Source organism: Crotalus tigris, unplaced genomic scaffold (assembly GCF_016545835.1).
Source record: "Crotalus tigris isolate CLP2741 ecotype Arizona unplaced genomic scaffold, ASM1654583v1 scf7180000024401.5802323, whole genome shotgun sequence".
Lineage (NCBI taxonomy): Eukaryota > Metazoa > Chordata > Lepidosauria > Squamata > Viperidae > Crotalus > Crotalus tigris.
This window is the reverse complement of record NW_024100569.1, coordinates 410707-554885: the sequence shown is the minus strand read 5'-3', so window position 1 is coordinate 554885 and position 144179 is coordinate 410707. Positions and strand designations below refer to the sequence as shown.

The window sequence follows — 144179 nt, the reverse complement described above, 5'->3', positions numbered from 1 at the left end:
ATTTAATTTAATTTAATTTAATCAATTTAATATGACCACCCACTCTGGAAGGCTCTTGGCAGCTTGCAAAACCCATAAAAAGAGTGAAACAATTAAAATGTACAAAAGAAGGTAGCCTAGATTGAAACAACTACAACAACAAACAGTACAAAAAGCACAACATATAATGTGTCAGGAACTCAACTATTAGATCATACTCACATGACCCCCGAAGCCTATAAATAGGGCAAGGTCTTAAGGACTTTCTGGAATGAACACTGTTCAAATATCTGGAGGGATACTATTCTAAGAGAGCAAGGGACCACAGCATTTATGTGAAGTAGAAGCAACATTACATTTACAACCTGGATAGCTCAAATATGAATCTGAAGATCCATGAAGATCCTCGTATCTTCCAAGTTTTGATCTGGACCTCACCTCTCTAATACTGTACTACTCTACAAGTTGAAAATTACTATGGAGTTGATCAGCTCTCCCATGCTCTGTACAGAACTCATGGACTTTCAACATTCATTTTCATCCCCATACTATGTATTGTATGTCATCTAGAAGGAAGAATAAAGGAAGATGTACTGTAAGATAAGAACAGAAGATGGTACCCAATTATTGATTTGTTCACTACTCATTTAATCAATAAAACATAAAAAATAGGATGATCGGAGCGGATTCCTTTTTGGCCTAGCATCCTGTTTTCATGATATTTGGCCAGATGTCTATCTAAAATTGGACAAGAGTGTGATTTCCACTCATTTTATCTAGCAATTGATAGGCACAGGGATACATTTATAAACTGGGGGCAAGGTCTGATTTTGCAAAATACATTATTATAGTTCTCTTCATTTGCTGATCACAGTGGCAACTGATGACTCCATTGCTTAGTGATGTGGATATATTCTTTAAGTAAAACATATGATCCAATTTATATCAGTTCCAGCTGTGGTTGTTAAGCAAATCACAAATAGCCATTAAGTGTGAGATCACATGACTGCAACTTGTGATTTCCTACCAACTTTCCCATTGACTTTGCTGGTTGGAAAAGAGCTGTGAAGGTCTCAATAGTGATCACATTCCCATGGGATGCTGCACCTATCATAAATGCATACTGCTTGCCAAGCTTTCAAATTGTGATGTCATGAGACCAAGGATGCTGCAATGATGCAGATTCAGCAACCAGCCATAAACCTTCTTTTTCAATGCTATTATATTTTGAACAGTCACTGAATGAGTGGTCAGTAAGCAAGTATTACCTGTACTAAACTGTAACATTTTAACATGGCATACTCCATGAACCCAACCTCTCTGGTTAACTTGGGTTTCATTGGTGTCATATGAGCCCAGTCATTCAGATGGCACCAGCATCGATATGCTGGTTGTAAAGTTGGGGTGAACAGGAAGAGCTAGAGAAAAACATGCTGATTTATTCCAGTATTATCTACAAAAATATGTGTATAGCTCAAATCAAGGGTCCCCAACCTCCAATTTGTGGACTAGTACCATGCCACACAAGCGGTGTGCAAGTATTACCATCCCCTCCTCCCCAGTTTGCAAATCCCAAAAGTTAGGGACTGCTGGCATAAATGGTAACTAAAGTGAATACCACTTTAGTTACCCCCCCCCCCACGCTCAAGTATAAGATATCAAGCATGTTGTTAAGAAAGAGCAATGACATACTGCAAGGAGAAAATTATGGTAATAATTAATTAATATATTCAGCATTATTAGTAGCAATTCATAGCTCTATCTTCAATTTAATTTCTTCCTTTTTGTGTTGTTTGTTTGCATACATATTTATCAAATTATACTCTGCCTTTCTATAAAATAAGAGTATGGCACTTCACATAAACAAAATTACGAAAACCAATTTGTGTTTATTCTTGACTTGGAATCAGGATCAAACCTTGATTTTCAGTTCTGGTTTTCAAAGGAGCTTTTTGAAAGAGCTATAGCATTCCAAAGAACAAGATAGGAGTAAAGGAAATTCTATCAACCCAAAATTCTTTAAAGACTCATTCACGTACTGTCAAATCATACTTTGGAGTCATGTCCGATATAACCCATTGATAACTTATTATTCCTGTCTGAAATCTACACCATGTGAAGGAACTCTAAGTGAATGGTTCATTTGTGTGCAGTATATATGACAATAAAGACTGATCATTTTGACAATAAGATGTCTAGGTCCAGTTATAAATTAAAAGGATCTATTTTCAACCCAACGCCTCTATGGTTGTCATTTATAATTAAATGCATTTCTAAAACTTTTTCAAAAGAGTGTCTCAGAAGCTTAAGTGCACACTTGGCAACAAGCATTTGGAGACCCTGTGATTAATTATATGGATAACATCGCAAACAGCAGTGGAAAAATGAGAGACTCTAAGCTACAGTTTACAATAGGAAGTGTGTGATCTCAGGCTTTTAAGTCTTGATTAAAGGAAAAATTAATTGTATAAATTGCATGTTTTTAACTTGGTGTCTGTTGCCTCAAAGCTTATACGTTCTTTGTGTAACTGAGGTGATTTATGACTAAGGAGACCTCTATGATGAGAAATAACTCAACCTGCTAAAGTTCTGAGGCATTTATTTGACATCTCAACCACTTAGTGATGGTTGGATGAAAGTTTTCCTGTGGAATAATTACAGTTACTGAGTCAAAAAGCTCCAGTTAAGTTAAAATAAGTCATTCGTTTAAAAACAATTAAAAGTAAATGGCACCTGTACCCAGCAATTAACAGCAATCTTAAAATTGACAAATTATATTACCAAGGCAGAAATAGTATTGCAAACAAGATATATTCATCTTGAGTGGTTAAACAAATAAAATATAGAGAACCTTTGTCAATCCACTCCAGTTGTCCAGAGATCTAATTTTTTCCAAGCTATAATGTCTAGGATTGCCTTAATTTCCTTAATGGAGTTTTACTTCTAGTCAGTTTAATTACATGCACTAAGTATAGTGGTTTATATGAGGAACTGTATAAAAACAAACTTTCCTTCTCCAGGTAAACAAAAACCATATACTGCAATACTTTTTCTTTTCTTCTGTTTAGTTGTGTCTGATTCTCAGAGATTGCCAGGACTAGACCCTGCAGTTTTCTTGGCAAGGTTTTTCACAAGTGGTTTGCTACTGACTTCTTCCTAGGGCTATGAAAAAGTGACAGACCCAAGGTTACTTAGCTGGCTTTGTGAACTAGAACTAGAACTCACAGCTTTTAGTCAGATACTGTCATGCCTCCATCCGAGTCTGACTCTGAGGACGACATGGAGTTCTCTGTTGAGGCCCAGGAGGGGGTGTCTGTGGCTTCGGAGGACTGTGGGGAGGAACAAGGCCCTTCAAGTTTGGAACAGGGAAGGCAGAGCTCAGGCGAGGAGCAAGGCCCCTCCCCACCTGATCCCAGAGCAAGGAGAGCAGAGAGGAGGAGGGAACAACGGAGGCAGGCTCACTTGCTCGGGAGGAGAGCATCACGCCCCACTTCACAAGGCACACCTGAGGAGTAGGAATTTAAGGAGACGCTGTGGGGTGGAGCATTTGCCGGGAACAAACATGAACTCTTGTGATGTGAGCTCTTGTACCTGGACTCTTGGTATTTTGGATCAAGTTTCTTTCCTGCTGAGTTTTCCTTTCTATCTTCAGTTTTGCAGTTTGCAGGTTACAGGCAAGCTGGGCATTGAAAAGATCATACTTTCTTTGTTATCTGTTTTACTTTAAAGAACTGTTTAACTCTGGTGACTGTTTTATTGAACTTCTGCTAGCATATGTGGGGGCTGTTGGGTGAACGTTGGCAGTGCTTACAAAGACAATTATTCTGACCAGCTAATTGCTTTGCCTCCGTTCGGGGCCCTGGGTCATCACAGATACCTTATCCACCACACCAAACAAAAGTAATGTAGATGTCATAAAAATAGGACAGGAATAAGCAGATTTGCAAAAAAATTGCACAAACCTGTATATTACAGTAAAGACAATAATTATACTGTTTAAATATGAATACAGAATATCTTACAGAATGAATGTCCATAATGGATAACTGACATTAGCCATTTCTAAGGATAATGGGTAACATCTTCAACTCTGTAGGCCAGGGGTGTTAAACTGCCGGCCCATGGGCCAAATGCATCATGTGGAAGCCATGCCCACCCATTGCCGGCAATGGCAAAACAGTCCCGATACATTGTGTGACGTCACGTGACATCGCGAGTTTGACATGTCTGCTATAGGCTATATATGATGGTGAGTATAGTTAAGAGGCTACATACATATTTACACACATGTTTATATGCATAATATCTCGTCCCAGAAATCTCAGAGTGGCTGAGAAAGCCACAAAGATAAAGCACTTATGCTTTCTTTCCACTGGCATAGTCCCTTCCAATTGACTCAAATTCCTCTGAAGACCAGAAAGACTTTTTACTGCAGAAACTAGAATGTGATTTCTGAGTTCAGCACTGGGAATGCTGGATCTTGGAAAACCAAGCCTTTTTCAAAATTGTCGGCATTTTAGATAGAATGCCAGGAAAAAAGGTATTTGGCAGTGACCAGCCAAGGAGGTGGTTGACATTTGCACCATAAACCCTTTAAAGGTATGAGATCCAAAAGAGTGGTCTTCCTATCCATGCTTTGCTGAAATTATCGAGCTAAGCATTATTATACATGTGAATGTAATTAACATATCAATTGTTATTATATAAATAGAAATCACAAGGAAATATTTGAAGCTGTAGGACATTGGGGTACAGAAAATGTTTAATTATTTTTTCTACTGTCTGAAAAGTATGTTATCTTTAAAGCTATTGTTTCAGTTTAAAGCAGGGGGGTCAAATGGCCGGCCTGCAGGCCGGATGCATCATAGCAAAACCGCATCCACCCCATTGCTGGCAATGGCAAAAAAAAGTTGCGATACATTGCGACATGTCGCGTGACATTGCGAGTTTGACTCCCCTGGTTTAAAGGGAAACTGTCCTTGAAACAGAGGAAGATGTAACTGGAAGTAACTACACAACTTGTTTTGCTTGATTATTTTCTGCCTGCCTAACTGCCTGCATAATACTTTCAGTTCTTGACTATCAAGTCCACCAAACATTCACAATATGTTTGCCTTCCTCAGTTAGTACAGAGAGACCAAATCCAAAGAGTACACCAGGAAATTGATTTAAAATATGTGAAGATCAAGTCACTAAGATAGGCCATAAAAATAAAAAAAACAAATTCTAAAAACTGATGACCTAAATAGTTAATTCTGAAAGCAGCCAGTAAAACAACATAACAAGAAAAAGCTTTGCAAAATATTGATTTAATGCATCGTTTAAGCAACAGAATATCTCAAGCTAGAATTATCCATGCTCTATTTCCTTTTAACTTGGACAGTTTATCTATTCATTTTTCTCAAAGGAACATAGAGAGAGAGAGAGACACACACATACACATTTCTACATGAATTAGTTTTTATCTGAAGCATAGCTTTTTGCATCCAGCTAAAATCCAACAAGTCAACATCTATAAGATGCATGCATGGTACTAATCCTAGGTATTTTCATTTTAGAATATTGCATTGCATAAATACTATACATTCAAAATTAAAATGTACAAGAAAGCAAATAAAGTGATCTATGATCTTTACAGGAAGGCAGGCAGGAAGTGTAGTAGCTTTGTGGCCATAATCCAAAGTCACTTCATTCAGAAATATTTCCCAATATAATCAATGAGACTTACTTCATTAAGCATATATATATCAGACTATTTAGATGAGCAATTCCAAAAGCTGGCTTTATCTTCCCCAGCATACAGCAACCATATGTGAATGTAGTACAATATTCAACCTAGTAGGCTTTCAAGATAAAATTGAAAGGATGGAAGTATGAAGATGGTTGTCTTCATACATCTTCTTTTGGCTCTTCTCAAGCAATTGTGCTTCAACCCATCCTTCTTAGATGATGCACCATCATTCTTGGATGATGCAGCTCCTTCATGTGATATTCATGGAATAGTTTGAGAGTCCAAAATCAGCTCAGGGTACTTTGGAGCCCAAAGTGAATAACCAACAGATTGCTAGTTGAATCTTAGTTCAATACCAGTAACCTAATAGCACCCTCTACTTATCCAAGAGCAGAAGGCTGGACTGAAGACAGAGTTAGTCACAAACCCAAGTGCCATGTGATGGGAATGAGCTCCTATTATTCATCCACCTCCTGCCAATCTAGTAGTTCAAGCAAAATGTGAGTAGATAAATACCACTTTGGTGGGAAGGGAATAGTGTTCTGTGCACTTCGATCTATAGTCATGCTGGTCACATGACCATGGAACGATCTTTGGACAATGCTGCCTCCCTTGGCTAAGAAACAGAGATGAGCACCACCGTCCCAGAGTTGGACATGATTGGATTGGAAACCTTTACTATCACTTACTATCTGTAGGAATGGCTAAATCTGCCAATTTTGATTTTTCTCTATTTCTTTTTTTTCCAACTGCATCATTTTTGAGAATTTGTTCCTAAAAAGCTTCCACAAAAATTGCCTTGCATTTTTTTCTAATGAAAGCAGTTTTATGCAATTTGCCAGATGGTCTTACTTTGTAAACCATTTGACTGAATATTATTTATTTTTTAATCATTCATTTTTGTATGCATTTTCTTTTAATGGGAAACAATCTTGGATCTGGAATAGTGTGCATTTCAAAAAACAACTGATTCTCAGTTTGCAAGTTGATTCACAAGTGAGAATCACTTAAGTTCATACTAACTTCATTTCTCCACCTTCCCTATCCTGAGATATTTTCTCATTCTAAAGAGCCAGTACAACATTTGCCCTGAATACTTTTTTTGTCCTGCCATCAGAAAAGGTTTCTACAAAAGCCAGCTAGTTCTTCACTTTCTTAATTGTCCTGTTCTTTTCTTTTTTAATCCCCTCTTACATTATTTTTTTACTCACAAGGAGACTTGTCAGGCTTGGCCCTTTTACAAGTTAAACATAAATATACAATTTCTGCATTTCATGATTGGAAACAAAATTTTGCCTTGTTAGAACCATAGAACTACAGAATTATGTAAAGGTTTAGATGCTGAAAGTAGCTGCAAGGAAAAAATTGTCTTGGTCCAGCCCCGTTGGCAATGGAAGTGGGATTCTTCCATTTCCCCCTTTTCTATTGCTACACTGAACATAAGCTAGCTTAGAAATGGAGGGGCAGGGTGTTAGATAAAGGACTGCAAAGTTGACTGGGATTCCATTGGAAGTAGGTATAGAGATGACACTGATACTTGGCATTGCTGTAGGAAATGATTGAGGCATCGTTAACTGAAGATGGCAGTCACAATGGCAACTTACTAATGACACCATTATGTCCTAGGTTGGAAGGAAAAAATTGCTTATTTATTTACAAAACTTATATGCCATTTTTTGATTGTTTTAAAAGTAACAAATACTTTAATAAGATTCAATATTGTTGTAATTGGGCACAATACATTAAGTGCTTTGCAAAATCCCAAGTCAAAGGGATAATTTCTTAAACATTGAAACCGACTAAATAAACTAAGGATGATATTGTCTGATTGCTGTATAAAAGGGAGGGAATGAACAACAGCTATCCCAGAGTAAGGAGTGAGTATGGAAACAATTTAAAAAATAAAAGCAAGAATGGGGCATCAAATATTCCTTCTGCTGTTTCAGAAAAACCTCTTTATCAAGAGACATTGGTAAATCTTTGGTGGAATATTCAAAAGATTTTTAAGAGAAAGATAAAGTTTACTCCGCAATTATTTTTGCTGGGTATTATTGTAGATTTTGATGTCAAAGAAATTGATTTGATGCTGAATCTTATAACAGCTGCAAGATTACTTGTGGGGCAATATTGGAAGAAAAACTCTTTGCCTACTATGGAAGAATGGATAGTTAAGGTGTCTAATTTAGCAGAAATGGCGAAAATCTCCGCCTATTTGAAGGATCATTCACAAGAAAAATATATTTCGGTTTGGAGAAGATGGATTGATTGAAAAGGAGTTAAAGTGTATTATGGGTTTGATTGATAGTATAGTCGGGTTATGTTAGTTAGATTATGTTTGTTTATTTTTTTACCCTGTAATCAGCTCTGGGAAATGGGGGAGGGGGGAAGGGGTGGGAGGGGTTGGGGTTATAATGTATTAAATTTGTAAAACTTTTAATAATAAATAAATAAATAAATAAATAAATAAAGAGACATTGATAAATCCTCTTGAACAAAGAGATTTCAAGTATTCATTTCTTTTAGAACAATTGTATTTGTTTTTATGGAAAATTTGTCAGAATAAATATTTCCTAACAGTGGGTTGAGTTTTTTTTTTTTACCATAAATTGCAAATTAAACTTACTGTAGAAACTTGTACCCTATATAAGGGGAGACATGGGCATCATAAATATGACAATTCTGTTATACTATTATCAGAGTTGGGTGATTTTTATACTGTATTACTATAAGGATTGTGTTTCTCAGTCAATCTTTATGTATATGCAATGTATCTACATGCTAGAGAAAATATGTTATTTTTATTTATTTCATTATGTATGGGATTTAAAATATTTGCAAACTGCTCTAGTTTTTGTTGTTGTTATAGTTGTTTTGAACCATAGAAATATATTTTATATTTGCATTTCCAGCAGAATCCCCATCATTGAAGGCTAAATTTTCCAAGGCTAGGGATTTTTTTTTGTCCTCACTGCTGAAATGACAGCATGTTTCTTCTCAGAATAGGGGTAAATGTCAATCACTCACTAAATATAATGGAAGCATCAACCAATGAGGTTGGATTAAAATTTCTCTTTTATTTAAGAACCCCACTTCTGGGAAATAAACCTGTCTTTTCACATTTAGAAAGCCCTTTTTATTGCTCTATAGAGCAATAGATCAGTGCAATGCAACATTCCCAATTCATTTCCTGGAACCTAGAGATAGGCTTAGAAAACAGCTTTGTTTACTACTACATTTGTGTTGGAAGCAAGGCGCTTCCAGGTTGAAAGGATTAGCTGGTGACATCAGTGGATGCCTGAGGGGCCACCTTTCATGTCTCTGTTATTTTCCCACCAAGTGATACCTCTTTATCTACTTGCATTTGTATGCTTAAGTGGGCAGGAATGGGAACAAACTGACAGGAGCTCATTCTATCACATGACTCACGCTCCCGGGTTTCAAACTACCAAGCTGCCGAACTCTCAATGATATTCTGACTCAGCATCCTAACCATGTAAGCCACCATGGCCCCGAGCCTTGTCTAAAACTCTGGATTACAGCTACAGGTACTCCTTGACTCACAACAGTTCATTCAGTGACTGTTCAAAGTTACAACAGCACTGAAAAAAATGACTTATGAACATTTTTCACACTTACGACTGTTGCAGCATTCCCATGGCCATGTGACTGTCAAGCCCTATGGGGCTTGCCAATCACTGGTGGGGGGAATTCAGAGACCAACCCACCACCGCCATACCCAGCTGCAACACTGCACGGTCCCTCTCTTCAGCCGGCAGCAGAGCAACCCAAGCCTCGCCGTCCCGCCGACCAACTGGGTCGGGAACTGGCAAGACAGTGCTGAACCCGGCTGGCCGGCACCCAGAAACCCCAAGCCTCACCGGCTCGCCGCTCAGCTGACTGTCAGATGAACGCAGACCATTGCAGGTGACATCTGGGGTCCACCCTCAGGCAGAACACCACGGGTCCAGGTGCCGGCCCTGGACCAAGAGACTCCACCACTCCAGATGGGGTTGGCAGCGTGGTATAACCTGTGGCCCAATGGGGGCTGGGACATACATGGGGTCCGCCACTCATAGCCATCTCTTTCGATGGGAAACCCGACAGACTGGCCATGTTCCTGAGCCATGTAATCAGTCATCTCGATCGTTATGCCCATAAGTATTCATCCCAGTGGGCAATGGTGGTGGCGGTTACAGCGGGGTTATAGGGGGAGGCGGAGGCATGGGCTGCTGATCTCTACAGTGACGATGCCCGGGAATTGGGTAATGTGGGCCTGTTCCTGGAAGCACTGCATGCTCGATTTGAAATGTGTCATGTCTCCAGCCGGCAGAGGCAGAACTCCTATCGCTGAAGCAGCACGGTCAGACCATAGCAGAATACGTCCACGACTTCTGCAGGCTGGCAGGCCGACTCAGCTCATCATGGCCGGAGAGATTGTTGATCCATCAGTTCCGAGCGGGACTCGACCAGGAGCTACACCAAGCCTGCATCTACAGAGGTGTACCAAACCGCCTTCGAGAGTGGTTCCGTGTGGCAGTGGATCTGGACACAGGCCTTAGGGAGTTCCAGAAAAGTCGGGACACCAGTCATCCTTGGCAACCAGTGGGGAAGCCACGAGAGGGTGGCCAGAGTCAGCCGGTCAGCTACCATGGGGTTTCTGGTCCATCTAGTGGCCCCTCCTTCCGCTGCTTCTGGTGTAATCAGCCAGGCCACCGGCGGCCGAATGCCCAGCCCCTACCCCACGGGGTTCCGGAACACCTGGAGGAGCCACTCCAACACCAAAAAAAGGGGCTGAGTTGTTAAGGGCAGCAAAGCAACTGATGACTCCGGCATTTCAAGAAGTACTGCCAACAGACCAGGACGCCGCGGCTGTGGCACAGTATCATCCAGCCGATGATGACAGTGAGGATGATGCAGTGGATGACCCGATGGTGAGTGAACCCATGGCCCCCTTCGTCCTACCCATAGTGTTAACAAGTCCACAGACTGATGCGGGAAGGGAATGCCGTGCCCTCATAGCCACCAGTTGTACCCGGTGCCTGATAAGCAGGGCAGTAGCAATGGAAAGCAGTATCAGTTGCATAGATTGGCCCAACCTGTTCATTTTGAGCAGGTGGACGGGTCCCTGTTGGGAGGGGCCCCGGCTACCCACATCACAGAACCAGTCCGGCTGGAGCTTGGAGGTCATTGGGAAGTCCTCCGTTTTGTTGTTGCTCCAGCTATGACTGAGGCGGTGATCCTTGGCCTTGCGTGGTTGGAGAAGTGGGAACCCACCATTTGGTGGGAGGGTGGTTATCGTAAAGTACACCTTGGGGTTGGGCCCCAACCACCCGGGTCAGGCCGCATGGAGCATGTCCCAGTGTGTGTAGTCACAGATGGGGGAAGGACCCTTTCCCTGTAGTATACAGTGACCTGGCCGAGGTGTTTAGTGAGGAGGAGTGCAATCAGCTACCACCTCACCATAGGATGGATTGTGCTATTGAAATCGAACCAGGAGCCAAACTACCAAAGCCCTGAATGTACGCCATGGAGGAATTATGGCGGTTTATTGATTTGAACCTGGCGAGAGGGTTCATTCAACCAGCCTGTTCCCAGGTCGCTGCCCCAGTCGTATTTCGGGAAAAGAAAGACGGGTCGCTTCATCTGTGTGTCAACTTCCAAGGCCTTAACGCTGTTTGTATTGAACATCAATACCCCCTCCTGCTCAAGAAGGATCTACTAGCCCAGTTGGGAAAAGGGTGAGTGTTTACCAAACTGTACCTCTGGGAGGTGTATTACACGGTGTGGATACGGTATGGAGATGAGTGGAAGACAGCATTTAACTGCCCACTCAGTAGTTTCCAATACCGGGTGATGCCATTTGGGCTACAAGGAGCCCCTGCGGTGTTCATGCAACTCATCAACCAGGTGTTGCATGAGCACCTCTACCGGGGGGTCCTGGTTTATCTCGATGACATCCTCATTTACACTGCTACCTTGGAGGAACATATTTGCTTAGTATGACAGGTATTACAAAAACTCCTTGCTGCTAAGTTGTATGTAAAGCTGTCGAAGTGCGAGTTTCACCGGGACCGTCTGGACTACCTTGGATACCAGATATCAGGAGATGGGGTGGAGATTGACCCTCACAAGGTACAGGCAGTATTGGACTGGCAGGCACCCAGCACCTATCGACAGCTACAGAGCTTTTAGGGGTTCGCTAACTTCTACTGCCAGTTCATCCCCTCGTTTGCCACCATAGCTTACCCCCTGACGGAGTTGTTACGGACAAAACACCTGAAAAGCAAACCACGGCCCGGCCAACCAGTGGGATGGACCATGGCCTGCCAGAGAGCTTTCGAAGAACTCAAAGCTCTTTTTGCCAAAGAACCTATGTTACTCCACCCAAACCCCAATGCCTCTTTTGTGGTACAAGCCGACACCAGCGACGTGGCTGTGGGGGCCGTATTGCTACAGTGGAATCACCAGGGGACGTTGCAACCTTGTGCATACACGCCCCGGAAATTCACCACAACAGAAAGAGGGTGGGCTATTTGGGAAAAGGAGGCGTTTGCACTTGTGACATGGCAACATTTACTGGAGGGCACTACGCAGCCGTTTGAGGTATGGACCGATCACCGGAACCTCGAGGCATTACAAAAACCACGGCGCCTGTCGCCTAAACATGTTAGGTGGGCTCAGTACTTTGCTCGCTTTCACTTTACTCTGAAGTACATGCCAGGGGGTAAGAATTTTCTTGCAGATGCCCTCTCTCGCCTGCCACAATACCACAGTGATAGGGAGGAGGTGGTACAGGCAATTATACCCCCCTGCACCCAAAGGGTAACCCACATAACAACCAGTGGGTCGATGAACGTCACACTTCCAGAGCTGCAGACTGCTGTAGCAGATGACAGGTGGCTGCAGGATCATCCGGGCCTGTTAACACAGAGGGAGGGACTGGCCTGGAAAGGTGATAAGCTCTATGTTCCTGAAAGATTGTGGCAGACCATCCTCCAGAGGTGCCATGACGCTAAACAAGCCGGGCCTTTCGGGTTCCTAAAGACTTTACACCTGGTGCGGCGATAATTCTGGTGGCCCCAGATGAAGCCAGAGGTGGAGACATACGTAAAGAACTGTCACATCTGTGCCACTGCAAAACCACGTGTGGGTAAGCTGATGGGACTGTTGCATAAAGTAGCTGATCCAACCCTTCCCTGGGAAGAAATCGCTATGGATTTCATAGTCAAACTACCACGGAGCCGGGGCTACACCGTGATATGGACGGTTATCAATCTCTTCTCGAAGCAGGCTCACTTTGTTCCCTGCAAGGGGTTACCGTCAGCTCAGCGACTGGCCAGACTCTTCACACAGCACATTTACCGTCTTCATGGGGTGCCCCAACATGTAATCTCGGACCGGGGGTGCAGTTCACAGTGCACTTCTGGCGTACATTACTTCAACTGGTAGAGTCATCTCAGGGTCTCAGCTCCGCATATCACCCCAGTACCAATGGGGCCGGGGATCGAGCAAACACCACGATAGAATGCTACCTTCTCAGCTACGTCACATACCAGCAAATGGACTGGGTAGACCTCTTGCCATTTGCTGAGGTGGTGTACAATAATACAGTGCACAGTAGCACTGGGTTTGCCCCTTTCTGGGTGGTACATGGAGTGGGTTTTGTCCCCATCCCAGAATGGCCTCAGGAAGTGGGCACACCAAACAAACCCCAGGCATGGATGTCACAAGTGGCGGGATTGTGGGGACAAGTAAAGGATGCTCTAACCCAGGCCGAGGCGGCTGTAAAAGCCCAGGCTGACAAAAAGAGAGCAGACCACAGGCCTTTCCGTGTGGGTGACTGGATATACCTATCCACAAAGTACCTCCATTTGCGATTACCCTGTAAGAAACTTGGCCCTAAATACATAGGGCCTTTACCAATAACCCAGGTGATCAACCCGGTGACAGTATGGTTATGGTTACCTCTGTTATTGGGAAAGGTACATCCCATTTTTCATGGCAGTCTGTTAAAACCGGTTCACAGGGCCCCAGTGGGCTGTAAGGCACCGGGACCGGTAAACGGGTTGCAATATGAGGTACAGGAAATTATTGACTCACAGGTCCACCATGGTAAATTGCAATATCTTATCTGGTGGAAGGGGTACCCCCTCTCAGAGGCCTCCTGGATTGGGGTGGCGGATGTACATGCTCCTTGGCTCCTATAGGTATTCCACCGTCGATGTCCAGGGAAGCCGAGTAGTACGAACTGTGGAAAAATGGACTCACCCATCTCTCCTTACCTTCCCGGTAAAGATGTGGTAGAGGGGGCCGCATGTCAAGCCCTATAGGGCTTGCCAATCACTGGTGGGGGGAATTCGGAGATCAACCAACTGCCGCCATACCCAGCTGCAACACTGCACAGTCCCTCACTTCAGCCGCAAGCAGAGCAACCCAAGCCCCGTCGCTCCACCAACCAGCTGGATGTCGGGAACCGGCAAGACAGCACTGAACCCTGCTGGCCGGCACCCAGAAACCCCAAGCCTCACCAGCTCGCCGCTCAGCTGACCATCAGACGAACGCGGGCCATTGCAAAACCCGGGTGACATGCGCAGGCTAGCGAGAAGCCGAACCCGGGCGAGGGGGCCTTTCCAACAGTGTGGACGTTTCGTGCAGCTCCTGGATGAAGGGGGGGTGAGCCAGCTGGGAAGCTGAACCGGGGGCTGCCCAATGCAGAACGCTGCAAGGCCCAAGCATACTCACTGTTACCAGAGGAGCCTGGAAGCCGCCTGTCAGCAGAAGGCTCCATCTTGAATGGACAGGAAGCAGGGCAGAGGGGTGGGGTTCAGCTGGGGGAGGGCCAGGGTCAGACAAACGGACTTTTGAAGACAGCTGGGCGGATGGTTGTTACTGGTTGGATGGTGGGGTTTTGGGTGTGGCACTGTTATATGAAGCACTGGAAGCAAACCACTCCCAGTGCTGACTTTGTTTGTTAGGGATTAAAATACCTGACTTGCACTTTGTTCCTGCGTTCCTGCATTTATTCTATTGGGATGACGACGGACAGTGATTAAAATTCACACACTTGTCAATTGACTCATATTTATGATGATTGCAGTGTCCCAGGGTCATGTGATCACCTTCTGTGATCTGACAAGCAAAGTCAATGGGAAAGCCAGATTCACTTAACAACCATATTACTAACTTAACAACTGTAGTGATTCACTTAACAACTGTGGCAAGAAAAGTCTTAAAATCGAGCAAAACTCACATAACAAATGTCTCGCTTAGCAACAGAAATTTTGGGTTCAATTGTGATCATAAGTCAAGGATTACCTGTACTGATCAGTTGTCCAACTATTTTATTTTAATTTGTTTGATTTCTAAGAGGAATCCATCCAAACAAATGGCTAGATGTTTTCTATTTGCATAACATATTACAAGTTATGTTCATTGTCTCACTAGAGTGTATGTACAAACCTGGGATACTATCTTGTATCTTTGATTATTCCTTTTTCTACAGAAAGTTGTGCTTTCATCAACTATTCTTTCCATGTAGTGCCCTACAATACCTGTCTATGAAGTGAATAGGATTCTTATGCAACCACTTGAGCATAAAGAGGACTTCTTGAGATGACCCCAGGCCATTTTCCATTGCCGCATCCTATGAATTTGTAATTTATCTAGAAAAGTCACTTAAAGCAGCAAAGAATCAAGTGTCATCTATAAAAATGATGCATATTTTGTAAGTAATTGCAGCAACATTTGAATTCCAAGTTCTGTTAACTAGGCAGCTATTTAAGTGATGAGCATTCTTTGCACTGAACTTACTTTCTCACAAATGAAGCAAGTAAAATGAGAAGATACATCTTAAGAAGGTGCATTTTTCCTACATAAAATATAACCATTTCTTTCACAATAGGACTATTGGTTAAGATATTAAATGTGCAAAGCAGATGGGATGCAGATGAAAGTATTAATGAATACCTTGTTGATTTGAGACCACCCAAAAAGTGGAATAAGAACTGAAAAGAAATTACCTAGATGCATTAGTAAAGTTATCAAGCAATTAACTTAACATACTGGAAATAAAAAGGGCTTTCTAAATTTGAAAAGACTGGCATGCGCGGACATAAATTATGTTCTGCTCTGAAATTTGATACTTTGAAGAAAGAAATCCTAATCTATGGAGCTTTAGTATTCAAACTAGACTTCTAAAACAAATATAATTGATCAATATGTCTATGCGAATGGAAAATTATATAGGACTTTACCTAAAAGAATATGACAAACTTTCTATTGCAAAAAGGAACAAAATGAGACACAAGTATTTGGGTATCAATATAACTACTGGAATTGTACAAACCATTCTCTCAAATAATTTTCACTAAATATATTGTATGATTTTTCTATTTTTACTGTATAACTTGTTAAAATAAATAAATGCAGTTTGAAGGAAAAAATGGCTTATATTTACTGCTTTGCAAGTAAGTTATAGAATAGAATAGAATAGAATAGAATATCTTTATTGTCATTGTGTAATGAGTTATAATCCTTTTGTAGAGTTTTTAAAGTTGATACTTTTGATAGTTGATTGAGAGTAGTGATTCTGTTATGTGCCTAAGTTTTACAGGAAAAAATATTACCAGCCATTTCAAATAAGAATGATTTCAAAGTATCAGTTCTCATAGAAAGAAAAATCAAATTTAAATTTTCTACTGAATGTGGCCTACATATGTCTGCTTTTAATGCTAATAAGTATCCAAATTTGTGCTGTAAAAACTGCCCAGATTACAAGGGTTCAATAATTTTCAATAATTATTAAAATTATTTTTATAATTTTCACTGTAAATTTTCAATTATTTACAGTAGTATATAATGGACATTATTTCCATTCCAGCATATGTTCAAGGTTAACAAATAAGCCTAATTATATTTAAAATCAGGACAATTAAAATCACCATCATCCTGAAATTTAATCTTAACAAAGAAAGGCTAGCTATTTATTCTTTCCATGAAAAAATTAACTATTAGTTTACAAATCTTATTAAAATATTTAACTGGAACCAACATAAGCACCCAACATATTCTCTCTCTTTTTCTTTTTCTGTACTACTCAAATTATAAAGTGATCTTCAGAATCAGAAACTGATTCAGCACAATCTTTCTGAAACAGATCTAAGATGCAGCATAATAGCTTTTATTAAAATCTCTTTATGTTGATGGTAATCCATCTATATGGTTTCCCCCCCCCTTCTTTCTTGACTTTGGATAGGGTCCAAGGCTTCCTGAGAGAACATTAACTCTTTAATTACTTGTTAAGCTATTTAAATTTAGTAGCTGGAACAGTGGGGTTGTACAATGAGCCAGAACACAGAGTTATAATTGATTGGCTGGAGAGTGCTGGCTCCTGCGTGAGGCAATCTGCACTGTGATTGGTTGCTGTGCGTGTTGAGGGGGAGTTTCCCCTTTTCCCGCCTTTTTCTTCTGTGCGTTCTGTATGCTGTTCTGCAATTTACCTGATGATTTACCTCATGATGTTCCTGTCTGCCTGACTATCATGTCTGCTGTATATATAGATGTAAAATATATTTATTTTTATGAAACTACAAGTTCGCGTCAGCGTCTCTGACTCCATTTGGACACCTGCTACGCAATTCTGTGACATTACTGTTATGTCTCAAGCAATTGCAACAGCGATAAGCTCCTCATTGGCTTCAGTGTTACTTTTTTTACTGCCTCTTGATCTCACCTTATCTCCTCCCAATCTTTACAATCTTATCTCTAAGATCTGGAAAAAAACCCACCTACAAAGTGAATTTAAGGTAACAAGAATCTCAAAATTGCTCACTTCATGAGGAATGACATCAGCTCTCTGAATATCTCTCATTTGACCTGGAGTCTCAACCAGAGTTTCCAATAGTGAAAAGAAGTAGATAGCTTCTTAGCTGAAGTCTCACTCACTCCCCAGCCTCTTCAGAAGCCAAGTCTTGGGGAAGGAGGGGCTGAATAGTAAGTGTCTATGCCCTAGTAGAAGGAAGAAGCTGCATTTTGGGTTTATGAGCCATTTCTATCATCCCAAATTACTTTAAGTGGCAGAAGAAGTTTAATTAGATTTTCAGCTTACCAGCTCTCTTGAAACAGTACAGAAGCTTTGTTTTTGCAGCTGATGGGGGGAGAGGGAATAAACCGCATCTTAGCACATCACCATCTTGCCGGAAGAAATGCTGCATTAATAATAAGCATTTGGAAGCAAATTATTTTCCACAGATCTGTTTCAATGCTAATATGATTGTATTTTTAGATAGGTACTTTTCTCAACTGAAATCTGAATTTATTTAATAGTAAATTATATCAATGTTCTGAAGAGGTACATCACAAAAAGCACTTGCCCAATAGTGTGTTTGTCTCTATAGCGTTATTGGACCAGGAGTGCAAAAACTCAGGAAACTGCGAGATGGTAGCTATATAGAATTTGGAAACATTTTGCTAATATCTGCTGGTCTCTCAGATCTTTAAAGTCCACATCTAATACCCAACATTCCTAGAGCATAAATGCTTATATGAAAGAAGTTCAACTTGGCTCTCAAATAATTCATTTAAAAATGGACCATTTTGCACTTGCCTTTAAGTAAGTGTGTCCTGTGGCTTGATTTTCTGAAACCTTTAAGAAAAACTTATCTCATAGAAAGAGAAAAAACTATTCCATGATTGTTGATATAGTAACTCATATCCTATTCCTATCTTCAAATTCATGAGAGCAAATTTGTCCTATTGCGTAGGACTGCTGAAGGTAGTGGGAAATGACAGGAAATAATTAACTAATGAGAATTAGGGTTGACATGCCTATCTCAAACAATGGAATACTGTTTCCATATTGTCATAAAAAAGAACCTTTATAGAGGGACCCATGAAGTTACCAAGAGTTATCTTTTATGTCAAGTGCCAAGGAAATCGAGAGATTCAGGCAGTTCAAACAAATATAAAGATTTATTGCAATCTTAAGCTTTCTACAAGAATCTGACCAACTAGTGGTAAGGGAAATGTGTGAAAGATAAGAGAAGCATTCAAAGTGAGCTGGATGGGCACAGAGGGACTTGTGACTTATGATGCATTTGACCCCTTCCTTGGCTCAGCCTGGTCATCTATATTTTATTTAGATAAAATTTGAGAGAATTGAGAAAATATAGAAATGGGAATGGAGGAAAAAAATAGGAGGCAGATATCAATAGCTTTCACAAACACAAAGCAAAACTTAAAAGAATCAGCAATGTCTGTGGTGTGTGCGCGTGCACCCACATCTGCATGCATCAAAATGAGCAAGATGGAGAAATGGTATCACGGTCAAAAAACCCATCCATTTTGTACAGATATGCAATGTTAGTTCATATCAAAAGCAGGCAGGGTTTAAAAGGGATTTAATTTCCTTCAAAGTTTATTTTTTAAAAAGCATAGTTTACAATTCTGTAATAGTGTGATTCTTAAGACCTGCTTTGCAGCATTGCTACCTGAAGCTTAAATAGGCTATGAGCAGGATAGAAAAATCCTAAAATAGCTAGTAAGAGTGAACGTCCACTAGCAGACTGCAACAATAATGAGATTATTACATTGGCCAGGAAAATAGTATGAGCTGGTTTCCAGGTGATTACAATTTCTAGCAGATGCATGATATGAAAAAATCTTTTTAACAGATGCTGACTGTGAAAAACAGAAGCAGCCAAATTTTGTAAGTCATATATCCAAACGTTGTTTTGCTCATGCTAGAACTGCAATTGACTTTTTCTAGTTTATCGCTAGAAATTCAACTGATTTTTCTAATTCATTAGACATTTAATTTTAATTATGTTTTTTTCACATACATACTGTACATCCATTTGCTAAATTAACTTTTCTTGATAAGATTATTCAAGGTGTACAAACACATCTTTGTTGTAGATATATTGACTTGATATAGCATTATCCAGCAAAACGGGTAAAAAAACTCATATTTTTCTGTCCTGACATATTTTTTTATGACCCTGTAATCCCTTTTTATCAGAGTGGAGTTGGAACGACTGAATGAAGCTGAGCATATACTGGCCGGATGTCCTTCCTGACACCTATGTAGAGTTTGCAGCAGATATTTTCTCTTTGCACCCTGATAGAGAAATATCTGCTGCTGCCTAGGATTGAACTCTCAACCTCCCGAACATGAGGCAAGTGTCTGCTTTGTTCTGGCATATTTGAATGCGTGTATTGGAACCATTTTATGATGTTTCTCTATTTAATGTATATGCATTCATGTACTCAGACACACTATGTGTGGACCATTCTATAATGTTAATATATATATGAGTCATGGGCATCCTAACATCCCAATGTCACTCTTCACTTTTATTTTAGAGTATTTAAGTTTGTAAAATGTCAATACTTCAGTAAAATTAATGCAAATATTGGGTCACTGTACTATCACTTGTCCATCTTAAAGAAATTCTGCTTTGATCCATTGAAAAGAAAATAAAGATCCAATTTCTCTAAATAACATTTTGCAAAATGTTATGGCAAAGACTATTTCTGCAGTGTCATTTTTTAAAAAAAAGGAAATACATAAATGTTATTTTTCATTGTACCCTGGAAAGAATTGTCCGTGAACTTCTTCAAGGCCAAATAATATTGCTAACATTGGCTGGGAAAGGGTACAAGTGTTTGCTAAAGTAATCTGAACTGCAGACATAATTTGAGTGGGAATTAGTGTTTGGAGATGGAGATTTGACACACAAAATGTACTACATCTGAGACCCATAGGTAATTTAATGCAAAGACTTAGGTTGCTTTTTTTAAATAGATTAAAAATTGGAAAATTTGGGCTGCTCACAAGAACAATTCCTTAAACTAAAATTCATAGCTATTGCTTATAATTTAATGTTTTACGAGAGTCCACTACACTAAATAATTCATTCACATGGGAAAATTGAAGATAATAGAATTTTAAGACAGAAGGCAGGATTACAGATGCAATAAAGAAACATCTAGAAAATATATACACCCAAGAAGATAAACAAAACTACTCTTAGGCTATAATTCTAACTGTAATGACTTGAGAGTAACTGCAAATATTTAGATGACCACAAGAAAGAAGTACAATGAACTGAGCTGGACAGAGGTGTGGATAAATAGGTTTGACTTTGGGGGGTGAATGATCCAGCTTTACACTGGAAGCCCATGCAGACTTGGTGATATAAAATGAGGTTCAGTTTGAACATTAACTAAGATCCCTTTATGACTGTGATGATCTATCTCAGTGATGGCGAACCTTTTAGAGACCAAACTGAAACCCAAAACCCACTTATGCATCGTCGGGTGCCAGGTGAGTGTGGCCCATTGGGTGGCCATGGCTGCGGTGGTAACAGCAGACTGGGTGGAACGAAACAATTCAATCAATTCCAACTTTGCAAGATCTCTTTTTTCCCCGTGAGAAGTTGAAATTGACTGATTGATTGAACCTTTTTTTTTTTTTTGCACACGGCAGCAGAGGCCTAAAGTGAAAAGGTTTTATAAAACCCAGCTGAAGGCCTAGGACTGGGGCAACAGCGCGCGTGCCCACAGAGAGGGCTCTGAGTGCCGCCTCTGGCACCTGTGCCATAGGTTCGCCACTACTGATCTATCTCTTGATAACTTTTGTTTTATTAATGCATTTGGATTGATTACTGCCATGTGTTCTGTCTGGGGCAGGTCCTGAGATGATTCAGAAGTTTTCATTTTTGACATGGCAAAATTTATATGCAACATGTCCTAAAGCAGCGGTTCTCAACCTATGGGTCGCGACCCCATTTCGGGTCGATCGCCCATTTTTCGGGGGTCGCCAAAGGCGGCGATCCGCCATTTTTCACGGCGCCGCGCACGCGCGCCGCGCATGGGGGCGGCGCCACGCACGCACGCCACGCATGGGGGCGGCCACGTGCATGCGCGCTGCGCATGGGGCTGGCACCATGCACGTGCGCCGCACATGAGGGCGCCGTGCATGCGCGTCGCGCATGGGGGCGGCGCTGTGCACGCGCGCCACGCGTGGGGGCGGCGCCGTGCATGCACGCCACGCGTGGGGGCCCCGCCCCCATGTGCGCGGCCCGGCGCATGTGCAGAACGTTTGTGTGACGGGGGTCGCCGTCACACAAACGTTGAGAAGCACTGTCCTAAAGGAACTTCACAAAATTGATAGTTTGCTACCAGATCTAATACAGCATTCTGGTGCATATTTAATATCTAAATGGTATAGCACTCACATAAGATTAATTAACTCAATGCCAAATATAGTATCAGAAGTGCTTATTCTAGAAGAGATAGAAAGTGTACAGTAATAATACCACTTTGATGACTAGAAGAGGAAAAGACTTAAGGTGAAATAATAGAGTGCAAAAACTGGTCTGCTGCTCAATATTAAAAAAAAGCAATATTATGTGAACACACAAAATCAACAGAATACAAATAAGCAGAGAAGTTGAAGTTGTGACCTATTTCCTCTTTTTAGGCTTAAAAATTCACAGGGACAATGACTATAGCCATGGAATAAAGAGACATATATTACTTGGCATTACATGACAGACTAAGACAAAATAATTAAAATGCAGTGACACCACATTGACAGCAAAGATATGCAATTCCAAAGCTATGAGTTGTGCAGTTCTAACATATGGTTGTAAAAGCTGGACCATCAGAAAGCCTGAACAAAGAGAAAATTATGCCTTTGAACTGAGATGCTGGTGAAAAAATTGGTTAGGAATACTTTGGATTGCATAAAGAACAAAATATTCCAGTATGAGTGGATGAAGTAAAACCAGATTGCTCACTAGAAATGCTAATAATGAAAGCAAAGCTTAAGTATTTTGGACATATAATGTGAAGCCAAGAATCACTAGAAAACATTCCAATGCTTTAAAAAAATTGAAAGCAATTGAAAAGGAGGCCAACAGAAGACACGGTGGCTAGATATTGTGAGGTATTTTGTGCTTGGAAGAGCTCAAAGAAGCACTTACTGGCAGCCAGTCCTGTTGAAATGACATCCATTGGGTCACAAGGAGTCAAAAGTCACTGTATGACAATGTGATCTCTATGAAACAATATAGGAGTTAAGGATTGGATTGCCTATGCTGCAGAATAGACAGATCTATTTCTTTCTACAGTTACACAGTACTTTTAAAATAAGAGTGGTTTTTTGTGATTTTTAAAAAAAAAACTGATTGAAAGTTTGCAATTCAATTCAGCACATTTTCCTAAAATATATGTTTTAATATATCTTTCCTCTAAAATATATTTAATTATATGGATTTCCTTCTGTAATACATATTTTGTTATGCATTTTATGAGCTCAGAATAATACCACAAAATTTAGACAATGTACAATCAGTTTCCCTGTTTATATCATGAGAAATAATTTATTAAGCCCGCATGCTGCCCAACTGTGAATAACTTTAGATGGCTCATTATGATCAAATAAAAATTACAATAAAAATAAAAAATAAAGATAGCAAACATAGCAAAGCAAGGGGTCTCACTGCCCATTGTCAATGGCTGGGGTGAATACCTAAATCTTCATGCCTGTTCTAAACAAGGGATTTGAATCTCAAGGAGAACTTAGTTCTAGAGGAGCTGTTACAGAAAGCTTGCAACAGCGGCCGTTTAGATGACATTGTTTGACCAAAGAAACCCAAAATGTGCCAACTTTCAATCCATTTACTTTGAAAATGCATACCAAAATTGAATTCTCCAGCACTTTTCACTATGATGTCAGTAGTAATTAAAGCCTTTATATATTCCATGCATGTTGGACAGATAAAGATTTAAAATTTAGGATTTCTTCAGAAACATATCAAAGATACATGCTCGGTATTACAAAACAAGATAGAAAGACCTGCTCATGGATTAGAGAACAAATGAAAGTATACAATATCATCAAGAGAGTAAAAGAATTGAAATGGAAATGGGCTAGTCACATAGCAAGAAGTACTGATGTTAGGTGGACCAAGGCAGTCATAGAATGGATTCCACTTGATAAAAAATGTCCATGAAACAAGATGGATCGACAACATCAGCAAGTATTGTGAACCCAATTGACAAAAGAAAGCTCAGGACTGTATAGGTTGGAAACATGTGGAAGAGCCTTGATCCTGCAGTGGATAGACAATAGCTAAGATGATGATGATGATGATGATGAGGCTAAAATTAAATAAAAAGAAAACCAATCTAATGACAACAGAAAGAACAACCAGCCAATGAAGGTAACAAAGTGGTAGACAGCTTCTGCCTTTTAGGATCGACCACAAAAAAATAAAAAATAAGTGGTGAAGAAATATGTTAGCACATGGTAGAGCAGCCATGAAAGCCTTAGAAAACATATTCAAATACTATGGAATATCTATCCCTACAAAGAGCAGAACTGTGCAAGCCATGATATTTTCTGTGACACTTTATGGAAGTGAAAGTTGGACTTTTAAAAAGCAGAATAGAAAGAGGATTGATACCTTTGAACTATGATGTTGGAGAAGACTCCTGAGAATACGTGGACAGCCAAGAAAACAAACTGATTGCTCATCAAACAAATCAACCCATTTTTCACTTGAGGCCCAAATGAACAGGCTCAAATTATTCTACATTATGTGAAGGCTCAGCTCTCCAGAAAGGGCTCAGTGTTGGGAAAAGTGGAAGGAAGTAAAAACAGGACAACCAACAGCAAGGATAGCAGAGAATCCATTTATAGAATTTAAATTGTGTGAAGGAAGCCATACTTGACCAGATTTATTCTGAATTCCAATAAATATAGGCTGCTAAGTCAGAACAATTTACACCCATATACTTTACTTCTGATTCATTGATGAAAGGAAACAGGGCTGCACTAAGATCTTTATACACCCTGGTACATTTATCTTTGACTATCGTCACTGCAGTAATAATCCAGATGCTTACTATTATATTCTCTGACACCTACAGTTCTTTAGTAAGCTGCAGGGAATTTTCTTCTGCCCAAGAGAACATAATAGTTTCAAGTAATGTATCCACATGAATTTATTTTAAATGGTAAATTTTGACTGATTCCCTAACTTCAGATTCCTTTTTTTTCTTTTTTTAACTTAAAATACTTTTTGCAGGCCCAAAAGTTTAATAGGCTCTTGGTTCTAGGCATTGTGCCTGTAGTGTCTAATAGATAATAGAGGTTTGGGAGGAAAGCACATTATTTTTTAAAAATATATATATTTTATTAATTTTCTAATTTTACAATCACAAGTACTTAATAAACAACATGTTTTCTGGATCCATTGGTAATTCAATGGTACATATTAAGTTTCTCAGTCTAGTTCCAATACTACACCATCTAGTGCTTCCTTGATCCTCTCTTCTTCCAGTGGTTTTCTTTCTGAAATTCGTTAACATTTTCTTGTTGGTATATCAAGCTGGGAGCTTCGGAGACAAGTGTTAAAATTGATTTTTTACCATTTAAGGCTAAATATGGAACACTCATTTTGTTTTTGTATGTAGTCTTTATAGTCCAATAGGGTCCCCAACACAGATAAGCAACCCAAGAGGTTTTTTTTTCCCCTTTTCCCAGCTGCATTCTGCAAAAGTGAAAGTTTCCAGGAACAACAAGGAAGCAGCCCAAGAGGTTTTTGTGTTTGTTTTGTTTTTTGTTTTTTCCTTTTCCCAGCTGCAATCTTCAAAAGTGAAAGTTTCTAAGGACAGCCAAAGTCTTATCTGAATATGGGCTTCAAGCCAAGTTCCTTTAATAATAAATTGTAGTGCCATAGTTCTCCACTAGATGTCATTAATGCTGTCTTCCAGCTTTTTAAATCCAAACTTATATTACAAACTTTTCAAGTCTTTTTTCTAAAAAAGTCTCAAAAATAATTTTAGTTCCCAAATTTTAAAGCTATATATCTGTATTGGTTCCAAATTAATCTTGTGATTTTTCTTTGTTTTCCCCCAAGCAATTAGTTCACCGCTTTTCTTTTCCTAAGGGAATGGGGCGGAAATTCCCCTTCCCTCTCTCATCAGGGAGGATTCTTTGCTTTGGGCATTTTTTTCCAGGAAAAAGTCTTAAAATCATAAAGAGAAGATATAATCTCACCCAGTTCCATCCACATTGCTCAAAAGTTGATCGTTAGTGCTTATTTTCTTTAGCTGTCAGCAGCTTCTGACTGGCCACAGAAATGTAGCCAGTCTTTCCCCTGCCGGTTTGGAGGGCTTCCTCAGATCAAATGGAGGGGCTGCCCCCCTCCATGATCAATGAGGGTCCTTCGTTGCCTCCCCGGGGCTACTTTCAACCTTTGTAGGGTCCCCAGCAGGGCAAAATCAAATGCAGAAGACAGAGCCCCATCTTCCTGTGCCCATCATGCCGTAACGCCTAACTAGAAGTCTCAAGAAAGCACATTAATTGTCCGCAAAGAAAAATCCTGACTTTTCTCAGTGTTTGTAGCCTGTCAGATAGAAGGAAAAAGAAACATGGGTATAGCAAAAGAATACAGTATGCAATGGTTATGCAGAAGTTAGCAGTTAGCAGTGACTGCCTCCTGTAATATGTTTCAGAGACCCGGACAGCTCACACCCAGCTGAAGTTCAGGAAGCTATTACAGATCAGGCTAATTCTTCCAGACTCAAGGGCAGTGTGAAGGTTGATTCCCTCCCAGAGTCAACCTTTTTGGTAGATGTTCATAATTTCTTTTGGTATTTTCTAACTTTTTTTTTTGCATCATAAGCCACTTGAAGTTGTTGGGATTGGATGCTCTAAAATTATATGTATGTATGTATGTGTGTGTGTGTGTGTATGTATGTATATATATATATATTCAAAATAAACAAATAAATGTGAACACCAGGGAGATTCAAAACTACAAAAGTTTAATACAAAACGCCAAGCTTTCATCGGCAACTGCTGACATCATCAGGGCTTAAGATGTTAGTCAGTAGGAGAGTCCTTTTATAGGTTAATCAAGGTCTGCACCCGGCTCTTAGACCTCATCATCGGACCTGGTTGAATAAGCTGTGTTCCGGTTGCAATTCTTGTATTAGCGGTTATTCTTTTCCTGCATCTCTTGTCTGTGCGTGTAACATCATATGTCCTCCCTTCACTGAATTCAGGATCGGGTGGGGTATTTCTCCCCCATTTTTGTTTGACCGTGTCCCTTGTATCATTCAATTGTGTGTTCCTGTCATCTCCTCCCTTGCCCCACTCAGATTGTCTAGGTACAGTACACTCTTCCCTTTTTTCTTTTTCACAAATCCCACCCATGCAGCCATGATCTCCGTGAGTGTTATCCTGTCCAGTTTTCACCATTCCCCCTCTGTCCTTGGTGTCCTTTGCTCATACGTTGTTGTCTCGGGAGCTGTTTCGCATTTCCCGTTGACATGGTTGGACTGGCGCTGCAAGACGGGGTGGTCGGGCTGTTGCTGCCGGGTGAATTGGCGAGATCGTCTTCTCTCCTCTCGAGCGTGATCGAGTGACCATCACCATTGATCATGCTCGAGAGAAGACGATCTCGCCGATTCACCCAATAGCAACAGCTGTGTGTGTGTGTGTGTGTGTGTGTGTGTGTGTGTATACATACACACACACACACATACATACACACACACACACACACACACATACCTGTATTAAACCTTTCATTCTTGCTTATGGTGAGATTTTATTTTCTTTCTACAAAATAAAAAATAAAACATTTACAGTAAGATTAAAATACAAAGAGAGAGAGAAGAAGAAGAAAGAGAAAGAAAAACAAAAATGAAGGCCACCAGCAGTGACTAAAAAAGAAAGAAAATGCCTCTTAGGGTATGTAACTTTGTCCCCTTGGTGTTCTGGAGCCCAGATGTGAAAGGCTGACTAGACCAGGATACAGGGAAAGGGAGGGGAGAGAAAGTTTGCTATTGACCCAGCTTTATTTCATTTTAACAGTGGGAGAGAAGGAGAGAGCAGCAGTGCAGCATGGTAATAAAGGTATTGTATTAGATTTGGGGAGACCCAGGTGTCACAATGGAAACATTCTCAGCCATCATTCTCTCAGATTTCCCAAATTTGCAGTTGGTTTTTTTTTTTTTTTGATGGATAAAATGAAAGGGAGATTCCTGTGGAAATCCTTGAAGGAAATGTAGGATATGCACTTAAAATAAGTTAACATTAGAATATTTTCTTATTAAGAAGTAGTTATTCAGATTATCAGGCACTACATTGCTTCAGGCTTTGAAAACAAACCTTGTCAAATGGCAGTCAAAGCACTCTCAATTGGTGCTTCAGGACAACTTTGTTTTTTTAAATATATATATATAACTTTATTAAAGATCTTTTAAAAAGAAGATAAAAACTAATACAAACTAATATAAAGTAAGAAAAGAAAGAAATCAAAGAGAAATTTAAAAGTGTAAGAAAGGTAAGAAAAAGAAAAATAGAAAAGAAAGAAAAAAGATATAAAGAAGAAACTTCCAAACTTCTTTATAGGAGTTATTCATTTCTTACTCAAAAGTTACATCGTGAGTTTCTTCTTTCTACTATCTCTCCTGCCTAATCATCAAAACCATAAATCATGAATTCATATTTTTCCTGTTTTACACAAAAAATCCATAAGGGGTTTCCAGTCAGCAATAAACACAGACATTGTCTTTTCTCTGATAAATGAAGTCAATTTAGCCATCTCAGCGAGTTCCATCATCTTCATCAACCATTACTCCATTGTGGGTAGTATGAAATTTTTCCATCTTTGGGCATACAAACACAAAGCCGTGGTCTCAATTGTATATTAATCTTTAAAATCTTCTGAATCAGTGTATGTTACTGTATGTATTTGAATTTGGTATTTTTTTTAGCTTTTTTATGCATTCACCAAACATGGTAAAAAGTCTCTTTTTTTCAACATAAATTACATTATCTGTAAGGACCCACCCCACTTTGCATCTTAAGAAGACAGAACTCTTGGAATAGCTCTTCCAACAGGAATCCTTTATTAAGAGAAAATGGTTGCAGGCATGCTAGACAGGACTTGGGGTTCAAGCTCTCCCATTCAAGGTTTTAAGGGGTTCCCCAGTAGTCCCACCCAATCAACCCCCCTTCCAGTGATAGTTTCAAGTATCACAATTCCATCCCCTTTCTTCTTCCGTCTGGATGGAGACTTCAGATAACTACATGAAAGGCAATTACTCTTCTTTGATATGTTAAAGCTTAGAGGCCACAATAAACACACATTCAGTCCTTTGAAGTGTGCTGAAGGAAGTAAGGGCCATAAAGCCCCTTTGCTCTCCCCCTTTTCTCCCATTTCCTCCTTCTCCTTTGGGCTCATGGAGTATAATCTGGGCTTCGGGAGTTTTGCCCCAGGCTTGAATTCAATGGTACAGTCTGTGGGTCGGTGGGGGGGAAGCTCATTCGCCCTCTCCTCACTGAAGACTTCAGCAAGGTCCCTATATTCCTCTGGTATTTCTGTTAATCTTTTTTCCTCTCCTATGGATGCTTTTTCTATTCTTGATTCTGGTAGCCTCCCTTGGGGTTTTAAGTCCATAGGGTCCCCCTTCGGGAATTTGATTTCTGTCGTCCTCCAATTTACCCAGGGGTTCCATTTTTTCAACCATTCCATCCCTAGAATCATTGGGCATTCCATACCTGGGGTCACCACAAACGTTAAGTCCTCTTCATGGTTGCCCAGGGAGAGGTGTATTGGCAGAGTGGCTAGGGTAGCTGGCACCCCCCCTGCTATGGATCCATCTAGCTGGCCAAATGAGATTGGTTGTTCCAGTCTCCTGGATGGGATGCCCAGATTCCCCACTAGTGTTGGGCTAATGAGGCAGCGGGTGCAGCCAGAGTCTATTAAGGCTTCACCTTCACAGCTTCGGGCATGGGGGGGATTAATATAGTCACTGTTTTGAAGATGGGTGTGATGCGTCCACTTACCAGGGGTTCGCCTTCCGAGCTGTCATCTGAGGCATCCACCGTCCCTGTGGTGTAGGCTGGAGTTCTTTCCCCTTGGTGAGCAGAGGTGGGGTTTTCTGCAATTTCCATCATTTTCATGGCTGTTTCTTTTGGCTTAGCTGAATACCCTCTGGGTTTGTTGATTGGGGATCTGTCTGGGTTGTGCTGGGGGGCCTTTGAGCGGCATTCTACAGCTCGATGCCCTTCTCTTCCGCACTTGAAACACCCCATCTGCTTCTTGGCTGTATCCGATGATTTCACCGGTTGGTGTGTCAGCTCAGGCGGGGGGCGGCTCCATTGTTTTCCTCGGCGATGCCTCTTCAATATGTCGATCTCTGCTTCCTCTGCCAAGACGTACCATTCCTCAAGTCGATGTGGGTCTCCTCGGGGCAGGCAAGCATCATATAGATCATAGTTTAGTCCGTCTTTGAAACGGCCAAGGAGGATGTCTTCTGGCCAATTCAGTTTGCTGGCAATGGCTCGGAATTCTTGTGTATACTCAGCCACTGGGCGTTTGCCCTGCCTCATCGTTGTTATTCTTTCACGGGCTTTGCGATCAGCCAGGGGGTCTTCAAACCGTCTTCTCAACGAGGACATGAAACGGTTGAAGTTACTGAGTTCTGGGGCATTGGAGTCATGCAGGTTCACCACCCAATCTGCAGCTGGTCCATCCAGGGCAGATTGCACGATCCGGATGCGGGCTTTGTCGCTGGGGATGTCCTGCCCATATTCCTCCATGTAGCTGAGGACTTGGGTTAGGAAAAACCCCAAGCGTGTTGGCTCCCCTTTGAATTTCACCTCCAACGGTGGACGTCTTGGAATGGATCGGTGCCTCCATTGTGGGTGGTAGTGTCTTCCGTCCAGATTTCCATCTGTGGTCCGGTAGGGGGTGGGAGCTCCTGGATCAGTAAATGTCCCTGGGGTTGCAGGTTCCACGTCCCCCTCGGTGTCTCTCCCTTTGTGGCTCCAGGAACTGGGGCGGGCGTAGGGCTCAGGAATCTCCTCTCCTAGGGAGCTGAGAGTTCTCTTCATCAGGTCAATAGCTCTCTCTAGGATCCAGTCTGAGTACGGCATACAGCTTCCTCCCTCTTCACTTGCGTGCAGGGATTTCTCCATCTCCTGCTTCCATTCTGGTTGCTTGGTTCCCCGTCTCAGGGTCACTTTTCTTGATTCCTTTCCCCACTCGCTTTTCTTTCCAACGCCCATCGACCAGCGAGGCTTGTGGTCCTGTGTCTCCACCACTTCTTCTTCTGAGAAATCTGGCCTCTCGGATCCCAACATCTGGCAAGGTTCCAACTGGGTCAGCGGCTCTCTTTCCAGGGAGTTTTCTCCCTCTCTTGCTTCGTTGTCTGACATGGTAAATTTTTGCAAAATCCCCCGGCAAGGGTCTACCTTCCAGGTGGATTAATTTTGCAAGTCCTGTCTAATGTAAGGACCCACCCCACTTTGCATCTTAAGAAGACAGAACTCTTGGAATAGCTCTTCCAACAGGAATCCTTTATTAAGAGAAAATGGTTGCAGGCATGCTAGACAGGACTTGGGGTTCAAGCTCTCCCATTCAAGGTTTTAAGGGGTTCCCCAGTAGTCCCACCCAATCAACCCCCCTTCCAGTGATAGTTTCAAGTATCACAATTCCATCCCCTTTCTTCTTCCGTCTGGATGGAGACTTCAGATAACTACATGAAAGGCAATTACTCTTCTTTGATATGTTAAAGCTTAGAGGCCACAATAAACACACATTCAGTCCTTTGAAGTGTGCTGAAGGAAGTGAGGGCCATAAAGCCCCTTTGCTCTCCCCCTTTTCTCCCTCTTATGGCAGAATCCAGAGAAGGCAGAATTGGGAGTTTCTATGTTTGATAATTAAAGATGAAATATAATTGGATTCTGACATTATCTTTATATATTCTAGACAATTTCTTTGGTGACATATGCCAATGATACTTCATTTTGTCAAAGTTCTCTTTAAGCTTATATTTCCCATTGTTCTATCCAAAAAGTTTAGCGCACTTTCATTTGTTCTTCTTCTATTTTAAATTTCAATCAAACGTTTATACGTTTTAGCAACTATAGCCAGTGGTGGGATTCAAATATGTGCACAACCGGTTCTCTGTGGATGCTGCTTCCAGAAGTCCATTCTAGGCCTGGGCAACAAAAAATTAGCTAACGGTTCTGCTAACTGGTGCGAACTGGCTAAATCCCACCACTGATTACAGCATGATGATTGCACACAGTTCCATTTCAAACTCAGTCATACAATGTTCAGAACTATAAATTCTTTTATCTACTTTAAATCTTTCTAATACTTGTAAATAAGAAAACCATTAACAACTATATCCCTCTGCCATAAGTTCTTCTCTTGGTTTCATTTTATATTCTCCTTGTCAAAATTCTAGTACCTCACAATCAGTTAGCTATTTGTGTTTTCCTATTATTTCTTGTCTATAATATACTTCTTATGCTGAGAGCCATAAAGATGTTTTCTGGCACAACCTGGATTTGTATCCATTCCATATTCTTAATGTAGTAGAAGTAACTTAACGGTTTTTAAAATCCACATAAATATCCATGCCATCCAAATCTCAGGTTGTGTTCTTCTAGCTCCAAAAACCTTTTTCTCAGCAGTACTTCATGACAGCTTTCAAAGAAAGGTTCAGGAAGAATGTATTGCCATTGTCAAATCAGATTGTAAAAAAGTGTGGATAACTGTGTTATGCCAGACATGATTGCCACTTGAGTCATAGCACAACTACGGTCCTTAATACAAATGGCATTTGGGAATCCAGTGGCGTTTCCATTCTCTGTTCTGTTGGGGTAATGCAACTCTATTCAGCATTGGCTGAATTCCAAACTCCATTTCTGCTTTTTCACTATTCAACAGTGTCTCATTTAATTCCAGCATGTTTGCTCATGCAATCAACTTCAAGAGGCACTAATGAGTTCCTTAATGTTAAATGGTAGAAACACATTAGAACTGGGGTTGGTTATTGATGGTGTTTCATTCCAAATATCTGTATGTCCTCCCAGAAGTTTCATGCATAAATTGAATCAGGGGTCCCCAACATTCAGGCTGCAGACTGCTACCGTTGAGAACCAGGCTGTGCAAGCAGTGGTTGAGTGTGTGAAACTTCATTTGCACATGTACAACATTAGGTTGCACGTGCAAAACTATCCCCTCCCTCCCCTGCTGCTGCCGCTGGTCCATAAGTCAGAAAGATTGGGGACTACTGTACTGAATACACAGAATAAAATTGCTTCCTGTGATGGTCCTTTGCTCACTAAGCCTCAGCAGCAGTTCCCAGATACTCCTGGATAAGAATGATGAGAGCCATTGAAAACCAGTGCCCACTAGATCTAATTCCATTCTATGTCCAGAGGATGATATGGTTGATGGTATTGAATGTCCCCATTGTAAATTGACCAAAATAGTCTCAGTCCCAAATCCTGGCCAAAAGTCCAGTTGAAATAGGTCTAACTTATCCAGCTGTTCTCAAACAATTTTTCCCCAGAAATGCTTGAGAGTGGTCCTTAATTATATAGATTTCATAGGTCAAGAGAAAGATTTTAAAAGAGTTTTTTTAATTGCCTTATAATTAAAATTATAATTTTTCCACATACCCACACTTTCAAAATTTCTATGCTTAAAAAAATACAAAACAATAGAATAAGTGTTTGAACTTAATCAAAACTCATGAATGTCTTTATTAATAGGCTGGGAAGAACTTGAGACTGTAGGACAGGGGTCTTCAGATTTGGCCCTTTATGACTTGTGGATTTCAACTCCCAGAATTCCTCAGCTAAGCATATTGGCTGAGGAATTCTGGGAGTTGAAGTCCATAAGTCATAAAAGGGCCAAGTTTGAAGACCCCTGCTGTAGAAGTTTAAGCTTAGAAATAACTCCTGATAAAGAATAACTGGCATCCACAGTGATAGTCAAAACAAGCCAGGTGGTGATCACAGCATCACAATCCAAGTCCTGCCATTTTGTTCATACATCAATAATACCCCAAAAACTTGATTTTGTTCTCAATGTTATAATCTATTTTTTTTCTTTTTTAACACCCCCTCTTCTTCTAGATGTCTCTGTATATAACAAATGGAAAATGTTGGAATGGAGAGGAAAGCAATAAAATCTGTAGTTCTCAGCTGATCTGCTAGCTATCATCTGATGCCTCCCCCTTTGTCACATGATTGCTCACAGAGATCTTATATTTCATGGCATCATTGCAGAGAGGGTACTCCAATTGACCCTCCAGCAGGCATTAATGAATGTCTCCATTTCTTTCCCTCTTTCCATGGTTTATAGGTTAGTAGTAGAGCATATACTTTATAAAGAGATACATTAAGGATCAATCTCTATTGCTTCCAAATATAACTGGAGGATTGTTGCCATTCAAGTCAACAATAAATGGACTTAGTATAAGGCAGCCCTATTGCTAACACCTTATGACAATAAAGAGGCTTATGACAATTTTAAGGCTATAAAATTGAGAAGCCTTTCTGGATCCATTTAATTTGATAGTTACTACAAATAATTCATTTAGTAATTAAAGTCTAACACAGTGATTCTCAACCTTTCTAATGCCGTGACCCCATAATACAGTTCCCCATGTTGTGGTGACCCCCAAGTGGGTGTGGCCACCAATAAGAGGGAGTAGGACAGCTAGGGAAAAGGGAACAAAATGGTGGACAGCATGGTTTGGCGACCCCCATGAAATGGTCGTTTGACCCCAAATGGGGTCCCGACCCACAGGTTGAGAACCACTGGTCTAACAGCTGGGGTTCTTTAAATAAATAAAGGAATTAAGACTTGGTAATAATGCTATTACTGTAAAGTCATAGAATCATAGAGCTGGAAGGGATCTTGGAGGTCTTCTAATCCAGGAGTCCCCAACCCTGAGCTGCGCAAGTGGCAGGTGAACACACACACACAGTTCCACTTGCACAAGCAAGTGGTGAGTGTGTGCGAGAGTGAAGCTCCATCCCCTCTCCTCCCCCACCGCTGTCACAAGTCTGCAAAGTTGGAAAGGTTGGGGACTGCTTTTTTATTCCAATCCTCTACCCAAGGCAGGAGTCCTTATACCATGGATCTTCAAACTTGGCAACTTTAAGACTTGTGGACTTCAGGGCTGGCTGAGGAATTCTGGGAGTTGAAGTCCACAAGTCTTAAAGTTGCCAAGTTTGAAGACCCCTGCCTTATACCATTGTGGACAAATGGTTGTCCAATCTTCTCTTGAAAAATCTGGGCAATGGTGTGTGTGATCAAAAACATCCCAACGGAATTGCTTCAAAGGTTCTTGGGTGTGTCTGGTGGTATGCGGGCGAGCATTATCGTGAACCAACACCACACCAGAAGTGGTGCCATAGAAAGTCCCACCAAATGTGAAGATGCTAAAGGAGTACTGCTAGTGAAGTTCATGGAGTGTGGTTCGACCATCAATTCAGAAGTCTACGGTGAAACGTTATGAAAACTCAGACAAGCCATCCATAACAAGTGTCAGGGCATGCTGACTTCCGGTGTGGTGTTGGTTCACAATAATGCTCACCTGCACACCATTAGACGCACCCAAGAACTTTTGAAGCAGTTCCGTTGGGATGTTTTTGATCACCCCCCCCCATATCTCAGATTTGACCACTAAGGAATTTCAACCTTGTAAGACGTTATGACAAATGCCTCAATTTGAATGGCAATTATGTCAAAAAGTAATGTAATGTTGTAGTTTTCTAATGTGTATAATAAAAGTTCTGTATCTGTGAGTGTCTGTCACTGATAACCAAATGGAGGTTTATTTCCAAATCACCCTCGTATGTAGATTAAAGCTTCTACTTTAATGTGAAATACATTCTAACAATATTGGTATTATTAAGTCCAAAGCAGAATATAAAGCCACAGTTAACAAAAGCATACAGTATATCTAGCTAGATGGATCCAGTGTGCTATAGTGGCTTAGATGATGGCAGTGGACGTGCCAACCTTCTCATCCACCCACAGCAAATGAAAGCTTTCTGGCTAACTTTGGGCCACTAATGCTCTCTTAGCCCATCCTACCTGACAGGGCTATTTCTGCAGGAAAAATAGGAGAAAGGAGCACTAAACACAGTACCTTCAGCTGCTGTGTGAAAAATTAAGATATAGATCTAACAAACAAATCAATACGTACAATGCCTTCTAAGAAAAAAAATAGTTACAAGGTTGCATAGGCAGTGCAATACTTCTTAATATAACTTTTTTATTGCTCCAAATCCTTCAACAATGATTATTGTCAATGGAAAAGGGATTGAAACAGATTGAATCTGATGGCTGCTACCTTTAAATAAAATATACACATTTTCTATACTGAGTTTTCATGAAGAAGCATGTCAAGTGCAATAGGGAACACATTTTTTTAAAAAAGAAGAGGGCTAAACAATTAACTCTATAAGTATCAGATCACAGGCTAGAAGCATAAAAATCCTCCAACACTGATGTTGCACAATTATACCGGGAAAACTATATTCAGCAAAACAATGATATGAACATAGGTGATAAAGTCTATAAATAGTTTAAGAGGTAAATATCAAGGAGTGAAAGAGATTGCATAAACCAGTACAACCAGTCTTAGCCAGCAGTGAGAAGTAAGAAATAAAAAGATATATTTAAAAGAATACCAATGAAAATTAAAAGCCTACTTTACGTGTTTATGAAGCACTAAAAATGCGGTAAAGAACTATATCCTAGTGGCTCACTGTTTACATACATATGTACCTATATTAATCCTTTACATCTGTAAAGCAACACTATAGAAAAGGAATAGTAAATAGTAAGCCAAAAAATTGTTTTAAAATAGAAAAAAACTTGTTTCCATTTCCATACAACACCACACAATGCCCTATGTCATTTTTGTTTCCTGTCACTGCTTGAGCCACTGGTGATAAAAAATGAGGAACAGTTACGATCATTCATGTGATTTGAAGCTTCCGTATAATATCAAATCAACATAACTAGTCCACAAAGGAAGCTGGACAGTTAATGTTGTTTTGATTTCTACACTACATCAATACTGCTCTGTCAGTAAAAAATGGATTTGCTTAATCTTCCCTTGTCATAATTATATGGACCCTAGATACAGAGCCAAATAATACCTATTAATGTTTGTTTGTTTGTTTGTTTGTTTGTTCGTTCATTCATTCATTCATTCATTACATTTCTATGGTCGTCAATGATTCTAAACTGTCAAAGGTTACTGCCATTCATGGATAAATGCATAGTACAGTGAATTCAAGGGGAGGCTTACAAAAGAATTCTATCAGATTTTTTAAAATAAAAATGCAAAGGTACTTTAGGATTTTTAATTGCTTCAATATTTAATTATGACAGTATATCCAGTCCCCTTTTGAAGTAGGTCAGAATTATGTGGCAGATATATGGGCTGAGACTGGAAAAAAAAGCAGATATCTCAAGGCCATTGAATTAAGTTGTAGAATGGGATTTGGATTAAGGATCTTCCTATTCTTAGCTCGTACTCATTAAATCTTCTTCCAGGTCTGCTTTACATTGTTTCTGTTTTTCTACTATAATTTTAATTATATAATGTTTCTCTTGATAAAAAGGCATCTATGCTGTAGTTGTTCTTTTTAGATTTTCCTTTATTGCCAAGAATTACACAGGTCAAGTGTCTCATTAGTCTTTATAGCTACAGTTCACCATTTATGATCACCCTCAGCCATACATAGGACATTAATAACACAAAGAATGGGATTCAGGAACCTTTTGAACTGGAACTGGTATTACTTCTTGCCTTCATTTAGAAGCATCTGAAACATGCTTCATTACTGCTATTATGTTTGCAAAAAGTTTGTTTTCTAAGGATAACAATATTGACAAAAGAATTCCTTGTGGTTTGAGAGTGGTTTACCACAGATTTTTATTATACATATAGTAATAGTAATTTTGAACTGGGTACCATTTTACATATGCAGTCACTTTGGCTCATTTGTCTCTCATATGACTTGGATGACACATTAATGTATTTTCTCTTATATTTTAAGAACTTATGATAAAATTGGAACTTTGAACAACTGGAGAGCATCCTATATCAATGTGAAAGAAATTTCTAACTCATGATATAAAGTACAGAATTATTACACAACGATTACATAATACAAATTAGAAATATAAAAAATATAAATGGTTTCAGTGTGTTTGCATAAATAAATATTGGGAAAAAATTAAAAATGTTACTATATGCTAGCTAGGACTATTCATATTTCTTGCTAACCAATTGAGTGATATAAATATTCGGGATCAGGTAATAGATTTGCTGGCGGTGGCCAGACTTTTATAAGCAAACTGTGTTGATTTAAGAACATACAATTAAAACCATTAAAGGCTTCTCTTCATTTTTTTTCCTCCCTGTATTATCAGATACGGCGCTAATCTTGAAGGTAATTATATATGAATAAGGAGAAAAGAAGACACTTGTGAAGAAACGGGACGCCTTTATTAATGTTCGTCAAAGACCCTGAAAGGTAAATACGTTTGCCATTTACTCGAAAAATAAATGAGGGAGCTCAGTCTTGCGTTATCAGTCTCCGATAGTCAATGCGCGTTAAGAACTACGGAGAAAAAGGAAGGACCAAGGCTAAAAATGCCTTTTGTTTAATAGATGATGAACGGCGAACAGATTTTCCTTGAGAATCCTAAATGGAACGCCCAAATCTCCCTTCGACAGTATGGTGCTTACTCGAGGCACACACAGAGAGAAACACAAACACACACACACACACCCTCAAATGAACCCTGAACAGAAGCCGTTCTCCCTCTTTTCCAAAGATTGGAAACATTCCTCAGAATACCAAGCAGGCAGGGGCTGGCGAGCACGTGATAGGACGCAGCGTCTTCAGACAGATTTGTCCTCCTTTCCCATATACACAATATGTGCGTGCGTGCGCGCGTAAGAGCGCGCCTACCGTGGGGCGGGAGCGCCCGGAGCGGGGTGGTGGTGGTGGTGCGGGAGGGGGACGGCAGAGTCGGAGGGCGGCGGCTCGACTTTCAATCCCCACCCACTTCTCTCAGTCCAGGAATGACTTCACGCTTGCTGCCTCTCGCTCGGCTAATACACGGCAGAAGCTTAACCGTCGTCTTTGCAGGCAGGGGAGACGGGGCCTCGAGTCTCCCGCTCTCCCCCGCTGGCTCGGTTTTAACTCTTCTCTTCTCCAAAGGCGAGGATGATGCCCAAGTTGGGGTTTCCACGGCCAATGGGGAAGAAGAGGTGGGGGGGGCCCTCGTCGCGCCTCATGTGACCGTGCAACTCCCCCCCCCGCCCTCCACCCGGTCTTCTTTTCACATGGGCAGTATTCAGTTCCACAATTCGGACAAGCCGGAGTGAGCGGTGGCCGTGGGACAGGCGAGATGCCCGCTGACTTGACCCACACTTTTCCTTCTCCGTTTCTTCCCTGCGACGCACGTCCGCCTGCTTTCCTGCCTTCTCGCCGGGCCTTCTTTCCCAGGACCGCATCAGCAAAGTGGGATTCTGCATCTTTGGTATTCTTCTCGCGCCACCTTCAACTCCGACGCCCGAGTGACTTTGCTCCGCCGCGGTGGGGGAACGGTGAGTCCCCCGGACTTAGTTTTCTTTTCCGTTTTGGTCTTGAGCATGTGTCAAAGCCAACCTTTCTCTCCTTTGGCAGGTACCGTCCCTCCCCTCCCCTTCCCGCCAGGACTCGTGCAGGTTGGATGCAGCCTTTTCAAAGGAGAATTATTATTATGAGGTCTTGCACGAGTATTTTCCCGGCGGTTTCAATTACATGCCCACTTCTTTTCTTTTTTTTTTTTTAAGTATGGAGAGTTTTCTCCTCTGGACTGTGGGACAGAGCGACGCAGTTTCTTCCCAAGACAGGTTTCTGCTTTGTTTGATTAAAAAGAAGACGAGAGAAGTGGAGGCAGGAAAAAAGAGGGAGTTCCCTCCTTGCCCAGAAGAGTTCGATTTTTTTATAGACTTATATACATTATATAAATAAAATTATATATTTACTGCCTCTAATAATGATAAATGCATAGCTATGGGAATAGTGTGAGGAATAAAGGGAAAGTTTGCCAAGTCAGCTGGCAAAGGCGTGCCACACTTAACGGACATTTGACAGTTATTATAATTAGCTGTGAGGCATGTGGGTCTGTGTGTGTGTGTGTGTGTGATAGCTAATATAGCTAACTTTGTGCCAAATTGCTCACAGATCCTAGAAAACATTCACAAAAATAGTTCCTCTTTTTTTTCTTGAGTGCCCTTGAATGCAATGTGTAAAATCCCCCACGACTGAATAAATAATGTTTTTGAGTATGGATAAATTCAAGCTGAGTAGAGACTGATTATTTTTTAAAAATGTTGGAATCCCAATTTTAATTTAGAATTTGGTTAAATTCCTAATCGTTTTAAAGGAAGAGGTGTAAAACTCTTCCTTGCAAAAGATTCGTTGTAGGGAGGGGGGAGAATAAGACATTCATATGGATCAGTCCTGATGCTTTCACATACATGAACAGGAGATTTATGAGTTCTCAAGCAGAAGCAACAGACAAAGCACAGGGTGTTTTCCTCTTCCTGCTCCTTCTCTTCTTCTTCCCTAGAAATGAAATGAAATTCCAGAATCTCGGAGTAGAATAATGCACTTTGATTATGTTTTCATATTGTAAAAGTAATTCACATCAGGCAGTAAAAGTATTATTTTCTTTTTTTAAAAAAAGCAATCTATTGTGAGAAAGTTGCATTCTGAAACTAGCTTCACAGGGGAGTGGTTTGGGATGGGGGGAGAGGCGGGAGGGCAAGGACAATAGAAATTGGATTCATATTCAGACCAAGCAAGCAGCATCTCCATGAATGTGCAAGTTAAGGGAAAAACAGCAAGAACAAATACAGTACTGCTTATTTGATTTTCCTTAAACAAAATCCAACCATTCCCCTTAAAATATGAATAACAACAAATCCGGGTTTGTATGTGAGAGGCAGGCTCCAGACGTTCCTAATTACAGCTTGAAATAAAGTCTTTGTGGGAAGAGCTTTTGCTCGCTAAGGTTTTCAGAACACAGAACCCAAGAAATACATTTTCAAACAAAAAAAAAAGGAAGATTCAGCATCCCATTATCTCATAGCTTTTTTTTTTTTTAAAGCCACACTTCTCCCCCCACTTCTTTGTCTGCCATACTGTTATCTACACCTCCCCCAACCACCGCCCACTGTGGGCTAAGACACCTGAAGGCCAGACATAATGATCAACAGAGCGCTTTACTCCAGCCTGTCTGGATTCCAGCCAGGTTGCCCTCCCCCTCTAGTCCAGGACCTGCACGCAATGCAATGCGCACGCCAAGCTTATTCTTCAACTGCCTGCAGAAGAATGGTAGGAGTCTTGCCCATACTGTGGCAAGACCAAACCAAACAATGTCCTCTTTCTCTGCTGGTCAGGGATCAGTTTTTGCACATGTTATTTTTTTTTTCTAGCACATACATTTGAAAGTAGCTCCCCTGCGCGCACCCACATATGGTCTGTGTCTTACCCCATTCCAATGCTTACAGCCTGCTTTAGTTTTGGTGTGCTTTACAGTACACATAACCATCCATGTTTTTGTGAGAGGTTGTTTATAGAAAATATGTGCCCCATATTGAAAAGTTGCACACAATGTGATTTTTTTTAAGCGTTGTATTCTATTATAATACTAGAATACTTTAGACAGGAGAATTTAGGAACATATTTTTCAACACCCTTGCAAGAAGTTTGAAGTCAGCTGATATTTTCATTGGTAAGACAGTGTCTGAAAGAAACACTGCTTGGCTGCATGCCAACAAATTCATGAAATTTGGAGCAAAATGCTGAAGCTTCCTTCTTTTTAACATGAAATTGTATTTGATAATTTGATGTGGATGGATTTAACTGTGTAGACCTACTTGGGCATTCTGGGAAGTAACTCCTGCAGTGTAATAGGGCTTCTCTCTGGTAAGAGTCCAGAACTTTAAAAGGCAAAAAATATGCAGAACAGTTTATTTTGGCTAAATTTGTCATCTAATTTTGACTGATTCAAAGAAGAATTTACAGGGTCCTGTGCAAACAAAATAAATACCTGTGGCAGTGTTTCAGGAAGTTAACAGTGCTTGCTAAGACTCAAAAATATTTCAGGAAGTTTTACATTCCTGTGAGTAGCCAAATTTCAAGAGATATCAAAAGATTGAAACATATTTAAACATATAGTGGCATTTGTTGGAGAAAGATGTTGGAACGAAGAGAATAATAGTTCTCATTCAAAGCCACTTTTCTACAATATGCAAAAAGCATCATCATGAAATATGTACTATAGTATAAAATAGATCGGTAGATATATCTAACCTTATAATGCATTTATAGCAAAACTTAACTAGAATGAGAATTGGGTACAACAAAGGAAAATACCCTCCCCAATCAAAATAGTTTTTTTTAAAGAGTTACAAATTTGATCATTATGCTGTATATTCTGATTCATTCATTATCTTTTTGTGGGATTTGTTTTTGATACCGCCTGATTAAGATTAAATTAAATGTGATTAATTTGTAACATTGTAACATAAGTAAATGTAATGTCATTCTCCAAATAATATTCTGGCAAACTTACATTTACTAATACTGTATACATAATTCTAGGGTGCAACAAATATTTTCTGGATATGATTCCCCAAAGTAGAGGATTAATATAGTTGCTCTATATTGTAATCTATATGCATGGTAGCTATGTTAGTCTGTTGCTGAAAAAGAAATCTTATGGTGCCTTCAAGCCTTTCAGATTTCTTAGGGTGTAAGATTTTGTGAACTAGAGTCCAGTTTTGCACATGTCTGAAATTTATTTTTAAAAGAAAAGGTTTAGAATCTGTTTACTAATGGTAAAGGCATTAAAGCAGGTGGTGGTGGGGAATTACTCCAGTGCAATTGCTCGCTATATAAGGCTCTTAAGGCTGGCTATTCATGGGAATTTAATCATTCTGGCATTATTGATTTCAAAAAAAATAGTAACTTCTACTTTTGTTTTCATTATTATTGATTTAGGTTAATTGCCACTTAATTGCCATTATTATTGATTTAGGTTAATTGCCACATTTTTTTGTTCAAAAACCTATAAGAAGTTAAGATGAACATCCTAACTTCTTTCTATAAAATACATAGACACATATTCCATACCAAGTAAATATGATTCTTGTTAGTTAGAAACTGGCTTAAAAATCTACCAGATTTCTGTGGGTAAAAATATAATTGAAATATTTTAAGCAAACCAGTGATCTGAAAAAGTAAAAAGTAAATGTTCCTAAAACTTCTGTAACTAGATTTTAGATAATAATCCTAGGATAGGAAACAAAGTACAAAGTACAACTAGCCTCTGTAATTGGGTCACAAATGGAACATATGTCAGCCAATAAGACTTAATAGGAGCAAACATCTGTATGTGCTAGATATGGATAGCACCATATGAATCTTTATGCACCTTGGGAAAACAGTTACATCTGTTTCACATAGCAGTTGAGGTTGGACATGAGAGCCACCAATTTTGATACATTATCTGCAAGCAGATTTTGACATGCATAGTAGAAGTGTATATGTCTATGAGATTCTCAGTCATCCAGGTCATAGTTGTCCCAAAGATGCTTTTTCAAAAGGCAATGGGACTTTGTTTTTTCCTTGAAGACTCAAGGAATTCAAATCCTTTCATCTTCCACCATTCAGTCAGAACTGAAGAAGCTTCTTGGATGAGAAGTGAAACATCTTCAAGGAAAAAACAAAGTCCATTTGTCTTTTGAAAAAAACATCTTTGGTACAGGTGTTTACATTTTTATCTAGTCCCACTACTCTGTCCTCTACAGAGTTATTCCTTGTAGATATGTACAGGAATGAAGTATATTATTTCTATATTTGCAGTTATGATTTGAAAAGATTTTACTGAGATTATTCTGAAAACAAATAACCAATACATTTAAGCAAATCAATATTAAAAAAATCTTTTTCCTAAAAATATTTCTGTATTGCTGTAATATATGTATTAATGTCAGATACCTTAATACAGTTATCAAATATCAAATACTTCCATTTAATTTAAATGTCTGTTCCTTTCATTCATTTTCTGTCTTTTAAAAAACATAGTAGTTGATTCAATCAGTAGTTTTGAATACACCTTTATACATTCATTTAATCTAAGCTTTAATTTTTTTAAAAAAAATCCGTATTTCTAAGACATATTAAGACTCAGAAAAACATTTTTGTTTCTGGTATTCTGGTACAAAATCTGGGAATGTAGGCAATTAGGCAATTTTCCACTTTGCAGTTTGACAATATATATTTCTGTCATCTGCAAAATGACAGTGTACTAATAGGATATATACTCTATCGTATGTATGCACATGGTGCCATATCTTCCTAATGTATCAACTTCTGTTTTTCTTTGTTAGAATCAAATCAGCAAGCTTGCTTCCTGTATGGACAGACATCTGTATTTTTAGCAGTAGCGTCATCAAATGTTGAGCATGTGTAAACAGTTATAATTTTGGTGCCCACCAGTTATGTGGAGACACTTTCAAGGAATTGACATGGCAATTTCAATGCTGCCTGGGAATTCTGTGAGTTGTAATTCCAACATACCTGGAGATTATCAGGCTGACAAAAACTACAATAACCATGCACTAGAAATTGAAGATGAATGTAGCCTTTTTATATGGTATCTTTATAGATAAATATTTCTGCTACTGCCATTAAAAACATAGACAATTTATGCCAACTGATGTTCCAAAGTTCCGACTGCATAATCTGAATCAGCTCTGAAATTTCATAGTAGTATAAATTTGGTAACCATTACAAAGATAAATAATATTCTGCTTTCTCAAATTCCTTTTCCCATTTGTAGATTTCTGGCTATAGTCTACTACATTATAGCCATCAGAATTCCATCCTGGAATGAAAAAAAGACAGAAAAAAAGAAAAAAAAGCCCAAGTTAGACTTTCCTAGAATTTTTGAATGATGATAGTAGTCAATTCTACATGGTAGTGAGGCCATCTCCTCTATCTAACGCTGTGATCGCCATTTGTGAACGGAGATTAGAAATCTGCTATTATCCTTTAGTCGAAGTACCTATCATCTTCAAATAAATCCAGAAATTGGATCTTAGCTAGCTTTCACTAATTACCTGGAATAAAAATTATAGATACAGGAAATATTTTTTCTTCCATTCAATTGTGTCTGATTCTTGGAGACTGCCTGGACAAGTCGCTGCAGTTTTCTAGGCAAGGTTTTTCAAAAGTGGTTTGTTATTGCCTTCTTAGAGAGAAAGTGACTTAGCTGCTTTTTTGCCTGGGGGGGGCAGTCGGGGGGCTAGAACTCACAATCTCCCGGTTTCTAGCCTGATGCCTTAACTACACCAAACGGGTTCTCAGGAAATAAATGAATTGTAAAGATACTCTTCTTTGGTGATATGTTAGCAAGCAAACACAAAGCACATAATTAGAAAGGTAATTTCAGCAAGATTTAGGGTCTCAAGTTGTTGTTTGAGAGGAGCTGTGAACTTGTCCTCCTGTAACCAGTGGTGATTAGAATGCTGATTGATTTCTTGACCCTCCACCACGTACGAGGTTAAGAGTTAATAATCTGCAAAACTGTAAGTACTTTGATTTGGCAAACTGGTGTGAAGGAAAGTCTTTAGAATATGGCTTTGGTAGCTGTACTCTACTGTCCTGTGGGAAAAAAATTCCTGTCATACTGTGATTGCTAAACATCATGAGTAAACTGATGCATATTTGTCTTTTTAAAAGATGTTGGGCTAAGATCATGAAAATTTAGATTCAAATATCAGCTATGGAATCTTTCTGGGTGACTTTGGACCCATCATTTTCTCTCAGCTCAACCTATTTCACAGGGTTTTGTGCTGTTTTGAGCTCCTCAAGAAAAGCCATGTAATAAAAAAAAATTCACATTTTTTAAATGCTTATTTTGTGTATTTTAATCTGTATGCTTCCCTTCGCCATGCAACTGAGCAGTTAACAGGTTAAAAATAAAATAAAAAAATACAACTGAAATTATTGCAAACACATCACATTGGAGGCAGCTAACAATGAAAACTTTAAAGATGGACTCAGAGCAGCCTGGCCCGCATAGAGGTTACAGCTGGAGTGAAAGAGCAGCAGAATTGGTGAGTGAAGAGGTTAGTGAATCTTCTGGGAAGATTCTGGGTTAAAACATGTAATGCTTTCAAAGAAAGGACATGATTGCAATTACCAGGAGCAAGGTTGACTTGGGGCCATCTTTACCTTTTTATCTTTTTATATTTTTTTTTCCCATTTGCCATCATGTTCGGGGGGGGGGGAGCACTCATATTTTTAGTTGAAAATCAGTACACTTCATCCAGAGGTTTGCCTCTTTAGATTCAATCTACTTTGCTGTGTTTTATATAACTGTGATAGCAACAACTAGGGGGGAAGGTTGTGCAACTTTGACAGATGTTGCACACACATTGCACTCTCCTTTTTTTGGAAGGGTTCATATATTGTCAAACAGCAGCCTTGTCACATATCAGCTTTGTCCATCACTGCATTTACACTGTGCTTGTAATTTCTTCTAGTATTGTTCTTCAATAAATCTCTGTTTATACAGTGGTTAAAAATGGACAAGGGAGGATTATAGAGACATATAAATTGCTATGTCTTGGGACCAAAAAAACCCAATTGCATTTATCTTTTCCTGAACATAAATTAAGCACTGACATATAGGGATAAAAGTGCAAACTTCCTTTGGAAAGGAAGAGTAGTGATTCAGTAGGAAGACAAACTGATTCACACATATCCTGGGAATATATAGAAAATACGTTTTTGAGTTTAGATGCTAGAGAGAAATAAAACTCTAGTATCATGTGGACTGTTGCTTCTTTCTTAGAATGCCTTGAGGTCCGTTGTACGATGATTTACACAAATCAATTTTCATGTTTTCAGTGGGGAAGACTTATTTGTCGAAAGGGATTAGGCCAGGAAGCTGTCCTTACAACTACGGGTAGAAACACCTCTGCAATTTTAGAAAGCTCAAAGATCTGTCCAAACTGCCACCATCTTTATACGCAAAATGCAATTCTAGCTCAGCAAACACAAAGAAGTGAATTTGTCTTACGCAGCTATAGAAACTTACATTTCTGTAGAAAGAAAGTGAGCTGCACAATGTGTTTGGTAAGGTTAAAAAAATGCTGAGGAGAACCTGAATGTATACATATTTCTCTCTGGTTCTTTGTTAGCTATTTCAAAAGGAGGGCGAAGAGGACTGTGTCTGAGTTTAGTGACATTTCTATATGGTAGAACTGAAGCAGATGGCCACGTGCTCTTTTCTTATTTAGATGAGAATTTTCCTTTCAATAACATCTTTCTTCTGACCTGCTTAAAAATTCCAGCGAATGAAATCAGCACAGGATTTTCAATGCTAATTGACCATGTGCAGAGGAAGGGTTAGTGGAGAAATCAGTAGGGCCATTGTGAGATACACTACATCAATCTCGCTTTTGTCTTGCATACTTGCTAGCTAGAGCTGAAATAATTAGGAATATTTTGTTTTTATGAGTTTCATTAGAATTGCTCTAGTGTACGTGAGTGGGGACAATAGATGGGTAAAGTTCTTTTTCTATCATATGGTGGTATAACTGTGTTGCTCTTTTTCTATATCAGATTCACATTATTCCATTTCATGTTGTACCTACAGATCTGTGACTTTTTAAAATTCACATCCCACCAAAATAATCTGAACAACAGAAACTGCTTTTTCATCAAAATATACATTTCCTATATGTGTTAATAGCTATATTTAGCAAGACTTGAATTGGGATACTGAAAATATGCAAGCTGGTAGATAATTTAAGTTTCCAGCTGCACATTTTATTGAGTGGTGTGAATCAGGTTTATTTCTGTCAGAATTCACTAGGATCATATTCTGTGGGTATTCTTGGTTTATCTCAAACTCAGTTTCATTGAGTGCTCATTCTAAATGGATTAGAAAAACAATGGGCATTATGATGAAAGGTGTCAGTATATTACAAGAATGCCTAATTCTTTGACTATTAACTAAAGAGAGTTTCCAACCAAGCAGACATTACTGAGAGATAATTTACAAACATAAAGGTATGGCACCCTTCAACAGAAACATACAATCATTTGCTGTGCTGAATACTAAAGTATAGTACCTAAAGTATAGGTACTAAATAGTTTGTAACACATGGCAGCCCCTTCAAAATTGAATGAAGTTAGACTTTATTATGATGTCAGTCTTGTCATAGGCTTTATAGCAGGAGTGTCAAGCTCAATTTCATTGAGGGCCACATCAGCATTGCGATTGCCCTCGGGGCTGGGTGGATATGGCCAGGGTGGGTAAGGCCTACTGGGTGGGTGTGGATGGAGTGGGTGTGGCCAGCTCTACATTGTTCATGTCAAGGGTGCTTGTGGGGGCATGGGCAGGAGTGGGGTAGATCTGAGGGTCCCTGGCAGAAGGGTGGGGCAGGGCCGAGGCATGATCCACTGGAGGAGTCTCACTTGTTCCTCTCAGGCCATGCGGGGGGGGGGAGCTTATGGAGCTAAGATTGCGTTTCAGCATTGATGGCCACCACAAAATTGTACATTGGCTCCCAGCTGCCCTGGGCCAGGGCCAAGGCAGGGGGGGGGCATTCCCTCACTGTTTCCAGGATGGCTTCGCGGGCCACATGAAACTACTTTGCGGGCCGCATCCGCTTTATGTCTGCTTTATAGTAATCATTTATCAAACAGTTTATACCCTGCTGAAATTGTTGTTAAATCAAGGCCAGATTGTAATACTTCTATTGTCTTTACAAACTACAAGTAGTTCTTAACTTACAAGAGTTCATTTAGTGACTGTTCAACAATATCGCTGAAAAAGTGACATGGGCATTTTTTTACACTTACAATCATTGTACCATCAAAATTCAAACATTTGGCAACCAGCTCATATTTACGACGTTTGCAGTGTCCCAGGGTCACATGATCAACTTTTGTGACCTTTTGGCAAGCAAAGTGAATGGGAAAGCCAGATTTACTTAACAACCGTGTTGCTAATTTAACAACTGCAGTGATTCATTTAATAACTGTGGCAAGAAAGGAGGTAAAACGGCAAAGTTCACAGCAACAGCAATTTTGGACTCAATTGTGGTAAGTCAAAGACTATTTGTAATTATGAAGATCAAACATTTGTTTCTGAAGGAATTTCAAAATGTTGCTGCAGTCACTATTTCATGATTAGTTTTGTAATGAGTCAGAGTATTTGGTACATACTGATAATAGTATAGAAATTTCTTCTACACATATCTAAAAAAAGTGTTATTTTTATTACAGTAAAGTCCATCATCAAATGTCTGTATCAACAAATTCTTCTGATTGTTGGTGACAAATATATGACCAGAATTTTTCTAGGCCGACATTCATCAGCAGTATTCAACACCACACTTGTAAACATTTAAATTCACACAAACATACATGTGTGTGTATGTGTGTGTGTGTGTGTGTGTGTATGTATATATACGTATGTATGTATATGCAATAGCTTGTGGTTGGAAATACGTAAAAAAAATTCTTAATAAACTTCTAACCCAATGGGCGAAACTTGTTCATTGGAAGCTTATCAAGACCATTATAATTAGAATGACAGTTATAGTGAATGAGTTTCATGAAAATTCAACACATTCATCATTTCAGCTTTTCTCTGAGGTTGTTGCCATAGGAGAGTTTTACATTGTGTACCAGGTTATGCACACACATCATATTTCACATTTGTTAATCACTAAAGATGGCTATAGCTGTTTTGATAAAGTACTTATAAACTGTTTCACATTTAACCTATACTTGTATTGTATAATCAATCTCTCTCTCCCTTTGTCCCCCACTCCACCTCACTCTATTTTAAATTTTAGTCTAGCCACTATATGCATCTGATGCAGTGAGATGCAGTTTGTGCCTTTTAATAAAATTTGTTAGTTGGAAAAAAAATTCTATAAGACTCCTGTTTTTTTTTTACTGCCATAGACTAACACAGATTTCTTTCTACGATCTCTAGTTGTACCCAGTAATCTGAATTCCTATAGTTTTCTGACCGGGTGGGTGATATTTTTATACCTTTTAAAAATCACGTTAAGGCTATATTATGGATTACACTACAGTTTTTTCCGGCCTCAAAATGTCAAGAATCTGGGATATGGATTTTAACCACTGTAATCAGACTTTGTCTGGAACCACAGTAGGGAACTTGAGGTCTGCACATGGCTCTGTGGTATTCTTGACCTATTAAAAGTTTACATTAAAAAATAGTCTAGTACATTTAGTCAGAGAAGAACCATGACATGGTGTACTATAGAGTTTAAAGAGGATTCTCTTATGTCTTATGCAACATTGAAAGGCAGCCTGTAGCACATCTCTTTTTTTGCATGCTACCTCAGTTGTCATCCTTAAAAATATTGCTTTTGTACTGAATATAGAATGTAACATGTTTTTATCTGTATCTTGTGGTTTTCTTTCCGAAAACATTATTTTTCTTTAACAAATGGCATAGACAAGCATTGTGTATTTCTTACATGTTTGAGATTTGATAATGGTATGTGAGCAGAAAACTAAGGTGTCAGCCACTCTTTTATTTTGTTTTTATATGCAGTTAGGAATAGAGATGGAGGAGAAATTCAGGTTACATTTTAATGTGCAATTATCTGATTTGCACTGTTCAAATCTATATATAAATTAAACTTAATTTTGCACTGATATTTACACCTTTCTCAAATTTAATGATACTTGCAGCTCCAAAATGCATATAAAAAAGTATATTATGAAAAAATTGCACATCTATTTTTAGGTAAATATTTGCATAAAGATCTACTAACTAATGGAAAACTACTTTTAAAAATTAAATTACCAAAACCTTTAATATAAGGCAGCTATGGAACAGAGCTTTTAGTGTGTCACCACTGCAATCTCATGGGAAAGTTGGGGGAGTGACTAAATAGCAAACTGCACTCCTTACTAGCACTGATGATGTTACCTAGTTTGAATAATGAAACGTCTGCAAGAAAACAAGCAAGCTCAGAAGCACCAAAGCCCCCCCCCCCATGTCAACCCTGAGCTACAAGTATTCTCCTTTATTAGGAGTAGCTATTATTATTTCTGAGATTGTCATTCCTTTAAGAGACACTGCCCTGCAGATATTCCAATGGGAGCTCTTATTTATGAAGCTAGACTCTAGGGAATATATAGAATTGCTGCTTCTGTATTGGTTTTCTTACTTTAAAGCAGCATCCCTGCCCGAGCTATTCAGTTTGGTTATAAATTGCTGATGGGATTTCCCAGGCTTATAGACTTGGGAGATTTCAATCTTTCATCCTTGAGTACCATGTCTAGAATGGCTCAGGAGTTCATGGCCATCATGGACCTGTTCCAAGTCATGACTGAGGGAATTGGAAATGTGATCTGGAGCTGTGAAATGTTTCTGTCCTTGTTGTGGACAGGTCACTTTTTGATTGCTTTGGAATTTTACGTTTCCATTTCCCACTGCAGTGAAGTGGCACAGGTCCGTAGTATGCCAGAAAATGGGCTGTGTAAACAAGCGAAGCCCCATCCGTAGGATGCAGGTAGCACATTAAACCACGCCCTCTCCGGTCTGCAGAAAAACCTCTCTCCATGGAACTGGTCCCTGATGCCCAAAAGGTTGAGGGCCGCTGACCTAATAGATCCAGTTGATTGACAGAGAGAAGCCAGATTTGTTACCACAGTGACTGGAGAGGGCCAGTAATTTCCAAGATTGATTTCAGCCCCACTGTGTAGACCAAAATGAGAAATCAACTCCACAGGAAGCTAATGCTACTTTCATTGATATTAACTATAGAAACAATCTTGAAAGTTCTTTACCTCTCCCCACTCATGTGAATTAATGTGCTGATTTTGTGTATCTTAAGTCATGTTTTTTCCCTTGCTTCATTGGTAACATATGTGGCCTATCTGTCAAGATTATCTTTCCTGTTCTCTGTGGTTAGGTTTCCGGGTGCACTTGGTGGAATTCCTGAAAATCTAGTGTACAGTTTGGCCAAAGCCTTAGTCACAACTTGAAAAGAGAAAAGGGCAACAACCTTAAACCAGATGGTGGCTGTATGATTTCTCTCTCCTCATGGATTCTTATAGCTCCTCAGTTTACCCAGAGACTTGGGAGACTAAGCAGAAGAAAGGTTTAAAGTGATGGTGAAGAAAAAAGAAGAACATGGGAATCTTTATAAGAGACTTTATCAGGACAATAAGAACAGCAGGGGAATTATTTTCTGCTCTTACCGCATTCATTGATTACTGCCCAATGACCGTTTTTAAGATGACTTGGTTCTTGCTGGGAAGATCACCTGCAAGACTGCTCTGAGGATTTTTTACGGCATTATGTCAAATAAAATCACTGGGATGCAGTCAGATTGGATTTTGGCTATATAGATCCTATAGAGTTGGCTAGGCAAGATCTAATATAGTTATCTGGGAAGAATTTTATTCTGTCAGCCCCAAAGAATTAGACAAGGCACTTGGAGTTGAGTTAGTCCAACTTATTTTAGATTGTCTATCTTGGTTTGTTAAGGCCTCAGGAAGGGAGCAGGACTGGGTCCAAGCAGTAGTGAATTTTTCTCTTAAGAAAGCAGTGACCCTTTTCTGTCTCAAGCCATTGTTGGACTTCAATAATTTCTCAGTTATCTATAACTTTCTTTTCTTAGGAAAAATTGTTGAAAAGGTGGTCAAGCTATAGTTCCAAAGGATCTTGGATGAAGTGGTTTATCTTGATCCAACTTAATCATATTTCAGCCCTAGTCACACTATGAGGACAATATTGGTTGCTCTTATTGGTGAGCTGTTGTGAGATTGAGATGGAAAGAGTACATCTGTCCTGGCCCTCCTTGATCTGTCGGAAAACTTCATCTAATTCTACATGAAAATACGATTGAGATTCTGTATCTGGACAATATGAGTGAGTGAAGTGTGGGACTACTTAAATCCAGAAATTTTCCCTTTTTTTATTCTAGATGAGGTAGAACTGCCCCAAACAGAAACAGAACACAATTTGGAGCCCTCAATGGCTTCCTGCCAGGGGGCCTTCACACAGTTTAAACTTATGCCTATCCTGTATCAGGAGCTCCTTGTTACATGCCTTGTCACGTTCAGTTCAGTTAATGCAGTGTGCTCTAAAAGGGAATGTTCTTGATGACCACAGAAGCTTCATCTGTACAGCATGGGGTTCCATGGATAGTTATGATCACACCTCTGTATGTCCATGTAAACACATCTGTTCTTTGATCTGTGCTGATTCCAACTTGCATCTTGGTTTAATTCAAGGTGTATATGTTGAATGGGTGTCTATGTAAATAGAGTAATTGATCGATTGATAATTTATTTCAAATATCTATAGTAAGAACAGAAAAAAGAGATCCAGCCCATGGCCCCTACTTTGTGAGGTGCTCTAGGGTTTGCTTTGTCTCCTCTCCTATTTAACATCTACATGAGATGGTCCAACAGATTGGGGTATTATCAATATGTTGTTGACATTCAGCTTTATATCTCCACCTCTGTCTGCTGAATGATGCTGTGGGTGTACTGTCCCAATGACTGGAGGCTGTGATTTGATGGGGAGAAATGGGCTTCAATTCAACCCAAACAAGGCTGAATGGCATTGGGTATTTGGGCCTTCCTGTGGTAATTTTTTTTCCACAACTAGTCCTGGGTGGGTTGGCACTGACCAGAAGGGCCTGGTGCGCAATCTGGAAGTCCTCTTTGACTCCTGTCTCCTAGAAGAGTAGGTGGTGCTGTGGCCAGAAGGTTTGTACACCAGTTGTGCCTGTTCTGGATCAAGAGGCTTTGCTCATAGTCATGCATACCTTTGTAGTTTCTCATCTGGATTACTGCAACACATTCTAAATGGGGCTGCACTTGAAGAGCATTCAGAAGCTTCATCTGGTATAGAATGCAACTGCATGGGTAATAAATGATATCAAATATTCAACACATGTAATGCCACTACCACCTGAGCTGCATTGGCTGCCAATGTGTTTCCAGGTGAAATTCAAGGTATTGTTTATCATCTTTAAAGCTCTTCATGGCTTGGGGATGGGTCACCTAAGAAATCATCTTCTCCAAGTCATTTCTACTTGTCCAACTTAGTCTGGCAGGTTGGGGATGTTACTGTCTCGTCAGCCAAGGAAATTAACCTGGCAGGGACCAGGAAACATGCCTTCTCTGCTACAGCCGCTGTCCTCTGGAACATTCTCCCCTCAGAGATCAGGATGACCCTGACCCTGTTGGCCTTTAGTAAGGCCATGAAGACTTGATTGTGTGCCCAGTCATAGTGCCCAAGTGTATTAAGGACCCTGTTTGTTGACAGTAGGTCTACTCACCAGCCATTTATATTTACTTTGTATAGTTTTAATTTTTTAAAATTTGTTTTTAAGTTTTATGATGTGCACTGTCCAGAGTCACTTATTGAGTTGGGCACCTATAGAAATAAATGAGTAAAACTAAATAAAAATAAGTTACATGCTTAATGTAAGCTGAATAAAATTTGGGGGAAAGAGAATAAGAAAATGAGAACTGAACACAATCAAATTTGGTAGATTTCCTTGTGCCTAGTTTATGGGAAAGGATATCTAGAAAGTACTCAAGATGGAAAATTCTGAGTTTATGAAATAACCAAGGTTCTACCAAAGCAACTGTAGACAGTGAAAAAGAATTTTAAAAAATACAGTGTGGTTGAAATGATGTTGAGGCCCCAGTAGAAATAGCATCCACCAGTTAACCATACCATGACAGGGCCTAGGCAGAAAATCCTATTTCCACTGTTTTTCTGAAGGCCAACAAAATCAGAACCATCTGGATTTTTGAAAGCTTAAACAGGCACCATGATGGAGAAGGCACTCTTCCAAGATCCCACCAGGGGATGTTTCATTGAGGGAATTCAGAATATGCCCACTCTGCCAGCTCTGCTGGGATGGGGATAGGTGATCCTACAAACAACCTGATTGCATGAAGTGTAGGGCTTTATAGGTATGAACCAAACTGAAAAGCAAAATTGAATTGCAAATAGAACCTGCTTGGGAGTCAGAGCAGAGTACATTGCAGTAATGTTTCATGGGTGAGGCACCCATTATTACCTATGGCACTACATTCTGGACCAGCTACAGCTTTTGAATGCTCTTCCATGGTAGCCCTATGTAGAGTGTGTTGCAATACAGCCCTTCTTGTATACTGACTACAGCAGTTAACAACCACTGACAAATCCAACAGTAATAAGTGGTAATAAAAAGTTCATTTCCCAATTAATGTAGCCATTTATGACCAGATTTCCTGCATCTGACAACTCTTCAGTGTAAAACTGATTAAGGCCTGGTTAGTTTTAGGCAGCAGTGCAGCCAGCTGGAGGATTCTAATCAAATAATTAAAATCACAGAGTTAAGCTTGTTAACTTGTGGTTAGCCCTTTTAAGGAAGGACTGGACTGTAGAGAAAAGTAACTCAGGAAGCAATAGCTTGTTAAGCAATCTCTTAGTCCTTTGAGAAGGCAAAAAAAGGGAAAAATCAGACACAGGACACTGAGCAAAAGAACTATCTGAATGAATAACAGCCAGTGATCTTCATTTACTTAGGGGCCTTTTCGCTTAGTGACAAAATGTGGTTGCTAAATGTAGCCTAAGGCATAAGTGACCATGAGCAATGCATCTCAATCCTGAAAGAGTGCAAACAAGTCATATTTGTGTAAAAGCTCTCCTAGCACAGCTGGTACCTACTCTTCAGACAGGAGCTCTTGGTCCCAAAGAAACATTAGCTTGTATGCTAATTCTGGCTGTGTGAGCATAACATTAGCCAGCACTGGACATGGCAGACCCCTAAGTGGTTCTAAACTCCCCAACTACTCAATCTTATCAAGTCTGAAGCTCATCCAGAATCATATTGTCTCCAAGCACTAGTTAAGCACTTCCACGGCATCACTTGGACAGCCTGGGATGTACAATTGAGATGTATAATTGAGTATCATCAGCATATATATCATGCTTGACCCATGTTGGCTGATGATGTTGCTTAGCAGTTTCATGTAGATATTAAATAGAAGTGGGGAGAGAGTCAAGACCTATGTAAAACACCTCTATCCTTCTATGAACGCTGAATAAAACACCTGACCCTGGAAGAAGGAAGAAAATGTACCATGTTTTTCACTCCCAGTCCTCTCAGTCCGCCTAGAAGGATACCAAATTTGATGGTATTAAAAACTGATGAATGTAGGGCTAGGACAAAGGTCGGCAACCTGCGGCCCCGGAGCCGCATGCGGCTCTTTGAGCCTTCCCCTGTGGCTCCCAGCCTCCTCTGCCTTTGCAGAGAGAGACAGAGACAGAGAGAGGCAATTGCGCTTCCCTGCTTCTCTCTCTCTCTCTCTCTCTCTCTCTCTCTCTCTCTCTCTGTGTGTGTGTGTGTAAAAGAGAGTGCACTTAGTGTTCTCCGAGGAACTGAAAAGCTTACTGGGTGGAGCTCCTCCCTTTGCTGCATCTCTGCAGGAAGCAGGAAGGGCAGGAGAGAGTAGCTAGCCCAGCTAGGCTGACTCAGGAATTCTGGGAGTTGAAGTCCATGAGTCATAAAAGAGAGGAGGTTGCTTACCCCTGAGCTTGTTGGACAACAGCTTGAAGCTTGCCAGGTGAGCAGCCGATAGGAGGGGGGGGGAGAAAGATAGAGGGAGGGAGGGAGAGAGAGAGAGAGAGAGAGAGAGAGAGAGAGAGAGAGAGAGAGAGGAAAGAGAGAGAGAGGAAAGAGAGAGAGAAAGAAAGAGAGTGGGGGAAGAGGAGTTGCAGACCAAGGGCAGATAGAGAGGGAGGGAGGGAGAGAGAGAGAGAGAAAGACCCTTTTGACATCTAAAATGAAGATAACACTGCATATATCCTTTTTTTACCTGTGTGTGTATGTAATCTTATTCTCTTAAAGCATTCTCTTGGTGATCATTGTTTTAATAGTATGGATATTCCCAAGAGTCATATTTTTACTTTTATTTTTAATGTGTGTGTGTACGTATATGTGTGTGTGTGTGTGTGTGTATACACACACACACACATACATACACACACACACACACACACCTATAATAAAGGTAAAAAAGGATATATGCAGTGTTATCTTCATTTTAGATATCAAAAGAGTTTTGCGGCTCCCGGTGTTTTGTTTTTGGTGGGAAACGGGTCCAAGTGGCTCTTTGAGTGTTTTGGGTTGCCTACCCCTGGGCTAGGATAAATACACCAGTCCCTCCCAGGTCTACCAGAGTTCATTCACATGCATGATCAGTGCCATCTCAGACTGTATCCCAGCCTGAAACCTGACTATACAGGATCCAGGTTTGGGGTGGGACAATGTAATAACTTCTATAGGAGTGAATTCCCCTTCAAGGGACAAGGATTTGTTCCCTCCTGCAAAGAAGCATTTACTATCACTTGAATCCAGATACATGTCACTTTCTGGGAGGCCTTGACCAACTAGGAAGTACAAGGATCTAACTAACATACAGATGGCAGATGTCAACAACCCAAGGAATCTATCCACTTCCTCAGGAGTAACTCCAAGCCAAATTCAGTCCAGATACCCTGACAAGACCCAATCCTCAGTCATTTTGACAGGACTAGCATTGTGGAGCACTGAGTGGATCCGAGTAACTTTATCTGACTATTAAATCCAGATAAGAAAAGGCAAAATCACCTGAACTATAGGCACAGTAGGCTAGAGAGACAAATTTCATCATCCTTAATTTCCTAAGATGGTCTGGTATGCAGGCTTTTACCTGTGCTGCTGGTTCGGACAACTCTTTGTCTGTCTTCCTCCAGTGGCACTGTAGGCATGTCTTCAATCTCCCAAAGCTGCTTCAAACTCAAAGGGGCCCTGTCAGATCGACATGAACAAGTCTGAATAGGCCTGATCCAAGGCCACTGTTGTCTGCTCATTCAAAGCAGCAATTAAGGCCTTGACCATACTGCAACACAGTTTCAGGAGCAACCCCAAATTTCCTCTGGGATTTATCAGGTCCATTAAACTCCTAGGGCAGACTGATCAAACAGGACCCTCCTCCCTGTAGTGGACAGCATTACAGAGAATTCCAAAGTTAACAGGGAGTGATCCATCTTTAACAAAGTGTCTCCCCCAACTTCCTCTGACATTAGAAATTAGCATCATCCTATTTTTTCTCAACTGTTTTGAAAATGCACATATACTTTTTCTGTAATTGTTGCTTTGTTGAGAAGGTCAAATTTATAGTCCTAGTTAGTTCTCCAGCTATGCTTTCTACTAAATGTACATATGCTATTAGTCGTGTTCTAGCAGCATCTTGCTAAATTCTTCTAATGGACGTATGTGTTCTGCCTGTAATAATAGCCAGAAATACACATACGAAATACAGAATATGGCAAGTAATTTGCTTGCTGTAACTGTCACATGGAATATATCTTGCCAATTATGAAATGACTCTACTGGCTTCCAGTCTGTTCTGGGCTCAGTTCAGGTTGCTAAATTTAATCTTAATATATATGGTTATTAAGATTGCCTTTGGGAAGGATTTTGTGAAATAAATTGATATGAGGTGAGGAAGCAGTGATGCAGGAAGGATACTATTTTATCCTTTGAATCTGTTCCCCAACAAATATGGCTGGATGCTGCCTAACTATAATTAATACTTAGAAAGAAACATTTATTGTTTCTGTATTTTTATTAGGTTTAATTCAGTTTATTAGTTTAGTTGTTTCTTAAATACTTTTTGTATTTTGAACTTTTCTGTATTTTAGAATTACAAAGATTGTATACTACAACAATTTTCTATGAACACTTGCAAAAAAGAGTAAAATGCATCTTCAGTATTTGATTAACAGCATACGCTGTCCACATATATGAAATAGTATATATGATTTGACTGCAGTGGTATACCGCTAATCCTGCATGTGCTAGATCAGGCTAAATTTGTGTGGAAAGAACCAACAAATCAAATGGGTGTTGGTTCTTGCCATTTGTCATTCTTGGCCTTCAGCTAAGTTTATTTAATTTTTTGGGCTGAGTTATTTCTTCTGAACATTGATGGTAGGTTTGTTGTGTTATTTTTGAAACATCAACTTATGACTACAGTAGGGGATAAAAAATGTGAGACTAATAAGCAGGGCAGAAATCACAGTGAAGGCGTACTTGCAACCCTGCCTGGAGACTTCAGATCAAATATATCTGTAGAAAATACTGCAGAATTAACCCTTGGAATAAAGCAAGGAATTTTGAAAATTCTTGGAAATAACATTTGTGTGCATATGTATAGTTTTGAAAAGGCCTGTATCTCTCCTTAAGCACTTTGTTTTTCCAAAGTGGTTTTAAAGTTTAAAAGCTTTAAAATTGTATGAGTTAATATAATGTTTTGGTTCCCTGGAATTCTTTTCTAGTGGAAAATTTATATTGTGCCTCATGGTCTGTATATAACTGCGGGAAGAGGCTATCAATGTTTAGGACAGATTAGGGGCAAAAAATAAGAATTTCCTGCTGCTGGTAGGTTATTATCATCCCATCCCATATACAAGATAAGAGATTCAGTTACTCCCAGCTTCATGGGAAAAATATGAGAGCCAAAGTAAAGAAAATAAACATTGATAATCTAATTTTAATATAAATTATTTTGCAAGTACTTATTTAAAAAGTGAAAGTACTGAGCAGAAAAACTAAAAAGTCCAAGTATGTTTAAACTAGTCAACGAAATGGAATCACAATTGCAACCTGTATATTAAATATTGTTCCGAAACCTAATTGTAAATAATGGGAGTACTAAGTATATACAGGAAGATAGTACCCAAGGACCCGAATGACTCAGAAGGACATAACGAATAGGTGTTCCTGTATGCTTAAAGTCCTGGGCTCAGTTTGGAAGGTAGAGAAACTCTACCCATCTACAAGTATTATACTAAGCTTAAAGTGGCTTTGGTTCACTAGCATTTTTTTGCTACAGCAATAGCAATTAGACTTATATACTACCCCATAGTGCTTTACAGCATTCACTGGGCAGTTTACAGTGTCAGCATTATTTGCATATTACCCCCAACAATCTGGGTCCTCATGTTATCTACCTAAGGAGGATGGAAGACTGAGTCAGCTTTGTGCCCTATCAGGATCAAACTCCAGGCTGTGGACAGAGTTTGCCTGCAATACTGCACTTAACCACTCCAATATCTATTGCTCTACATTGTTGGGTCAGGAAAACTAAATTCTAAAGCATGCATTTATGGATTATGTGCCATCAAGTCACTTTGACTCCCAGCAACTACTTACTTTTCTCCACGCTGATCTGTCCTTATCAAATCCTTTCAAGTCTCCAAACAATAAACTAATTGCCACTGTAGCTGAGTTGCCCACATTGTTGTTTGTCATCCTCTACTTCTCAAAGTATATATTAGACAACTTGAATGAGAACATTTATTGCAACCTAAACTCTAAATTTGCAATCAATTCTTACATACCTTAGAACTTGGAAATCTTCCTTTTCAGTTTGAGAGGATCTTGAAAAGGATGCCTGATTCCAAGTTATGATTCATTTAGTTCAGGGGTTCCCAACCTGGGGTGCGAGACAATATTCCAGGGGGTGCGAAAACTTAGGTTTTCAAAATTATAGTGTATATGAACTTTTGTAAGGGGTGCGAAAATATATCAGAAGTGTCCTAGGGGTGCAGGATATAGAAAAGGTTGGGAGCTACTGATTTAGTTCATTTTAGTCAGCTTGTGAAGAAGGCAGTGGAAATTTGCAGTAGAAATAGTGGTGCAGAAGATTGATTGAATTTTGTTTTCTTGTTCCACGGTGTTATGCAATTAAGCTTTCACTTTGCTGAAGATATGTTGTTTCTATTACTTGTTGTCTGCCCTCAAGGTTAACTTTAGGTAATAGTGGCTGGCATCTAGTTAAGAAAAATGCCTCCTCTCAATATACATCAGAGATAAATGTAGTAGAGAAGACATTGAGATCTTGCTCTAATAAGAGCCTGAAGTTCCCCCCCCCATTCCCAAAATCACAACAATTGCTATTACTTTTTAAAGGAAAAGGCAGCACTTTATTTCTGAAAGCCTAACACAAGGTCCTCTTTTTTATTTATTTTAACTCCAGATCAAATAATGGAAACATCCAGATTCACAACACATATTTAACCGCGGAGCAGAGCCTGAAGTCTGAAATAACACTTTGTGTTTTAGTCTGCCATTTTGTGGTGGCAGAAAATTGCTTTGTGACTCACATACGTGGGACTAGTGTTAATTAAAAGAAAATTAGGTTTTCACTGTCTTTTTCCACTTCTGTGCAAAAAGTTCCGTTCTCTGTAAGACAAGAAAGGTTTTGCTCTATCCACACTGAATAGTTTGTATTAACTACAATATGTCAACACTTGGATCCTTGCACCTTTTACTTGGATTCCAGATTACATAAAATGCATTAAGAAGGCTGAACAAGATTTTCAACTTGTCTCTTTCCCTTTCTAACATGAATGGCGAGGGAAATAGGCAACTGTTCTTATGTGTTATAAACAATCTTAAATGCAAAAAAAAGCATTAGGGATAAAAAATAAAGTTTGCATACAAAATCAGTAGTGATGGGGCTACTTTTCTAGTTTATTTTAATGACAGCCGATCAGATTCTATTGGCATTAGAATCAGTCCCCCAAGATAAGGTAATCAGACTGTATAAAGGAATATTAAAATTTATTTAGTCTCAGTTAATTATCTGGGAAATGCTTTAGGTTCAAATCTCCCCGTGTTGGTGGGTTAATTTTGAGCCATTTCAAGCATGAAACTTGAAACAGGCTATTTTGAACATATTGAAAATGTTTTGTGTTCAAAGCACCTCCAAGAGACTCAAAACAGTCTGTTCCCAGTCAGAACAGGGCATTTTGAAAAGTTTTGTGTTATCAGTGGTTAGACTCACAAAATGAGGGAAAAAAATGCTTTTCAGCTGGAGCAGAACTTTTTTTTTTTCCTGGCAGAGTTCTGTTCCCTTTAATCACTTTATAAGAGGAAATTCTATCAGTACATCTCTTATGCTAGGGGGGGAAATCCCAAATAAAAAAGTCAAAATAAGCATTTGCTGTTGAATAACATCATCTTGCTTCTGACTAACTTCCTCTTGCATTATAATTCCTCTTTCCTCTGCCCTGCCCCACCTTGATCAGATTTATATAAGGCACTATTCACGAAGGAAGATGAAGCCAGTGCAGAATCATGGGAAAATAAAGCAATTTATTTTATTTAATTAAAATTGCATGCTCTGCTCCTTATGAGTGTGTATGGATTCCAGATTTTGTTTTCATGTTGTGCTTTTCTTTTGTTCGACGATTGCTGAGCTTTTAGCAGTTTCGGTTATGTTTATGCTTATGCTTAGGACAAATAAAACAAAAACAAAAAATAAAAAAAACCACCCTCAGAGCTATGGAATAACACTGCAGGAGTTGCCTGGACTTTCAACTGAGTGTAAAGTCTGTTTAGTCAGTGCCTTCATGCCTAACGCTAACCTTTCCCCTTGTCACTGCCTCTCTGCTCCAGGTGCAGCATTCTATCTGTCTACTCCCCTCCACCAGCCCCATTGCTAATTAGTTTGGGCCTGTTTTACTCATACATTCCACAAAGTACAGACTGTTTTTACAGCACAGACTCTGTCCCACAAACATGACCTCAAGGTGTATCCTTTAGTGCATGTCCAATATGTTTGCTAAAGATTTCCACTCCCTTCATTATTTCTACAAGAACTAAAACAGCTTAGGTTCCAATTCCCACCAGCTTCTTGACCTGCTATATTCGTGTCAAATACTGTGATAATGTGTCTGGCCCATAAGATTTCTTTTGTTTGTGATAACTGGGAAAAAGGTGCAAATGAAATGTTAAATTTAACCCAACTGTATGCCTTTGGTCTACTATGCATGTGTTTCTGTGTCAATACATCCACAGATACTCATATTTGGATTCTCTGTCAAATAAATATAGGTAGTCCTCAACTTATGACCACAGTTGAACCCAAATTTCCATTGCTGAGCAAGACAATGGAATTGTTCAGTGAGTTTTGCCCTATTTTATGACCTTTCTCGCAATAGTTGTTAAGTGAATCGCTACAATTGTAATCAGGTTGTTCAGTAAATCTGACTTCCCCATTGACTTTGCTTTTTAGGAGGTTGCCTAAGGTGATGACATGACCCCAGGACACTGCAACCGTCATAATACATGCCAATTGCCAAGCATCCAAATTTTGATCACATGACCGTGGTGATGCTTCAATGGTCGTAAGTGTGAAAAATAGTCATAAGTCATTTTTTTCAGTGCCATTGTAACTTGGAATGGTCACTAAACAAATGGTTGTAAGTTGAGGACTAATTATATGAAGACCCTTTCTTAAAAGCTAAGATGGGGGTGCAGATTAGAGATCATTCATGGCTGAATAGTCATACTTGCAACAACTCACTGATATCTTGAATTACACTAGTTCCCCATTCTAAAAGTTTTTTTCATTCAGTTCTGTTAATTATGTTAAATAATACAAAATAGGAATATTACTGAAGCCAAAAAATAGGGAGGAATTCTGAATATATAATCAGACCTTTCAGAAATGTAATCTCCTGGCTTTTTGTGTCTTTATTACAAGCTGATAACCCTGCAATAATAATATAATTTTCTGTTTGCATTAAGGAAGAAGCTTCTAGTTTTCTAGGGAACAAACATTTCCATCTTAAGGGATAAACACCATAGTCTTGTGGCCACCTCCATGACTATCATTACTAAAAAAACATTTTCTTATTTGGTTAACTCATACATTAGGTATCCTCTTAGGTTAAAATCTGTTGTTTTTTTGTTTTTTTTTTTTGCAGTAGTGGTATGTAAGGATAGTGATTTCTTACTTTTCAAAATGGAAAAATGATTAAAGCAGTCATGGATAATTAGTGTTATTCTCTTGAATGAAGGAGCATAAGAACTGGAGAATTAGCACAAGAACTCTTCTTCTTAATAAAGCAATATAATATATTTGCTGTGTTAAGGATTTCTGCACCTAAAATACATTTTCTTTCTTTAAGAACCTTAACACGTAAGCTAATATTAGATGATAGCAACATCAGTAAATAGATCATAAAAATTTGGTTCTGAACTAGGTGTAATGATAGACAACAGCCTAAGTGATCCAATAGATGCTTTTGAATAACTAGTAAGCTCAAAAGAGCTAAATGTGGAAAAGCTTATGAATCGAGATACATAGCGCATCCAGGAAGAACCTTATTTTTAGAGTGGGAAGGATATTTTACAAGTGCAATAAAAGGGTTATATCATATTCCAAATAGAATTATTTCCCTTTGTTTCTAGGAAAATGCAGTTCTGTTTTCAGGAAAACAAGAGAAAGAAAACAAGAGAGATTTAATATTATTTAATTATGATCATTATGATCAGGGAGCATATAAAATGAGTGTTCCATCATTGGATGAAATAAGAATTTCATCACTCACACACACACACACACACACACACACACAAACACACACACAGAGAGAGAGAGAGAGAGAGAGAATGATGTTTTCCCTTTGATCCTTCCAGTAATCCTATGAAGGTGGCACTCAGAGCCCTCTCTTTGGGCACGAGCCCAGTCACCCCAGTCCTAGGCCTTTAACTGGGTTTTATAAAACCTTTTCACTTTAGGTTCAATCAATCAATCAATTTCAACTTCTCGTGGGAAAAAAAAGATCTCGCAAAGTTGGAATTGATTGAACTTTTTAGTCCCACCCATTCTGCCATTACCACCACAGCCATGCCCACCCAATTGGGCACACCCACTCAATGGGCCACACCTACCCAATGGGCCACACCCACCCATCACCCAATGATACATAAGTGGGTTTCGGGTTGCAGTTTGGGCACTCAGTCTCTAAAAGGTTCGCCATCACTGCTATAGCTCCTATAAGATATTTCATTCAGCTAAGAAAGTAAAAAGATATGAAATTGAGTAGTAACTGGCTGTCTAGTCAATCATTTTTTTATAGGAATGTATGATTTCTTAAATATAATAGTTAAAACAGGAAATCTCATGATTGTGGGCTAAACTAGGAAATAGAAAAAATATATCCTGGAAGAATCCTATGGCATCTCTCGGTCCATCTATCCATCATCCATCCATCCCATTTAATGTATATTGACTCCTGACTCCTAAATGATTCTAGGCAGCTTATAAATAAAATCTGATCACCAGGGCAAAGTACAAAATGAAAACTAAAATAAATCAGAGCAAAATCAAAACAAATAAAAAGGAGATTCCACATTTACCCTATCCCTAAAGCTTTAGGCCTTACTTCTTCCTTTCATCACTGTCCAAATCACTGTAAGGTAAGGAATCATGAGAAAGATTCATGATAACTATTTCTAAATATGTGTCTATTCATATAAATTAGCATATATGTTTTGTTTTGGGAAGATAAATAAGTAAGACACACTTATTTAAACTAGACTTGCATTACTTGTAGAGGGAAAGGGGCCAGATTAATACTGTAAAAACAATTGCAGGCAGGAAGACATAACTGGGACGCTAATCAACTTTTTGGCAGCTAGCGTCACAGCAGCAGCAATGAAGCTGGCAGTGTCTGTGAGGCATAGACATACTCGGCAGTGTATCTTTTGGGGTGGAAGTGGCTACAAAAAACTAGACAGTTGTGGCGGATCCTACCTAGTAGTGCTGATGTTAGGCCACAGCAGACTGATTATTTATCAAAAAATATCGTCAAGTCACTCAAGGCTGCTGGGTGAGCCACATGCTCTGCAGGTATGTTCTAATTGTGGATAGATAATCTTTGATTTTAGATTGAATGAACTTCTGTTTCTCCTTCTTCAAACAAAAATGTAGGCAATGTTAATTTTGATCCCAAAGTCTTTCTGACCAAGAAGAATATATGTGATTCACAATGTGCCAAGCCTTCTTTTTCATTTTGTTCAGTGGGGTCTTGGACCTTTGTCCCAAATTCCTGTCTGGAATTTGCTAGGTGAATCTTCTGAGACAATGAGTATTTCTACCAGATCTCTGATTTAGTATTCATTTAGACTGCAGAGGCACAGAAGAATTTCCACCTCTTGAAGAACGCAGTTTGTTTGTTGAAAACATTTATATAACCACCCATCTTATAGCCAACTTTGGGAAGTTCACAGTCAAAAATTATTATGTTTCTGCATGAGCTAGACATGCCTGTTTTGAATATGGAGACATGCTTAAATCCACATAAGCACGGAGAGTAGATTCCTCTGTCTTAGCTTAATATTTAACTTTAGAATTTAACAATGGGTTTCCCAGTTTAATTCAGGAAAACATGTACATCAGTTATCAAAGCTTGCCTAACCCATTTCCTTGAGCAAGTATTCTTCCATTCCAGATCATTCTTTTAAAAAAGTAAAACTTTGAAATGAACAGTAATGGCCATTCCGGTTACTTTTCTTTACAAGCTGTGGAGAATTAATAGATGTTACTCTTTCGTAGCTCAGTTGTATGGAAAATATTTGCAATCAGATGTCCTTAATGCAATCCTTAGCATCTCTTGGTAGAAATATGAAATAATAATGGGAAAAAAGGCTTCTTCTACTTGATGCCTTGAAGAATTACCTAATCTGAGTTCAAGATGCATTTAATTGAGAGCTGTAGGATCCTGTGTAATAATGAATTGAGTATTAATATTGCTGATGGACAGGAACATTGGTAACAACACAGCTTCTGAACTGAAATACTACCAAGTACTGGAGAACATAGCAGAGTTTATTTTAAAAGACTGTCAAAGAGAATCAGCACTCAAAGCTAATTTGTTCACCGGATGAATGGAAGCATCAACACACACATATGTCCGTGCAATTATGGCTGATGCCAATATAATAGTTTCTGTTCATTCTATCCCAGGCCAATAAATGTGCTCATAAATAAGTTTCAGTCCTGATTCTTTTTGTTTTAAAAATTAAACTCACAGAAGAACGCATTCAATTTTTAGGACCTCAAATTAAATTTGTTTTTAGAAAGAAAATTCCATAGGACATGAAAACTACATGTATTTGAGTAAAGATATATGCCTACTTGCAGACATTCCCAAATGATTGGCTCAGGAGGAATTGATTTTTGTTCATTATAGGTCAAATTCCATGGCAATTTAAGATAATTGAAGATACCTTGATCCCTAGAGAAAACTTGCAATTCCACCATTCCCAAAGCAACTTCAAATTTTACCTTGGACATTTCAATGGTAATTCTAGGCTCAATCAACAAATAACAAGCATTGATACTGTAGCTAGAATAATTTTTTTCTCCATTACAAAATCATCATTATGAAAATTCTTCAGAGTTCTGTATTCATTCTTACTTTAGCTTTGATTAATTACACAAACATTGAGGGATAATAACAGTTTTCTTCAAAGTGTCATGTTGAAAAACATAGATAATAAAGAGAAAATTAATTTCAGCATCAATCAAGAATCTGTTCAAGTTGCACTCTTTGACCAGCAGCATGGACTCTTTAATAAAACTGAAGAGAATAGTAAAGTAAGATGAAGTAAAAATGTTCATATTACAGTAACGGGGAAGAGATTGGTAAAAACAAGACAAAAAAGAAAAAATCAATGATACTTTATATAACATATATACTAATTTATTGGCTAATTATAAAAGTATAAATTATACTAATTTATATTCAAAATAATAATTATTATTCAAATAGAAGCGCAACAGATAGGTAGTCAGGCTGACCAAGGTTTTGTCAAGGTAACTCTGAGTTGCTGTGTCTCAAATCCAAGTAATGTAGAAGGGAAACTTCCAGATTGTTTTCCTTTGTTTTAATTTAGATTTATATTTGTGGACAGCCTCAGAGATGACCTTGGAGAATCTCTGCAATGATGGTTATAAGAACATGTACAAAACATGTTTTAAGCCAGGTAACATGGAAAACGTAGACACACAGGCACCTCACCCTAATTCATTGGGGTATGAGGGAGGGAAAGGAAATTGCTACCTTTGAAGATTCTGTTAATCTATATCAATGAAGTATAGATATAGTATTAAACTGATAGAGGCAGTTTCCTGGATTGGCCTGTCTTTGTGGGATTCAGAAGGCTACCTTTTATATAGTTGAGGACCCTGACTGGAGTTGAGCAGACTTAGTACAGACAAAGAAAAACAACTTATAATAAAAATGTAGGTTTATTAAAAGCCCGAAATATTTGGTATCTCAAGGAATAGTTGTCCTTATCCATTGTCAGATATACTGTATGATATGCTACTATATATCTGTCTACTACTTAATGCTAACTACTAAAGCTAAAATGCTCTGAATTGCTATTGGCTGTCTTGGAAACAAGTAAAAACATCAAGCTTGCATTTGAACTAGAAATGTAGAATTGTGTTCTGAACATGAAGTTTAATTCTGTTTTTATTTATTTGTTTACATGGCTATTTACCGACTCAATCTCCAAATACGCACACTATTTTCATGTTTTCCTCTGTCGCTTTCAGATAAACATTGAAGCTGAGCCGTTTTTAGATTTCAGATGGAGGACAGTATTGTAAACATATAATATATGCCACATGATGAAATTTTCAAATGTACATTTCACATTCTGCTATGGTATATTTTACTCAGCAAGAGAAAATCTTGAAATAGGATGCAGTGGTTGAGTTGGATTTGTACTTGAAACTCAGTCACAGTATTTTACATCCAAAGTAAAATACTATGAGACCATTGGATATGATCAACCATCAGCACAGGGTTAAATGTCATCATTTAACAGTATGCTGATAGTGCTCATTTGTACATTTCAACTCTGGGCTTACTAGGTGATGCTACTGAGATCCTGCTTCTGTGTCTTGTGTTTGTTAGGATCTAGATGAGATAAAACAGGCACATACTCAACTTCAGAAAACTGAGTCTTGTGGGAATCCTAGGTCCAGGGAAATTTATTCTGGATGGGGTTACACTGCCTTAAAAAGTATGCAATTAAGGGGGTTCTCCAAGACTCACAGCTGCCGATTAAAGAGTAGGTGGCAGCCACTGCACAAAGGACCTTTACGCAGCTTTATTTTTGTACCTACTTTTACTCCTGAATCAGTGCTCATGCCTTACCTTGAAGTTAGATCATTGCAATGTGCTCCATATGGCTTGGATTTAGATATATACTTTGCTTTATTATGTGATTTTGGATTTTATTCTCTTACTGAGGATGCATTTTAACTTGAATCATGTGCACAATATGGTGGCTGTATAAATTGGTTGAATACGATAATAAGTAAATGTCATATACAGTAAGGTGTAGTAAAATAGTTGTAAAATTGAAGCACTAGAATTTAAATGTGCATTCGAAAATAAATTACAGGGACTTAAAACTCTAAATGCAAAAATATTAATAGCCCTTGAAGACATAAAAGAAAACAATATGCATAATAAATATATGTGGAAAAGTGTATACAATAGACAATGGAGCACTCTTATCATAATTCTAGAAACAGATACAAAATCTTATTTATGTAGAAAATAAGTAATGTAAGCAATTAAAACATTGAAAATGGCAAGGCAGTTAGATTTGAAGGCATTCCTGTAGAAATATTGAAACTAATGGATTAAAACTAATGACATAAATATTTCAAAAAATGTTGATAAACTGAAATTATTTCAATTGATTGGCAAACATACAACAGGATTGATAGGAAAAGTGAGACTTTTTTAATGTTTGAATTCAGGAATTGGTTCGAAATCTGAGATATTCTTTTTGGCATACAAAATTTAGTAAAACATTGCAAAGATATAAATGTTAATATTTAGGCATGTTTCATTGACTTTATGAAAAGGCATTTGACCAAGCAGAATATAGTAAATTGCTAGATATATTGAAAATCTGGATGATGGATAATTATTATGAATTTGTGCTGAAAACAAGCAGCAGCTGTTAAAGTAAAAAACAATTTCAACATTAGATAGAATTTTAATTTTTGATATTCTGAAGCTATTTTCAGGGAATCTTTTTAAAATGTCAAGAAGATATAGATCAGGCATGTCAAACTTGCAACGTCACGTGATGTATGGTAACTTTTCCCCCATTGCCAGCAATGGGGTGGGCGCAGTTTCGACATGATGCATCTGGCCCGCAGGCCAGCAGTTTGACATGCCTGGTATAGATATATTGATATACTGATGAGAATTTATACTATGCAGATTATACTATTCTATTGCAAATAACAAGCAAAGTTTATAGGTTTTACTCAATCACATTCATCAAATAACTCTTAGAAACTAAACAGAATCAGAAGCAAACAAAAAGTAATGGTAATTAATAAAAATAAAATTTCAGTGCCAATTATAGTGCTAATAAGTGCACAATATTAATAACTGGGCTGTATTTTGAATGATAATTGGGATTGTAGCATAGAAATAAGGAGTAGAAACAAGCAGGAGTAAGAGCCTAAGATTAGAAGTTGTTGGCAGATTATATGCTGTTGTGTTTCTATATATTTTTTTTGTTATTATTTGGAGCTCAAACAAACTGGAAAATCTGGAATTCAATCTGGGAAATAGAATCCCTTTAATATAGCTATGACAACTGCTCAAAATATCATAGGTTTAACATGCACAACTGAATATGTTTTCCAGAGAATAGGAAAGAATAGAACTATGAATACTATCAAGAAAAGAAATTGGAATATTTAGGACAGATGCTTATGCAGAGAAAAATAGCTGAAACACACTTACTTATATAACTTACATATTAGCTGGAAAAATGTTTTGGCAAAATACATCCATGTTCCAGACAATAACATCGAAAGAATAAATAGAACTCTTCATTGCTAACTTTGGGAGGAGATGACTCTAGGACAAGGTGTGCACATTATTTTACATATAATTTGGGGAGGGAAGATAGGTATGGACATTTGCATTAAAAAAATACGAAAGGAAAGATAGAGAGCAAGGAAGGTGGTCATGAGTAATATGGCTAATTTACTGATTTTATCTTCAGAATTTAAAAATATAGAGCAGACTTTTTTTCCTGCATTTTACTTTATTGCATGCAGTTCCTCAAGATTGGTTTCCTACATTCTGAAGACAGTGGCACTTCCTCCATTCGTCCCTACTCAATTATGCAAACAGATCTCTAAATAAGGACCTTCATGCTTGAATTCTGTTTCTTCAAGAAAACCTCTGACTGTACCAGCTGTCCAAACATAATTTTTAGTCACCTAGTGCTTTCATCCCCATGTTGCTGCATTAGAACCTCATTTTAAGGTCAAAAGTTAGTCTAACTATAGGATCTGCTAAATGCAAAAGAGAAAAAGAACATGGTAATAATGTTCTTGGTATGTTTCTTCTAAGCTTTCTCTGATAAAGCTTAGAAGAAACACCTACTACTTAAATATATTTTAATTTTGATTGAAAAGTTCCTGCCCAGTTTGTATTTTTTTAAAAATATGTCAAACCATGTATCTATGGTACTCAAATAAAAACCAATTAAATCTAATGGGATACCATGGACTGCTATAATAGAGTGAGTTTCATACCGTTGCTTTTCTCTGTAAGATATTTTATATTTTCTTTTGTTGTTAAAGGGGTCTTTCTCATGAAGTGCTAAAATGCTCTAATAAGATAAAAAGCAAAATTAGTCATGTTGGTTATAAGAATAATTCCACGTTTTGGCAATACTTTTAACAGTGACAAAAATCACCTGCAAGCTTTCAAATCTTCCAGATCAGTCTTAAAATTAAATGTTGGTAATATTATAGAAATTCATTTATACTGCATAAAATACTACTGTGTTTCAGGTTATAAATCACAAGCTGTAAATTCTGTGTGAGATGAAGAATCAAACATGCAATAGTTGAACTCCTGGTAATTTTTTTTTTAAATAAGAGATTATGAATTACAGAGTCGTCTTTTTAAACATTACCAGTTCACTATTCTTTTATTTTCTCATCCCAGTCATAAAAAGAGTGTATTAGAAACAAATCTGAACCCGTTACAACACTTCATAATGCCTAATTTAAATGACCATAGTCTCTTCATACATTTCATTTTAAGATAGTGATGAAACGCAGAGTCTATGGCTTCACTACACTTTTCAGTCCTCACCTTTTAACTTTATTTCTAATCTTGCCTGGGAAGTTAGAATTTGTAACTTATTCATTCTCATTTTAATGTTTTCCTGTCCCTATCTTTAATTTTATTTTAACATTGTAGTTGGATACATGCAAATCAGTCCCATTTGATCCCGTATTTAATCTATTGAGTTTAAAATATTCTAAATTACTTTATGGGGCTATCCATTATTATTTACAATTATCCCCTTCTAAAGAAGATTTGATTTTTTTATAGCTAATGTATGCTCAATAGGTATTTTTTAGTATTTTGTGTATACAATATCTTCCACATATAAAAAAAATCAAGATTAATTAAAAGCATATAAAATTTCACTGTTGAACATTACTAATCATTCACTTAAAAGCAGCATTTGTTGTCTTGATTTCTCCATTCTTCTGCCTTCCAGAGACATATCCAGAGTATTTCCTTTGTTTTGCTTTTTCACAATATGCCTGGTAGTACAATCAATTAGCTTCCAGTTTGATTTATGTTTTATATGCTCATACAATTAGATCATAATGACCAGAGAGGGATAATGAACTCAGAGGGATACACTTATTGGAATTCTGGATGATGAATTTATGATATACATGTTGGAAGTTGGACATAGGAGCTGCAATTAAAGTGAACTTACACCAAATATGCAGCCAAATATGTTGTGCATGTGTTTCTTACTCAAACTGGAGTATCAAGATATTTTAGCATTTCTTTAGAAGTCAGTAAGACAACGAAAGCGGATTCCCCAGCCTCTGACTTCTCTAAGTGCAGCATCTGGATAAAACTGAACAAAACGCTTAAATAGCGTGTCTGTTTCCAGGAACTTTGATATAAAATGTGAAAAGTAAATACTATGCAATAATATTCAATGTCGTGGTAATATTATTCAGTCTTCATCATTAAGAAACAACACTACAGTTTTTCAAATCTATTTGAGCAGGTTTTTTATGCCTAGAAATCACCTTAAGGAATGCATTTGAAGATTTTTTTAACACATATTTATAATTATTAAAAGCAAACACAACATAAAATGTACTTTAGCCTAATTACACAGGTTTATTTTCAGAAATTTGTCACATATCTCCGAGAAATGAATTTTCAAAGTGTGATGGCAAAAAGTTATATTAAATGGAGCCCAGTAAAGGAAAAACAAAACACCTCCACTCCCTGCTTAAATTAAAAAAAGGGAACTAGAAATTATTCTGGACTGCCATTTTTGTATATTTTCCTTACGATCCTAGTTTCTGTGTCCATGTTAATCTGCAGTTGAAAATTTCTGTCAAATATATATTTAAATGTGTACATGATAAATAAAATGTACATAAATGAACATTTACTGAAAAATGTGGATTTAAATGACTTCTTCCTCTCAAATGGTTTAAAATGCCAAAAACTGTTACCGATTAGGGAAGTGCAGTGGCTAAATTCCTTTGTGTGCTTTAGTCAGAAAATATGGGTCAAGATATTCTTTTCAAAAATCCACAAAATCCACATTCCTCAAGTTTCTGACTTCAGTCAACAGCTTTAGTAAGTGTCCTGCCCATATTGGGCAGCTGTCTTTCCCATATTATGCTGGTATGTCAAACTTAAGTATGACATTTTGCAGATAGGATGTTCTTCATAGAATTGGGGAGGGGAAATATCTTCCCACCCATCCATTTCTGACCATAGCAAAGTTATTATAAGCATTTCTACAGATCTTATATAAAAAAAGAATTCTTGCACAATGCAAACTATTTCTCTAGATCAGGGATAGGCAACCTTGCCTATTTTATGACTCGTGGACTTCAACTTCCAGAATTCCTGAGCCAGCTAGTAAGTTGCATAGTTTTACTTTGTAGTGGATTCAAGTATGGTTTATTTAGACTATTTAGTCCATTCTGTGTTCATTGTTACAACATTGAATATGTATGGTTTTGCCAGGTCAAATAATAACTAAGACTGAGGTACATTAAGGCACTACAGCCTAATATCTGCAAAGCTCAGCTTCATTTAGTAGAGCGAAACATAGTAGGGCAATTCAGTTAGGGATTAAATTGCTTCCTTGTGTAGAGAAGAATATAATGTCATGTCATGTATGTGGGTTTATCTTTCCTCTTATGTAACTCAGTCTGAATTTGCTATTTGCACAAAAGGAAAAGTGCCATTGGTACTAAGAATTCAATCCTAAGATCCTGGGTTCAAGCCCACTTCTGTCCTCAAGTAACTGTGGAGTTTTAGTCAAGCTGCTCCTTAGCTCCAAGTATGTTCTCCAAGATAACTTATGTATAAATGAATGAATCTCCTAATTTTAAGTCTTTATTTTTTGTGCTGGGGGAAAGGAATGCTTTTAGAGAGACACTCAACCCGTTGCCATTGATGTAATTTTTCTTTCTATTACAATCAAATCAGCATGTTCTAAAAATAGTGACAAAACTCACCACAAACAAAGTAGGTTTAAGGCTTGAAAACCCAATTAAAAATAAACATCTTAATTACTCCTTCAATGTGAGTTAAACTCCTGGTGACCATCTATACTGTTGCTTGCAGTAATATTGCAAGAAAGTGATTGGAGACGAGGGGGTTTTTTAATTAAATTCCCAGGCTAAGTTTCTGGGTTTTCTTAATGATTTCTCACTCATTTACTGACCAAGTTCAAAGATGCTTAGCTTCCAAGCCCAAACAATGCTAGCCAATAAAATTACTTCATCTTGTAACCCCAAACAACCCTTTTTGTTGATTGCAATCTTACAAATATTTGAATAAACAGCTCAAATCTTTAAAAGTTATTGGTTCAGGGGCAGGACTATAGGAATGAAGGTTACCTTTCAGAAATGCAGTCCTGAACCATATTTGTGTCCCAGGAATACAGCAATAATACTTAAGATTTGAGTTGGCTCATCAATCTCTGAGGCGGCTCAGTGGCTCAGCAATTAAGACTCTGAGCATGTGGGCTGAAAAGCCGGCAGCATAGATTCGAGACCTGAGCACCATACAATGGGGTGACTTCCTTTTTTTGCCCAAGCAACTGCCAACCGAGCACTTCAAAAACATGCAAATGTGAGTAGATAAATAGGTACCACTTTGTTGAAAAGGTAATAGTACTCCATGATGTCATGCTGGCCCGAAATGTCTTCTGACAATGTTGGCTTAATGGCTTTGAAATGGAGAGGAGCACCACCTCTTGTAGTATACAGGGACTCTTAGAGACCTTCAATCTCTGCTTCACGAATTTGGACAATTAGATTTAAGACAGAGTATATGAAAATTCAGGTGGTTTTTTTATTGTAGTGTCTGCTATTTGGAACACCATACTGTAAGAGGTTAAGATGGCCCCAACTCTGCCGCCCTTTCAAAAATCTCTTTAAGACCTGGTTGTTTTCCTGACCATGGGATCAGATTAGTTGAACCTGTATAGGTTCAACTAATATAGTTTTCCTGACAGCAATTTTATGTTATTGCTCTTGTTTTTCCTTTTCGTACTGTTTTTCATTTTTGTTAGGTGTCTAGAATCATGTTTAGAAAAATGGGTAGCCATATAAATTGATTTAAATAAAATGCCTAAATAAATGTAAATTTTTGAACCCTTTTATTTTTGTCAGGATTGATTCTTTCCCTTAAAACCTCTTGAGAAAGCTTAATAAAAGAACCTTCTACCATCCAAGTAACAGTGGAGAAAAAAGAATTATAAAATTAATGTTTTTCTCTATTTATGCATTGAATAAGATATAATCTTTGGGATTGGCAGAAATATTTTCATTGGTTGAAAGTGAGATATACACATACAGAATTATAAATCCACATTTAAATATATATGAACGACACCTATTCAATATATAAAGTGACAGCAATAACATATAAGTATAACTCTATCCTCCCCCAAATTTGAAGGAATATATGCATAAAGTTATTGCCATAGAACCCCCAATTTGCCTGGACCATCCTAAAGATAACCTTCATAAAGATCTAATAGTACCCCAACTGCAGAATCTTTCCGACATGTGTTTGTGTGTGTGTATATGTGTGTGTGTGTGCGTTTGTGTATGTCATGAAGGAAGTAGCATCAGAGAATGACTACCAATGTTTATAGCTCTTTGCATTCTCCCTGGACTTGTTAGGTTTTTGCTAATGAACATGTGAATGGGCTAATGGTTCACATTAATTCAAGAATGTAATATGTGGATTCAACATATTCCAGGAAGGAAAAGAAATTTACCAGAGCTACTCTATCAGAAAACAAACTACAGAAAATTAATAATTATATCCTACATATTGGGAGGTAGGAGTTTCTTAATGCAGATGTAAATACAATGGTGGATAAAGAATAATATTTCAGTTGTGATGACTGTAGGAGAAATGTGACAAAACTAGTAATTACTGAATTATAATAAAAGTCACAAAAAGAAATAGAAGGTAAGAAAAATGTTATAGATTTGCAGTCATAACTGTAGCATTGGTGGTAAAAGAGGACAAGTAAATATAGCGAAAATATCTATAAATTAAAGATATTCACAAAATAATGAGTTATGTGTATTCTGTTAAGAACAAATCTTGTGAAGAAGAAACAGAACATGTTTTCGTGTAGGGTCGGCCACATTTTGTGAAGAGAAAATTATATTTCCTTCAAAAAGGGGTGTTTACTTTAATTAAATATGTGCTGGCTATTGTTGAAACTTCAGCCCTGTATTCTCATCTACTTAATTATATCTTTCATTCTCCCTTCTAAAGTTCTAACAATATTGGTCATTATTGACAGAGATTGATTGACAAGGAGAAAATAGCCTCTGTTATAAATCCCCAGTCAAACTTGTTAAATGCGTCTATTTTGTACGTACAAGTATTTTATACTTGCTTTGTGCATTCTAAATACTTCCTTACTCTTAGTAGGCACTTAAAGAAGGTTGATGACTATCTAGGCATTCCTTGGCAATTTAGGGAATGAGAGACAAACATATTGTTGTCCTTTGATTTGTTACAGAAATTTGGTCCCTTCATTAAACTTAGCTCTTGAAACTGGACTGGACACAAAGATTCAGAGAACTGGACAATTAGAGGAAAATAGGCTAGCTGCCTAAATGACTGTTTGTGTGTGTGTGTGTGTTTAATAATAATAATAATAATAATAGTAAAGTTGGAAGGGACTTTGGAGGTCATCTAGTCCAACCCCCTGCTCAGGCAGGAAACCCTATACCATTTCGGACAAATGGCTGTCCAGTTTCTTCTTAAAAACTTCCAGTATTGGCGCATTCACTGCTTCTGGTGAATTTGTTTTGTTCTGTTTATATATGATAGCTCCCTCACATCATTGACTCAGTTTCTGGTTCACAGATTTTCAATCTTCTTGGCTGATAGCCACATATAAAATTTGGAGACAATATTGCAGATGCTATCTCAGAAAAATATACTGTACGATTAATTATGGAGACCACATTAAAAGAATATTATATTTTCTGCCATATTTTCTAGTTCTTCCTCAGGATATTCTATACTACCTTGCTTGTATTTGTCCTGGGGTGGGGGTGGGAGGCAGGAGACAGCAATCCTTTTTATTTTCTAAGAAAGGTAATCAAAAGCATTCTTGAAACTATTCATAATGCTGAAAGCTAGTAATCCAGTTGCAATATGGATCACTTCAGTCAACCTATTGCTACTAGCTTCCAGTCAGCCTATTCTCCAAAGCACCTAAAAGCAAGACAAGAAGCAGTGGATGGAAACTAATCAGGAGAGAACCAACCTAGAACTAAGGAGAAATTTCCTGACAGTTAGAACAATTAATTGTGAAGTTGTGAATGCTCTAACACTGAAGAGATTGGACAACTATTTGTCTGAAATGGTATAGGGCTTCCTACCTGAGCAGAGTATTGGACTTCCAACTCTGTCATTCTGTTACGGGTGTGTGGAGGAAGAGAAAAAGAAAATAATTTGTATATGTGTATACATTTGTGTTTTGTGGGCAGAGAATGGGTTTGGTATCAAGGAAAAAGCCCTCGGAGACATTTGTATTTTGTGGGTGTCCTTTGGAAAAGTGATTTCTGGATAGTTATATCTGACTTCATTTTTGTACAACCATAATTAGCAGCTAGTTTTCTTGAAAGCATCTTTGAAATGGGATGAATGGTCTCCTCCTCCTCCCTCCCTGATATGCTGAAAAAAACTACAGCAATTTATATCATTAAAACTTGTATTGTAAATTTACTTATCTCAATTTGATGTGCTCTCTTGTATGAGAAAAATTTGTAATTCAAAAAGTAAGAGAGATCGATTTAAGAATCTTTCCACATTGGAAGGGAAGTGTAAAGAGTAATACCTCACATTAAGCATACAAATAGGAAAAAGTAACTAATCCTGTTATTTGGTTTCAATTTCTGGCTGAATAACTTAAATATTATGTAACTACAGAACGATTGTGTCAAATTTATATGTACTGGCCTCTGGCCATAGCAATAGGAGAGTCTAACTATACATTCTTAAAATCAGAATCATGAAACTTTATTATAATACAAATTAAATAAAGGAGTACAGGTACAAATACATAATTTGAATATTAGAAATTAAATTGCTTTAAGTAGAGACAGACCAATATTCTATTTAAAAAAAATTGCTAACAAATCAGATCTCTGTGGATATCCAATCTGATTTTAGACATTTGCTTTCATATATTTCCAGAATAACTATAAAAATGTGCTGGATCCATTTCATATCTTGTCTTACCAGCTGCAATTTTAGACTTTCTTGTTTTGAGTCGGTTACAAGGAAGAAAGTACATATTCAGCTAAATATGTTTTAAAACATGATTGTCCAAACTTCTGTTTTGCCTGGGCCGCATTGAATGAAGAGGAATTGTCTTGAGCAACCAATAAAATATATAATATAGTTAACGTATATAAATAATACGTGGGTTTTTTTAATATTTTTTTATTATCTTGTGAAGCCACATTACTAGCTGTGCAGGGCTGCATGTAGTCTGTTGGTCGCAGGTTGGACACACCTGCTTTAAAATCTCTGGTTGATAGAGAATTGTATATGATTATTACATTTATTAATTGTTGCATAAAATATTCTAAAGCACAGTCAGCTGAACACTCAATACATTTCCCTCCATATTTTTCTGTTCAGTTTGGAAAAATTTAATACTGGAAAAGGCAGAGACAAGAACATGAATGATATAAGTGAGTTCATGTATGCCTTTTCTATCCCACTTTACATTTTTGTGAATGACTAAACAAGCTTTTGTCTCCCAAAAATAGTAAAATTGTGCTCCTTATAATAAGGTAAACCTATTTGCCATAATGACTTAGTAAAGCAAAATAATCTTTGAGATGAATTCCTAATGACTTCATGGAGAAATGAAGTTTTCTTAGTAAGAGAATGAAAATAGTTGGCCAATGCTTTCTTTGATGTTTTTTGACTTGCGTAAGCATGCAAATATAAATCTAAAATATTATAGACTATGAAGTAAAATATATATCAGCTAAAAACAGAATATGTGTTAAAACTAAACTGATAAATAAAACAGAAGTGATTATTTCTTGAAATCTGTTCTGCCTTTTTTTCATTGCAGCACAGAATTTGGCTACTGCATAACTGATAAAGAGTTTTGAATCTTGTAGAAGATGGTTCACATAGAAATTGTCTGGTCTTCCTGGAAATTTACACATTAGGGACAGGACATAAACAAGCATGATATCCATGTAGAGTTTACAGTGTGGTAATGAAATGTTTTCAGTTGCCTTGTTACCACATGGGCAGATAAGTTCAGGTAATAGGATTTTGGAGTATCTGTCTTGCAGCAGTGAAGAAGATAACATCTTATGCCTGGTTTTGAAAAAATATGATTTGTGGCTTGGGAAACTTTAGATTTTGTAGATATCTGACTGGTTCCCAGGTGCTGTTATTTATCTAATTTCTTCCTTGCTGGGGTAACCTAACATCTAAAACTCTATATCCTTATTCTTTGAATGAGCAGTTCTTCAGCTTGGCCATATCCTAAAGAAATTAGGAACAATGCAGAAAGCACATATAATGCCAAATTTTGCTTTATCACCTGTTTCCAGGAAGAGGGAAAATTGTCCATTAAAATGAAAGGGGTCAGTGCAACTGGGATTTTTTAGGAAAGAGTTTTCTGATCCACTCCCAAGCCCTTATCTAGATTTCAGGCATTCATTTCTCAAACCTGGGCATTTGCTGTTCCTTTGGATGTAACAAATATTGATCTCAAAAAAATTATTGCACTGTTGTGTACCTGCTTTGTGTACCTCAGAAAGAATTTGGCCAGTGGTTTGGCCTAATTTTTTTTTAATGTCTCGGATTAGTTGCCCTCTACTTGTGTAAAAGAAGTGCTTAATAACGTTTGTAGACCTAATACAGTAGCTAGCTGCACAACTGTACGTGATTCTGGTCCAACTTTCTAAGTTTCAACCCTAGCTAATATACTAGTAGCATTTCCAAAAGTTGCAAAACTGCATTTTGGGGGAAATTTGAGGTGGTGAAATTAAATGGAGTAAATTTACATTTACTCTAACGTAAAATTTACTTTAAAATACTATTTCTTTGAGAAAGAAATTATAAGTTTCTGTTTCAAGTTGGTTCTGATGCTATTAAACTATATATACTTTTGAATTCTATCTCTTCACAATCATATGCATTTGTTTAGAAAATAATAGTGGCAAACATTTGTGGCAGACGAATCAAAAAGTTCTATCATTTCTCAAAACTCCTACATCTCGTTTATATTGGTGGAAAATTGGATGACAAGATATGTGGAGATCACATTCTGTAGTAAGGAAAGAGTGCTTTATTATTTTTGTTACCACACTGACATAATTTCTAACCAAATATAATGTAAATCTTTCAAAGTAATCAGTTTTCCATTCAGCAACATTCTTAAGTGTTTGAACACACATTTTAAGCAATCTGCTTCACTTGTAATGACCGAACCGCCCAGAGGTTCAAATATGTATTTAAGCTACCAGTAGCGACTACTGCAAATGTTTGCTGGCAGTCCATCTTCTGGGAGCATAATTTAAATTACTGCTGAGAAAAAGAATTGCACTGGTGATTCCCACCTGGAGAGCAATATCTAAACTCTTTACAACTTCCCTTTTGAGAGATTATCTGGTGCAGTGATTAAGATCTCATGCAAGACTGTTAGGTCTAGAGGACATCGCTGCTTAAGGTTGCCACCAGCATTTATGATCCTTGGCACTGTGTGATTATACCAATAATGAGGAAGGATTTCATATGTGGCTCTCCTTGATCATAGTTCACTAGTCCAGATGAAAATTTCTTAGTGTCAAAAAAATGACAGATAATTCCTTTGAATAAGCTATACACACTGGGAGATTCGCTTTGAACTGAATTAAAAGGCTCAGCAACAATTGTTTTTTTATAAGTTGCTACCAATCTGAATAAAAATGAGAGGGAACCACATAGTTCATGTAAAATAAGCAGCGTGTAGAAAAATGTGTAAGTTCTCTTATATCCTTTAATTAGATTATTTATATTGCGAAAAAAAAAACAGCAGGTAACCTGCTACATAAATAATTGATCTCCTTATGATGTACATTGTAGCTATTTCTCTCCCATGTTTAAGGGGGAAAAAGATAAGGGGTAACATTTATTTGTGTTATTTTTTGAGCACTGATTCCAACTTAATTTTGCATAGGAAGATGGCAGAAGGAAAATGCAATTTAATTCTAGCCATAGTAAATAATTAACCTTGTAAAGTATTACAGCCTTACTGTTGTTAACCTTCAACTTACAACCGTTTGTTTAGTGACCGTTCTAAGTTACAGAGGCACTGAAAAATGTGACATACGACCAGTTCTTGCACTTACGGCTTTCACAGCATCCCCTTTTCATGTTATCAGTATTTGGATGCTTAGCAATCGGCATATATTTACAAGGATTGTTGCATCCTGGGGATCAATCACATGATCGCCATTTGCAACCTTCTGAGCTGGCTTTTGACAAGCACAGTCAATGGGAGAAGCAGGATTCACTTAACAACTGCAGTGATTCACTTAACAATTGTGTGATTCACTTAACCGTGCCAAAAATTATTGTAAAACTAAGTGTGACTCACTTAATAACTGCCTTGCTTAGCAGCCAAAATTCTAATCCCAATTGTGGTTGCAAGTTGAGGACTTCCTGTATTTATAACTTTGTGCTTTGCGGTGTGAGCAACACATTATCATGTTCTATCTTCAAGGTGACAACCAAGGCAACATATATTATGTTTCATGTTAGCATGTTTTATATAAGAGACAAGTGGAATAAATAAAGCCATTCTTCAGGAGCCAATTTTATTTCTGAGTTTCACCATTCGCTTTAATTTCCATAAATGGCATCCTCTCTGCAAGTAGAATAAAAAATTGTTTAATGCCAAGCCTGATCTCAGATATTCCAGAGGGTGACACTATTAAAATTATTTTTGCGAAAAAAATGAATTGCATTTATGCCAATTAAATCAAAAGAATGCCATCAACCTGTCTTTGCTTTTCTTTTATGTTTATTTTTATTAATTATTTCAAGGTACAGTCATTAACAGGAAACAGTTTAATGAAATACCTACATTGTTGATATATATACAGATATATATCGTTGCATGAAACGATTATTTCCACATTATGCAATCTAGGATCGTAAAAAGTCATGAAAAAATCCATAGCTCTCAAATGATTAAAAAAAATCTGTTTAGAAAATTAGCATGTCAGAAATATTCCTAGACTCTTCCATCCTGAAAAAGTAGAATTGGCAATGAACCCACAGAGTTTGCAGATAACACTACGAACGATTCAAGAAGCAATGATGATGACCCAAGAGGCAATAGCAAATAATCATGAAGAAATGAAAATACATCATAAAGAAATTAAGAATGATATTGGAAAAATGAGAGATGAAATTAAAAATATGAATGATAAGATAGGTAATATACAACAAACAATGATGGAAAATGAACAAATAATTCAAAAAGTTGAAACAAAAATGGAGCTTGTTGATAGTAAAATAGAAGGGATGATACAGAAATCTGATCAAGCAAATAGGGAGTTGACTGAATCTATTGCTTTTCTGGAAATGAACAAAGCTTTGTTTTGTTTAAGATTTCAAAATATTGTTGAGGAAAAGGAGGAAGATTTGGGTGAAAGGATGGCAGAGATTTTGGCGGTGATTTTAGGCAAAGAAAAATTGGAAGTAAAAAGAGATATGGATGAAACATATAGAGTATACACAAATTATGCACGAAGGCATAGATTGGCGAGAGAGGTTCATATAAGGTTTACTAGAAGATCAATAAGGGATGAAATATATAAAAAACAAGAGATGAATCAATAATATATAAGAGTAAAGAAATAATTGTATTAAAACAAATACCACGTAGTATACGAGAATACCAATTTTTAACGACTCAATTAATTAAATATAAAGTCAAGTTTCGTTGGTTAATACCTGAAGGCATACTTTTAACTTGGAAGGAGAAAAAATACAAGATAGATACACTTGAGAAAGCACAGGACTTTTATGAGAGTTACTTTTCACAAGGAGAAGAACAAGAAAGTAGGGAAGAGCCGGAGAGTAAAAGTTATGATGAAGATCTATTAGAGGAAGTTGATCGAGAGCGAGAAATACAAAAGTTACAAGAAAGAGAAAGGTTAAAAAGAGAAGCAAAAGGAAGACATATAGAGACAAGAAGTATAAAACAAAATAAAAACAAAAAAATAGATCAAGTTAAAAATGGAAGACGTAATTAAGCTCTTTTCTATAAATATTAATGGATTAAATATATCGAAAAAGAGTTTAGACGTTTAACAATTTAAGGAAATTGGATGTAGATGTGATGTATCTTTAGGAAGTTTACATAAAATAGGATTATAGAAAATTACTAGAGAAAGTAAAATTTAGAAACATTATACACAATATTAGCATAAAACAAGAAAGGAGGAATTATTATATATGTCAAAGAAAAATAAAATTAAATAAATATACTTGGATGAAAAGGGGTGAATTTTAATGTTGGAAATAATATTAGAGTAAAAACAGTATATGCACTAAATAATATGAGAATATTTGTATGATCACCATGCTTAGATGGAATTCCGTCGAGTCTTATAAAAAATATGAGTGTTACTACAATGAATAATGTTGGATTCCTAGTAAGTAGTAGAATATGAAAGAAGGAAAATGTAAATAAGAAACAATGGGGTAATAAGGACAAATATTTCAAAGAAGAAAGAGGGGGGAAATGTAAAGAATAAGAATACTGTTACAAACTGCTGTTAACAAAAAGGATATATTACGTGTGTATGTGTGTAATGTTTGTTGTGTTTTGTTTTGTTGGTCTAAAATAATAATAAAAAAATTAAAAAAATAAAGATGATAGATAGATAGATAGATAGATAGATAGATAGATAGATAGATAGATAGATAGATAATGATGATGGGTGGATAATCTTACAATTTGTTAATAATCACTAGAATTGGAAGTAATAATTTCTTAGCTGGGTCTTTCCATGGTTTGTCAGACTGATTAATTAACAGTCACAGTAGGAGTTCAGATAACAAGAGTCTATAGAAATCGTAACAGAACAGCATTTCTGGGTTCATAAAAATCGAGGCATACTGGGTCATCAATCATTATGTGGCAGGAGGGGAAAAAATCAAAATTTTGATATCTTGCTGTTTCCTGACATATTTTGAAGTCATATTTTCGTTTCTGAAAGTGGGTATATTTCAGAAATCAAAAGTTCTATAGCAATGGGCTTTCGCTTTTAGAAAAATTATGTAGGTTTCCATTCAGTGTTTCTAAAATGTTTTCTTTTGTTTAATCATCTGAGATATGCCTCTTAAGTTATATAAGAAGCACCTGAGATCAGTTTTGTATACCAAACAAGATAAATGTGTCTTACTCCCGACAGACAATTTAAATTCAACTATTTAAATTCAACTCTTTCTCCTCCCGACTTTGACTGTTACTGTCTGGTGGTTGTTTAAAGAGCTTTTGACTCTCTTCAGCTCTGAGAATTCCCCCTTTTTTAAGCCCCTCTAATAAGGCTGAGTGGACAAAAAATTACAGATGCGGGAAAAGCTGACAAATGACTGCACAGTCCCTCCCTCACCCTGCTTTCTAGTGCCTCGGCAGTCAAAGCTTCTGCCAAAACATGCCTGAAAGCTAGCAGAGAAGACAAAGACACAAAGATCCCATTTGCTAAAGGAAAATAAAGTTCATGTGTAAAACACAAGTAAGAAGAATAGAAAGCTGGCAAAAAGTTCATGGCTTCAGAAACAAAATACAGGGAAGAATATTTCTAGAAAGATTAAAACTGTATGTCAAGCTCAACAAAATAATTGCAATGAGACAGTATAGAGGCATAATAACTTATTAAGAAGAATGAATATAAAGTATTGAATTCTGTAGAACAGAAATTAATTGTCTATTTTAAGGCATTTATGCTCTTGGCCAAGTTTTTTTTTTCAGGTATTGAAAAAAAGAAATTCTATAACTTGACTCAATAAATTATGCAGATAAACCACTAAACCACCAATAATTTAATCTTTGAGATTAAAGCACTCAGAATTTATTAGGATTTCTGAAGGCTAGTAAAAGGAGAAGCAAAGAGCTGATACATGTTGCTGCATGGATTTCAAAATAAAATTATGTCATTGATAATTTCTGTCTGAAATTCCAGTGTACCTATTGTTAACTACTTAAGGATATTTGAACACTTCTATGTCATCTATTGATGGATACATTTTAAAATATATATATATAAGCAGTATACTGTATAGTGATATGGGATATACACCAATATAAGAAATTTTAAAAATTGACACTTCTACAGTACTTAAAAGATGGTAATGTACATAAATCCTAGTGAGCACTTTTACTATAAAAGCTATAAGAATTGCAGCCATTTGGCAAATTAGTCTTTACAATCTCAAAATGGTAGTGTCTTGGTTACTTTCGAGTTTATTAGGTCACCTTGGCTGGCATTCTCTGCTCAGTTGGATTTAATCTGCATTTATGCTAACATGTCAGCTGATAGAGTTGACAAGAAAAAGCCCTGAAAGAGGCAGGTAAGATTTTTTTTTTTTAAAAAAAAAAGCAAACTGTTCAGAGCAGGGGTCCCCAACCCCTAGGTCACGGCCCATTAACTGGATGTGGCCTATTTGGAACCAGGTTGTGAAAGCGGGGCGCTGGCTCATTCATGTGTGTGCACACCAGCCCGCTGCTCGCACAAGTTGAGTGGCATGCATGCATGCACGCTGGCCCACTGCTCACACAACTCGATTTTCCTCTCATCCCCAGCCAGGCCAACAAGGCGCAAAGATTGGGGACCGCTGGTTTAGAGTTTTTAAAACAGCAGGTTAGGGAGAAAGGATATCATAAGATGATACCTACTGAAATATTATGGTATGTTTGGTTTTTTAAATTATATATATATGGTTATCTATGTCCCCACCCCCCTCCTCATGTGGCCGTGGATTACGAGCCCTAGCAATGCCGTTGAAAACGCTCCCATTGATAAGAAAATGAAAGTTAGTGGGGCAACATTGGAGAACGGGGGTTACGATAAGATAACTGCAATGAAATCTTGTGACGTAGGAGAAAGCAATGAGATGGCAACAGTGAAAAAGGACTATGGAAAGAGGGAAGGTGGGAGGAGAACAAGGAGGGGGAGTATCAGGAAGGAGGATGAGGAAAACAAACAGCGAAAACGTACAGGCTCCCCCAATCCACGGCCACATAAGGAGGGGGTGGGGACATAGATACAAACAAGGAAAACAAGAAAATAACGATCAGCAACACGGAAACTACAATCAGAGTGCAAGTGGATTGGCTGGGACCTGTAACGAGGTCCAGGAGCTGGGCGCAAAGAACGCCATATCCATAAATAGCCTCTCCCATCGACTGGAAGCTACCCTGACGATGCTGGCAGTTGCCGGCGAAAGCTTGGTGTTTTAACTTATTAAAACTTTTTATAGTTTTATATTTCCTGGTGTTCTTGCATTTTTGCTAGTTAAACATGAGCCTACCCAGGAATCACCTTTTTCTTTTTAGCATTCTTAAGAATATGAATATATATATATAGCATTAGAATATAGTTTCACACTTTGATATAACTAGCCAAACATATTAACTTAATAATTAAAAGTTTCCCATAAAATTCTGCAGGATACATTATCCATATATCTGAATTTGAAACAACATCAATATTTTTTTTAATTTCGTATCTCCGGTAGTCCCGAGTTTGGAGTTTATTTCAATAGAAATTAAATGTGATAAGGTTTTAGAATGCTTTCAAAGGACAAAGATGAAATATGTGTCATTTTGCCCCATGAATAGAAAATAGTGGGAAAATAAAAGATACCAGAATTGTTCCACTTTGATGATGCTTTGTAGAAATGCACAAACATTGAGCTTGCCTGTTGTATTTGTCATATTTGTATCAATTCAACTAGTTCAACTTATACTATATATTACTTCTAGCTCTGATGTTATTTATTTCTTGTATAACTGTGCAAAGTTGGAAAAATGCAATATTTTTCTACACATGATGTGGCAAAATTTTTCATCCTATAGCCATAAAACACACATTCAATATTTTATTTTCACTTGTATGTAATATGAAAGAAGAGATGGAGAATTTTTTCAGAGAGCTTTTACAGGACAGTTTTTAAAATATAATGCTTAGGAATAGGAAAACTTGCTTGTGAAAAATTGTAAAAACAGTTCAGGTGAGAATTGGATATCAAAACATAAAAAAATAATTGTAATATACTTGTACATAAATTTCCTGAGTATAAATTGAGAAAACGCCCTATCTACTGTATGCAGGAATTTTCAGCCCTAAGTGATCTGGTCATAAAATATGATACCACGTTACTTAGTGACCAGAAGTCCCCAGTTAGCAGAATTAAACTAATCACCATGGATGATTGAGCAAAGATTTCATATGACTGAAACTTGCAAATTCCTGCCAATTTCCCCCTTTGACTTTGCTTGTCAAAAGATTAGCTTGCAAATCAAGATCCTATGACTGAGGGAGCTGTAACTTCTCAGGAGCAGTCCCAAGTGCCGGGATGCATGGTAGAGAAATGTTTTGGAGAAAGTTTTCTAAATTTTATTCTGTTTATAGAGTCACAGTATGCATGGCACACTAATTTTTTTAATTGCCAGCATTAAGACAGGAATCTGCATCAAATCTGCACATAAAGCTTCTTCGTATATAGTAGGGAGCTGGAGGAATAGTGTATGAACCAGAAAGTCATTCTTCTACCTTGCTTCTCATACATTCTCTTATGAAAAAAGGGATTTCTGTTCAGTGCTAGCTTAAAGAATGAAATGATTATAAATGTTGAAATGGTTTTTAGATAGTCTTGTTTAAAGAGAAAAGAATATCACTTTCTTCCTGGGTGAAACGTGTTAGTGCAGCGTAGTTGAATCACGATGTCAACCCAACAAATTATTCACTTGATGAAAGTATAACAGGAGAAAAATCTTAACCAACGTGGCCATTTCTAACCTTTTCTAGCTTTGTTCACAGCTGCATACATCTTACAATAACACTATCTAGTTGACTACTGAAGTGTAAGATGTAGTACAGCAATTAGGTGTCTAGTTTCATAACACATATCTGCATGACTTGAACAAAATATAATAAAACAAATAAGAAAAAAAGATAGAAAAATGTGTGGCTATTTTTTTTTTTAAAAAATTACTCATTTCTCCTGCCTTATCAAGTGTCAACCCAAGAAATGAAAGAAATGCAGATAAAAACTCTTCCTCCCAACACATTATTTCTGTAAAATATGTGCAAATGATTATAGAATATAGATTATAGAATAAAACCATCATAGGACACATCTTTTTAAGTGCAGAAATCCAAATTAAAATATCTCTAATCAGTGGTTGTCCAGGTTTTGCTTGAACACATCCAGAAAAGAGGAACTCACCAACATACAGGGTAATTTATTCCACTGTCAGCCAGTTCCTATTGTAAGGAAACATTTTTCCTAACATCTAACTGAATCTGCTGCTGTGGCTGGAATAAGGATTCCATGTGCAATGAGGAAATGAGGTCAACAACTTTATTCAATAACAATCAGCTCTGTCCCACATGAGCAGATGGTAGTATTGGGATGATTAACAGCATTTATAAACACAACAGAGTACAATGTGTCCATTTCTTATCGATGTAAAATATGCTTTTGCCTTTTATGGTTAGCATCCACCTAGCATAGGATAAATGAATCTGATATGAGAATGTTAGTCATGTGCAATAGTTAGTTGTTTGCATTCATAACAACTATATAGAACTTTTCTACATTATGGGCAATAACACTTATCTTGTCTGATAAGAGAAAATTGACATGAAGCTCTCAGGATAATTTGGATGTAACTAGAAAGGGAAGATTAATCTTCTTTGGATATCATTGTAGAAGGTGTAGTGAAGCAGCCATGCAGAATAGATTCAGCTGTGCTGAGGGGAGAGGAGACTCATATTATGTTTAAACAACTGACTACTTACTGCACATGACTAATGTTCTCATTATTCAAATTATTTTAACTGAAACTAAAATGCTGAGATTTCACTTAAAAAGAAGACAGTATATAAGTAGATACGTACATAATTATAGATACTTTTAATTTGGTGGTATGGATCAGATGTGTTAAAATTTATTAGAAAAAGTTTTTAGGGCAGGTTTCTATAAATAAAATAGGAAAAGCCTAAGAAGTTTACTGTGACATTCTACATCAGAGGTCCCCAACCTTTTGGGCACTAGGGACCTGTTCTGTGGAGAGAGGTTTTTCCACGGACTAGAGGGTGCGTGGTTTTGTGTGCTGCTTACATCTCATGGATGGGGCTTTGTTTGTTTGTGCAGATTGGTTGCTGGCATGCTGTGGCCAGGTACTGGTCCACGGAACGAGGGTTGAGGACCCCTGTTCTATATTACTGATTTTAATTGATTGATTTTTTTATCTGACATTTCTGCTGCTATCATGGCATTTGCAGACCCCCTGCATGTCAACATTGGAAGATGGCTGGCATGGTGTTGCAATCCAAGCCCTCTTTGTACATGTGTGCAATAATTGATGTGCACCCCTAAGAGGCATCCCTGCCATCTTTGAACATACACAACCTCAAATGCAACTGGTTGTGATGTAGGAAAAGGCTCAGTAAAATATGGTACACAGGAAATACTACACCGAAGGAACATATGAGAAGTTGTGGGATGAAAATGAAAATGAAGTCTACATGGCAGGCATGGGGAAAGGATCTATATACCATCAGAGTCACTTGATAGTGAGATGGGTAGCATATAAATTAAATAAATACATGTGGATGGACCATGTCATCTGTCCTTTCTTATGCTAAAGTTCTAGACATATATATTAGGACTTGAACAAAAGTCATTTCTCATATTTGTAGAATCTGCTAGAGGAAACAGTATGGTTCAACTGGTATTGGATACGTAACTGCATTCTTTTCTGCTTTTTCAGTGACTCGATAGATCAACTAAACTTTCCTTATGGAAGGCCTAGCTTAGCAGTTTTATCCTTTGAGAGAAAAAAGAAGATGGCCCTTCCCTCATGTTTCCTGTACAATTTCTGTTCAGATCAATACTATATTCTTACCTAGTACAGATAGTACTGTATTTGAGGAAACAGACTAGTTTCAGGATTACAGAAGTATTGATATTGTACATTTACCCATATTCTCCAACTCCTTATTGTGATAGGATTCATCATGTGAGGCAGTTTTATTTGTTCATTGGCCTAAAAATTGTAAGAGAAAAGAATTTTCATGTTACATGGATTCAGTGGGATGTGTGCTTGTTTCCCCCATACAAAATACTAGTTGCTATTCATGAAAGTTGTTTCCTATTTGTATACCACCATTCATTTTATCAAATTATGTATGACCAAATCATGAGAAAATGTAGGATTTAAAAATAAAAAAGGTGTTTTACACACACACCCACATGTACAAAACTCAAATTCTCCTTTGCTTTCTTTTGCCAGTTGAATGGAGAGACCCAGATGAGTAACTAAATTAACTCAAGATATCTTCTGTATCTACCAAAAAGGAAAACAGATGAGGCATGTTAGCAGAATTCCAAGGTACAGTAGCCTGATTTATCATAATGTTAATAAAAATTATTCAGGTAATCTATTTTTTGTGAATTGTGTCCAAATGTCATGAATAACAAGCAAACTTGAATTTTTTAAAAAATAAAATTGCTTTAAACTGCTGGAACTCTTTATCATTTGAAGCACCATGACTTTTGTTTGATGTGGAATTCAGTATTTTGGTTCTAGGGATGGTTTAAACAAATAATAAATTTGCTAGTTTTCAGGGCTGTGAAAATCAGTTGTCTGAAAATATAGAAGCACAAATACAAAGATCAAAGGAGTTTGCATTATTAATTGTTTTGAAGATATCAGAGCAAAAATTAATAAGTAGAAAAATAATAGCATCATTAACAAAGGTTAGTTATATAATGTGGGTTGAAACCATGTTGGCAACTTTCCAGTAGACAAGAGCTACTTTTTAAAAAATGATTTTCTGAGCACCTGTGCAAGTACCAAGTACAAAGAGTTTTGCATTCTGCGATAAACTCTGTGGGTTTACTATTTATTTACTTATTTCTTTTTGTGCCTTTGAGTCAGTGTTGACCCCTGGCTGTTTCATGGAGAAGTCCCTGCAGTTCTTTTGGCAAGATTTCAGAAGTAGTTTGCTGTTGCCCCCTTCCTAGGGCAGAGAGAGAGAGAGAGAGAGAGAGTGACAGACACAAGATTCCCAAGCTGGCTTCGTGCTTAAGGTGGGACTGGAACTCACAATCTCCCAGTTTCTAACCTGATGCATTAACCATTACGCCAAACTGGCTGTCTTGGGCTTTCTTGACCAAAAACAAATTATTTTTACTTGTTTTCCTGGCACTGAATCTGAAAGTGTCTGGATTTTGCCAAAAAACTCCACCCTCTATGGACATGCCCAGACAATTATCAAGAATCCAAATCAACTCAGGAAATATTTATTTTTTTATTGCTGAGTTGATTGATCTTTGGTCTTCTGGGAAGCCAAAACTTTGGTATGTCAAATTACCATTTTCATGTTTGCTGAGTTACTTATAAAGTTCTTCTAAATTCTAACAAGAGATAAGATCCTTCCCCTCTACAAAGTATGTTTGAAGAATTCATCCTTCCATAGATTATGTCAGAGGTAAGGAATGGTAAAGAAACATAATGCCCCATAGAAGTAAGTTGCCTCTTTTCTTACTGGACCTTGGTGGCTAGTTGAAAGAAAAATCCTTTATTAATACAATTTATAACACTATTTTAAGCAGAATTTAAAACAAAGCAGAAATTCTAAATACCCTTTTACAAAAGAAATTCCTTTAAAATCCATTGGATTCCACTGAAAATATGTTCAAGATGGGGCATTAATATCCTTTACGTTAATTCTGCAAAACCATTGTATGGGCAAAGTCCCATATACGTTGATCCCATTGTACACTTCTTGTTAATGTTTGTGGTGTCACAGTTAGAATTAATGTTTGAAATCTGAAAAATGTTCCAAGTATTTCAAAAATATTAATTACGAACTAGGTTGAATTCATGTGGCATGTTTTCTTTGCACTTCTTGCCTCTTGCTAAAACTGACCTTATAACTTGAGGTTATAATATTGCATTTCCCATTGTCAATGCCATTATTGACCACTGGTACAACATATTAAGTCACTGACAATATCCTATGTAATTCAGAGATTTATACTATAAATTGCCATTTCTCATTCGGACTAGGCAGATAGAACTTAAATTCCAAAAATAGAGGAGAGTATTTGGTTGCTATATTTTTACTGTCGTGGCTGGTTCATATGGTGAATAAACAAAACCATGTGATAAAAGTGTTTGAAAAAAGCCTGGTGTTCAAATGTATGTTGTTATAATCATTGCAACAACTTGCTCAGTTTTTAAGCAACCTTATAGCATTCTCCTATGGAAGATCAGTATAATAATAATAATAGTAATAAAGTTGGAAGGGACCTTGGAGGTCATCTAGTCCAATCCCCTGCTCAGACAGGAAACCCCATACCATTTCGGACAAATGGCTGTCCAGTCTCTTCTTAAAAACTTCCAGTGTTGGAGGATTCACAGCTTCTGGAGGCAGGTTGTTCCACTGATTAATTGTTCTAACTGTCAGAAAATTTCTTCTTAGTTCTAGGTTGCTTCTCTCCTTGTTTAGTTTCCATCCGTTGCTTCTCGTCCTGCCTTCAGGTGCTTTGGAGAATAGCTTGACTCCCTCTTCTTTGTGGCAGCCCCTGAGATATTGAAACATTGCTATCATGTCCCCCCTCGTCCTTCTCTTCATTAAACTAGACATACCCAATTCCAGCAACCGTTCCTTATATGTTTTAGCCTCCAGACCTCTAATCATCTTTGTTGCTCTTCTCTGTACTCTTTCTAGAGTCTCAACATCTTTTTTACATCATGGTGACCAAAACTGGATGCAGTATTCCAAATTTGGCCTTACCAGGGCATTGTAAAGTGGTATTAACACTTCACGTGATCTTGATTCTATCCCTCTGTTAATGCAGCCTAGCATTATTATTATTCCCATCCTGGCAATTTCAGAAAGAATTAAGATATATCTTACGATTGCCTGGTGAATTTTGAGGCAAGGTGAGATTTGAATAGGAGATTTTCCTGGTTTTAATTGTTTTCACAGATTCTCTGAAATAAGCTGATATTCGGCACAGAAATGGTACCTGCAACCCTCTTTGGCGTTTGGTGTTGAACCTGGTAGCAGATTATGAGGAATGTTTGACAAAGCTGAGGCAATAAAACAAAAAGAAAAGCATATTTTATCAAGAGGAGAGAGAGCCCCTCCCCCCATCATATCCCAGCTGATTCTACATTGGGGAATAAATAGCTTCTTTTATGTTGAACAATGCTCACTGCATTTGCTGACAAGCATATGCTTTCTTTGTGTTTAATCAGCCAGGCTTCCAGATAAAAGAAGTTTGGGAAAAAGAGGGGGTGGTTTTCTTTATCACACGGTGAAGAGAGACAAACCACCACAGGATTTTCACCTCATTCTTTGCTTAATATGATAGAATTAAATATCTTCAATGTTATATTGCTTATATCTGGCATTCTGATACTATATCCGTTTTTTTATGCCAGCGGGGAATGAATCTAATCTTAGCTTTCTATAATCATCATTGATTTCTCTCTCAATGTCTCTTTCTCTTTCCTCTCTTGATATAAATTTATTAAAGGCATAGTGCTCCATCATTACAAAGAAAGAACCAATGGGGGAAAAAAATGCTAGTATATCCCTCAGCATGATACTATCTATGAATTCATTCAGATTGAAAAAGAGCCACCCCACTCTGGTTGGGTTAGCTTGAAGCTCTTCACGCTGCTGAGATTTCAGCTCTGCCTTAATTTTTTATATTAAAAAGGCAGTATGGACTAGACTGTGGTACGAGGACATGTATCATGAATACACATCATGCCATCTGTCTATTCCATTTGTCTGCATGGTTCTGCAGTCAAAACAAATCCGTCATCCCAGATTTGCTGCTGGTAGGTTGCCTGGGAGCCAGGATTACAACCGAGAACTCAATTTTAATGGTGGGAGAGGGAGAGGCACAATTGCTGCTTCTCATTTTATTGTTTGAATTCTGAATTATGTTTCTTTTCCCCATGTCCATAGCCCAAAGGAAATTAAGAGTCTTCTAAAAACTTTTCATAAAGCACATCAGTTCCTGTAGATAGGATCAAAGCTGCATCAGCTTTTGAGGAGGTAGCCTGAAAAATATTCTTAATGCTACTCATTCCATGTTTTTTTTTTTAAAAAAATCATCTTCATATTAAGTATCAGGAAAAAAAATCCAGTTGTTTTGAATCAGCCCCCAAATTGCAAAACCTGCCACTTTATATTGTGCAATATCCATCTCAAAAAAAACGAAATATTTTCTAGAAGAATTGTATTTGAAAAGAGTTACACCTGTGAATGTAACATTGTTTAGTGGACATATCAATGGAATCTAATAATTAATTATAATAGCAGATGACTTAAGACTTTCAGTGATTGTATCCTCTCCCATTTTATCTCATTGAAATGCCATTTCCATGGGATAAGATAAGATTAATGATTGTTCTGGAATTTTCATAATATCTCTTTGTCTTTGTCTGTTAGACACATTTTTTCTTTCTCTCATATACACACAAAGAGAGAGAAGGCTGGAGAGTCAGCAACTTGTAGATTGGCAACCTACAAAATAATAATATCAAACCAAACTTTTTAATTCATTGCATGTTTATATTGCGAAAATATGCTGCATGTCACATATCTCCATGCAGAAGATGTGTACATGATCAGAGTCTGCTGTAAATATGTAATTAGAGGCTAAAAATTTATTTCAAAATTACTTTTGTCTTGAATATGACAGTAGTCTTTGTAATATCTATAAATATATGCATGTTTTCTCAAACATAAGTATTATGCTACTGCACAAGGGAAATTTTATTTAAAAGGAAGCCAGTGGGTTTTTTCCCAATGTAAATATAGGAACTTATATATCTAGATTGATGAACACAACATTAATGTCACACATGTGTGTGACATGTAGTTTGCAAAGAGAAACTCTTCGGAGTTATATATTTTGTAAGAGGTGATTCAGACCTTTCATAATACCTATTACTCAGGAATAGACAGATCTTTCATTGTCATTTGGGGGATGTTATTTATATTCTGACTGAAGATTCATGTGTACATTGCTCACATTTTCATTGGTACAGTATGTATACATACCTAGTATTACCTAGTATACACATTTGAAACACTATCCAAACATCCCTTTTTGTGCTTGATTATCATTAAATTATACACCTTTATATGCTTCTTCAACCAAAAACAGAAGCACAAAATTCAGTTTTGCCAAAAATAGAGGATAATTACTTTCTAGTTAATGTATTAGAGAAGCTTCATTACTTGTCATAAGTAGCAAATCAGCTTTTCAACTTAAATATAATAATTACTAAATATTTCCATGTGTCAGAAACAAATATAGCATGATATTTTATGCTTTTATTAACAAATTGTTTTTAATGTAGACTAAGATATGTTTTATTAGTGCCATTATAATATAATGAACTCTACTTCAACAAGATTGCCACCAATCCTTTAGGATTTATTAACTATAGCAGAAAGCTCTTTTGTTTAGCTTCCAAGATGGCAGGCGTTTTGTAAAATCTTGTTGCTTCCAATGAGAATAATGAAAGCAATGCCACAATAGAAGACATGTACTGTTAATTGTTAGCTGTATCTATATGTTAGTCTCTGTGTATCATATGTGTGAATACAAGCACAGAGAAATATAAAAATAGAAAGTTTTCCAAAACAATTTAATGGCTAAATTGACTTGTTAATTTAGATTAAATGAAATTAAATTAGACTGTTAATTAAACTAAATTTAATTTAGTTAGATCAATTAATCAGTGGAACAACTTGACTCCAGAAGTTGGGGTGCTCCAACACTGGTGGTTTTTAAGAAGAGATTGGACAACCATTTGTCTTTCTGCCTGAGGGAGGGGGGGTTGGACTAGAAGACCTCCAAGTTCCCTTCCACTCCATTATTCTGTTATTTTGTTATCTTTATTACAAAAAGGTTATCAACTTTAATTGAACATTTAATAAATGTTGGAATCTGTTCCATGTTTTAATCATATCTCTTTGGTATTACTTCATCCACTAATATAGGCTGGTCTATAATGGTAGTAAACATTAATTTGATGCGATTTGAATGTTGCTTAATAAATAATGTTTGAAAACCAACACCATGTATTCATGCCTCCTATTTTGATATAAATCTACTGAATTTACTGATTCATGAACATTCTAAACATTTTCAAAAATCATGAGGTGAAATTTTTGGTTCATCTGTCAAAACACTGTCCTCATTATATGTCAGCTTTTGCAGAAGTTACTAATCAGTTCACTGACCACAATATGATGATTAAGGTTTTGGAATATTATTTGAAAGTCTTTTAATAATAAGATTTTTGCAAGGTAAATTAAGTGTATACTTGCATTATATAATTCAGTTTTTTAAAATATGTTTTCTATTTGATGCCCTCCAGATAATTAGGCTTTAATTACCAGAATTCCTAAGTAGCAAAATGTCTGAAAGAGAAGAATACTGGAGATTGAACATCTTGGTTCAACTGAGCACATTCTCTCAAACACTGTGTGATACATTTCCTGAATTCTTTATTTTTCAAAGTTGTTTTTTAATCTCATTGTTCAGGAACTGTCATGCTTTTAAAAAGCAATAACAATATGCAGTGAAATATTTATTTATTTATAAAATTTATTCTCTACCCCTCTTACCTCTGAGCAAGTTTACAATCATAAAAAATAAAAACTGTACAAAGATAAAATCCTAAATAAAAGTATATGTCCAAACTTTAGAAGTGTAGTTCTCACAAGCTTTTTAAATTTAACTTAAATTTGGGAGGGGAGAATTATAATGGATGAATGAATTTGCTTTCGATTAATATAATGTATTTTTTTCAAATGGTGCCAAAATCTGTATGAATAGTGGTATACATGAACCACTCTATTTATTCCTAGGAACACTGATGAGCTAGTCTGTTTCCTTAACAGAAATTCTGGTGTTCAACTTTTCCAATAGTTATGCAATCTCAGTCATAGAAAAAAGTGCTTTTCCATTACTAAATTAAGAATGTTTTTTCCCCAACCCCAAATCCTAATTTACTGTACCGTTCTATTAGAAGTACAATATATGTCTTTTCAATCATAGATTGTAAATGGGTTATCTCTTAGCCAAATATGTGAAAACAGTCTGTAACCCCTTTGACCAGCATGGAATTCCTCAGATATGTAGGAAGTTTCCTATATGCAAATTGCAATTCCAAATGACAACATATGTGAGGTGATGTCATTATATGAATGCTGTCATTATGTCCCTGTATCCAAAGTCTGATGCAACTTGTGGTATGTTCATAATGCCATTTCATAGGTGTCATCATTTACCCACAATGGATACCACTGGCCAATTTGGATATACCCATATTTTCTAGCAAATTTGAATTGAGAACTGTATTTCTTGCTTCCAAGCCTGGCTTGTTAGGTGTTAGTAAATCAGAGTTGGCAGCTTTCATGAAAAACAGCCATGAAATGAACTGTTTAGCCGTTTGTATTGACAAGAGGAATCTTAAGAACGTACTGAGCCCATTCACATAAATGATAATTCATGGAAAACTAGGATTCTGGTTTATTGTGATAAATAAGTGTGGTCATTAATTTAACTTAAATGTAATGTCTTATGTAAAATACAGACAAGATTCTATTATGCACTATGAATATAATAATGACAGTGGTCCCATTCATTCATATATAATGCTGCATCATGTTTACTGCTTGATATGTAGCAACGAAATTACTTCTCCTTTGTAATAGCTATAGCTTGCTAAATATCCTTTCTTTTTAAAAGAAATGTGTAGTCTAGTTTTTGTGTTCATTATTGTATGGAGATGATTAATAAAAAAAAACTGCATTTGGACAATAATCTATGGGCAGCACTAATGTTGTAGCCTCATTTGCCAATGATAAATGAGGATTGGGCTTTAATTTCCCCCATAGTACTACTCAACCATTCTATAATACAAGTGATAGTAAATATGAAGCTATGATTTATAAGTAATTACATTTATAATTGGAATTGAGAGGCGAGATCCAAAGATATATCAACTTCTTGAAAACACTTCCAGCAGTACTTCCAATTTTTTAATAGCAGTTTTTTAAAAAGTGTCATTTGCATTCATTTAATGATTACTAGAATGAACTGGACATTTTAAAAAAATCCTTGCTAAGTAGTAGCAATATGTATGTGAGGAATTTGAATAGAGAGAGGTTAATCAGATCATCCAATGATGACCTATTTCTCTACTAAAATAATATACAGTACAGTGAAAAGACATTCAGTGATACATCTGCCATTACAATTTGCAGTCTATTGAATTTCAGTGCTTCTGAAATCGCGGCTTGTTGTGTAAGCTTTTTCTATATGGCTTATTTCTCTATAGCAATTACATGAAGCTCAGAAAGATCATTTTTTTATCTTAGTTTGTTGGTTTTGATCAACTTAAAAAGTTTGACCGTAAGCATTTTCTTAGGCCTGGAGGAAAGAACCTACTTGTGCAACATGCCAAGCATTGTTGCCTTATGCTATGGAAACAGCTGTTCTGGGGAAGATTAATTGCACATGTTTTCAGATTTAGGATAATGACTCTAAAGCAGAAAACAAGAAATAAGCCCAGTGACATTTGGTTTTTCTCTTTATAGCCTAGAGAGAATCAGTATTGTCTTGAGGTTAGACCAGCTTTTCCCCGGATACGTTGGTACCAGAACTCCCCAAATTCTCATCCATTATGGCTGATTTAAGAGAACAGACATAAAGAAGATCAATTATGAGACTAGAGATTCAGCAAGCTAACTTTGAAGTTGGGCATAGTTGATAGAAAATTGCAAGAAATTCCATATCAAATTTCACCCTTTCACATAACACCTACAGGAAGCTGCCTAACATCAGAACAAACTATTATGCATTCAAAGGTGTGTTGGTTAATTGCGGTCATTAGTAGCTGCCCCTAGTGCAGATAGGGGCAGAGAGTTTCTAATTTTTGAAGGATGATAACACTGCAGCAACCACATTCTCTACACTGCCAGAATTCTGAATTATTTTCATCCACTGCCCTACCATTGCTGTGTACAGGTTGCATAGCATTTAGCTTAGCTGTGAAAAATCATACAGAACACATTCATCTTCATATAAGCTGTGCTAAACAAAATGGATTAACTTCTGAATAGATATACATAAAGCTGAATGTGAAATATTATCTTAAAAATGATCCAGTATTACATTACTTCTCATGGAGATACATTCTTCAGAAATTTGCAAACTTGTGTTTGTTATCATATTTCCAGCTAACAAATCTCTACCTACTAAATTACTGAATGGATGGATAGTGGATGGATGGAGGGATGGATGGCTGGACAGACAGATGGATGGACCGACAGACAGACAGTGTTGCCTAATTTTTTTGGGAAAATTTATAATGAACCAATACAAGTGTATAGTGTATGATTATTCATTGCCACAGGTTGTTCAAATGTTGCAGCATTCTACTCTAGTTTCCATCAATCTTTGCCCAATTCAGAGGATTTACCTCTCTCTGTAGATTCTCTGAAGTAATAACTTAAAAAGTCATTAAGCTGGCCTAAATCTGGCTGAAGCATTTAGTAGCTTATGTTTATCAGCCTTAAATGGGACATAAGAGGGGATTACCCTGTGGAATATCCATACTGCGCAGGCATCACTATCTGGCTACCTCCTATATATTCTGTAATTTTTCGACAGACGTTAGGGCCTCATGCCTGAAATGGACTAGGAAACTGAATGCTTCTGTGAAGGAGAAACCAAAAATTTATATGAATTTTTATATTAAATATATGTGGTTCAGTAATCTTCCTTGGGGAATAATTGTCAGTCTTTCTGAAATTAGCTATACTTTTCAGTGTCAAAAGTCTCCAAATTGATTAGTCATTTGAAATCTGGAAAAGAACACAGAATGGTTTTTATTTTCCCTAGAGGTGATTAAATAGGTGCCATTCTGACCTTATCAACAGCGTAGGGCAGATATGCAAGCATAGGAAAAGATATAGCTATCTTAACAGGTCCTTGACAAGTGTTCGATATACAAATCTGGGTGTCTGCACTAGTCAATATATTCAGATTGAGAAATGATTTGAGATGGACTCTTGCTTTTAAAATAATATACATAATGTTAAAGATGGCAGTTTTCAACCAAGTATTTAAAGCACTTAACAGACATGCCACATAGTCTACATCCTCATGATGTAGTGAAATGCAATGTTTGACAAGATCATTTGATAGCATAATTGCATCCCTTCCTTTCTGAAATTATATAACTATTCCACATAACAGACAGACTTCTGGAAAAAGCATAAATAGCAGCTGTGGTTCCTAAATCAAAAAGTCAGTTGAGTTTTCTGCCTGGTTCTGTTGCAAACCATTTGTTTAACTTAAGAAATCATATGGGCTATTTTAATCAAGAAAATTTAAATCTTACTTACCTCGCACTTTGGAAGATTTTGCAAGGTATTTGCCATTTTCCGTGGGCTAAAATGGAGAGAAAAATTTCTGATTTGGCAACAAAGCCAACGAAATCAAGAAATTATTTCCCTTCAGGTTATTTATTAATTGTCCCACAACCAAGGGAAATATAATTATATATAATTATTTATTCAGAAATGTTCTATTATATTAACTTAGTTTTTCTCATTATAATTATGATTAGGATTACAGGCAAAAAGGAATATAATTATTGTTATGGCTGGCTGCATAGTCAGATATTTACACTGGATTTGACATTTTTATCCAAGGACCTGATGTTTGATGGTGTTAAAGGTATTATGGGAGGATGTAAGCTGTTCAAGTAAAGCTGCCTTTTGCAATTGACTGATGGTGATTTTGTCAGGTGGTGCTCCAGATATCTTGGAATTGTACCTTAGGCACCTATTACTATTGGTACTATCTTTGCTTTCTTTTCTCACAGACATTCTACTTCTATTTGCATCCACATCCATTACCCAGACTTTTTGGTCTTTTTTATCAAGTGGATGGGCTCTTATGCAGCAGGTGCTTGTTTGTTTGAATTCTAAAATCCCAGAGCACTTGAGGTTCTTCATTTTCTATTACTTTGTTATTTTGTGATTCCACCAGTTCTTCCTTGCAGGCAAATGGTATTTCTTGCAGACCTTCCAATGCACAGTTGTTACTACTTCAATCATACTATTATTTATACAGGTAGTCCTCGATCACAGCTGAGCCCAAAATTTCTGTTGTTAACTGAGTTTTGCCCCATTTTACAACCTTTCTTGCCACAGTTATGGAATCTCTGCAGTTGTTAAATAAATAACATAGTTGTTAAGTGAATCTGGCTTCCCCATTGTTTTTGCTTGTCAGAAAGCCGCAAAAGGTGATCACATGACTCTGGGACACTGCAACCATCCAAAATATGAATCAGTTTCCAAGCGTGTGAAATTTGATCACATTACCATAGGGATGCTTGCAATGGTAGTAAGTGTGAAAAATGCCCATAAATCATTTTTCTTCAGCTTCTTTTTATAATTATTTAAACTCACATGCTGCCTGACTCCTGACTCCTAAAATACTGCATTCTAACCACTGTGCCACCATGCAAGGAATCCAGAGTCACCAACTGCACATGATCAAAGTGGTGAGACAGATACTATGGGAGATAGGTAGACCCTCAAGTTAGGAGGCCCTATGGCAGTGGTGGCGAACCTATGGCACGCGTGCCAGAAGCGGCACTTGGAACCCTCTCTGTGGGCACACGTGCTGTTGCCCCAGCCTCGCCTCCCCCCGTGACCACCTCCTCTCCAGCAGCCCCCCTGAAGGAGAATCGCCCCTTGAGCGTGGCCCACAAGGAGCAGTGCAGCCAAGGACTTGGCAGCCAGGCAGTGCAGGCAAGACTCTGCCCTTACGCCCCATCGCGCACAGTTGATGCTGCGGGGTGCGGGCTGAGGGTGTGGCTGCCATGGTGCTGCTGGGCTGCCTGAGCAATCTGTGGCGGGCCCTGAAGGCAGTGAGTGGCCCTGCGGGCAGGCAGGATGGGGGATGGTGTGGAGGAGGAGTGGGGGCACGGCAGGAGGTGGAGCAGAGGTGGGGTCAGTTTTTGGGCACTCGGTCTCTAAAAGGTTCGCTATCACTGCCCTATGCCATATAGGGCTTTATAGATAACAACCAGCACTTCGAACTGCACCCAGAAGCAAACTGGTATCTGATGCAAGTTGTGAAGCAGAAGTGTTACATTGGGCTCAGAAAAGAAAGATTATACATTTAAGCAATGTATAGAATGCACAGGTATAGAATAATAATAATAGTAACTGCCAGAGGGATCTTGGAATCCTAGTGGACAACCACTTAGATATGAGCCAACATGTGCAGCAGCTACCCAAAAAGTGAACATGGTCCTATGTTACGTTAACAGAGAGATAGAATCAAGTTCACGTGAAATGTTAATACCACTTTATAATGTCTTGGTAAGACACACTTAGAATACTGCATCCAATTTTGGTTGTCATAATGTAAAAAAGATGTTGAGACTCTAGAAAGAGTGCAGAGAAGAGCAACAAAGATGATTAGGGGACTAGAGGCTAAAACATATAAGGAACGGTTGCTGGAATTGGGTATGTCTAGTTTAATGAAAAGAAGGACTAGAGCTGATATGATAGCAGTGTTCCAATATCTCAGAGGTTGCCACAAAGAAGAGGGAGTCAAGCTATTCTCCAAAGCACCTGAAGGCAGTACAAGAAACAATGGATGGAAACTAATCAAGGAGAGAAGCGCCTAGAACTAAGGAGAAATTTCCTGACAGTTAGAACAATTAATCAGTGGAACAGCTTACCTCCAGAAGTTGTGAATACTCCAACACTGGAAGTTTTTAAGAAGAGATTGGGCAACCAGCTGGCTCAGGAATTCTGGGAGTTGAAGTCTACAACTCATAAAAGAGCCAAGGTTGCCTACCCCTGGACTAGATCACCAAGGTCCCTTCCAACTCTTTTTTCTGTTATTCTGAAATCAATCCCCCAATATTTCATTCAGTGATATTTCTCTGGGTGGATTTCAACTATAAGGTTCCTGAGATTCAGCTAAAGTTAAGAGCGCCAGCTCAGCTCCCCTACTGTGATCTTTTATTCAGAGAAAAATTTTATCGCTTAGGACCAAAACTCATGAAAGTTGTATCTACCTAGAGGCCCCTTTAAATTGCTGCACATAATAGCTATCTTTACAGAGCAAGCCTTATGTGCAACGGAGTATTGTGGTTCTAAGGTAGGAAATTCTCCCCATACCACTGAAAATATATAAACCATAAAAAAAATCTGAAGCTGTTTTTCTGTGGGCAGTAGTTGTGTGTGTGTGTGTGTGTGTGTGTGTGTATGAGAGAGAGAGAGAGAGAGAGAGAGAGAGAGAGAGAGAGAGAGAGAGAGAGAGAGAGAGAGAGAGAGAGAGATTCTTGCAGTTTGTTGTTTTGCACATAGGCATGTTAATCTGAAGAATGCTTTCAAACTTCCATTACAGTATTAAACAAGAAAAATGAGGTTCAGACCAAAGACCAACTATTTAAGAGTCTTGCTTCCTAAAATAGCACTCCAAGTGTTTCAGGGAATGCTCAAGTGGAATACTGATGCGCCAATATGATGTGAATGATCCATTATTTCCTATTCAAGTCTAGCAGCCAGTCATATAGCTGTTCCCATGAATTTCTTCAATCTTGTTGAAATCCACCAAAGTCTGTAATCACCCACATATCCATAGCTTTGAATTTTAGTAGGTAGGTAGGTAGGTAGGTAGGTAGGTAGGTAGGTAGGTAGGTAGGTAGGTAGGTAGATAGATAGATAGATAGATAGATAGATAGATAGATAGATAGATAGATAGATAGATAGATAGATAGATAGATAGATAGGGCTACCCAATTTCATGTAGAATGAGTGGCATACAGCATTAAAACTGAACAATAAAACAAAAAGTTATGTAGATACAGGAGTTAGTAATAGCTACTACTAACATGCAAAACCCTGTAAGGAATTATCTATTCACACTAACCCAAAGCCTGAAGAAAAAGCCAGGTTTTCAGACTTTCTGAACACAGGTGGGGTGAGGACTATCTTTGTTGCAGAAGACTGGCAAAAGGCCTGCTTCCTTTTCTATCCAGGGTTCCTGTCAGATGACTTAGTTATTTGTCCTCTTTGTCAGTGGGATATAGAGCATGCCCACTTTGTCCAGTCACACAGGAGAGATAGAAACCATCAAAGATAGATTGTCCCTCAAATAACTTTGATTTGCAGCCTAAATAGTCCCAAATAACTTAGCGATTAATCCTTGCATTTATAATCTTCCAAGTCTAAAAAGCAAAGCAAAGCTCAAGATAATAAGCACAGTCTGTTTTATTTACAACTGTTTTGCTTAACGACCAAGTTTCCAATTGTGATCACTATTAGGATTACCAGTATTCTATTATTCTTCAAGAGCTCGAGGCAGCATTTGTTTGCACAATTACTTTGGGAGATGGGCTAAGAAAAAGTGACTAACCTAAAGTAACTCAGTGTATTTCCATAGCTAAGGGTGAGCTTTAGCCTAAGATCTAATCCCAATACTTAAATCACTATACCACACTAGCTTTCTATTTTTAGAAGTTCATGTTCTCTCATGTTTTATTTTGGGTTGTTAAATGTTTTTCCTAAATGCTAATTCATTCAGCACTTTGACTATCTACTTCATGTATCTGATAATGAGTGTTCTTGCCTATGTTGCAATAAACATATTGGTTTTTTAAAGTACCACACAGATTATCTTTATGCAGTGCTCCAATAAACTGTACTATAGTACAGTAGGACTGAAAAACATCTACTCAGATTCATCCCAGCTCAATAATGAAAAGAAAGAGACAACATATAGTCACTGGCGGCCAGTCAAATATAATTTATTTCTCTTTATTAGCCTGATAAAGGTATTCTATGAGGAATGGTGTCAGTACAAGTAATTTTCTTTAGATTTTTCTTAAAGGAAACCTGGATTTTAGTCTAGCTCAGTTTGTTAAGGGGCTCTTGTATATTGGGTGTCATTTCCTTGTATCATAGCAGCAGCATCCATTGCATCATCAAGAGATACATTTAATTTAATTCAATTTGCATTTATTTATTACAGATCAAAAGAACATTGCATAAAAATCTCAAAACAGGTTCAGTCTAGAAACTCTGTGCTTGGATTTTTCAAGCACAAATACTCTGTCATGCAGAAATGATTTTTGAAGATGACGGAATGTTCAGAAACATTTCATGACATGGATAAAAGTCCTCTATTACACAATAGTACCTACATTTTGTAGTATGGGATGAGGTCATCAAAATCAGTCGGTAAAGAAGTTCAACAATACTAATATGCAGTGATAGACTAATGCAATCCTAAGAAGATAGTAGACGCCAGATGCTTTGGAGATCACAAACATCTGGCCAGTCTCTGATGAAAACAGAATGCTAAAATAAATGGGCTTTTGAGCTGATGCAGGAAAGCATTTCTTGTGTTCACATGAAGATTCCTCTCAGAGAATACCCTGCAGCTGCAACTTGTGCATGATTATAATAAAGTTTCTGATCTAACATCTGGACCTCAATACTGAGATTCCATAGATGAGCAGATCAGATTACAACTGCCTTTGGATCTGATATGGGCTTGGTAATACAAGCACTACCATGCTGAGGATTAGTAATTGGAAAGAAAATATAATTTGTCTGATTTGCAGCCAAAATCATTTGAACTATCTCGCTTGAAGAGCACTTTTCTCTATAGTCTTTATTTCTATTTGTATTGGTAATTTTGGAATCTTTATGTATATTCTCAGCCCTTTTATAAAATGCAGAGACCTATCAAAACCAAAGGGCTGTCTATGTGTGTCCTTGCAATCACAGCTTTTGTAAAACCTTGTCTGATCTGAACGGAAATGGAAATCAGGAAGAGAATATTCATGGAGATTGATGTCAATGAAGGCAGCAGTTTATTTAACTACATTCAAACACACAAATTCTATCTGTAACTCTTTTATTTGCACATACAGCTTGTTATTAAATCAATCAATGATTGTTTCCATATGCCCACGAATCTGAGCATGGCTGAATTGTTTCTTCCTGTTTAATTACAATGATGCTACAGAAGATGTCTTTAAATGTCTTCTTTGTTCTGTTCTTTTCTTCTTTGCTTACAATTTCAAATACTTATGCTTAAAGAAGATTTTACTTGTAAATTAATCCTGACCATTTTACTGAGATTAACTTTTTTATTTGTTAAACATATTAATGGATTCAATCCTAGTATTCCATAATTTTCCCAAAATTTATTTTCAATGTTTAATTTACTGTCATTTGTTTTAATTTGGGAGAAAGATATTATCACAACCCTTTTTTTCATCACTGTAATAGAGAACCATATTTAATTCTGAGTTTAATTCAGAAAATTTAACTCAGCCATTCTCTACCGTTATCAAAGTATATGCTACAATGCCACAGAAAAAATCAGTTAGGGTTGTTAGTAGTTGGAATCCTGCAAAACTGAAGATCATTGTTTTGGAAAGGATAGATTCGAGTGTTGGACAAAAATTGTGGACAGTCCAAGTTAAATTTTATTATCTCCATTTAACCATTAGAATATCAGTATTCTCCCTCTTATCGTTTTTACCCTACCTCACCATTTTGTTCTGAAGGAAAAATAGAAGTATGAGAAGAATTCCACTATTAACTTAAGATTTTACTAGAAAAAGTAGGAGGAAATGAGTAACGCTTGATTAAATTAGTATCTAGCCAGAGTAGATACTAATTAAGATTTGCAGCAGTCACAGAACAGAGTCCAGTTTAGGATAGAGCAGGGGTTCCCAACACCCAGTCCATGAACCGGTACTAGTCCTTGGCATGCCAGAAACCAGCCGCGCAAACAAGCAAAGTTCCATCCGTGGGATGCAAGCAGCACGTGAAACCACACCCCCTCCAGTGCATGGAGAAACCTCTCTCATGGAACTGGTCCCTGGTTTCCAAAAGATTGGGGGTCACTGGGATAGAGATCTTTGCTACCTATTTAGCTATATTTTAAGGACACAGTGTAGACCAAAGATGGGCAATTAATTTTCCCAAGGGGACACATGAGAAATTGGGATTGTTTTGGAACCTGTACAACCTGATTTGATGTCCTCAAACTCTGCCAACTCAACTCCTCAGGCTGTTCCAAGCAAGGCTGCTAGCCCAGCACAGGAGCAGAAAAGAGCTTCTCTCTTTGCCATCCGGCTGAAGGACTGCATGGTGACTGTATAGACCTCGACCCAGCTTGGCTTCTTTATCTGCTTCCTGCAACCTGTTTATTTACATTTGATTTTTAATTTCTGATTGAGCTCATGTGGGCTGGACAGAGACAGCCAAAGGGCTGCCTGTGGCCCGGGGCCTGTAAAATGCCCAGATATGATATAGTCCATGGTTTCCCAATCTTTTGGCTTGCCTGGGCTGCACTGAGTGAAGAGAAATTGTCCTGGGCTGCATATAAAATATGTAATGTAATTAATGTATATAAATATCAAACTTCCTTTCTTTTTTAAATACGTTTTATTATTTTGTGGGGCCGCATTACTAGCTGTTCAGGGCCACATGCAAGCCATGGGCTGTGGGTTAGACACACCTGATCTAGATGATGCAGTTGCCTTAGACTTTTATATATAGATTTCTGCATAATTGTCTGGGGGTTTTTTTGCTTCCCAAAATCCCATTAGCTTTGATTCCATAAATCTAACTGAAAAATCACATGCACCCATTCCTTATGGATGCAGAAATGTTTTTTTGCAGTTATATTCATTAGGCAAGCATTAATTGGGCAAAGGCATCACAATTAACGTGGGATCAGTTATTCTAATGCTTCATCAACAAAAATTGCAATTGAAACTTTCCATTTCTGATGGGAGGAATTAAGATAAATTATTAAAGGGAAATTCATCAATTGTTTCTGACTTGGATTCTTTCTGCATTCTCCTTGATCAGTAGTTTCAACCTATTTTGCCTGTGAATCAAAAAAAATAATTGGGGAAGAAAAAACAATTTAAATAAATTTTATTCATTCATTCATTTTGTTTATTTTGAGGACCTCTCTTATTTTCATACCGTAGTTAAAAGCACTCCCATTGATTTAATGTAAGCATTTAACAATATTAAGCCTTTAAACTACCAGATTATGCCTTTACCTGAAAGACAGCTATAGCTTGGGTGTATGATATAAAATATTGTGGGTTATAGCTACAAAGTACAGCCATTTCTGAGATCATGGTGGCAGCTCTTTATTTTCCCTATAGATCAAACCATATTATTTTCCACATAACAAAGCTGCAAAATTAGCAAAGTTCCAAATGTAGTCAACATGATTTATGTGACCAGGGTAACATTGGAGATTCAAAAGTCTGTGAATATGTATATTCATGAATAAATATTAGTAGTCATGCAGTAGTCATTTTTTGAATCTGACAAATCGAGGAATATGCTCCTGAAAATTAATAGTATCACAATATCTGTCAGTGGTATATTCTGAAACGTATCAAACTTCTAAAGTTGGACATTAATCTGGATTCATTGAATTTTCATGTTCATTGTTTCACAAAAATAGAAAAAACCACATGTACAAGTAGAGCTTCAGATCTGTTACAGCTCTTTTAAATGTTAGTCACTGATATTCAGAAGCAATTTGCCTTTATTATAATCTGACAGTAAGATATATCAGGAGTGTTGAAGCAGTGGAAAGATAAATTTAATCGATCAAGTTTCCTTTTGGCTTTGATTTTTTTAATGAACACATCTTAATAAATCTCTTAGTCAAGTAACTAAGATTTTTCATCAGGATATTGGATTGAGCACTATTCCTGCAATCTAAGCCATGTGCTGACTGAAGTATTGGTCATATGTGTCTACCTGACTATGGTCATATTTATAACTAATCTTTTAATTCTTTTTTTCTCTTGGGGTCCTGCCTGAAGCAAAATCCTTAGCCTGCTGCAAAACCAACAAGGATGTTGTGAAATCAAATGAGGAAAATTACAATAATATCTTCAGTTTACTTGCTTGCAAAAATCATTTGTTTTGTCTGTTATACAACAAAAGATGTAAGATTTATCACGTTAAATTATTCACAATAGCTGTGCTTCAATACTACAATGGTGGAAATTTGTGGTACAAAATAAAATAGGAAAGATTAAACTGGAAAACTGCCTCTTTATCATGTCATCAGTCTGAAGTTTTGTTTGCATTTCTTTTTTTTAACTTCCTAAATAACATAACCTTCCCCATTCTGTAGTTGTTTCTTTTTTTATTTCTGATTATCTGTAAAATAAATGCTGGGTGGATGAACTTTATTCTTAAGTACAGTGGGTACCTTTGTAACAGTTTTGATAGGGCTATTTAATGAAAACAGAAGAGACCTCCTGGGATGAACAACATAGCAGATATTAGGAGAAACCACTAACACATATTTTCTATAAAAATAGGCATTATCCATCCAATAAAAATGTTGACCTTCAACTCTTCAGAAGTATCATAAGAATGCAGAAATATGCATGGTGTTTTGTAGTCTTCTACAAGGATTTAAGAGGATTCAGTTCCTCATATGCCTACAGCCATAGTTCCCAAACTATGCAAGGCAATGCCCTGGGTCACTCACGGGAATGCTGCAGATTATTTTATTATTTAAGAAAAGAAGCTATTAGAACTGTACCTCGGAGGCCACAGTGCACAGTTTAGATTTGGTTAGAACTTAGAATAACAGCGTTAGAAGGTTCCTTGTAGGCCATCTAGTCCGACCCCCTGCTCAGGCAGGAGGCCTATACCATTTCTGACAAGTGGCTGTCCAGTCTCTTCTTGAAAGCCTCCAGTGATGAAGCACCCACAACTTCTGAAGACAAACTATTCCATTGATTAATGGTTCTCACGGTCAGAAAATTTCTCCTTATTTGTAGGCTAAATCTCTCCTTGATCAGTGTCCATCCATTGTTCCTTGTTTGGCCTTTGAGTGCTTTGGAAAATAGGTTGTCCCCCTCTTCTCTGTGACAGCCTCTCAAATATTGGAACACTGTTATCATGTCACCCCTGGTCCTTTTCTTCACCAGACTAGCCATGCCCGTTTCTTGTAACCATTCTTCATATCTTTTAACCTCCAGGCCCCTAATCATCTTTGTTGCTCTTCTCTGCACTCTTTCTAGAGTCTCAACATCTTCTTTACATTGTGGCAACCAAAACTGCATGTAGTATTCTAGATGTGGCCTTACTAAGGCTTTGTAGAGCGGTACTAGTACTTGATTCAATTCCTCTGTTAATGCAACTTAGAATTGCATTGGGTTGTTTTTTTTACTGCTATTGCACACTGCTGGCTCAGGTTTAATTGATTGTCCACTAGGACTCCAAGATCCTTCTCACAGTTACTGCTATTAAGCCAGGTTTCACCTAATCTATACATGTACTTTTGGTTTTTCTTGCCTAAGTGTAATGTTGAATTTCTTTTTGTTAGATAGGGCCCAATGTTCAAGTTTGTCAAGAACTTTTTGGATCCTGAGTTTGTCTTCTGGAGTGTTGGCTAATCCTGTCAGTTTGGTGTCATCTGCAAATTTGATGAGTTCCCCTTCAATTCCCTCATCTAAGTCATTATGAAGATATTGAAGAGTACTGGGCCTGAGAGGGCACCTTGTGGTATTCCATTGCTTACTTCCCTCCATGTAGATGTACTACCATTAAGGACTACTCATTGAGTATGGTTTGTCAGCCAGTTACAAATCCATCTGGTGCTCATGCTGTCTATCCCACTTCTTTCTAGCTCATTATGAAGTAGATTGTGGTCTATTTTGTCAAATTCCATACTAAAATCTAAGTGTACTATGTCCAGCATTTCGCTGGTCTAGCAATTTAGTCATTTTGTTGAAAGAATGAAATAAGATTAGTTTGGCATAAACTGTTTTTAACGAACCCCTGCTGGCTTCTAGTTATAACTTTGTTTCTAGATTTTTGCAGATCTGTTTTTTTATTATTATTATCTTTTCCAGTATCTTCCCAGGTATTGATGTTAGGCTGATTGGAGTTTAGAAGGGTTCCATGAAATAATTATTGAGATACTAAGTGCACTGTGAACTGAGAAAATTTGGGAACTTCTGGCCTAGAGAGTCATCAATTTTCATCCAGTGAGAACTTCAAAGCATATTGAGAATTCATCCTTTAGGTTAGTGGTTCTCAATCTGTGGGTCAAGACCCCATTTGGGGTCGAATGACCATTTCACGGGGGTCGCCAAACAACTCAATCCGCCATTTTTCCCCCCTTTTCCTTAGCTGCGCTACTCCCTTTTATTCTATTGGCTTTTGAAAGCCAATAGAATAGACTCCCTTGAATAGAGTCTAATTCTATTGGCTTTCAAAAGCCAATAGGAATTGTCCAGGCTGTCTCTGCCCTGCTGAGCCCGCCAAAAGTCCCATTCTGCAAACGGTGCTGCACCAGTTGAGTAGTCCTCGACTTATGACCGGTTGAGTAGTCCTCGACTTACGACCGGTTGGGGGTCGCGGCATTAAAAAGGTTGAGAACCACTGCTTTAGGTGAAAGACAAATGAAGTATTTACAAATGTATATTGAGGAGGAGAAGTTACACATCATTGGTTGAAGGATAATTGCTCCAAAAAAATTTGATTCTACAATTCTAATTTCCTTTTTTTCTTCCGAAAAACTGAATAGAAAGACAAAATAGGGGCAAAAGATTTATATGAATGAAATCTCAGGCAGGGGTTATTATTGTACTCTCCTCCATCTAATCTTCGAAGATTTTTAATGTTGCTTGCATTGATTTAAAGACAGCTTTTGGTTTTCTTCCCAGAGATAAATATAGATAGATCTTGATTTATGACCACAGTTGGGATTGTATTCCTGGTTGGAGTGGAGCGGTCTTTAAGCAGGATGTACCTACCGCTCAACAATTACAATCCCGGCACTCTCAACTGTGGTCATTAAGCAATCCCTGGGTTAAGCAAATGGATTTTCAAGTGTCAGGTGTAAAGAATGAAGATCATTTGTAAGATTGCAGTATATAAGATTTATTCAAGCCTATACACAGAATCTGGTCAACTAAAGTTTAACTAAATTGGCACCAGATAAGGGTCAAGAGAATTCAGGAGGGATTGAACTTGGAGTGCTTGCGGGAACGCAACAATTCTAAACTGATGATGTGCTTAACTACAGTCTGGTCTAATGTCCTGCCAAATTGCTACCTTAAATTTTGGATCAAACTAGGCTTTAATTGAACCTTCCTGGCTTCCCTGACCTTACACAACAAGGTTGTATGAACATAGAAATTAATTCTTGATTTGGACTGAAAACATTTCACTTGGATTGCCTTGAGAGAGCCTAAATAGAGTTAAAGCAATAGGCTCTTGACAGTGATATCCAGAATGATCTAAGCATAGTCTCTGTTTTGGAGTGAATCTGTTTGCAATACCCTTTTTCTATTCCTATTACTTGCCTATAGTCTGCGTTCAACATGCAGGGGACTCTTTTCACTTGCCCAGTGTGATGTTTTACTATCTTTGGGGCTAGTGAGCCGAGGTGGCGCAGCAGTTAGAGTGCAGGCCACTTTAGCTGACTGTGTTCAGCAGGTCAGCGGTTCAAATCTCACCGGCTCAAGGTTGACTCAGCCTTCCATCCTTCAGGGATAGGTAAAATGAGGACCCAGATTGTTGGAGGCAATGTAGATATATATATATATATATATATACATTGCTTACTGGTGTACACCGCTTAGAGAGTGCTTGCACTTAAGCGGTATATAAGTCTCATAAATAAATAAAAAAAAATAGTGGGATGATTGAAGATTTTCCAGCGCGAGAGCCCATGTACATATGGAAAATAGAATCGGTCCCACTTGTGTTTTTGGTGAGCTGACTTGATAATTCAGATATTAACTCAGGCTCATGTTAGCACCCAGTGAATAAAATACTCTCCTTGTCTTAACTGAGAGGTCACCTGAGATTTCCAGAATGGTTTCCAAATTTTCTTTAGTCATTACTGCTTTATGCTTAACAGTGTAGTAACTTTGACAGCCGTATTTTTGTATTTTTAAGGTACTCTTTTAATATATTATGGTTGGTTCAAGTATAAATATTGACTCACTTTTGGGGTTTCTGCTTTTTGAGCGTAAATCAAATCAAATAAACAGAGTTTTGAGTTGCAGCCACTTTTCCTTTTTTTTTTCTTTTTTTCCCCACATTAAGCATGTTCATGGGCCCATGGATACTGCAAAGGCATTTTGGGGATTAAATGATTAAATTAAAATAATAAATTAAACATAGAAGCAAAGACTATAAGGGTTGTCAATAGAGGTATATATATAAGTATATTGGTGACTATAGGTGTCCATTAGGGATCCTGGAAGTTTAAGATTGCAGTCTTGGTCTGACTTCTTTTTTAAAATTAACATCATATTTACTACAATTATTACTTATGTATAGGTTTTTTTAGGAATAATTCATTCAGTCAATTATCTCTTCTCATCTACAGCACATCCTTTTCCTGACTAGCTGTCACATTAAGATCTTCTCTGTGCTGCCTACAAACACAGACATTATCTCCAGACTGCCCATATTTATATCCATCTGTTAAAATGGCAGTACGCCCATCCAAAGGAGTTTGCTTCATTTCTTAAAGACAAGGGATGCTAAGAAAAGTTTGGAAAGACAGGTGACATGCAACTTTGACATTTTTCGACATTATGGTTTTTCACCTTGAGGCCCTTTCTTTTTTTCTTCCTGTTCTGATTTGACAAGATTACATCTGTTGGCAATCAAGGGCCATAATTTCCCTCAGCTAAGTGTCACAGTATAGTGGAAGATCATCAATATTCTGCTCCTGACAAGAGAAAGACTATTTCATCACTCCAAAGCTACCAAATAGCATATTGAAATACATATAGCTTCCAGAAACACGGTTCTAATAATCTCATAGAACCATAAAGGATTCAGTCTGATGCTAACAAAACATGAGAAGTCTAGTTACATCACTGGCTACATATTGTAAACCACTTTTCTATAGTTCATCTCTAGCTAATGGCACCCAATGGGAATGCAAAATTACATTAGCATTTTATCACAAATGTGGAAACAAGCTGGGTGGGGGGCAGGTGAGGGGGGAGAAGAGTGCAGCTCAGCTTAAGTTTATTTGCACCGCTCTGCTGAAAAATGGATTGCCACTCCTGAGTATTTCTTTTCTTTAGTCTATACTTTAACTGGTTATGTGCCATCAAGTCGGTGTTGACTATTTGCAGCCACATAGCTAGACCTTCTCTGAGAAGTTTTGTCTGCAGCCTATCCTTCATATCTTCGAGGTGGATCCATTGCTCTTCTAATTGAGTTTGTCCACCCTGCTGTTGCTTATCCTCTTTCTTTCTACCTTTCCCAGCATTATGGACCTCTCAAGTGAGATGTGTCTTCATATAATGTGTCCAGACTATAGTAATTTGTGTCTGGTCATTTGTTCTTGAATAAATTGGAACCATTTGTTCTAATGACACATTTGCTTGTTTTCTTGGCTAACTATGGTATTCTTCAAGATTATGTGATTATACTCTACAGTAATAAAGAACATTCTTGAAATCCTTGCTGCTTCTGTTTCTTGGTTTTTTGACCTTGCCTACCTTGAAGGGCTGACATCAATCTTGAAAGCCTATCAGAGTTTCTATCTACATGTCTATACCAAGCAAAACCAAGGCAATGTTATTTTAAGTTTCCTTCTTTAACTTTTTTTCTTTCCCAGAACTAAGTAATCTGTTTCCCTAATTTGAATTCTTTCAAAGGGGCCCATCATCCAGCACTGTATCATTAATAACTTTATCTTTGTTATAAGTGATTGTCTTGATAAAATTCAGGAGTGGTTTACTGTTGCTTTTTTCTTTTCAGTGTGAAATAAGCCTTTGCTATTGTCCCTAAAATGATTCTATATTGCTGCTCTTCAGTGTTAGGTACCTATTTGTTTCAGGAAGGCAGCTGGGATGCCTTGGGATACCCTCCTGGGATTATATATTCCTGGGCATATACCTCAAGAGTTCTTCTCCAATCTCTCCCAGGAATATTTTTCTGTCGTGTGAGGCAATGGGGTGGGATCATACTTTTTCCAGTGCCATTAGGTTTTAGAATGTAAAGCTTATGTTCTTCTAAGAGCCATTATGTATGAATAATTGAAAATCCTTTAATACCACAAACATGAAAAATAATTTTGACTGAAATATTAAACTGATTCCAGACAAGTATAGTTGGGGCCAAATTTCAGCCCCAGCTAGAACAACTGCATCAAGTTGTTAGAAGCATTGTACTAAGGCTGGATGACTGTCCCTATTCACAAAGACATTCCACTTACAACAAAAAGACGGTTGTTTGACAAACAAATATACATGTTATACAGTATGACATTCTGCCTTCATATTCCATTTACATTACAAATCTACATCACATTCTCACAGGGAAAATGCCTGCACCATCAAAATAATTCATCAGAAGAGAAAAAGAGCCGATTCTTTAGTTCCTCTCCCTTTATACTGGTGAAGCTTTAAAATGGCTTCCATTAGTATCAACTGACACAATAAAGTTTTTTCTTATTCCTTTAAAATGCTGTAGGACTGAGAATCTTGGAAGAAAAATTAAGGTCCAAGGTCCCTGATAAAGGAGAAAAAATTACAATTGGGACCTTGAAAAAAGGATTAAGGCTTCAGGAAGGGGTTTGTGGATAATACAAGAAACTTCCACAGCCACTGATGTTAAGCACAAGAAGAATTTCCTGACATCACTTCATTGTATATAATCCAAAGACATTCAGAAGCATATTTCAAGTGAAAGTCAAAGGTAGATCCTTGTATTAAGGATCCTTGTATACATAGATCAGGGGTTTTCAAACTTGGCCCTTTTATGACTTGTGGACTTCAACTCCCAGAATTCCTCAGCCAGGCACACTGGCTAAGGAATTCTGGGAGTTGAAGTCCACAAGTCATAAAAGGGCCAAGTTTGAAGACTCCTGACATAGAGTAAATCCTTACAGTAAAGCTGTTCAGTTTCTAAAACTATATGTTTTGAATTAAAGTCATATTCTATAACAGAAAAAGTATAGAGCATACCTATATGTTGGACATTCTTTGGCAACATCTTTTTATACCACTGAATTTACTTGTTTTCTCAGGAAAAAGATCCTCTGATTTTAGAATATTCCTTATTTTAGAAAGTGTGAAATTTTGACAATTGTGTTTAAAAGGAAAGGTTTATTGACTGGGGTTATGCCTTAGCTCCATACTATATTTTTCTGAAGTGAAAGTGATCAAATTCTCATGATGCCCTTTTTTCTGGAACTGGGTTGAACCAAAATATTTAGTGGTATTTTATCAGAATATCTGAAGGCAAGGGTAAACATGTAAGATATGTAAGATGTATTAATGGAGGAAGGTAAACACACACACACACATACAGAGACAGAGAGAAATAGAGAAATAATGGGGATATTTGCCTAGGACTGTAGAAACCCAACTCTAATCATAGCATTCCACTGAGTGACTTTGGTCTAGTCGTATTCTATCTTCCTCTTCTTTCTTTTCTCCCTACCAATATTCCTGCGGTCATCACTTTGGCATCATTCCCTATTGCTTAAATATTGTACTTGAAGCAGAGGCAAAATTCTTTTTTTCTGCTTTGAAGAATTAAAATATACCCTCTGCTTTCCTCCCATGAAACTACGTATCTTGTGCCCTTCCCTCCAAAGTTCAGCATTCCCTTGCATTTGAAAATACTGTCCATCACAAATGACCAAAAAAAAGTTTCTGGGAAAGGAAGTTTTGACTAGTGATCTTTACTTCAGGAGCTCTTATTTCTGAAGTGATTGAAGGATGTATTCAGAAAAGGAAGCCAGCCCAAATTCAATACATGTGAGTTCTAGTTATATACTAATGCATCCATAACCCAGAGAATGACTATGATTATTTAAGGATGCTGCAGTTAAAATCCAAATCTGTCATATCTCTGATAACCTGTTTTAAAACTGTTAGATTTAAAAATGCATTTTGGATTTACTAGTGGTTTGCCATGTCTGAGAGGATCAAATACTGTGAAATAATGTGCCAGTCACCAAACTACTGAATATATTTTTTTCACTCTATTGCGTCAATTTTGAAATAATTAATGATAGTGGAAAAAACATTGTATACTTTGATTTTGTTTGCCTAATTGCTAATGTTTGCACCCTTGCCCTTACTGCAAACATGGATTTTTCTAGATTTCATCCAGTTACTAAGATGGTGTGAATTTTCCAGATCTAGTACTTGAAATATTGTGGCACATTCTGTTTAACATTTGAGAAAATATTACAAGGCACTCCCTAATGTTGGCTGATCATGCATAGAAATAGAAAAATAAATTGCTGTGGATGGCTATGAAAGCGTCACTCTAGCAAAGGTTTTCCATCATCATACTAATTATATTGTTGTTTCATATTTGCAGTATTGTAATTCTGACAAACTGATTCAATCTGCTGGAAGATAATTTATTTTAAAAAAAAACAAATCCAACTTTTAAAAGTTAATTGATTTTCTACTGAAATTAAGTTGTATTAGTGCCAGTATTAGAAGAATAAAAATACTGAAAATCCCAACTCTCATTCTCCTTTCATTGGTAATCCAAAGTTTAATCATAAATAATAATGAAATAATAATAATATTTATTATTATTATTATATTAATAATAATGTCCACACATTTTACCAGCACATATATCATAAACAGAAAAGTGTTAACATTTTCTCTGAAAGGGCATCTTAGCAAACTTTTTTCCGGATGAGTATAAAAAATCAGTATTGAAGAATATTGTCCCTAATGCTCAGGAACAAAATTGGTCCAATGATAGTCCCCCTTACAAATTAGGAACCTATGCTAAGTATTATAGAAACAAATATGGAGAAATCAAGTAGCCATCACTATAAATGTAACCAGAATATCATTTAAAGTTTACTCTTTATTCAAAAGATACAAAAATGGAGTAACAGTGAATAAGAAACAATAAATCTATTTTTTATATTTACAGTTTTATTAGTTTATAATATAAAATACAAAAATACAAAATCAAATAGTAGGAATCAAGGGAGGGAAAGGGGAAAGGAGCAGTGTAGAAAAGAAGGGGGGAAGGGCATTGACTCTAGTGCTGTAGAATAAAACAGTAACCTCAAATCTCAACTTTTTACTTTTATATAATAGTATAAACTAATCATTTCTAAAACAACAAATCTATGTAGTCAGTAAGATCCAAAATCAAAGTTTCATTTTTTTTTCCACCTCAAGCACAAAGTCCAGAAGCAGTTTCCATGTAGAAACAAAAGCACTTATATATATATATATATATATATATATATATATATATATATATATATATATATATATATATATATTCTTTGATCAAAGCAATCAATTTAGCCATCTCTGCTAACTCCATCAACTTTTGCAGCCATTCGTCCATTGTGGCGATCGAAATGTCCTTCCAAATAAATCGATTTCTTGTCTGCAAAAAATTAAAAACTAACTGTATACATTTTAGTACTGCTCAGAAAGAGCCAAAATAAAACTTAACATCTAGCAGGCATCACCTTTTTATTATCTTCAAAAAGCAGAAATCTGGTTCACCAATCAGAGTTTCCCCTGAAAAATTTGTATACTGTATGTGATTCAAGGTGTAGGGGAGGGAGAGTTCTAATTGGAACTATCAGAAGACCCCGAGAAATTGATGTGGTTTTTGAACTCCAGAAAGTTCCTAGAAGAACTTCTAGAGATGAAGGAGTCTATACATCCTGTAAGGTCTGCTGATTTCTGCCTGATAAGATAGAGCTTAAATGCCCAAGGATGCAAATTAAGTAGGGACACATACATTTGTCCTTTCTAAAAGTATGCTTAAAAGGATGTATTTTTCATTTATAACAGTATTAAAGCTCTTCTTTCCTAAAAATTCATTCCAATAATGTATTTATAATGAATGTCAATATATTTTATAGTAGGCAATTGCAGTTAGTCATCATCTTTGAAGAAATAAAAGCATCATTTATTCGTAATGATTATGATATTTCCCAGTGAAAAGACACTTGTTACACTGGCTGCAGTTCTGTTTTTGTTAATAACAGTACAAAAATATTAAGCTGAACATGCCTAAATTCAAACTTACCAGAATGGTTATGTAAGTGCTTGTTTGGGTTACTATTAGTGATTTCACTTCTCAGAGTTGGGTGTGGGGTCAGGTTGTGAATTCTCCATGGATTTTACAGGAGTTTGTCCAGTCCCATCAAACAAATGCCATTGTGGCATAGAAAGCAGAGTTAAACAAACTTTGTTAGTATTCTCCTTTTTCTTGTCAAACATCCATATAAAAATATTTGCCAAAATGCACATGCAGAAAAGGATGTATATGTATATTTCTGAAAGTTGCATTTAAGAAACATACATGGGGAAGTATTTAATTTTTTAAAAAAGGCAAGTAAGAAATATTTACTTTAAAAGATGGTTCACACCAGGGCAATTTATGTTTTAAAATCTGCATTGAAGAAAGTTATATAATAATGTACACTAAGAAAGTTTGCATTTTTTTAAAAAAAAAGTATATTTGGTACAGTCAGAGAAAAGCTCAAATATGTTAGAGAAACAAGAACAATAGATGCATTTTTTTCATTTTTGAAAAAAAAAATCGCCAACCTTTTAAAAATCATTAAAACAGAAAACTACCCAATTAACTTGGATAGAAAAATGTACAAAATTTATACAAGTTTCTCATAATATAACAATACAGCTCCTTTCTGTAACAACATTAAAAACCACCGGGTAGTGCCTCTTTCTCTTCTAAAATTCCAGAAAGGGATAGTGCTGTTGTATGAAAGTATTTTGATATATATGAATAATAACACAGTAAATGCAAGGGGAAAGTGCACCATCTTATGAAGTGGTAATAAAATATTATGTTTCCTTAATATTGACATCAAATAAGGAATTTTTTTTTTGGTTCTTGAAATGCAGGTATAAATACATAAAACCAATAATTAAAAATTGAGGATGATTAAATAAATATATAAACCTATTCCACCCACCCACTGATATAATAGTGACTAATATGGAATTTATGAAACCTTGACAAATGTTTAGACGGGCACTACCCGTGTAATGTTTTATGTTATTTTATTTGTTTTTGCAATGGCATCTTTCCTAGCATGTTCGAGTTGAACTAATTTCCTCTATTGATTCTAAAATAATTGTTTATAAGGTCACTTTATACAAAACCAAACACAAAAAGCAGGAGTTGGATTTGAGGAAAGTTCGCTCTGCCCTTCTCTCCATGTAGAATTTCTATATCAGCAGAGCACAAGCTGAATTTCTGATAGATGTTTGCTGATCCTTTGACATTTCATCAGATTTAGCCATAATTCCTTTTCCAAAGCAATAATGTGGTTGCTAGATTTGAAGTATATATTGAGAACTCTCTCAGTGCTGCCATTCAGTTTGATCTGATAGGAAGAGGAGTAAATGGATTGCCTTTGGGAAGGAAGGAGAAGCCTGACAAATGAGTTGGATTAATCCTGTGTGCAGTATCACTGATCATCTGTTATGGAGAAAGAGAAGAGGAGGAGTACCTTTAGTTTTTCTTTGTCCTCTCCTTGAACAAATAATCACAGTCTTAACCTGTGTGTTGCATGCATTATGCTGATTTGTGTGTGCATTCTTCTGCAGAAAAAAATAATATCTCACAAAAGAAAAAAGATGAAACAACTATGAATATACCTATCTGTACACCTCCTAACACAGAGTTAAGAATATTGTTATCTTGAGTATGTCTATTCCCATGAGAAAATTTACATTGGGAAGACTTTTCCAGTCTTATGTAAATTCCTTCAAGAAATTTAGAATATAGATAGAAGCATCAATAGAAGGATCAAACTACTAACAAAAGCAGCAACATGCCAACACAGTTTTGTAGTGTGTTGTTACATCACACACAAGCACAAAAGGACACTCCTTTTGGTACAATGCTGCTTTTATTATTGTGATAAAAATCTAGATCTTGCAAATGTCTTTGAGTAGAGCTCTCTTGATTCTTCTTCTATCATCCAATTACTTCTCATCATTTTGCCAAAATTGTCTAGTGGCTTGTTTGAGTTCTTGTGAACTCTTGCTTGTGTCATAAGTAATAACATAGCCACCTTATCTCTATTAATTCATATAAGTTTTATCTCTGTTATTATTGCTTCCAGGAACCAGTCTCGTTTTATTGCCTCTGGTATTGCATTATTTATTCGTCTTGCAGTTTAATATATTCTCAACAATTTTCTCCATTACCCCAATTCAGGAGCATGTTATGGTCTATTTTCATAGCCTAATGTTACAACTGAAGAACTCTAGCCTGAACAAAATTTAGCCCTTTCCTGGACCAACCCACCATGTTCACAGTCACCCATACCGTAGTAACCTCTTTTCTTGAGCAACTGTAATGTGCTCTACTTGGGGCTGCCCTTGAAAAGTGTCCACAAGTTTCAGTTAGTTCAGAAACCCTAGACCCTCATGGCTTTGTGCAAGTCTAGATTTCTCCTACTTCTCTTGTGGGAGCAGGATTAGTTGCCAGTTAGCTTCTGGGTCCAGTTCAAGGTGTTGTTTATTACTTTTAAAGGCCTACATGTCTTGGGGCCAGGTTTTTTGAAGGACCATATTTTTCCCATTACATCTACCCAATCCACCAAATTAAGGAGGCAGGATATCTTATGGGTCCCTCCAGTTAAGGAGATCCACTTAGTGGTACCAAGAGGAAGGTCCTTTTCCATGGTGGCTTTGTTTCTGTGGAACATCATTCTGTAGAGATCAGGCTGACCCCACCTTGATACTTTTCTGAAAGGCCTTGAAGATATGGTTTTGCCAGTAGGCCTGATGATCTCAGATTGATATGGAGCCTAAAAACTGGTTTGTCTGAAAATTGTTATTATTGGGGCAGGAGGTATTGGTTTTGTATTTTTTTTTTCTGAAAGCTGCCCAGAGTCAGCGTGAGTTGAGTGGCCATATAAATTTCTGTAATAAATAAATAATAAGTAAATGATGTCTCTGCACTTGGATACTTGTAGAGATTTCTCATAGTCAGTAGCAAACTCTCATAGTCAGTAGCAAACACCCATTTCTGTGAACTTTTCAGCCTAGAGTCAAAATTCTCTTGTTTTTCTTCTAAGAGATTTCTTAAGAATTCTTTCTTTCCATTTACCAAAGTGGCATTGGCATATCTGAGACATTTCATGTCTTTCCGAGCAATTTTAATCTCTATTTTCAGACATTTCATTACCGGTACTTCCTATTTTGTTCTCAATGTTATTTCCTAGTCACTGCATAAATCGTAGGCAAATGAATTCAGGTGCATCTGCAATTTGTACATCTAGCAGTTTTCAGTCCCTCTATTGAAGTTTACATTGCAATATTGAGTATTATAATGTGTAAGTTAAGTGCAACTGTATGAGCATTACTTTAGGGTTTGGAGTTTTTTTTTTGGGGGGGGGGAGTTGGTATTTGAATATAAAGTTTATTTTTCCAATCCCTTGCCCACCTACTTAAAAATGCAAGTTGCACTTTTGTCTGTATCTTCCTGCAAAAGTTTGGTGGTTATTTCATCCATTCTTGCATGTTCCATGTTATCGTTTTTCCCTAGGGCTCATTTAACATTGCTTTCCAGAATGCCCGTTTCTAACTCAGTGCTCAAATTTTAATATATATAATTGATTTTGGGATTATTATTATTATTATTTGTGCAACTCTCCATAATATATTTGTACCATCCTATAAGATAGCTGCCCTTTTTGTCTTCTATTGTGACCATTTTTCATTTGTTTACTTCGAGTCCTAAAAATAAAATTTGTTTACTTTGATTCCTAAAATGAATACCTTGTCTCCCACAATTATCTTCAATTTGTTTTTTACTTACAAACTTATTTCTCTTTTGTGGAAATTGGCACTTACATATTTTTTTTCCTCTATCTGTTGGCTTTTCCTCTTCCTTTCTGCTTCTGTTAAGTAGATAGCTATTTTACTTTCTTTTCCTTTTTACATTTCAGGATAATTTTGTTTTCCTTCATCGTTAAAGAGGTCGTGAATTTCAGTCAGAACCTCTTCCAAAAAATTTGTTCATCAGGTCTAATCCATTAGATATATATTTTTTGTTTTCACCATATAATCGTATGGAACATTGCACAAGTTGTACCTTCTTGATTTGATGATACTTGGCTTTATGTTGTAATTTTTCATGAGTTTATTATCTGAGCTACAGTCAGCACCAGAACTTGATTTTGCTTACTCAGTAAGCAACCCTGTTGTTACTTAGACAACAGATACTCAATTTGATTTTGGTTGTCCATCAAATGATAAAAAATATTTGCTACAAACATTTAATTTTCACAGTACACTCTTTCCCACATACAGTTTTTGTAATTGAAAAACAGAATATTTTTCCAAGCCAAACAGGAGAGTGCTTGTTAGCATCCAAGAGAGAGAATGTGTATGGGAATCTATACACAGAAATCTGGAGGGTGAGGGTTACTTGTCACTAAGTATTTTTCAAGCTTTTGTCCAGCTCCCTATGAAATTATTCCTTTGGAGCACTTTTGGGATTTAGTATGTATTCTGTGCCAGAATCTGATTCCAGTTCCCATGTCTAGAAAACAAGGTTGCCAAGATATTTGTTAAGTCATTGGAACCTAACTATGAAGTCAGTATGAGAAAATTTGCTTCTACAGTAATAATGAGAAAAGCAGATTTTGTACTTATTGTATTTTATTAGCAAAGTTTTGTCGAGATCTAATCATCCAGGAAATAAGGAATATTTTAAAGTAACCCATTGTTCTCTATTTTACACTTAGCATGTATTTATATTCTGATGTATATACTCTGCACACCAGTGTGGAATGTTAGCAGTCGTTCACATTGTAAATAGACTGGAAACATCATTATTAATATACAATAATATAAATCCCTACAGGTGCTTTCTTCTGACCAAAAAATGAGTTTGGTATTCAACACCATTCAGATGGCAATAATCTTTTGCAGTGGTAGGCTTCTTTGTGAATTCTTGCCTCTTGTCTCCTGTTTTTGGAAGTGGGAAATTTCACACATCCACCATCCTCAATGGAATGCAGTCCAGCTGTGAGTGCTGAGATTTGACTATGATTAATATGTCAGCCTAGTTTCATCTTTGGAACTAATTAAGGTAGAACATATGCTAATAAATGCAGGTGCAGCCATCCAGTAGGGGTGCTTAGTTGCACATATTGTTGTAATACGCATTTGTGAACTCAATTCGTTTTTTGGAAGACAAGAGTAAATCCGAGATTCCCGTTTTCTATTGAAATAAATGAAGATATTGCAGTAGTAAAACCCAGAGAATGCATCAGAGCTTGTGTCCACTCAGAGTTGTTCTTGGAAGCAAATTCATCCAGGTAACAAGGATTGAGAAACACAATGTCAGTTCATAATTCTTCCAACAACATTTTGCTAAACAGTTCAGTTAGCAATTGCTAACATGCAAATGCTTGTTCTGAAATTAGAATAATTGATCTTTGCCCCATTGGTTTATATATGTGTCCTATTCTCTCCCTCCTCTCCACCCCCCCCCCCCGTATCTGTGTCTGAAATTACATTTCTTATTGGTCAGCTCAAGAAGGGAAATGCCCCCGGAGCTGACCTTATTCCCCCAAAACTAATGAAGAATAACGTAGAATGCTGGACTCCAATACTAACATCACCTTTTAATTATATTTTGCACCAGTGGATGTATCCGTGAGGATTGGGTTTTTTTTTTAAATTATAGTTCCAATCTTCAAAAAGGGAAAGAGAGAGATGATCTTGCTAACAGTGGGCCAATTAACTGCTCAGCACAATCAGCAAGCTTTATGCTAAGAACCTCCGTGATAAATTTAAGGATCGGCTGATCCAGGAAAATCCGATGGCAGAAGAGCAGGCCAGTGTCAAAGAAGGTAGAGGTGCCATGGATCAATGCTTGATCCCACAGTACTTGACTGAAAAATATTCAGCCAACAATGTGGCATAACTATATGTTGCCTTCATAGATCTTAATGCAACCTTTGATTCTGTATTCACAATCAAACTATGGAAGAAGCTGGAACCCTCATCAATTGACTATGGTCTTTTCTACTTAATCCAAGTCCTGCACACTAAAATTAGTTGTAAGATCAAACACAATACGCAAGGATTTCTCTTAAAGCCAGTTAAAACTCAAAGGGGATCAATCAGGGACTCATTTATTTCCTCCCCCCCACCCCCGCTTTTCAACTTTTATATCAATAGTTTGGTGAGATGCCCAAACAATTCAAATGTACATTCCCCCCTCCCCCAAGTATGAGATGACAGCATAGTTCTGCTGTTCTATGTAGACAATACTCTAGTTATTTCCAGAGCACCAATAAGTTTTTTTAAAGATCTGAAGCACTGGCCCAATACTACAAAAATAATGATCTGCAAATAAAATATCAGAAAACCAGGATTAGGCATTTGCCAAAAGACCAAAACTCCATTCATGGAGCATTATTGGTTATAGGACAGGACAAGTAAACTACTTCGAGTATTTAGAAATAGTTATGCATGCCATCAGTTTAAAGAAAGCAGTTGTGACTATGTCCTTGGACAACGATCTGTCAGTGTAAATTTTATCACCCCAGGCTTTTTAGGCTAGGACGCCAGCCCAGTTTTTCTATGGAACTTTGGTAGGTCTTCCAGTTCTTGGTTTGCCACCTTGGAAGGGGTACAATCAGAATTCATCAGAGCAGCTCTCCAATTAACTTGCTGTGTCTCAATGTCAGGTATGATAAAAGTTGAGATGAGTGTGTCTTGCTTCCACAAACCTTTGGTTAAAGGTTAATTTTTACCCTCAAGGCCTAGTACCATTAATTCTTCAGGACAATTTTAAGTCTATCTGGATTAAGCTTGTTGAATCTAAACTTCTACATCTGGGCTTCTTTCTGTGCTTCTCTCCTTCCTTAGTTGTTAAGATATATGGACAGGTGAAACAAATCCTGACATACAGAATAAAATATATGGACCATTAGGTAGACCAGTGGTGGCGAACCTATGGCACACGTGCCAGAGGCGACACTCAGAGCCCTCTTTGTTGGCACACGTGCACCTGCCAGCAGCAGGTGCATCAGGCCACCATTGCCGCCTGGAGAAGGAGCCCCGCCCAGCACAAAGGAAATGAAGCGGCCGACTAGCAAGCTCATTGTTGATTGGTGGACTGGAAGAAAAGGGAGGGGGAAGCATTTTACATGCATGAATATGTGCATGGGGCTGCGAGCACATACGTGCTGCAAATGGGGCAGGACTAGTGTCTGCGTGATAATAGCTCTGCTCCGTTCTTGCATGGTGCAGTGCCTTGTATCTCACCCTATGGCACGGCCATTTTTGCGCCTTGCAGCATGGTGCCCCATTTTTGCGCCCCCAGTTTTTGCGTGCCAGAGGCGGCACTCAGAGGCGCCTCCCTGCCCCCCCCCCTGAGGGCACCACAATGCTGATGTGGCCTTGGCACTTTGCGATAAATAAGTGGGTTTTGGGTTGCGGTTTGGGCACTCAGTCTCTAAAAAATCCGCCATCACTGTGATAGACCTAAGGAAGCCTTCCTGTCATTAGTCCACTACAGATGCTGCCAGCTACTTAACACAGCTAGAAATACCCAGCCATCAGAAAGCTTTCTCTCTTGCCCAATTTCATGCTCTCCCCCTGCAGTATGGGAAGGCAAATATAAAAAGTACCATTAGCTGAAAGGCTTTGCCCCGTGATTCTGGAGAGGTAAAAACCATAGAGTATGTTCTTTTTTGTTGCTCTTCATCCAGATTTATCCTCCCTCTGATTAGTAGATATCTTGGTTTCTCAGACCTATGTCCTGATACTGTTTATAGATGAATTGCCTTTTATTATCTAGTGCATGTGGGTAGGTTTTGTGCAACAGAATGGAAAAACCCCTGGACCCTTGCAGATGAATTTCCTGCCAAATAATAGATTGTTTCTAGCTTGTATCAAACTGGCTGTCCTGTTTTTGCTTGCAGCCAGATAATGGTCTTCAAAAGTTTTGTTCAAAAAAGCCTACATTGATATTTTATTTTTTTTAGTTTTCATCAATTAGAAATCCCAAGTCTAAATCTGCTGGGTTTCTGCCTATACAGAAGAAGAATGAAAATTAAGAGAAGGAACCAGCTTCTACTTTAAAATTACTGGTGTTCAGGAAGTAATTCTTCGGTAGCTGACTAGAGTGTGTTATTGTTTTCACATTTGATGAAGGATCAGTTAAACCTTCAGTTTCCTCACAGCTGTAAATCAACTTTTTTACATTATGCTCAGAGATATTACCTGAACCTCAATTTTGTCTGAACAAAGTATTATTCATTCCAAATATGGGCCACTCCAACTTTAACTTAACTCCAACTTCTAGGCTTCCTATCTTTGGACTTTCATTACAGTGCACTTTACACCTTTCACAAATTTGCAGGGAGAGGGAGAATAAAATAAAAATATACCAATTGGCATACCAAAGAAAGAGACTGAGTGTAAGGACCCACCCCACTTTGCATCTTAAGAAGACAGAACTCTTGGAATAATTCTTCCAACAGGAATCCTTTATTAAGAGAAGTGAGACTTCAGATAACTACATGAAAGGCAAATACTCTCCTTTGGCTAGGGTAGCTGGCATCCCCCCTGCTATGGATCCATCTAGCTGGCCAAATGAGATTGGTTGTTCCAGTCTCCTGGATGGGATGCCCAGATTCCCCACTAGTGTTGGGCTAATAAGGCAGCGGGTGCAGCCAGAGTCTATTAAGGCTTTCACCTTCACAGCTTCGGGCATGGGGGGGATTAATATAGTCACTGTTTTGAAGATGGGTGTGATGCATCCACTTACCAGGGGTTCGCCCTCCGAGCTGTCATCTGAGGCATCCACCGTCCCTGTGGTGTAGGCTGGAGTTCTTTCCCCTTGGTGAGCAGAGGTGGGGGTTTCTGCAATTTCCATCATTCTCATGGCTGTTTCTTTTGGCTTACCTGAATACTCTCTGGGTTTGTTGATTGGGGATCTGTCTGGGTTGTGCTGGGGGGCCTTTGAGCGGCATTCTACAGCTCGATGCCCTTCTCTTCCGCACTTGAAACACCCCATTTGCTTCTTGGCTGTATCCGATGATTTCACCGGTGGGTGTGTCAGCTCAGGCGGGGGGCGGCTCCATTGTTTTCTTCGGCGGTGCCTCTTCAATATGTCGATCTCTGCTTCCTCTGCCAAGACGTACCATTCCTCAAGTCGATGTGGGTCCCCTCGGGGCAGGCAAGCATCATATAGATCATAGTTTAGTCCGTCTTTGAAATGGCCAAGGAGGATGTCTTCTGGCCAATTCAGTTTGCTGGCAATGGCCCGGAATTCTTGTGTATACTCGGCCACTGGGCGTTTGCCCTGCCTCATCGTTGTTATTCTTTCACGGGCTTTGCGATCAGCCAGGGGGTCTTCAAATCGTCTTCTCAAAGAGGACATGAAACGGTTGAAGTTACTGAGTTCTGGGGCATTGGAGTCATGCAAGTTCACTACCCAATCCGCAGCTGGTCCATCCAGGGCAGATTGCACGATCCGGATGCGGGCTTTGTCGCTGGGAATGTCCTGCCCATATTCCTCCATGTAGCTGAGGACTTGGGTTAGGAAAAACCCCAAGCGTGTTGGCTCCCCTTTGAATTTCACATCCAACGGTGGACGTCTTGGAATGGATCGGTGCCTCCGTTGTGGGTGGTAGTGTCTTCCGTCCAGATTGCCATCTGTGGTCCGGTAGGGGGTGGGGGCTCCTGGATCAGTAGATGTCCCTGGGGTTGCAGGTTCCACGTCCCCCTCGGTGTCTCTCCCTTTGTGGCTCCAGGAACTGGGGCGGCCGTAGGGCTCAGTATTCTCCTCTCCTAGGGAGCTGAGAGTTCTCTTCATCAGGTCAATAGCTTTCTCTAGGATCCAGTCTGAGTACGGTGCCCAGCTTCCTCCATCTTCACTTGCGTGCAGAGATTTCTCCATCTCCTGCTTCCATTCTGGTTGCTTGGTCCCCCGTCTCAGGGTCACCTTTCTTGATTCCTTTCCCCACTCACTTTTCTTTCCAACGCCCATCGACCAGCGAGGCTTGTGGTCCTGTGTCTCCACCACTTCTTCTCCTGAGGAATCTGGCCTCTCGGATTCCAACATCTGGCAAGGTTCCAACTGGGTCAGCGGCTCTCTTTCCAGGGAGTTTTCCCCCTCTCTTGCTTCGTTGTCTGACATGGTAAATTTTTGCAAAATCCCCCGGCAAGGGTCTCCCTTCCAGGTGGATTAATTTTGCAAGTCCTGTCTAATGTAAGGACCCACCCCACTTTGCATCTTAAGAAGACAGAACTCTTGGAATAATTCTTCCAACAGGAATCCTTTATTAAGAGAAGTGGTTGCAGGCATGCTAGACAGGACTTGGGGTTCAAGCTCTTCCATTCAAGGTTTTAAGGGGTTCCCCAGTAGTCCCACCCAATCAACCCCCCTTCCAGTGATAGTTTCAAGTATCACAATTCCACCCCTTTTCTTCTTTCTTCCGTCTGGATGGAGACTTCAGATAACTACATGAAAGGCAAATACTCTCCTTTGGTATGCTAACACTTCGAGGTTACAATAAACACACATTCAACATTCAGCCCTTTGAAGTGTACTGAAGGAAGTGAGGGCCATAAAGCCCCTTTGTTCTCCCCCTTCTCTCCCTCTTATGGCAGAATCCAGAGATGGCAGAATTGGGAGTTTCTATATTTGATAATTAAAGATGAAATATAATTGGATTCTGACACTGAGGAAGAAATTATGCCAGACCTCTTTCTTATTTGAACCAAGAAGTTGCTCTGACTCAAACATGATTGAACAAAGTATGTAACTAGTGAAAAGAAGTTTAATGGGCAATGATTGTTAGTATTACGCTTCTAACAAGATATTTTTATTTCCACAGATTGCCTGCCAAGCTTTAATATTTTTGGGAAGTACAAGAGAACGATTTAAAGAGCTTGGAGCTGAAAAAAAAGGAGAATGGTAAATATTTTAAAAAATAACCAGAAGATAGTGTAGATTTATCTTTACCTGCTATCAGATTTAGAAGTAGTGCAAAAATATTTGTCTGCAAACTAGCTGTAATTTGCTTTTCCTTCTGCAATCATTTTTAATGGGGACTCTTTTCATGTCCCCAGCAGGAGCTGGAGTGAAGGACAGGAGCTCAACCCTGCCCCAAGCAGCACCCAGCTCTCAAACACGGGCTTGCTAACCTAGCATCCTAACCACATGAGCCACTGTGCTCCTCTTGTTCAGTCCATGTGCTCCTCTTGTTCAGTCCATGTAAAAATATAATGTGCAATCTAATGTGGATTTTATCTCCTGCTATACTAATTTCTAATCTTATGAAAATGTAAATAATTGTTTCCTCACTTTCACAGAGAAAAACTTGAAAAATGGCATGTATGCTCTTTTAAGCAAGGTGACCAACTTTTTTTCAATGAGAAGGAGGACACAATAAATTGAAGAAAAAATATTGTAAATAAAACATTTTATTCATTGCAACAATACAGAATACAGTATAATTTGATAAATGCATAATAAAAAACATTTGTAACAAAAACGTTTTATATTGTAATTATGCTTACATGCCTATTAATTATTATTTAAATGAGTACAAAAGAAGGACTGTTCTCCCTAAAGGAGGACGATTGGTCACCTTATTTTAAGATTTCTGTCATAGGTTGTATGTTCTTGATATAACTACCTTAGGAAAAGCAATGTTACTCTTTTCATCCACAGTTGTAGTTGTTTATCACCACAGTGCAGTCAGTTTTCCTTAAAATTTCCTTTCAGCTTCCTGTCTTTTGACACTGAAGTTGAATGTGCTAAAAATCATGAAAACTGACTACATGTCCCATGCTGTGATTTTTTTGGCCTCCTGCCTATGGTAGCATAGCACCACAGGCTGTGAATTAATGAAAGAATAGAATTACTTTTGACTTCTCACCAAATTTAATAGCAAGATCTCAAACATCTGTGTCTAAAGGTCTTGGCCATACCAAATCTGCAGCTGTTCAGTGGAAATCTGCTGAAATAAAATGATGAGAAATACAATATCAGAACCAAGATTCCTAATCTCTTTTCCCCAGCAACTGTACGGGTGGAACTTTAAATGAATCATATTCTTCATGTGTCCATGCTGTAACATGACATTTGTCAGAAAGATTAACACTGAAACTCTGTATGTATTGATCATAACTTTTTCACAGTTATTCTTTGAGATAATACTTGTAAAAATGTGACAGGTCATTTGGAGAAACATGGTTGTCTATATATATAATTAGAAAAATTAGTTCAGCATATCTAGTAGTTAAAAAGTATGCATTGGACATAGGAAAGTACTATCAATAGCTATCAGTACAGTATTTGAAAAAGAATCACATATCTCACAGTTTGAAGTGAGATGCCAAAATCTGTGGTGATCAGAATAATGTTTTATGATATATTGCTGACACTGTAAACACTTTCTGTTTGGACTTGGCCATAATCGGTCTGTTATAGGACCAGTTAAAGGGATATAGTTCAGTTTTTTAAAAAAAAACACAATATCAGATTAGAATTTAGAGCAGGGGTCTTCAAACATGGCCCCACGCCTGGCTGAGGAATTCTGGGAGTTGAAGTCCACAAGTCATAAAAGGGCCAAATTTGAAGACCCCTGATTTAGAGAGCTGGTGCTGCTGGCAGTGTCTGAGTTAGCAAACTTCATCTGATTAAGACTTTGTATTAGGATCTGTTGATACTTTGAACTACTATTTTATATTTTCCCTGGTTTCTAGTTAGTAATGAGCTTTTATAACTAGGTGAACTGTTGCTAGTATTTCTTGAGTTTGTTGCACAGTTTGTTGCACAGTTAAATAAATGAGAAGGTGAAATAATACATGTTAAAAAAATTTAATTCTCTTGCTGTGAATCATCATATTTATCAGGGCTATAAGGCAAAGGAAACCACTTAAAAATCTAGATAAGTTGCACTATTTTAGCAGTTGCTTAAAAATGCTTTGCCTTCTGTTTACACATAATCCTATTTCCTTCCTCCATACTGTTTTCAAATATCAAAATATAGCCCATTCTCGAGATGGGGCAATGACCCAGAAATAATAATAATTATTTTAATATTTTGGTACCTCACAGAGCAAGCTTAAGTTTAGATTGGAGTGCTCTGACATGTACAATTACACTGCTGGCCTGCATAACAAAAATAAGGACAAAGAGATATTTGTCCTCTCCATGTTTCATGTAATTGTTTCTTTGTATACTTTTGGACAAAGCTACTCTCTGGTGCAAGGAGTGACAAGGGACAGAGAGCAAAGAGCTCATATATATTCCAACTCAGTTCAGGGACATGGTAGCTAACCAGAGGGAGCTTTGGATTCATTAGAACAGTGTTTCTCAATCTCAGCACCTTTAAGAGATGTGGTTTTCAAGTCCCAAAATTCCCCACACAGAAGAAACTATTAAATTCTAAGCTATTTTAGCCAGACCCGGCTCTAGGAACTTGTCTAGAAGCTTTCTGGCGACTGAAATTTCCTGACCTCAGAAAAAAAGCTAATCTCACCACTGATACGGGAAAAAGATCTGATACCATGTTTCTTCTTCCAAGGATAGCATTTGCTTTTTGACCACAAAGGCAGACACCAATGTATTTAATGGTCCCTGTATGCCACCCTGTACTGGGACCATACTTCTTTTGCTCATGATATATGCATCTTGTTCTTTAATGCAAACTTTATTAAGGTAAATTTACATTTCTGACATCTTGTGTTGTCATGTTTGAGTAGAATCTAAACCATGCATGAGTCCAAGAAATATTTCAAAATGTCCTTGTGTGCTGGTCATTATGAAACGTAATGTTATACCATTTCTTCAAACCATTCCAAATTAATAATTATATCACTTCTGATTTTCGTTTTAACCCCTTCCAGATACTTCGCACAAATAGGAGTTTCTACCAACAGATGTACGGCTATAACTCTAATGAAACATTGGTTAGAAACTTCATGACAGGCACATTGGAAGCTGGGCGAGCACAGGTTTATTCATAATTCTGGAGTCAAGTAGATGTCATTTGTATCGCTCCCAATTTCTGTTTTTATGAGATGTATGGTTTTTGTAATTTTACTGTAGTTATGAATTGCTTAAAGTTGTGCTAAAACATGATTAGCCCAGCAGATAGACTGATTTCAGTATGAGAGTCCTAAAAAGCTATTTCTCAATTCTGCTGAAATCAATTGGACTTAACTTTGGCTAGAACAAATTATCCTCACCTAAAGCATGTAGTGTATTAAATAATAAAGAACAAATCAGATATTGTTCAGACACTGGTGGAGATTTATGACATTCTGCTTTGATTATGTAACATTAGCAAACATTCTATTTACTATACTAAAATAATCAAAACGTATTTAAATAAACTAACAGTATTCGTTTTGACCTTCAGCCTCCTATGTAAGAGCAAAGATTGTTTCTTTCTAATTAACAGGCATAAATATGCCACTTGGCATAACTGTTAAATATTCTGTGCCATATAGCATTCCTGTTTTCAATTTAGGTCAAACTATCAGGATGATGAAAAGAATCGAAGATGGAAGATGAGATGCTCTATTTCACATATACGCCCTCTGGAAGGGCTGGCAAAGGCAACCACTTAAATTAAGCTCAGGTCATCAGACAAGATATTTAATCTATTCCTAAGACAGACAACTTCTACAGCTAAAATCCCTATGGCCTTTAAAGCAACACAATGAACTACTTTGTCGTGTACTCCTGTCAAGTCACGTTAGGCTCCTTGGTTTTTAGAAGTGATATTTCATGTACTCTTATGAGCAAATTGCTCAGAGCAAGAAAAAGTGTTTTGGTTTATTTATGACCTACTAACCTTAAATAAAGAAAAAGAAGAAGTTTCAGCCTATGTGAATGTTCTCAGAAGCCTGGAGATATGAAACGTACATAAAATAAATCTGGCATTTGTAGCACAGAGTAGCAAAAGGCACACATGGCCAATCCACGGGGTTTCTTTAAAAAAAAGAAGATGGAAACCAGATGATGGAAGAAGAAGAAGGGGTGAAAGTCACTCTTAACCAATACGTAATATTGGTTTAGAAGAAAGCAGAGAGTTTCAGATTGTATTCAAGGTGAGAAGTAAACAGAAGAATGGATGGTAATACTGAGCTTTCAAATATGTTATTAGTAAAAAGAAATGGAAATGAAAAGCAGCCAGCTCTATTGTTAGGAAAAACAATCTCAAGAATGACAACTAAGGAACTCATTTGCCTGATTGATATCATGGAAGTAAAATAATAAACTGGGGAAGGGAGAAACTATAGGAAGAAGAAAATAAGAATAAATGTATAGAAAGGAAGAATATAATAGCAATAGCACATGGACTTCATCTATACAGCTTTACTGCTCTCTCTGAGTAGTTTATAAATGTCAGTCATGAATCAGGATCTATTCATGTGGCTCTTGGTGAATAATGCAGACACATTTTAAAAGCCTACACATAATAATAAAAGTTTTGTCTGTTTCTTTAGCTGATTTACGTAGTCTTGGTAGTAACCAGAGCAAGAGAGAAAAAATAATCGGGAACTCTCCCTAGTCTCTTAGTGAAGGCAATACTATTTTGTTTCATTTTGGATAAGGAACCAAAAATAACCTATTTTTCATTGGACATTTTAAAGAAAATGGACAGGAAAAGGCAGGAAATAAAATTATTACAAATTATTCAAAAACCAAGTATTTTAAAATGTAGAGCCTATTGGTAACTATTTGTAAAGTTTAAATGCATTGTATATAGTGCATCATTCTTAAACTGCTGACATAAGTAACTGAATAAAATTCTACTTTGTGAGTTCAATCCATATTACTAAGAATTTGTTTTGATTCATATAGCTCATAACATTGAAATATAAATTCTGTACAAAGATAAACTCAAATTTTGGATATGATACCATTATAGTACATATATGGATGGTTTCCAGATTGAATTTAAATCTGTGTCAAATTCACAATTATTTTAGACATCAAAGCATACTCCCAGATATTGACTAAGCATTCTTCCATTGAAGGGATCAGGTGACCTTTCCAGAAAGAGCAGTGTAATGTCCTTGCAACAATTATATGCTAATTCGGTATACTCAAGAAGAAAAATGTTTTGGTAAAGTTTATGAAGTATTCATAGGTTGAAACGAGAATTCAGTTGTTAAGATTTGTTTCATTCTAGCCTAAATCGTTTATAGAATTATTGAACTTTATGATTGCATGAAAGAATGAATGTCAGGAGGCAAGCCCGTTGCCTTCAAATTTGCATTTGCCTTAGGTATAATTAGGCAATAATAATAATACTGTCATATATTAATTGCAAAAATGTATATACAAGAATAAATGCATGAGTATTACAAGAGTTACAGATGTCAATTTGGAGCCAGTATTGTAACAGTTGTGTCATTTTTTTAAGTCATGGATGATACTTATAATTTTGATTTTACTTTTGATTTATTTTATTTTAATAGACACATTGTTCTGGTGTAATATTTTTCTTCAGGGATTTATGGATATTTTTCTCTATATTTAAAGTCCTCAGACAGGGAAAGTTTAGAGCATTAAATATAGTACAGCAGTGCTTATGTTGAGAATTCCTCAGTAGATTGATTTGATGAATAAATGTGATGGAAACAGTGATTTTTAAGCAGAATTAATCTACCAAATTGAAAATAATGTCTTTTTTTCCCCTTCTCTTTAGACATTTAAGGATGGATCCTGTGAAGTCTTTGGAATTCTGTTCCTTTTGGTTGCTTCAGTGAACATTCAACGCTGTCGGTGAGTTTGGGATTAAAGTGAAAACCATCGACCGTTGATTGTACCCTCCAGCTAACCATCCTACTCATTGCTTCATACTTTCAGAATTTCATTGAAGACAGCCATAAAGCCAATACCCAAGATGATTGGTTTGTGTCTTCCCTTGCAGAATTTCACTTAGATCTACAAAAAAAGGCCACAATCAACATTCATTGCTGTCGGTGGGTTTAACTTTGTTGACAAGCTCACTGAACAATGAATGCAACTGTGGCCCCACTTTTTGCAGTCATAGCCAAGAAGAATATTACTTTTGAAAGTAGCACCTGAAGTGGATGTCTTTGGCTGAAAGCTTTGGATCAAGAGACTGAGTTACTTTCCAGCTGTGTGCTTAAAATACTTGCTTCTGTTTATGTTTGCTTGTCTGATGAAGTTAGGGAGTCAGGAAATACAAAATGCTATCCGTGGCATTTCAATTAGGATATAACACAAAAATATGTTCTTTTTCTCTACTCATTGTTAGCTGGATTACAGGTCCTCAAGCAAAAATAAACATATCAAATTGAGGGATAAAACGAACTTATCCAACTTTGGTTTGATTAAACCCAGTAAGTTTTATAGAACAAATGATTATTGCTAAAATCAGCTTTTCATTCTTCTGCATCAAAATACATACCTGATCCCTATATTTCCTAGCTTTGTTACATGTCCAAAATGAAAAAATATTCCCTCAGATAACAGAACAGAACATAATAGAATAGAATAGGACCTTAGAGGTCTTCTAGTCCAGCCTGCTGCTCAAGCAGGAGAACCTATACCATCTCAGACAGGTGATTGTCTAGTCTCTTCTTAAAAATCTCCAGCAATAGAGCACCCACGACCTCTGGAGGCAAGTTGCTCCACTGGTCAACTGTCTTCACTGTCAGGAAGTCTCTCCTCAATTCCAGGTTGCTCCTCTCCTCGATCATTTCCAACCATTGTTTCCCTCTGGTGCTCTGGTGAACAAAGTGAGCCTCTCTTCCCTGTGGCAGCTCCTCAGATACTGGAACACTGCTATCATGTCTCCTCCATCTCTTCTCCTCTTTAGACTAACCAAGTCCCGCAGCTGTTCCTCATTTGTTCTAGTCTCCAGGGCCTTGATCATCTTAGTTGCTCCTATGTACCCTCTCCAAACTCAACATCTCTTTTGTGACATGGTGACCAAAATTGTCTGCAGCATTCCCACCAGAGTTCCACAAAGCAGCACCAACACCCAATCCGTACCTGTACCCCCAATCTTTCCTGCCTAAATGTAAAACCTTGTTTTCTCCACACCAAAATCTGTTGGACAGGGCCTATTGTTCAAGCCCATCCAGATTCCCTTGGATCCTGAGTTTGTCCCCTGGGGTGCCGGCCATTCCTGTCAGTTTGGTGTCATCTGCAAACCCAATGAATTCCCCTTCAATTCCCCCATCCAAGTCATTGATGAAGATATTGAAAAGTACTGGGCCTAAGATGGAACCTTGTGGCATCCCACTGTCCACTGCTCTTTATGTGGATGCAGTGCCACTGAGAACCACTGAGGATTAGTTTCCATCCATTGCTTCTTGTCCTGCCCTCAGGACAAGCTTTGGAAAATAGCTTGACTCCCTCTTTGTGGCAAGCCCTGGGATATTTATTGGAACACTGCTATCATGTCACCCCTAGACCTTCTTTTCATTCATTCATTGGGTAATGAAGCATCTGCAAGAAAATAATAAGTTTCAAAATTTGGTAATCCTAGCCCCGCCCCCTCTTTAGCATCCTGCAGGAGTTTATATTTAATTCTCAGTTTCTAAACTAATTTAGAAATACTTTTTTGCCATTGCTTAAAAAGATACATCAGTTGTCAATATGGGTATTGTCTGGAATAAAAATAGTATTCTAGTAAAGCATTCATTTTAATCATGGAAATTCTTCCCAACCATGACAGTTATAACTTTTCCCTTTTCACCATGTCTTTTTTAACTTTATTCCATAATTCAGCATAGTTATTTTGAAACAACATGCAACACATATTAGTCAAAGAAGCCCCCAAGTATTTAATTTTTTCTTCATTTTAAAGCCAGATTTCTTCATCAAAGCAGCGTGATCTTGTGTTATTACACTTTTAACCAACTTCCTTGTTTTCTGCTTATTAATCTTTGAATCTGCTAACATGCCAAAATCTTTCAATTTATTTCATTGAATGATACTGATTTTCAGAAGCCCCTTTCAGTTAGGATTTTAGCCAGAATATAGTGCTGAGACTGGCTTGAACATCTTGGTGAACTAAGATAATGAACATGGGATCTTTAGTATGCATAATGAGTATTCAGCCTTATGGTAAAGCCCTCTGATTGGGACAGACGTGCACAGATGAGTTCTGAAAAAACAGAAAGGAAGATATATAGTATCTTGGAGTTTTGAAATCCCCCTATTCCACTCTGACAAAAGATTATTTAAATTTTGTTCTATAATTACATCCTTTTTGCAATTCACAGATCAATTTACATGTACTAGGCATCAAAAGTTTGCATCTGCATATTTTATTCTAATTTCTATTGAATATTTTGTTTCAATAATATATATTCCTCATTTTCCAACAGCTAATTTATTTTTCATTACAGTATTGACAACAATATACACTTGCCAAAAGATTTTTTTTCTTAAAATCCTATGAGATCTTTTCATTTTTGTAAGATTCAAAGCACTACTTTCCAAGTGAATATGACAAATTAGCACACGAGATAGTTAATTTCAGAACATAAGACATATGATTTTAATTACCACAAAATAACCTACTGTACACTGATGCAGTTGCAATTACTTTGAATTATCTCTTTTTTGTCATAGTAAAGGAATCAAAGGCAGACACTGAGACATCTTAAGAAAAGGAATATTTGCATAGCTACAGTAAGTGAATGTTAGCTAAGTGACTATCAGATTGATATTTGGGAATAGTCAAATTTTTAGAAGGAAAATTTTGGGTATAAAGTTAGTTATGAATTTAAAAATGTGTATTAAAAAAGAATGTGTTTTTTCTTTATTCTGTCATTTTATATGACTGACTACGTATTTAAAATTTTACCCTTTCAAGTTATTTATCTCTCAAGCTACATTGTATTTCCTGCAATATATGATAATGTTAAAATAAAATACTCGTTATTGTGGAACAAAGAAAAGGGACAACCTGTCCTTATGCTGGGGAATGTGTTTACAGTTTCTCAACACAATTTATTTTTCTGCCAGAGGACTCAGCAGCAATTGTCATTTGCACTGCGGGTACTTCAGCAAGGGATGTACGCAGACTAACCGCAGTTCAGAAGACCTTTGGAGAGTTCACATTATCCCTGAAGCAGCAAAAAATATATCCAGAATTAGTGCCAAAAGACAATGCCTGCTTTGGAGCCCTTTCCATTTTGTGCTCGAGGAGGAAGGACACCATTTTGAAATATTTCTATAGATCATTTACAATTTTTTGATAGAGTGCAATAAAATAAATAATTGAGTGATAATGTTCAAAGTATAAAAAAAAAGTTTGAAAAGTAGATCCTGAACAAAAGAGCAGCTATTGAATTTCAGCTTAAACTCCAAGGTAAGTTTGTGGCATTTAAACTCACGGTTCCATAGTAATGTCAGAATAATATAGTAATCCCAGGTTTAGAATCTTTAGAGGAAGTTATGAAAAAGAAATTTGCCACAGGTGTGAATTTTAGCAGAGGTCAGAAGAGATGACAATCCAGGAAATGCTTCTGATTGATACAGCAATATGTGGGAGGCCTGCATATTTTCTTGGCTCTTTGCTCATATGAAATATAAAGGCCACTTCATCCAATACTTCCAAGAAAGCATGAAGAAATCAGATGCTCTAATTGCTTGGCATTAAAATCTGGGGTATATGACCTCTAAACTGGAATTTGCAGGCATTGATAGATCCCTCTATAAATATGGTTATTTTGTTTAAAATGTATCTTAGATACGATTTTCTCCAATTTTTGAATTATGTGGTGTATGAGGAAAAATATAGTCCTGAACCTACCCCTAAAGAGCATTACTGACTATTAGCAAAACTGAGACATTCTGAGAAATGAAAGGCTATTTTTCTTAGTAGAACTTAGAATCACCCATCTAAATCACTACAGTAACATTAGCCATTACATGTCTATGGAGATTCTCAGTCATCCAGGTCATGGTTGTCTCAAAGGTGCTTTTTCAAAGGCAACTTGACTTTCTTGTTTTTCTTTGAAGACGCTTCACTTCTCATCCAAGAAGTCCAGTAACCTATTTTCTACAGTAGTCCACCACATTGCTCTAGAAAACTCATCTGAAAATAACATTCATATTCTCCCAACATTTGATATTCAAAGTATATTGCTACTGAAACATAATAATTTATTGTTCTGGATCTACAGTACATGTGCAGTTAGGGACAACAACTTACTCTGAATCTGAAGTATAAATATTTGCATACTATTTTTTTTATTGAGACGTAATGCAATGGATTGAATGCAGTATTGCAGGCTAACTCTGCCCATAGCCCTCAGTTTGATCTTGGACAACTCTAGGTTGACCCAGCCTTCCTTCCCTCTAAGATTGGTAAAATGAGAACCTAGATTGTTGGGGGCAATATGTTGACATTTGTAAACTGCTCAGAGAATGCTGTAAAGCACAATGAAGCAGTATATAAATCTAAGTGCTATTGCTGTTACTGTTGCTTTTATTTATTGTACTAAGTATATAGTCCCACTTATTAACAGATTCCATTCTTGTATACTAACATTGTTTCTTCATTGCTGTGGTCTTGTTTCAAGCGAGTCATAGGTTCTGCATATTGGACACATTCAAAAGTGTACCATTTGAGCTACCTTGGTTCAAAAATCATTGCTCTATGATGTACTATTTCTGGAAGGGAAAATGCTAGAAAACACCAGTGTTTTCTCTTTGTAAGACTTAAAAACTCCAGAATGGAGGGGGAAATAATAGTGAATGCCAGCATTCTGAAAGGCTCCAAATGTTGGCGCTTGCTAGAATTTTCACTGGATTTCAGGTACATTCCTTCAGTGTGCCAAGGGATTTCTTGGCATGTTAGAGGAAAAGACCTCAACTCTGATGAAAATGCTGGCAAATGTCAGCATTCTCATAGTCATTCTCCCCAGTGGGGCAGGGAGAGGGCCCAGGCCTGCCAGGTGTAGTGGGAGCCCCCGTTTCTCTCCCAGCCCACCATGTCCAAAAGATCCAGATCCTCTCTCAGAGAGTCTTAATGACCTGCATGTCACCTAACAATCACAACTGGTAGAGCTAGGATTGCAGTCATTGAGTGAAGTGGTCACGTGGCATCTTGTTCAATGTCTGCTTCACTCAATGACTAAGATTTTGGGCCTAATTGTGGTTGCAGGTTGAAGACTACATGTGAATCCATTGTATGTATGATACTTGGACAGAAATTCAGCATTTTATCTTTGATTACAGGAACCAGAAAGTAAAATGCAGTTGTGAAAATCATTTTGTCAGGTAAAGTTAAAGGCTAGGTAAGCCATGTTTCTACAAGATAGTAAGGGTGTCTCTTATAAAGAAAGGTTCAATACTTTTAAGTTCAGGAAATTAATTGTGCAAATGAAATTTCTTCCAAATCATACAGAAATCAACGACAACTCTATTACTCTGCCAAGCCATGAAACAGTTCTACAAATCATCACACAAAAAGTTGTTCTTTTCTGCTTGTCTGCCCATGGCAACTCATGCAGATCATCACATTATTCTAGGTTATCTTAACTAACATTCTTATTAGGAGCAAGGAAATGTGTCCATTTAAATGGATAAAGGAAATGTTCACCCACAGCCCAAATGCATTTTCCTATAACACTACACTGAAAATAAGGCATAGTCAATCATTTTTGGGATAAGTGGAGACAGTGCTATCAGTGTACTCTATGCTGAATATTGGTTTTATGATTTGGGCGTAAAATCTACCAACCTCTGGGATAGTGTCTTTTTAAAAAAATTGATAGGGAAGATCCTTGATATTAACAAATAATAACTGCTTAAGATGTTAGTGTTGTTTATAAGCTCCAAATTCCAATCTGGAAATTCCAATTCCTTCCAAAACAGTCTTACTGTCTTTGTTGGGTGTAAATTGTCTGAAACACATAGAAGATAATATATGCATTTATTCTATTATCTGTGTCACAAAAAACTCTAAAGAGTCACATACTAAAAATTCTCAGAGTTAGCATAAGAAATAATATCCATGTGGATAGTTTCTCAAGATAACTTGTTTCCTTCCTACATTTTTTTTTACTCGATGCTTGCCTAAAACAAATGTCATTTAGCTAGGACTATTCCAAACCAGTGGCCTATAAGTTGTGCAATCAAATGGCTTTGGGTTTTGTGAAAACATGTTGAACAAATCTTTTGAAATACTGATTAAAAATATCTCTGTTTGGCTTTATGGGCATCCAAAGGACCTTGCTGCTTTCATGAGAAAAATGAAATCATACTACAATCTCCCCTTTTGGGGAACAAGTATAACACCATAATGCATCAAAAAGGGGCTTACACTGTCTTCAGATTCCCATTGTTGGTTCTGCTTTATCTATTTTATAATAGTAATAGTAACAATAAAGTATAAGGCATACAAAAATGCAATTAGCAAATTCAGCTTTCAATGTTATATAAATATTGATCTTCCAATGTTACATACATATTAACAAACCATATTTTCTCAAAAATTAAAAATACGAACTGCCTGCCTAAAATGGCTTGAAGGTTGCATCATTTACAAAACAACATAAGAAATCCGTGTCGGAATTTTCTCAAAAAGATGTTCAAAATGAGGAAATCCAGAAGGAGCAAAGACACTACAGCATCTAAGTAGCCATGCTTGGGTTGAATTAATTGCCAAGAACCGTTCTGAGGTAAATTAAGGTTAATGTTATGCTCTGCAAATTTTATAAAGTGCTACAACAGAGCCTAACAAATCCAAAGAGAAGCACATTCTAAAATTCTCATTTAATTTATAGGCCAATAATCAAAAGAAGTTTGGAAATGAAGAAAATTCACAATTCCCAGCAGGGTGTTTTGTATTCTGTGCATGAAAATTTCAATGGGTGATTCTGCCAAATAAAGTTGCTTAGTACTAATAATTTACTGCAAGCAATATGAATAAAAACAGGTCTTTGAAATACAGCTTAGCTTCAAAATTCAGTTCACATTAATAATATTTACTGTATTTTGTCCCAGTTCTGTAAGGAAATTTTGGACTATCTGCCTAGGTTTTGCTTCCTTTGTGTCAAAGATAAATTTACCAACTAAAAAATTATCTAGGAATTACTATGCTGAGGTGAGAGAATCAATGCAACCTAAAAAAAAACTCATGCTCTAGAGATTAAATATAGTGGGGCCCAGATGAATACAGGTGGTCCTTAACTTACAACTGCAATTGAGCTCCAAATCTCTGTTGCTAAGTGAGATAAATTTGTTAACTGAATTGTGCCCCATTTTGCGACTTTTGTTGATTAAGTGAATCACTGCAGTTGTTAAGTTAGTAACATGGATGTTAAGTGAATCTGGCTTCCCCATTGGCTTTTCTTGTCAGAAGGTCGCAAAAGGTGATTTCATCACCCAGGGGCACTGCAACCGTCATCAATATGAGTCAGTTGCCAAGCATCTGAATGTGTGAAAAACTGTCATAAGTTACTTTTTTCAGTGCCATTGTAACACAACTGTCATTAATGAAGAGAAGGACGAAGGATGACATGATAGCAGTTCCAATATCTCAGGGGTTGCCCTAAATAAGAGGGAGTCAAGCTATTCTCTAAAGCACCTGAAGGCCAGACA

General features: G+C 37.5%; 1 long non-coding RNA gene across 1 annotated transcript; it reads left to right on the top strand.

Moving 5' to 3' along the window:
- Positions 1–38592: 38592 nt before the first annotated feature.
- Positions 38593–137175, top strand: LOC120301895. Its single transcript, XR_005555059.1, has 4 exons — positions 38593–39190; positions 90740–90838; positions 130453–130532; positions 133475–137175. It is a non-coding gene; the product is annotated as an uncharacterized LOC120301895 (long non-coding RNA).
- The last annotated feature ends 7004 nt before the right edge of the window (positions 137176–144179 follow it).